The sequence below is a fragment of the Myodes glareolus genome, chromosome 8 (assembly GCF_982192425.1).
Source record: "Myodes glareolus chromosome 8, mMyoGla1.1, whole genome shotgun sequence".
Lineage (NCBI taxonomy): Eukaryota > Metazoa > Chordata > Mammalia > Rodentia > Cricetidae > Myodes > Myodes glareolus.
Window position 1 is genome coordinate 21,193,593 of NC_142033.1, and position 144,010 is coordinate 21,337,602.

General features: G+C 39.4%; 4 protein-coding genes and 1 long non-coding RNA gene across 6 annotated transcripts; 4 read left to right on the top strand and 1 right to left on the bottom strand.

Moving 5' to 3' along the window:
* Nucleotides 1-9,355: 9,355 nt before the first annotated feature.
* On the top strand, nucleotides 9,356-22,589 carry LOC125408180 (UDP-glucuronosyltransferase 2B7-like). 2 transcript variants are annotated; one of them, XM_048446284.3, is made up of 7 exons: nucleotides 9,356-9,656; nucleotides 11,784-12,252; nucleotides 14,263-14,411; nucleotides 15,996-16,127; nucleotides 19,399-19,486; nucleotides 20,266-20,485; nucleotides 21,154-22,589. In XM_048446284.3, exons 1-7 carry the CDS (start codon nucleotides 9,402-9,404, stop codon nucleotides 21,431-21,433), a joined length of 1,593 nt encoding a protein of 530 aa, XP_048302241.1. In that variant the 5' UTR covers nucleotides 9,356-9,401; the 3' UTR covers nucleotides 21,434-22,589. The 2 variants fall into 2 exon arrangements, with proteins under 2 accessions (XP_048302241.1, XP_085547813.1); XM_085691687.2 differs by lacking the exons at nucleotides 9,356-9,656; nucleotides 11,784-12,252 and adding an exon at nucleotides 13,790-13,929.
* Nucleotides 22,590-46,402: 23,813 nt separating this feature from the next.
* Nucleotides 46,403-59,282, top strand: LOC125408207 (UDP-glucuronosyltransferase 2B31-like). The gene is made up of 7 exons (XM_085691682.2): nucleotides 46,403-46,575; nucleotides 48,072-48,839; nucleotides 52,532-52,680; nucleotides 54,220-54,351; nucleotides 55,894-55,981; nucleotides 56,760-56,979; nucleotides 58,773-59,282. Exons 2-7 carry the CDS (start codon nucleotides 48,098-48,100, stop codon nucleotides 59,050-59,052), a joined length of 1,611 nt encoding a protein of 536 aa, XP_085547808.2. The 5' UTR covers nucleotides 46,403-46,575; nucleotides 48,072-48,097; the 3' UTR covers nucleotides 59,053-59,282.
* Nucleotides 59,283-78,655: 19,373 nt separating this feature from the next.
* On the bottom strand, nucleotides 78,656-86,145 carry LOC146893805 (uncharacterized). Its single transcript, XR_015738551.1, has 2 exons — nucleotides 86,022-86,145; nucleotides 78,656-81,905 (listed from the first exon to the last, which is right to left on the bottom strand). It is a non-coding gene; the product is annotated as an uncharacterized LOC146893805 (long non-coding RNA).
* On the top strand, nucleotides 85,994-101,069 carry LOC146893806 (UDP-glucuronosyltransferase 2B31-like). Its single transcript, XM_087908929.1, has 7 exons — nucleotides 85,994-86,134; nucleotides 87,646-88,409; nucleotides 93,459-93,605; nucleotides 95,152-95,285; nucleotides 96,844-96,931; nucleotides 97,702-97,921; nucleotides 99,739-101,069. The coding sequence occupies exons 2-7, from the start codon at nucleotides 87,686-87,688 to the stop codon at nucleotides 100,016-100,018; spliced, it is 1,593 nt and encodes a 530-aa protein (XP_087765055.1). The 5' UTR covers nucleotides 85,994-86,134; nucleotides 87,646-87,685; the 3' UTR covers nucleotides 100,019-101,069.
* A 9,070-nt stretch (nucleotides 101,070-110,139) lies between these two features.
* LOC146893807 (UDP-glucuronosyltransferase 2B31-like) lies at nucleotides 110,140-124,840 on the top strand. The gene is made up of 6 exons (XM_087908930.1): nucleotides 110,140-110,897; nucleotides 112,690-112,834; nucleotides 118,456-118,587; nucleotides 121,213-121,300; nucleotides 122,069-122,288; nucleotides 124,098-124,840. Exons 1-6 carry the CDS (start codon nucleotides 110,170-110,172, stop codon nucleotides 124,375-124,377), a joined length of 1,593 nt encoding a protein of 530 aa, XP_087765056.1. The 5' UTR covers nucleotides 110,140-110,169; the 3' UTR covers nucleotides 124,378-124,840.
* Nucleotides 124,841-144,010: the final 19,170 nt, after the last annotated feature.

A 144,010-nucleotide genomic window follows, 5' to 3' on the forward strand; every position in this document is an offset into this window, starting at 1 on the left:
ACATGAGGGATCAGATGGTTGAGTTGGTGGTGGGATGGAAGAGAGTAATGAAAAAGATATGTTGTCAGAGGGGGCCATTGTGGGGTTAAGAAGAAACCTGATCCCAGGGAAACTCCAAGGAACCCACAAGTATGACCCTAAGATTCCTAGAAAAGGTAGAGAGGGTGAATGAACTGGCCTTCTCCTGAAATCAGATGGGCAACTACCCTAGTTGTCATCATAGAGCCTTCATCCAGTAACTGATAGAAGGAAGCATATGCAGAGATCCACAGCCAAGCTCTGGGCTGGGCTCTGAGAGTGCAGATGAAGAGAGGGAGGAGCAATTATATGAGCAAGAAGGGTCAAGATCATGACAGGGAAACCTACAGACACAATGAACCTGAACTTGTTGGAGCTCACAAATTCTGGTCCAACAGGTAGGGAGCTGGCATGGACTGATCTAGGCCCTCTTGCATGTGGACACAGTTTTATAGCTTGGTCTTTTATGAAGCACCTAACAGTGGAACCAGGACCTGTTCCTGATGCAGGAGCTATCTCTTTGTAACCTCTTCCCTATGGTGGGATGCCTTGCTCGGTCTTGATGCAAGAGGGATAAGCTTACCCTGCCTCAACTTGATATGCTGTACTTTGTTGACTCCCATGGTCTTACCACTTCTGAATGGAGACAGGGGAGTAGTGGATTATGGGGTAGAAGGGAGGTGGCAGGTAAGAATGCAAGAAGAAGACAGAGGGGAAATTGTGATTGGTATTTAAAATAAATGAATAAATTTTAATTATTTATAAATGGAAAAATAAAACTGTAGCCAGGCACAGTGGCATATGCCTTTAATCCCAGCACTCCACATAAAACCCTGAGAGAACTTGGGAAGTAATTCTAAACAGAAAAGAATAGAGTAGAGCATGGCTTCTTGGTAGCAGCAATTTCTCGGATCTGCTCTGATTGCTAGAGGCAAGCACTCTTGTTTAAGAGAGGCTTCCTCACTCACTTTAGCTACAAAACCTTGCAGCTTTTTAAAAGGTCCTACCACAAAACACTTAAATGGTGTTGATAAAATCTGACTGCATGCTTTTTGGTTTTCAGTGATAGCAGGAAAAAGCTGTGCCATTTTAAAATGCCGGCTTTCTGGGCTGTCCTGCCAGTGCAAATTCTGACTCTGTGAGGCAGGAGGTTCAGTTACAGAGAGCGCATTTGAGTGTTGTTTGTGGACACACTGTTGCACCTTGCTTGCTGGCAGGGACCTAGAAATGCTAGAGTTATGTCAATAAACATGGCTACAGCTGGCACCTCATCCATGAGCCTGGAATCTCACAAAGCTAAGGAATGGACTGGATCCAGCCATCAAAGCCAAGGCTTGCTAGCCTTCAATCCACCCTGACCCCTACCCGCCATTCCCTGCAAGCTCCTGAAGACCAATACATGGTGGACATTAGAGGAAGAGATGGCTTTACTCCTCTCTATATTGCTTAGCAAATTAAAGACTCACATGGTCAGAAAAAGAGATATACAGTAAAGAGGGATTCAAAGACAAAGAAAACCTGTGTTTAAAAATATATGCAAGCTTGGGAGAGAAAAGGAAAAGATTAACGTCCTTAAAATTAAAGAGAGAGAGAGAGAGAGAGAGAGAGAGAGAGAGAGAGAAAGTAGTTGGGTGTGGCGGCACACACCTTTAATCCAAACACTTGGAAGACAGAGGCAGGCAGACCTCTGTGAGTTCAAGGCATGGGGACACACGCCTTTAATCCCAATACCTGGAAGGCAGAGGCAGAGAGATCTCTGTGAGCTCAAGGTGTGGTAACATACACTATTAATCCCAGCACTTGGGAAGATCTCTGTGGATCTCTATGGGTTCAAGGACAGCCTGGTCTACAGAGGGAGTTCCAGAACAGCCAACGTTATAGAGAGAACCTGTCTCAAAAAGTAAAAGTAAAAATAAAAGAAACAGAAGTTAAAATAAAGTCACATAAAGATGAAAAATACACAGAGAATCTTGATACTGTATGTTATTATACTCTCTTTGAATTGTTTGAATGCTGAGGAAAGAACAACAGCCGCTAAAAGATATTTGCTTATAAATGCTGCTAAATTAATTCAAGATAGGTATTTTGAAAATACCTTGACTTCAAAATTGAAGTCAAAAGGTATGTTACTTTGGATAAGAGATTTTGCTTTTGTTTCCATAGGAAATGAGAGGCTGTGAATTCATTCTGAGTTAAGAAAAGTCAGGTTTGATCAAGGAAGCCCACCTGAGAAATCTCCAGTAGGAACAGATGGCCCAGATGCCTGAGTTCTACATCCAGAACAGATTCAAGACTGCTCTCTGAGATTATCTAGACTCACAGGCTACTCCAGTCAGGACTTAATCATAATTCTAAATTTTCTTTAGGTCCCCATAAGATTATCAACACCCCTAACCAGCAGGAAGTAGCCTGGAAAACTTTATCCACATTCCCAAAATAGGGACTATGGACGTTCTTGTTTGTTTGGTTTTTTTTAAAAAAAAAAGAGGGTGGAAAGTGGTGTGGGACAATTCTGTATTCTGTCAATTATGTTTTAAATAAGTGCTGAGTGGTCAGTAGCCAGGAAGAAAGTATAGATGGGACAACCAGACAGAAAGTAGAGGTGGGGCAATGAGAACAGGAGCATTCTGAAAAGGAGGAAGCCCATTCTTCCACAGTCCTGTCCAGACACCAAAGAAGGAAGGTGTGACCTGCCCCTCTGAAAAAGGTACTGAGCCATGTGGCTAACATAATGGGCTAATATAAGTTATAAGAGTTAATAAGAACCCTGAGCTAATGGACCAATCAGTTTATAACTTATATGGACCTCTGTGCAATTTTCTTTGGGACTTAATGATTGCAGGAACTGGGCATGACAGGAAATCCCAACAGCAGCAGGTGGATCTCTGAATTCCAATCTAGTCTCGTATACAGAGACTAGTTCTAGTACAGCCAGGGCTACATGACCAACCCTGTCTCTAAATAAACAAAAATAGATTAGTTACACACACACACACACACACATACACATTTTTGGCCTACATTTATACCTCTTTATCACATGCATTTCTGGTGCCCATGAGGCCAGAACTAGATTCACCACGTGGGCATGTAGGTAATGTAAATTGAATTCATGTCCTCACAAAAAGCAGTCAGTGCTCTTAGCCAGTAAGTCATCTCTTGAGACCTTGGAGTCTTTTGTAAAGCCTTATTATTTTGTATAATATGTTTGGATTATATTAAACCCCTCCCCTAACTCTTTCAAATCTATCTCTGCTCATTAGCTACTTAACTTTATGTCCTTTTCCCTACCCTTTAAGTTCAGTTGCCCATATATTCTCAGGTATGTAGCCTTCCACTGGAGTATGGTAGACTTACTACAAGCAATATTCTCCTATACCATGACAGCACCTTAAAACATTATAAGCCTCAAAGTCAGGAACAAAGCATCAATCATTTTATAACAGTTACTTGAAAAGTTCAGAATAAGGAAACAAGGGTGTTATATAACTTAGGGGACCACAGATTGTGTGTTCCAACAAGCAAGTTACACACCATACACACATACACAGAGACAGGAATACACATAACTAAGTCAATCAAAGGATCCAAATCAATTTTCAAATAAAAAAAAACAGATTTATTTATTGTGATCACTTTAGGAAAAGAGATAGTAAGAGCCTATACCCAACTCCTTCTTTGGGATTCTAACAAAACATACGCACAGCTCAGCATCCAGCAGTGGTGTGGTCTCTTGTCCAACATTATCTTAATTCCTAGGCTGTACAAAAGAGTTAGTCTACCCTAGCTTGTATGCTCTGAGAACTCCTTCAGCCAATAACCTTTCAGATACTGGCCCCACATTTGGCACCAATTTTTGGCATATAACAGAGTTCCACAATAGTCTAGAATAGAGTATAACAATGAAGGAATGGCATAGTCAAAATGGAGGAAGGACAGATATGAGAGCAAGGAAAGAGGTTCTTGATTGAGGGAGCCATTATGGAGTTAGAAATAATCCTGGCTCGAGAAAAATGCCCAAGAACCCACAGGGATGACCCCAGTTAAGACCCTAAGCAGTAGAGGAGAGGGCATCTAAACTGGCCTTACCCTGTAGTCAGACTGATGATTATCTTAAATATCACCATAGAACCTTCATCCAACAACAGATGGGAAAAGAGGCAATGAACTACATCAGAGCACTGGATTGAGCTCCCAAGATCCAGTTGATGAGTGGAAGGAGTGAGAGTATGAGGAAGGAATTCAAGACCATGAGGGGTTCATCCACTGAGACAGTTTGCTTGAGCTAGTGGTAGCTCACCTACTCCAACTGGACTGGGTATGAACGAGCATGTGAACAACCCTTTTGAAGAGGGTTGACAGTTGGGGCAGACTGTGGGACCACTGATAGTGACCCTGGGATTTGTCTCTACGGCATGTACCAGCTTCTTGGGATCCTATTCCCTATGGATATAAATCTTGCTCAACCTAGATGCAGTAGGGAGGGCCTGGGACTTTACACAGAGCAAGGTGCATGGTTGTCTCTTAAGACTGAAGAGGTGGGGTGGGAGAGTTAGTGGAGGGAGACAGAGGGGAGCACGAGGAGGGGAGGGAGTGGGAATTTGGGAAAAAAAGTTTAAATAAATTTAAAAAATTAATTCCATGGTATCTTTCACTGAATATATGTCTATATGAAAAATGTTTAAGTTTTCTACAATGAACAAAAAATTTTACTGAGGTAATCTTTGAAGTTTCCAGGAAGAATACAGAGTCTCATTACAATTCCACTTGATTGATATATTGCCATTATACTGATAGCACCACTTTAAGACTGGTTTGAGGTTACAAACTACTCAAGATGATCCCAACTTGGCTAGCTGTGATGGCGCACCTTCTAAAAATGTTCTAGACAGAACTTCAAATAAGACCTTCAGAAAAACCGTACTGACTACTCAGAGACTATCTGAAATTGTACCAGACAGTAATCTTGAAAATTATTCATCATTTTAGTTTTTACAGGATTTCATAGAAATACCATCACCTCCATGACAATTGAAAGTAATTCTAAAAACATCCCTCTCCCAACAAAGTTTGTCCTCAGGACTAGGGACATTATTAGGAGTTGGTTATAAGTAGGATAAGGTTGGGTGAAAATGAAGTTGGTTCAGTGATCTCTCTTGAAAAAAAGAGGGGAGAGGAATGGATGGGATAATACATAGATTACTATGAGCTTACTCACGCTAATAATAATAGTGAGAAACAGTGATATTACTTATGAGATTTATTTATAGACAACCTACATTGGTATAGATTCTTGTATCTTGATACAAATTCAAGTTATATTTGTTATACTGAATATGCTTCTATTTTTGTTTACCATATTTGAGTACCTATGGAAAGTTGTTTTGTCATATTGTATACATGCATGTTTCTACCTCTGATTAAGATATTTTGTATATTGATGCAATTTTAGGCTATACTTATCATATTGCACTATACATTTCTACCTCTGATCAAGATTCTTATACATTGCTTACATTTTGAGGTCATTGTCCTCACTTGCTGCACATTGTTTAAAGATTATTTAATTTTTTAATATTAAGCTTAGTCTTTAAGCTATATAGGTATTAAGAATTAGAGGACAATAGTCATCCATGTTTGTCATACTTGTAGTTAGACTACTCAGGTTTTTTAGATTTATAGAGATGATATTCCTCATCGATAGGTAATCTTCAAGTACTTTGAAGAACTGTCGAACGAGACATTTAAATAACTTAGGATTCTGTTGACATGAGACACAATAGCGCCTGGCAGCACTGAAATATTCCCAAGAGAATGTTGGACATCTAAAATACTCCATTTGGCAAAACTGGCCTTTGGGCAAGGAACTGTCTGTGTCTCAACCACTAATGAAATGCATGGCATTCAGACTGGACAAGTAAGATACAAGCAAAAAGACTGTCAAACCTTACCAGGACAGGGTAAAACAGGTTTAAAATTTTCCTGCCTCTGAAAATCATCTGTCAGAGACTCTAGGCCTTAGCCCAAGTTGCTTATGCCAACATTGCAAATGAGACTTTGGGTGAATGCCAGGTAGGTGGTTGCCTCTATCTTTTCTTGCAACTTTTGGAAGTTGCTTGATTGCACTATCTTTTTTCATTTTACATATCAATTTCAGTTCCCACACCCTCCCCTCCTTCCATTCCCTCAAACTTCGCCTCACCACACCCCCTACATACTCCTCAGAGAGGGTAAGGCACATTGCTTTGGGGAAGGTCCAAGGCCCTCCCTATTATATCTAGGCTGAGCAAGGCAGCCATCCAAAGAAATGGGTTCTCAGAAAGTCAGTACAAGCAGTAGGAAAAATCCTGGTGCCACTCCCAGTGGATCTGCAATCTGTCCCAGTCATACACTGTCACCCACATTCAGAGGGCCTAGTTTGGTCTTATGCTAATTCCTTTCCTGTCTAGCTAGAGTTGATGAGCTCCCATTAATTCAGGTAAACTGTTTCTGTGGGTGTTTCCATCATGGTCTTCATCTCATTGCTCATATTCTCACTCCTCCTATTCCTCAAATGGACTTTGGGAGTTTATCCCAGTGCTCCACTACTGGTCTCTGCCTCTCTTTCCATCAGTTGATGAATGAAGGTTCTATGTTGTAAGGAGGCTGCCAGTTAGTTCCTGGAAGCTTAGCCCTGAAATAATCACACAGAAACTGTATTATTTAAATCACTGCTTGGTCCATTAGCTCTAGCTTCTTATTGGCTAACTCTTACATATTAATTTAACCCATTTCTATTAGTCTGTGTGTCACCATGTGGCTGTGGCTTCCCAGTTAAAGTTTCAATGTCTATCTCCAGTGGGGCTACGTGGCTTCTCTCTGACTCTGTCTCCTTTCTCCCAGCATTCAGTTTAGCTTTCCCCACCTACCTAAGTTCTTCCGTATTAACAGGCCAAGGCAGTTTCTTTATTCGCCAATGGTATTCACAGCATACAGAGAGGAATTCCACATCAGCTCTATGGTGACTTTAAAATATCCATCAGTCTGACTACAGGGCAAGGCCAGTTTGGGCAACCTCTTCTTTATTGCTTATGGTCTTAGATGGAATAATCCTTGTGGGCTCCTGGAAATTTCTATAGTGCCATGTTTCTTGTTATCTCCATAATGGTTCCCTCAATCAAAATATCTCTTTCCTTGCTCTCATCTTTGTCCTTTCTCCATCTTGACCATCCCATTTCCTCAAGTTCTCCCTCCCTCTTCTCCCCTCCTCTTCTCTTCTGTTCTGCTCTCTCTCTCTCTCTCTCTCTCTCTCTCTCTCTCTCTCTCTCTCTCTCTCTCGCACACACACACACACACACACACACACACACACAAACCCCTATGCTCCCAATTTTGTCAGATGGGATCTTTATATGTTTTTTCCAGGAGGATCTGTATATGTTTTTCTTAGGGTTAACCTTGTTGCTTAGCTTCTCTAGGGTCATGAATTATAGGCTGGTCAACCTTTGCTATACAACTGGTATCCACTTATGAGTGAGCACATACCTTGTTTATCTTTCTGTATCTGAGTTACCTCACTCATGATGGTTTTTTCTAGTTCCATCCATTTGCATGCAAATTTTAAGATGTCATTGTTTTTTACCACTGTGTAGTACTCTTTTGTGTAAATGTATCACATTTCCTTTCTCCATTATTTGGTTGAGGGGCATCTAGGTTGTTTCCAGGTACTGGCTATTACAAATAACACGCTATGAACTGTTGAGCCAATATCCTTTTACTATGATTGAGCATCCTTTAGGTATATGCCCAAGAGTGGTATTGCTAGATCCTGAGGTAGATTGATTCCCAGTTTTCTGAGATAACTACCATACAGATTTCCAGAGTGATTGTACAAATTTGCATTCCCACCAGCAGTAGAGGAGTGTTCCCCTTACTTCATATAATCTCCAGGTTAAGCTATCATTGGTGTTTTTTATCTTAGTCATTCTGATTAGTGTTAGATGGTGTCTCAGAGTCATTTTAATTTGTACTTCCTTGATGACTAAAGATGGTCTTCTTTTCCTTAAGTGTCTTTTGACCATTTGAGATTCTTCTGTTGCGAATTCTCTTTTATAGTCCATACCCAGTTATTTAATTGGATCATTTGGAATTTTGATGTCTAATTTTTTGAGTTCTTTATAAATATTAAAGATCAGTCCTCTAATGTGAAGTTGGTGAAGATCTTTTCTCACTCAGTTGGTTGCCTTTTTCTGTTATTGACTGTGTCCTTTGATTTACAGCAACTTCTCAGTTTCAAGAGGTCACATTGATTTATTGTTGCCCTCAGTATCTGTGCTACTGGTCTTAAATTTAGGAATCAGTCTCCTGTGCACATACATTGAAGGCTACTTCCCACTTCTTCTTCTATCAGGTTGACTGTGGTCAGATTTATATTGAGGCCTTGGTACTTGTTCTTATTGTACATAGTTTTGTATTAAATTTAGAACTCTACTATACTGGCTCACTTTGGGTGTGGTCTCATGTACTATAAATGCAGATGAAAAGCTTCTGTTGCCCTCTTAGCTGCTGGATTCAGTGTATGCAGAATATTATGGATAGCTGCCCTTTCTCAGAGTTTATCCCCAAATAAATAAACCTTTGTTGTACTTTATTCCGGGCTATTGTGAAACTCTTCCAGGTGTATGCCAACACCTGGAAATGACCTTCTATGTCAGATTACTCCTGGGGCCTCCCAAGGTATTAGACATTTCTTCTCCCAGCAGAAGGTCACAGGAAGATGCTAATTTTTGGCATTCATGTTTTCCATACTCTGATAGTCAAGTAGGGAATAAGAAGTGTCTCATTAGAATATATTCATGCATGCATGATGACTAGTTACAAGAAAGCAGATTCCTGGTTGGGCAGAGCTGAAACTAATGGAAAGACAAAAGGAAAAGGACTTCTCCCTAAATAAAATCAGCTCTAAATTTAGTTACAATGTTAATAATTTTGAAGTTATACTATGTGTCTCTGAACCATTTATTTATAATCATTAAATAGTATGGTAAATGATTGCTGGTGCCAACATTTGTAGGAAGACACACTGAACTGTGATATTTAAAAAATGTGACTCAACACTTACATTTTTACTGCAAGTTCTTTATCAAGGGGAGAGAGAGAGGAATGGAGATCTTACTTTTAACTGTTATCCAAGTACATTATAAATTCAAGTCACTGAGAATCAGGAGTCATTTCACATGTACACATCTGCCTCTTGGTTTTTGCACTTTGCATCCAGAACTTTGATTGTCCCAGGTGTATTTGCTTTGGTGTGTACAAGTTATACTTTAACTAATTATTACTCTTTCTATATCTACAAGAGCTGAACGATCACCATTAGAGAGACAGCTCTAAATTTGAACAAGATGTCTGTAAAAATGAAAGTAACATTATTCCTCCTACAGCTGAGTGGCTTCTTTGGATCTGGGAGTGCGGGGAAGGTGCTGGTGTGGCCAGTGGAATTTAGCCATTGGCTCAACCTAAGGATAATCTTAGATGAACTTGTGAAGAAGGATCACGAAGTGACTGTTCTGATACCCTCAGCCTCCTTTTCTTATGAGGTTGGCAACACATCTACTATTGAGTTTGAGAAATATCCTGCATCTTTATCCATGGCTGAAGTGGAAGAACTTTTCTTTTTTTTTTTTTTTTTTTTTTTTTTTTTCAAAATTCTTATTTTTTTATTTCAATCCAAGTAGAAATATTCTGTTTTATTTCAGGTGAAGTTATCTGTATATATTTTTTTTTTATAGTAAATTTTATTAAATTATAAAAGTTTCCAATTCCGCCCCCCCTCCCAACACCCTCCCACTCCCCCCACTCCCCCCCTCCTTCCCCTCCGTCCCCCAGGGCAGTCAGGGTTTCCTGCCCTGTGGGAAGCTCCAGCTCCCTCCCCCTCCCTCCAGGTCCAGGAAGGCTAGCATCCAAACAGACTGGATCCCCAAAATCCAGCATATGCAGAGGAAACAGGTCCCAGTGTCATAGTCAATGGCTTTTCAGAAAGACCCCGGGCCAGCCACAGTCAGAGAATCCGGCCAAATTCCGAGAATCTGTCTAGATCACGTCCTCGTTCAGTCCCAGTCCGGCTGGCCCTGGTAAACTCTCATCAGATCCGTTCCCTTGTATCAGTGGGTGATAGCATCCCTCGCAGTACTGATTTCGTTTTTCATGTTCCTCCTCCTTCCGCTCCCCCTCCGGACCTCGGGGGGCTCAATCCGGTCCTCCAATGTGGGCCTCCGATTGCATAGCCGTCCTTCGCCAGAGGAAGGATCTATGCTGATAAGCAAAATATACATCAGTATGGTCATGGGCCACGGCCGATTCAGGCACCCTCTCCTCTGTCCAGAGAGCAATCTGGGGGATTTCTCCTTGGACCTGGGATCCCATATATAATCAAGTCTCCTGTAAACCCTAAAATGGCTCCCTTAGTTGAAATATATTGTTCCCTGATCCCTATTTATCCTACCTCCCTCCCCCCCCCATCCCCGGCCACCAAGCTTTCCCCGTTCCTCCCCTACTCCCTTCTCTCTAGTCCTCTCCCCCTCCATCGACCCTCCCACCCCCCCATGCACCCGAGGTTACCTGGGACTCATGTATATTTCCTACCTCCTGGTGGATAGCTAAATAATCTTCATCAGGTTCATCTTCTTATTTAGCTTCACTAGGATCACGAATAATAGGCTCAAAGACCTTTAATTATGGTTAGAATCCACTTATGAGTGAATACATACCGTGTTCCTCTTTTTGGGTCTGGCTTACCTCACTCAGTAAAGCGTTTTCTATTTCCATCCATTTGCATGCAAAATTCAAGATGTCATTGTTTTTTACCGCCGAGTAAAACTCTAATGTATATATGTTCCACACCTTTTTTAACCATTCTTCTATTGAGGGGCACCTAGGTTGTTTCCATGATCTGGCTATTACAAATAGTGCAGCTATGAACATAGTTGAACAAATGCTTTTGTAGTATGTTAGGGAATCTTTAGGGTATATTCCCAAGAGTGGTATTGCTGGGTCCTGAGGGAGGTTGACTCCCAGTTTCCTGAGAAACCGCCACACTGATTTCCACAGTGGCTGCACGAGTTTGCATTCCCACCAACAATGGATGAGTGTTCCCCTCACCCCACATCCTCTCCAGCATAGGCTATCGTTGGTGTTTTTGACTTTAGCTATTCTGACAGGTGTAAGATGGTATCTCAAAGTGGTTTTGATTTGCATTTCCCTGATCGCTAGGGAGGTTGAGCATGACCTTAAGTGTCTTCTGGCCATTCGAAGTTCATCTGTTGTGAATTCTCTGTTAAGTTCAGTACCCCATTTTTTAATTGGGTTAATTAGAGTTTTAGTGCCTAGTTTCTTGAGTTCTTTGTATATTTTGGAGATCAGACCTTTGTCTGATGAGGGGTTGGTGAAGATCTTCTCCCAGTCAGAAGGCAGCCTTTTTGTCCTACTGACAGTGTCCTTTGCTTTACAGAAGCTTCCCAGTTTCAGTAGATCCCATTTATTCATTGTTTCTCTTATTGTCTGTGCTGCTGGGGTCCTACTTAGGAAGAGGCCTCCTGTGCCTAAATCTTGTAGACTACTTCCCACTTTCTCTTCTATCAGGTTCAAAGTGGACGAATTAATGTTGATGTCTTTAATCCATTTGGACTTGATTTTTGTGCATGGTGATAGATATGGATCTACTTTCATTTTTTTACAGGTTGACATCCAGTTATGCCAGCACCATTTGTTAAAGATGCTTTCCTTCTGTGGAAGAACTTTTCATGGACACAATCAGGAAATACGTTTATGAGCTGCCAAAGCAATCATTTTGGGGATACTTTTTATTATTTCAGGAATTGACTTGGGAAGATTCAAAATATTTTGAAAGTCTCTGCAAAGATGTAGTTTTTAACAAGGAACTCATGACAAAACTACAAAATTCAAGCTTTGATGTCATAGTAGCAGATCCATTCATACCCTGCGGTGACCTGCTGGCTGAAATTCTCAAGATACCACTTGTGTACAGTCTCCGATACTTTCCTGGTTCCACATATGAGAAGTACAGTGGAGGACTGCCACTGCCTCCTTCCTATGTGCCCATTGCTCAGTCAGAATTGAGTGATCGAATGACATTCATGGAGAGGGTACAAAATCTAATCTATGTGCTTTCTTTTGACTTTTGGTTCCAAAATTTTAACGAGAAGAGGTGGAATCAGTTTTACAGTGAAGTCTTGGGTAAGTGTCATGGTCAACTGGGATTGGTGCATTCAATATTTGCTGTGTCATACAAGGGGAACTTTAAACAACAGGATAGGCAGCAGGAGGATATATCTCTCCTAAGTAAAATGGTGGGGGCTGTGAAATTATCTGCCAAATTCAAAGGATTATAGAAAAGCTTATGTCCCAATGTCACCTGCAAAGCCTTTTTTTATTACTTGCATGGGACTCTTCAGAAAGGCACATGCATAGAACAAATCTCCAAGAATTTCTCTGAGAAATAACAGATCAACAAGTCATTTTATTTCATGTTTTAAAACAGTAGTTTGACCTGTGTGATAGCATCATCATCATCATCATTACATTGCTTCCATTACTATTAATAACATGAGTATATACATATGGGGAGCTTATGCTTTGTGTCACATGTAAGGATGTCAGTTGTAAATGATTAGTTTTTACTTCTACCTTTATTTTGATTGTTGTAAACAATTGTGAGACACCTCCAAACTCACTGACCATCAGAAAAGGTAGAAGTAGGCTCACATTTTCGGGTCTCCACAACATTCATGATTATTACATAATCAATCATGAATCAAGAACAGCATGAGGAAAGGAACTCAGGTATAATCAAACAATCCCTTTGAGGTTAATTTGGGCTATACAGTGAGACCCCTGAAGAAGTATCTCCATAAATGTTTATGGGAGTGGCAGCACATGCCTGCAATCCTAGCAGTTGACATTTAGAGGAAGAGGATCTGGAGTTCAAGGTCAATTATGGCTACATAGTTACATAGGAACCACCACGGGCTCTATCAGAAAACCTCAAAACACAACAAAATAGTACAAAATTCCCAGTTCACGTAGAGGAGCGCACATCAAGGTTCAGGCAGGACAAACTAGATGGAAAGTGGCAGGCAAAAGTGTTTCTCTGAGTATGAAAAACAAGACTTATAGGTTATGAAATTGGTTATATTTAAATGGCATATCTAGATATTTGGTAATCATGAATTTCCAAGGTGTGTTACAGATGTGGGATCTTCTCCCATATCATTTACACAGTGACTGTATATATGTGTGTATGGGTGTGTGTATACATATATATGTAGAAGTATGATATTACAAACTTACGTCAAACATACACTCAGAGAGAGAGAGAGAGAGAGAGAGAGAGAGAGAGAGGTAGATGGATAGATAGTCAAATATGTCTTCTATCTCAATCACACTTATAAACAACTGTGGCTACAATCAAAGTGCTCTGTTATGCCCAACGTCTGAAACTCTGATATACCACCATGAAACCAAATCTTGTGCATAAACAAAGAGTCTTTATTGTGAGTTAACTTGGGTCCCAAAGTCCATCTGAAGTGGTGGCAGCAGCAGTGATAGCAGCAAAAGGAGCAGAGCAGGAGAGGACCCTGAGCCAAGTGGGGAGGGGATTTTTATAAAGAGGAAAGCTTGGGGAATTTCAAGTCTACAGGCTTGTGATTGGCTGCCCCTTCCAGACTAAGACTTGGTAAAAGTCATCCTCTAGACTGAAGATTACTACTTCCCTATTCACGGATTAATTGTTTTTTCCTGCTCAGCAATTGGTTGATTTTACGACAGGGGCAGAGATGGCTCTGACTTCAGGGCCAAACTTTGTTTCTTTCTCTGATCCTTTTTTTGTTTTTAGGCTCCAATTTTAGGGCCATGGTAAGGTTTTTTTTTTTTTTTTTAAAGAGGTTCTGATTCTAGGAGCAAAATGTGTTTTTTTGGTTCTGATTCAGACTTGGGGTGTTTTTCTCCAGTTCTGGGTTCATGGATAAGGTGTTTGTTTCTTTTGCTGACTCGGGTTTCAAATCCAGGATGTGCTTCTTTTGCTGGCTCTGAGCTCAGAGCTGGGATGCTCATGGATTGTGCTCACACTATGGATCACAGACATACAGGGTCCTTGATCTCTTACTTCCTGAAGACTACCTGGCATAATCGTCTTCATCTGACAATTGTGTTTCCTCTCTTACCTTGACTGTTCTGATTCCTTTTCAGGAAGACCCACGACCCTCTCTGAGATGATGGGGAAGGCAGATGTCTGGCTCATTCGAACCTACTGGGATTTGGAATTTCCTCACCCTGTCTTACCAAACTTTGAATATGTTGGAGGACTCCATTGCAGACCTGCCAAGCCTCTGCCAAAGGTAAGTATAGTCCCATTTGTTTGCTGCTGTTGTATTTGAATTTTTAGAAAGAGTGAATATATTTTATTTCTTCAGAATGTCTATCAACTCAGAGAGTCATGGCAAATTAGATAAAGAAAGCTGCCAGTAGAATTTATCTGTTCCATCACAAGAGTGTGACTATCATTAGGATTAAATTAATTTAGCAGGATTTTGCTTCATAAAACCTTTTCATATATTTGACCGTAGAAAACACACAAATATTAAATGCAGAGAGAGTTCCAAAAGACAAGTCCTATACAAAGTGATTTGAGACAAAATAGATGGAGTATGAACAAAGAAAATGTTCACATTTCATTTCATGTTCAATCATGTTCACAAATCACAATGGCTCTATTTATTTTCTTGATTAATCACAAAAGTGAAAACCAACTCCGGCAAAAACAGACATGCACATATATTTGCAGTAACAGACACAGTAACAAATGACAGCACATAGTAAATTTCTTTCCAATGAAATTAACATCTGTTAGAAAGAACACAAATGAAAAGAGAATGAACAGTCTTAACCAAATTAGAAATAGATTTGTGGTCCATGAATTATGCTCCTGAGAATATATGTAAAAGAACTTAATGAAAAACCTTCATAAGATCATAATGTGAGGATGATCATAGTGATGCTATTCCTGAACGGAAGGGAGCATGGTGGCTTGAATAATAGGATCATATTCTTGAATGTTTGGTTCCCAATGGGTGAACTGTTTAGGAAGGATTAAGAAGTGTAACTTAGTTGGAGAAATGTGTCACTGGAGATAGGCTTTGAGGTTTCAAAAACCTAAAACATGTCTGGCTCTTTCTATCTGTTTATGCTTCAAGATTAGTTCTAGGTCACAGTTCAAGTGCCCTGCCTACCCGCCTGCCATGGTGCTCTCCACCATGATGCTCATAAATTAACCATCTGAAACTTTAAGCAAGCTCCCAATTAAATGTTTTCTTTTAGAAACTGTCTTAATCCTCACAACATTAGAACAGTAACTACGAAACGGGGGAAGTAACCTAGATAATACCAGAATTGTTGGTCAAAATCATACACAATAATTTTTGTATTTGAATTTTTGCAAATACAAAAATAATCACTAAAATGTAAAATTTTAGGGTATAGGAAACATGGTATGACATTAATGACAGTATATTAAGTAAACTAGCCAATGAACAAGACAAAAATAAAATAAGAAGACCTTATGCAAACTCCCTCGACTAGTCAAAATAACACACACAAAGAGAAAAAAAACCAGATGCCTGGTGGCCAAGGAACTAGGTAGGGAGAAAGAGAATTTTGAATTTAATATCAACAAATCTTGATTTTCAATATGAAAGTGTTTCAGAACTATTTGTATGAATGTGAGTATGTGTAACACAGAGAACTGTAACCTTACACATGACTACAACTTACATCTTATATGTGGATGTGAATAGTTCTAAAACACCCACCAATCTGATCATTTCTAATGCTGCTCAGTTTCTTCCTATGGATGTTGGTGTCAATTGTGATTCAAATTGTTTGGTGTTGCTGTTGTTTATGATGGACTGATATTTCATCAACAGGAAATAGAAGATTTCGTCCAGTCTTCCGGAGAACATGGTGTGGTGGTGTTTTCCCTGGGGTCCATGGTGGGTACCCTAACAGAAGAAAGGGCCAATGTGATTGCAGCAGGTCTTGCCCAGATTCCACAGAAGGTGAGAAACAGTGCCTCGGTGCTGCATCCTCATTGAGATGGTCACATCCTGTTCAGGTGTGACTGTAGAAACCTCCTGTGAAATTAAAGCTGTCATGCTAGATCTAGCTCATCCCTGAGGTCACTTGTGACACAGAAATACATGGGGGAAATGCCAAATATTAGGTGGTGGCTTTGAATAATAACTTTGTTATTAACATTGTGTTTAAAAAGAAAAACATTTCACAAGTGTTTGCCAACTTGATGGAAGGAAGGTATTATAGGCACGACTGTGGTTTGTTACTTCCTCCATTTTCCTGGAGGATATCTGAAGACTATGCACAAACTAAAGTATAACTATACAACATTTAACTTATAACCAGTAAGTGCACTGGCCCTGTAACAATAAGGAAGCACTCAAATTTTGCAGTTGTATGACTAGAGAAGTGCCTCATCCTTGAAGAGCATACGTTGCTCACCCAGAGGACATGAACTTACTTTGAGATGCCATGTTTATCAGCCCCCAACTGCCTATGATTGTATCTCCATGAGATTCAAGGCCCTTATACAGCCTGTCATGATACCCGCACACATTTTCCATGCGTAAGTACATACACACTGTCTTAGTTAGAATTGTTATTGCTGTGGGGGTGACAGCATAAGAACAGCAACTCTTATAGTTATATGTCATATATAATTTAAATGTTTCAGTGGTCCTGGCTTACCATTTCAGAGGTTTAGTACATTATTCTCATGGCCAGGATCATGCAGGAAGAAGGGGCAGATTTTTACAATTTTATCCACAGGCAGCAGAAGGAGACTATGTGCCACTTTGAGCACAGGTTGAACATACGAGTACACAAAGTCTACCCCCACAGTGACACACTTCCCCCAACAAGGCTACACTTCCTCTCACCTCCAAATAGTGCCACTCCCAATAGGCCAAACATTGAAACATATGAATCCTTGGAGGCCATACCTGTTCAAACAATCACATATACACACTCAGGCACGCAGACACACTAACTTACACATAAATTTAAAAAACATCCTTATTTTAAAAATGGCATTGTGTTATTCTGGTTTACTATCTTTTATCTCATTTTATTTTTGTTAGATGCCTGTTTGTTTTCTAAGGAGACAGAAAGAAAGGGTGTGAATTTGGATGAAAGACAAAGGGCTGGGAAAAGAAAAAATATAATCAGGACATATTACATGAAAAAAATCACTTTAATAAAACAAATTAGAAAAAGAAGTATAAATTTTATTAAAGGAGTTTGCATAATAGTAAAATATTCCTTTGTAATCTTGACCAAATATAACCAAGTACATATTAAACTCAGCTTATGCGTAGTAATGTTTTCCTTATTATTCAAAGGAATAGGTAGGATAGGGTTTACCAACCCCAAGTCCACCTGGGGGACTGAGGCTTTTAACGCTGAAGTAGGGGGTATCTGGAGACTTGCTCTAGAGTTATCACATGCTTAGACAATGTCATGCTATAAGAACCTATTCTAACATATACCTATGATAAAAGTGATTAAAAGTGAACTAATAAAAATATCATTGACAAAGATTTATATTGAATTTGGAAAGTAAAATTGCTATAAATATATATTGGAAAAAAGTCAAGGTATATATTACTACCATTGGTGGACTGTTAAACTGAAATTATAATCATACCTTTCTTTTTTTTCTTTTCCTCTTCTTTCTTTTATTCTTTATTTTTATTTTTTTAAAAAGAAAACAAACTATCTTTTTTTCATTTTACATACCAGTCCCAGTTCCCACTCTCTCCCCTACTCCTATTTCTTCCACCTTCTCCCCACCACCCCACCACCCACTCCTAGAAATGGTAAGGCACATTGCTTTGGGAAAGGTTCAAGGCCCTCCCTCGTATATCACGGCTGAGCAAGGTATCCACCCAAAGAGAATGGGTTTCCAAAAAACCAGCACAAGTAGTAGAGGTAAATCCTGGAGTCAACTGCCAGTGACCCCTCAGTATGCCCTAGACATGCAACTATTACCCACATTCAGAGGGTCTATTTTGGTTCTATGCTGGTTCCTTCCCTGTCCAGCTGGAGTTGGTGAGCTCCCATTAGCTCAGGTCAACTGTTTCTGTGGGTGTTCCCATCATGGTCATGATCTCTTTGCTCATATTCTCACTCTTCTCACTCCTCAACTGGACTTTGGGAGCTCAACCCAGTGCTCCACTGTGGGTCTCTGCCTCTGTTTCCATCAGTTGCTGGATGAAGGTTCTATGGTGACATTTAAGATATTCATCAGTCTGACTACAGGGCAAGGTCAATTTGAGCACCCTCTTCTCTATTGCTTCTGATCTTAGCTGGGATCATCCTTGTGGATTTCTGAGAATTTCTATAGTGCCAGGTTTTTGCTAGCCCAATAATGGCTTCCTCAATCAACATATCTCTTTCCTTGGTCTCATCTCTGTCCTTCCTACATCTCGACTATTCTGTTCTCTCAAGTTTTCCACTCCCCTCCACTTCTCCCCCCATCTTCCTTTTCGGCTCTCCCTTCTTCCACCACCCCCATTCTCCCAATTTAGACAGGCTATCTTGTCTATTTCCCCTTTCCATCTGGATTTATATAAATATTCACCTTGTCACTTAGCTTCTCCAGGGTCATTGACAATGGCCTAGTTATCCTTTGCTTTGCAGCTAGTATCCACTTATAAGCAAGTATGTATACTATGTTCATCTTTCTGGGTCTAGATTACCTCACGCAAGATAGTTTATCTAGTTCCATTCATTTACATACAATATTTTTAGTGCACATTAGGGTTTACCTGCATGAATGATTGTGAGAGGGTTTCATATCTTCTGGAACTGGAGCTACAAAGAGACAGCCCTGAGCTGTCATCTGGGTGCTAGAAAATGAACCTGGGTACTATGGAAGACTTTCTTTAAGTCTTTCTTATATTACTAGAGAAACAAACAAACTTTGGTAGATTATTGAACTAGAATTACTTTCAAACATTTCTTAACTCCTTCTGCTTCACATTAATGGACATAACTTTCCCTAAGCTGCTGTTGACTAAACGTTAAGGTGCCATGCTGAAACTCGAATAAGCATGAGCGTAAATGCAGGACAGTGAAGAGAACTTGCATCCTTGCTGTAGTAGTTCTCCATGGCCCATCCTCTATCATCCATCCTCATTGCCTGACCCTTAGGGGCTGGCATTTATCTCCACTGATTCTTAATATCTCCAGAAATCTAGCAGAAGTAACTTGACATTTGACCAAAGTAATAAGAGGCTAGCTTTGTCTTAACAGGTTCTTTGGCGATTTGAAGGCAAGAAACCAGACACCTTGGGCACCAACACTCGGCTGTACAAATGGATCCCCCAGAATGACCTTCTCGGTAAGCATAGGGAGATGCATGAGACATAGGAATGGCTGCTCAGTATGGGGTATGTCAACATTAATGTATTTATGACAAATGTGATCTAGTCCATGAGAAAATCAATAAATAACTTATGTGAATATGTTGTACAGTAACATTGGAGATGGGAGATTCCATTACTGTCTCCTCTGTAGTTTTCATTCAGATAAACTTAAATCACTTCTTCATGTTTGTGTTCACCTCGTAGTTCTAAATCTTTACATCTGTCCTTTCCTCTAGGGTAGCACAATTTCAAATGCCAGTGAGGATGGTATTCTTTCGTTACTGACCCTTCATTTACTAGCTCCCCCAAAACTTCAGATCATGAAGCAGTCCTATATTAGACGGAGTATTACTTGTCCTAAGCCTCATCCCATCAGTATGAGCAATAGCCTCCTGCCACATGGAAGGAACCTATCACGAGCAGTGGCTTCACTGTTCTTTAGGAGAACATTCTCTCCTGAACCACTGCCTGGGCTTGCACATACTGTTTACTCCACTTGGAAGGAGTTCTCCCTTTCTGTTCACTGAAAAAATCATTCGACTTCCACACCCCAACTCCTCTATGTGACCTCAATAATTATTCATGGACTTGTGATGCTCCATACTCTAAGGCATGGAAGGACTTCATTTCCATTCCATGGGTATGCTAATGTTGTCTAGAGAATATTTGCCCTTTCTGTGCCTTTTCCCTCTGCCTCTCATTTTCTTTCTCAGACTTATATTTAATATTTCCCCTTAATTTCTCCCCATGCTAGGTCATCCTAAAACCAGAGCTTTTATAACTCATGGTGGCACCAATGGCATCTATGAGGCGATCTACCATGGGATCCCTGTGGTGGGCATTCCTTTGTTTGGAGACCAGTTTGACAATATTGTTCACATGAAGACCAAAGGAGCAGGAGTTCGAGTGGACTTTCTCACAATGTCCAGCACCGATTTGCTCCATGCAGTGAAGACAGTCACCAATGACCCTTCGTGAGTACATCGATTTTGTTCAAGTTGGTCCTAGTTTAAATAAATTCTATACAATGGAACGGTAGAACTCATCTGATCTTTAGTCTAAGTTTGAAAACAACAACAATATAAATACCATTCAAACACTGTCCAATGTGGATTACTGTCAAACAGAACTGTAAATTATCCCAATAGACTTACTATATGTGAAGTTAGTTTAGAAAAATTTGATGATGGAAATAATTTATAAGCAAGTTATCAAAGACCTGCAGAACAGTCCTTAAGTCATCTTGTGCAATGTATATTCCATTCTCACCAGTTGCCAATTTAAACACTAATAGTATTTTTAACTGAGCTTTCAAAGAATATTGACACAGTTTCTTCTCAGGAGCATCAAGGTGATCATCACTAAACTGTATGAACAACCTCTCTTACAGTGCTAGAAAGGGCTTGTGAATTTTGCTCTGCTGGAAAGATTTCCTTAGAAAAATTATTTACCATTTTAGTTTTGGAAAGAATTTCACAGAAAATACAAACTTCCAGGCAAACCTTCAAACATGTCCCATTCTAAACGACACTGTACCTAGTGCTCCTCTGTGGCATTTGTTGAGTCTTGTGCTGCTTTCCCTGAACCTTTCATAGGCTTGAAGCACACAAGACTAATTGGTTTTTGATGTTGATGTCTTTAGCTATAAGGACAACGTCATGCGGCTATCAAGAATTCACCATGATCAGCCAGTGAAGCCTCTGGACAGAGCCGTCTTCTGGATTGAGTATGTCATGCGCCACAAAGGGGCCAAGCACCTTCGTGTGGCAGCCCATGACCTTGCCTGGTACCAGTACTACTCTCTGGACGTGCTTGGATTCCTGCTTGCCTGTGTAGTGACTGTGATATTCGTCATTGCAAAGTGTTGCCTCTTTTGCTGCCAAACATTTTCTAAATCTGGAAAAAAGAAGAAAAGGGATTAGCTGAAGTGGGGAGGAATGACACATGGACCTCCTCCAGTGCATCACAGGAAGGGAGGATTTCCATTGTATCCCTTAGTCACAACTAATCCGGATACTGTCACTCTTATTTCAGCCTTTTGAAGTAGACTTGAACTGTCAAAAGTTCCATTTTGTCTCACTTATAGAGCACACATGGAAGACAATGCCACAATTTTTTAAGTTCCAACAGCACCTAACTCAATTATATTCCAAATCTGAAATGTCCCACAAAACTTCCTATTTGTTTGGTGGATTTTGTATAATTTATTAATTCAGAATTTTACCTTGATACAGTGAAATATTCAATTCATATCTCATGATCACATTCCTACTTCCCACTAGATCTCTTCTAATATGTCCCAATTCCAAATTTATGTCCTCTTATTTTATTTTTAATAACCCTGTAAGTTTAATTAGTACTGTCTATAGAAGCATAAATGCATTCATAGGGGGCATAGAGATCATGGGCAATGTACCAATGTACACCCAACCGACATAACAGTATTTACCCCCTTCAGAATCAATGACTGTCAATCGCTTACTATTTATGAATGGAGTATTAGGAGCTCCTCCCCATTTACTGTGAAATTTTGATCTCCTGATCTTATACAAGTCCTGTTAGCTGACAGATTCTTTTAGTTTGTAAATGCAATGGCCATGGCATATCCAGAAGAAAGTGTTCCGTAGCACTTCTCATCATTGGGTTCTTACATTCTTTCCCACATTTTACAGCAGTATTTCTTGAACCTTACCACAGGCCTGTTCATTTTTGGTCCCTTAAGCAATTATAAGTCTCTGAATTGATTATTCTCCATTACAAAAAAATATTCTCTGAAAAGTCTGAGAACAATCTAGATCTCTGCCTATAGCTTTTATAATATAATAATAAAGATTTATATAATATAAACCTCTAGAAGGTAATTTGCTAACATGACCATTTAGAAAAATAGCAATAGTAGGTCCAAGCTAGGATTTCCTTGACTTTTATCCAGATTTATAGTGTCAGGATCCTTCCACTGGAGAAGGGCTCAAATACAATTAGAAAATGTTATAGGAGACGGCTTGTTTGTTTCTGGCTGCTCAGCCCCAAAATAACCACACAGAAACTATATTAATTAAATTACTGCTTTTCCCATTAGCTCTAGCTTCTTAATCATTCTTCTATTGAGGGGCACCTAGGTTGTTTCCATTTTCTGGCTATTACAAATAGTGCAGCTATGAACATACTTGAACAAATACTTTTGTAGTATGATAGGGCATCTCTTGGGTATATTTCCAAGAGTGGAATTGCTGGGTCCTGGGGGAGGTTGACTCCCAGTTTCCTGAGAAACCGCCACACTGATTTCCACAGTGGCTGTACAAGTTTGCATTCCCACCAACAATGGATGAGTGTTCCCCTCACTCCACAACCTCTCCAGCATAGGCTATCATTGGTGTTTTTGAGTTTAGCTATTCTGACAGGTGTAAGATGGTATCTCAAAGTGGTTTTGATTTGCATTTCCCTGATCGCTAAGGAGGTTGAGCATGTCCTTAAGTGTCTTCTGGCTTACCTCACTCAGTAAAGCGTTTTCTATTTCCATCCATTTGCATGCAAAATTCAAGATGTCATTGTTTTTTACCGCTGAGTAAAACTCTAATGTGTATATGTTCCACACCTTCTTTAACCATTCTTCTATTGAGGGGCACCTAGGTTGCTTCCAGGTTCTGGCTATTACAAATAGTGCTGCTATGAACATAGTTGAACAAATGCTTTTGTAGTATGTTAGGTAATCTCTAGGGTATATTCCCAAGAGTGGAATTGCTGGGTCCTGAGGGAGGTTGACTCCCAGTTTCCTGAGAAACCACCACACTGATTTCCACAGTGGCTGCACAAGTTTGCATTCCCACCAACAATGGATGAGTGTTCCCCTCATTCCACATCCTCTCCAGCATAGGCTATCATTGGTGTTTTTGAGTTTGGCTATTCTGACAGGTGTAAGATGATAGTTTCCTATGCATATACTGGATTTTGGGCATCCAGTCTGTTTGGATACTCACCTTCCTGGACCTGGAGGGAGGGGGAGGAACTTGAACTTCCCACAGGGCAGGAAACCCTGACTGCCCTTAGGGACAAAGAGGGAGGAGGAAAGGGAGTGGGGGGAGTGGGAGAGTGTTGGGAGAAGGGGCAGAAATGGAAACTTTTATAATTTAATAAAATTACTTTCTAAAAAAAAAAGTGTCTTCTGACCATTCGAAGTTCATCTGTTGTGAATTTTCTGTTAAGTTCAGTACCCCATTTTTTAATTGGGTTAATTAGAATTTTAGTGTCTAGTTTCTTGAGTTCTTTGTATATTTTGGAGATCAGACCTTTGTCTGATGAGGGGTTGGTGAAGATCTTTTTCCAGTCCGAAGGTAGCCTTTTTGTCTTACTGACAGTGTCCTTTGCTTTACAGAAGCTTCTCAGTTTCAGTAGGTCCCATTTATTCATTGTTTCTCTTATTGTCTGTGCTACTGGGGTTCTACTTAGGAAGTGGCCTCCTGTGCCTATATCTTGTAGACTACTTCCCACTTTCTCTTCTATCAGGTTCAAAGTGGACAGATTGATGTTGATGTCTTTAATCCATTTGGACTTGAGTTTTGTGCATGGTGATAGATATGGATCTACTTTCATTCTTCTACAGGTTGACATCCAGTTATGCCAGCACCATTTGTTAAAGAAGCTTTCCATCTTCCATTGTATACCTTTAGCTCCCTTGTCAAAAATTAGGTGTTCATAGGTTTGTGGGTTAATATCCGGGTCTTCTATTCGATTCCATAGGTCAACTTCTCTGTTCTTATGCCAATACCAAGCTGTTTTCAATACTGTTGCTCTGTAATAGAGTTTTAAGTCAGGGATGGTAATGCCTCCAGAAGTTCTTTTATTGTATAAGATTGTTTTGGCTATCCTGAGTTTTTTGTTTTGCCACATAAACTTGATTATTGTTCTCTCAAGGTCTGTGAAGAAGTTTGATGGGATTTTGAGGGGGATTGCATTGAATCTATAGATTGCTTTTGGTAGAATTGCCATTTTTACTATGTTGATTCTCCCAATCCAAGAGCAGGGGAGGTCTTTCCATTTTCTGGTATCCTCCTCAATTTCTTTCTTCAAAGACTTAAAGTTCTTGTCAAATAGGTCTTTCACTTCCTTGGTTAGAGTAACCCCAAGATATTTTATGCTTTTTGTGGCTATCGTGAAAGGTGATGTTTCTCTGATTTCCCTCTCTGATTCTTTATCCTTTGTGTATAGGAGGGCAACTGATTTTTTGGAGTTGATCTTGTATCCTGTCACATTACTAAAGGTGTTTATCAGCTGTAGGAGTTCTTTGGTAGAGTTTTTGGGGTCGCTTATGTACACTATCATATCGTCAGCAAATAAAGAAAGTTTAACTTCATCCTTTCCAATTTGAATCCCCTTGATCTCCTTATGTTGTCTTATTGCTAGAACTTCAAGCACTATATTGAAGAGGTATGGAGAGAGTGGACAGCCTTGTTGTGTTCCGTGGAAAGGCTTTGATTTTCTCTCCATTCAATTTGATGTTAGCTGTCGACTTGATGTAAATAGCTTTTATTATATTTAGGTATGATCCTTGTATCCCCAGTCTCTCCAACACCTTTATCATAAATGGGTGTTGGATTTTGTCAAATGTTTTTTCAGCATCCAATGAAATGATCATATGTTTTTTTTCTTTCAGTTTATTTATATGATGGATTACATTGATAGATTTGCGTATGTTGAACCAGCCCTGCATCTCTGGGATGAAGCCTATTTGATCATAATGAATAATTTTTCTAATGTGTTCTTGGATTCAGTTTGCCAGTATTTTATTGAGAATTTTCGCATCGATGTTCATGAGTGAGATTGGCCTGTAATTCTCTTTCTTGGTTGTGTCTTTGTGTGGTTTTGGTATCAGGGTAACTGTAGCTTCATAAAAGGAGTTTGGCAATGACTCTTCTGTTTCTATATTGTGGAATACATTAAGGAGTATAGGTATTAGCTCTTCCTGGAAGTTCTGGTAGAATTCTACATTGAAACCATCTGGTCCTGGGCTTTTTTTGGTAGGGAGATTTTTGATAACAGCTACTAATTCTTCACGACTAACAGGTCGATTTAGATTGTTCACCTGTTCTTGGTTCAACTTTCGTATATGGTACTTATCTAAAAAAATGTCCATTTCCTTTACATTTTCCAACTTTGTGGCATATAAACTTTCATAGTAAGATCTAATGATTCTCTGAATTTCCTCTGTGTCTGTGGTTATGTCCCCCATTTCATTTCTGATCTTATTAATTTGCATGTTCTCTCTCTGCCGTTTGATTAGTTTGGATAGGGGTTTGTCGATATTATTGATTTTCTCCAAGAACCAGCTTTTTGATTCATTGATTTTTTGGATTGCTTTCTGTGTTTCTATTTTGTTAATTTCAGCCCTCAGTTTGATTATTTCCAGTCTTCTACTCCTCCTGGGTGAATAAGCTTTTTTTTTCTAGAGCTTTCAAGTGTGCTGTTAAGTCTCCAATGTGTGCTTTCTCTGTTTTCTTTAATTGGGCACTTAGTGCTATGAACTTTCCTCTTAGCACTGTTTTCATAGTGTCCCATAGGTTTGAGTATGTTGTGTCTTTATTTTCATTAAATTCAAGGAAGACTTTAATTTCTCTATTTACTTTCTTGACCAATCACACAAGTGAGAACACACCCCTGACCATACATACCTACACAAACATTTTCAGTAATGGACACAGTATCATAAATTGACAGCACATAGTAAATTTCTTTCCAATGAAATTGACATCTATGAGAAAGAACACAAATAAAAAGATAATTGACAGTCATTAACAAAATTAGCAATAGATTTGTGGTCCATGAGTTCTCCTCCTGAGAATGTATGTAAAAGAACTGAACAAAGGACTTCAATGAGATAGCAATGCAAGGATGCTCATCCTGAAGGGAAGCATGCATGGTGGTTTGTACAAGAATGATTCCATAGACTCACGTACTTGAATGTTTGGTTCCCAGTTGATGAACAGTTTAAGAAGAATTAAGAAGTGTAGCTTAGTTGGAGAAATGTGTCACTGGATGTAGGCTTTGATGTTTCAAAAGCATAAACTATGCTTAGTCTCTTCCTATCCGTCTGCCTCTTATAGTATGGGTTTAGTTCTGGGTTACAGTTCCAGTACCATGCCTGTCTGCCATGGTGCTCTCCACTATGATGTGCACAGATCAACCATCTAAAACTTAAAAAAACAAAACTCCCAATTAAATGCTTTCTTTTAAAATTTTCCAAAATATGTTGTACCCTCACAACATTAGAACAGTAACTAAGAAAGAGATAAACAACCTAGATATCACTGAAATTAAATAAATTATATAGTGTGCAAATAAAAACAATCGCTAACACATTAAAACGTTGGGTATAGAAACACATGGTATGTCCTTAATAACAGTACACTAAGTAAACTAGCCAGTGATGAGACAGAAATAAAATAAGAACTTGAACACCTTATTAGAACTCCAATTTAGGTCAAAATAATAGCAGATATTGGGTGGCCAAGGGACTAGGAAAGGAGAAAGGGAACTATGATTTAAATATCAACAAATCTTGCCTTTCAAGATGAAAAGAACTTTTTGTGTGAGTGTGAGTATGTGTAACACAGAGAGCTGTAACCTTACACATGACTACAACTTACATCTTATATGTGGATGTGAATAGTTTTAAAGCACCCACCAATCTGATCATTTCTAATGCTGCTCAGTTTCTTCCTGTGGATGTTGGTGTCAGTTTTGATGCAGGTTGTTAAGTGTTGCTGCTGTTTGTAATGGGCTGATATTTCATCAACAGGAAATAGAAGACTTCATCCAGTCTTCCGGAGAACATGGTGTGGTGGTATTTTCCCTGGGGTCCATAGTGGGTACCCTAACAGAAGAAAGAGCCAATGTGATTGCAGCAGGTCTTGCCCAGATTCCACAGAAGGTGAGATACAGTGCTTCGGTGTGGCATCCTCACTGAGCTGGTCACATAGTGTCCGGGTGTGACAGCAAAAACCTCGTGTGAAATCAAAGCTGTCACAATGCTCTAGTTACTCTCTGAAGTCACTTGTGACACAGAAATGCAGGAGACAAATGACATTGTTGTTACTATCGCAGTGTTCAGAAAGAAAAACACTTAATGAGTGTCTTTAGACTTGGTGGTAGAAAAGTAAGATAAGAACAAAACTGTGCCTTGTTACTTTGTTCGTTACCTTGGAGGCTATTTGTGGACTTTCACAGACCACCCAATACTAAAGCCTGCTATTAAATTGTAAATAAGCAGGCATGCAGAACTGGCAGTTGCAGGACTTGAGAGTTGAATTATTTTTAAAATCAGGTGTTGCTCACCCAGATGAACTGAAGTTAGTTCTGTGTCCCCTATTCTGGCAGCATACAGTTGCCTATAACTGCATCCCACGTGATCCAAAGCATTTTTCGGGCCTCAGATGACACACACACATACACACACATCCCACACAGAGAAAGAGAAAGAGAAAGAAAGATTAAGTTACACATACGTAAATATAATTTTCTATCTTAAAAATGGAATTTATGCTATTCTGGCTTATTCATTTTTCTTTTATCTTATTTTATTGTTCATATTTCGATGTCTATTTGTTTTCTAAGGAGATAAAGAGAAAGAAATGGTGTGGGCTTCAAAGAGAGGTGTAGGGATGAAGATCTAAGAGCTGTGCAAAAGGAATCTATAAATAGAATAAATTTTATGGATGAGAACATCTCTTTTCAATGAATGGAAAATAGACAAAATACATAAAGCACAAAAATTTAAAATGGAGTTTGTATCAAAGACTTACATTCCTGTGTACTCACGAACAAATGTGATCACCTGCTTTAAAAATGGGCCTATGCTGTATGTTTCCCCTGCTAATCCAAATCCTCGGTAGAACAGCATCTTAGAACTGCTAAGTCCACCTTCAGGAACTGAGCCTGTTAACGCTGGAAAAGGGGGTAACTCGAGGACATGTTCTTGAAGTGATCATGTACACAGTCACTCTTCAGGGGCCTAAACTAATAAAATACCTATGATTAAGGGATTATAATGGACAAATTCAAATACTATTGGCAAATATTTATAGTGGATTTGAAAAATAAAAACTGTCATAAATATATCCTGGAAAAACTCAAGCAGGTATATATTAGTAACTTTGATGGAATTACGTTCACACATTTTTTAAAAACTGCTGCACATAGCCAGACAAAGCTTTCCCAAAGCTGCTGTTGACCAAACATTGAGGTGTCAGGCTGAAGCTTGGATAAGCATGAGACTAACTGCAGGACAGTGAAGAGAACTTGCAGCCTTGCTGTAGCAGTTCTTCACGGTTCCCATCCTCATTGTCTGGTTCTTAGGGGCTGGGGTTTATCTCCATTGATTCTTAATCTCCCTAGAAATCTAGCAGGAGTAACTTGACATTTGAGCAAAGTAATACGAGGCTAGCTGTATCTTCACAGGTTCTTTGCCGATTTGAAGGCAAGAAACCAGACACCTTGGGCTCCAACACTCGGCTGTACAAATGGATTCCCCAGAATGACCTTCTCGGTAAACATAGGGAGATGCCTGAGACATAGGAATGGCTGCTCAGGAGGGGGGATGTCCACACTAATGAATTTATGACAACTGTGGTCTAGTCCTGGAGAAAATGGATAAAGAACTGATGTGACTATTCTGTATAGTAACATTCAAGATGAGAGAATCTATTGTCACCGCCACACTAATTATTGTTCAGATACATTTACGTCACTTCTAATTTCTCTCCAGGTCCTATTTCTAAAACTTAAGATCTTCCATTTCCCCTACTGTAGGGCAATTTTAAATGACAGTGGGAATGATATTCTTTCATTAAGAAGGCCTAACTTACCATGCTTCCCCACACCAAAGACCCAACAACATGAAATGGTCCTAAACATGATGAAATATTGCCTGTCCTCATCTGATTCCATCAAAACAAGCACTTAACCCCTACTTCTTGGAGCCAACCCATCTAGAGCAGGTGATCAATAAGGGAATGAGAGAGCAGGCAAGACACTGGGCATCCTCTGTCTTTGGCATATGTCGCGTATCTTTGGCCAGCAAAGAAAACGCAACACCAGACTCTTCTCAATTGCAGTTTAATCAAGAAACCTTGAATAATCTTCTGACCCCCGGGAAAACCAGCCCACATCTAAAATAGCCCCTGGGTAGCCAACTCCAGCAAGCCATGTGGGAAATACGGATAGGCCCAGGTACACAGAAACAAGCCAGATCCTTTGCTTTAGTCATGTATGGAGTTATTTACAACTGAAAGCACATTCCACATGGGGGGGGGGTGGAGTGTAGAGGTCAGTGCCATCTTTAAGGTGCGGCACAAAGCAGCTCACTACATTTCCCCCTTTTTGTTTTAGACGCCACAGGTAAGAGTAGAGATCATGTTCTCTGAGAAAACAAGAGCCTTGTACTGATCCTCCCTAGGTGTCTTCCACTCAAAGAGTGCCAGACTGGCCCAATGCCATTTTTCAGAGGTGGGAACTTGGGCATCAACCCACATGCAGCTAGGCATGCTCTTCTCAATGTTAGCAAAAGGTCGCCCTTGAGTGCTGTGCCTTGCCTCGCACCCTGGATACGTCAAATTATCCTTTCATGGTGGCTAACCATGCTTGAGGGGATTGGCCAGCCTCTATAGGCATAAAGGCTTGTATAATAATGGCTGTACTGCAACGCTGAGAGTCCCTAATCCGACAGATACACCACAGACAGGCTAGAGAGACCCACACCAGAAGGCCAGCTAATGCTCCCAAGCCTGCCCACTCTTTCAGATGATTCATGGCTGCAGAAATCCAGGACGAGAGTCCCTCAACCATTCGAGCATCCACAGGGGTAGAATTCACGGTGACAATGGCCACTCTCAACTGCTCCATCATGGCACCAAATTCTCCAGTCCTGTTACCTAAAAGATAACTAGACAACTGTTTAGACAAATTTGTAGCATGGGTAAAGTTCTCATATTGTATACTAGTCATGGCATGGAAAGCATCCACAGGCACAGGCACGATGCTCCTCATGTTGAACTCTTTTAATCAAATGCTCTGGCACCCTGGCACCCACACCAGATCTTGTTGGTCCTGTGGTAAAACACAAACAGAGCCTCGTGCCCATGTTAGCATGAGATCGGGCCCATACCAGAGCCCTGTCAGGATATCCTTCCATTTGATCATTCCTTTAGCAGGGCCATGGGGGTCCTGATGTCTATCAGCTGCAGAACGACCTTGAGCGTCCAAATTTTAAAAATTTATGGTTTTTCTTTCAGAGTCCAGTCGTGGCCTATTCCCCCTTTTTGTTTTTGTCCAAACTCAGATATATGTGTCACATCCATTTGCCAGATTTTTAGAGGGAGTAGACCCCATGGATTTATTCCAATACTGGGTGGATGTTGATTGAGAGCAATCTAAAATTACCTGTCGAGCATCTGCTCGAGAGAGATGAAATTTTTGTTGTAATGCTTTAGCATTGACATGAAACACTTTATGAAAAGCTCTCGCCTTTTCCAAGGTAGAACTCATGAATATACATTCCATTATAGTCCACTGATCAACTATATCATTTTCTTCATTCAAAGCAGCTCACTACAGGCATACACATGAATTAGTGCACACACATTCACATACACACACTACTCACATGCCTGCTCACATCACACACACAGAGAAAGAGACAGACAGACAGACAGACAGACACATGAGAGAGAGAGAATGATCAACACCTCCTCAAAAACATGTTTGATGCCCAATCTTAATTGTCAACCTGAGTATATTTGAAATCAACTAAAGCCCAACTATATGACACAATTATGAGGGGTTTTCTTTTTTTAATTGTTTTTATGGAGCTATATAATTTTTTCCACCCACTTCCATCTCCTCCACTGCTACCCTCTCCCATGATCCCCACGCTCTAATTTATTAAGAAGTTCTTATCTTTTTCTACTTCCCATGTAGATTAGATCCATGTATGTCTCTCTTAGAGTCTCATTTATTCTCTAGGTTCTCTGGGGTTATAAATTGTAGGCTGGTTTTTCTTTGCTTTATGTCTAAAATCCACTTATGAGTGAGCACATATGATATTTGTATTTCTGAGTATGGGTTACCTCTCTCAATTGATGTTTTCTAGATACATCCATTTCCCTGCTAATTTCAAGGTGTCATTATTATTTTATTTTATTTTTTTGCTATGTAGTACTCCATTGTGAAAATATACCACATTTTTCTTAACCATTCTTTGGTCGAGGGGCATTTAGGCTGTTTCCAGTTTCTGGTTATGACAAATAATCTGCTATGAACATAGTTGAGCACCTGTCCTTGTGGTATGATTGAACATCCTTTGGGAATATTCCCAAAAGTGTTGTTGCTGGGTCTTGAGATAGGTTGTTTCCAAAATTTCTGAGAAATCACCATACTGATTTTCTAAGCAGCTGCACTAGTTTGCACTCCCACCAGCAATGCAGGAGTATTCCTTTTTCCCACAACCTCTCTATGATAAGCTGTTATTAGTGTTTTTGATATTGGCCATTCTGAAAGGTTTAAGATGAATCTCACTGTTGTTTTGATTTGCATTTCTCTGATGGCTAAGGATATTGAGCATTTCTTTAAGTGTCCTCCAGTCATGTTAGATCATCTCTTGAGAGTTCTCTGTTTAGGTCTATACCCATTTTTTATTTGTTCCTTTGGTGACCAGTTTCTCGAGTTCTTTGTATGTTAAGAGATCAGCCCCTGTCTGATGTGCATTTGATGAAGATCTTTTCCCATCCCATAGACTGCCATTTATTTGACTGTGTCTTTTGTTTTACAGAAGAATCTCAGTTTCAGGAGGTCCATTTATTAATTGCTGCTCTCAGTGATTATACTACTGGGGTTATATTTAGGAAGTGATCTCTTATGCCAATGCATTCAAATGTATTTCCTACTTTCTCCTCTATGAGGTTCAGTGTGGTTGGTTTTATGTTGAGGTCTCTGATCTATTTAGACTTGAGTTTTCTGCTGGGTGGTAGATATTAACCTATTATCATTCTTCTGCATGAAGATAGCCATTTATGACAGCATCATCTGTTGAATATCTTTCTTTTTTCATTTTATATTTTTTGCTTCTTTGTCAAAAGTCACATAGACTTTCATGTGTGGATTGATATCTAGGGCTTCAATTCAGTTCCACTGGAAATCCTGTCTGTTTTTATGCCAATACCAGGTTGTTTGCATTACTGTAACTCTGTAGTAGAGTTTGAAGACAGGGATTGTGATGCCTCCAGAAGTTTCTTTATTGTACATGATTGTTTTGTGTATCCTGAGTTTTTTACTTTTCCATACAAAGTTATGCATACTTTTTCTAGGTCTGTGAAGAATTTTGCTTGGATTTTGATGGGCACTGCATTGAATCTCTAGATTGCTTTTGGTAAGACCGCTGCTTTTACAGTGTCAATTCTACCTGCCTAAGAGCATGGGAGATCTTTCCAATTTCTGGTGTCTTCTTCAAATTCTTTCTTCAAAGATTTAAAGTTCTTGTCATACAGGTCTTCCATTTGTTTGGTTAGAGTTACTCCAAGATCTTTAATATTATTTGTGGCTATTGTGAAGGGTAATGTTAAGTTAAATTTGTATCCTGCTACATTACTGAAGGTGCTTATGAGTTTAGGAGTTCTTGGTAGAATTTTTGGAGTCACTATTGTAAACTATCATATCATTAGCAAATAGTGAGAGTTTGACTTCTTCTTTTCTGATTTTTATTCCCTTGATCTACTGTTGCTGTCTTATTGCTCTCGCTAGAACCTCAAGTACTATGTTGAATAGGTATGGAGAGAGTGGACAACCTTGTCTTGTTCTTGATTTCAGTGGAATTGCTTTGCCTTTTTCTATATTTAGTTGAATGTTGAATTGCTGTGTATTGCATTTATTATGTTTAGGTACGTTCCTTGTATCACTGTTGTCTCCAAGACCTTTATCGTGAAGATCTGTAGTACTTTATCAAACCTTTTATTCACCATCTAATGAGATGATCATGTGTGTTTTTGTAAATTTAGTTTGTTTATGTGGTGAATTACAGTGACAGATTTTCATATGTCGAACCGTCCTGGCATCTCTAGGATAAATCCTACTTGATCATGATGGATGAATTTTCTGCTGTGTTCTTGAATTCGATTTGCCAGTATTTTGTTGAGTATTTTTGCATCAATCTTCATGAGTGAGATGGGTCAGCAATTCTCATTCTTAGTGATGTCTCTGTGTGGTTTGGAAATCAGGGGAAATGTATCCTCATTAAGAGTATGGCAATGCTTTTTCAGTTTCTATTGTGTGGAACAATTTGAAGAGTTAGGTCTTCCCTGAAACTCTTCTAGGCTTCAGAGCTGAAACTATTTGGCCCTGAGCTTTTATTTTTAATCTAGGGGTGTCCTGGTCAGTGTGTTCTGGCAGGTCGTCCTACTTATAGTGGATGGAATGTTAAGCATTTCCTTTGAATGGTCTGTTCTTGGGGGGAGGTCAGATAATATAGGCTTGTGGATCTTCCTGCAACCAGGCATTGCTTCAGGGTAAACTACTGAGACTCAGGCCTCTTAATAAACTTATCAGTGGCTGAGTTCTACTCTGGCAGGTGATAATGATTACAAATAAAGAACTTCCTTTGGGTGACCTGCCTATACTTAGCTTATCATGGCTGGCCCCCACAGTTGTAATGAACAACAGGACTAAAAGTAACTTAGAGAGGTAAGGTTCTACTTTTGTTTCTAGTTCTCTGGATAATCTATCTCTGAGGTAAGTCAAGAAAGAAACCGCAAGGCAGGAAGTGAAACAGGTCATACAGGAATTCTTCTTACTGGCTTGCTCAGTCTGCTCCACCATTGCCCCTGGGTAACAGCACCCTCAGTGAGTTTAGGAGTCAAAAATAAATCATCAACCAAAAAAATGCCCCACAGAGAGTGCCTTGAGGCCAGTCTCATGTAGTCGTTTCCTCAAATTAAGGTTTCCTCTTTTCATATTTTCCTGGCCTGAGTGTCAATGTGACAAAAAGATTCTAAAGGAATAAAAAGCATTTTCTGATAATGTGCCTCATGTGACGGCTAAGCTGATAGAGGTACTTTCCACCAAGCCTAACCCTGGGACCAACATGCAGTAAGAAGATAATTGAATCCCACATTACCTTTACCACAAAAAGAGTGCTATGGCACATAACACACACACACACACACACACACACACACACACACACACACACACCCCACTTTAAAAGTTTTTGAAGAGGTGGGTCCACAGTACCCCTAGTTAATCTTGTGGCATCCTCCAGCTATTCCTTCTAGTCTGTCTCCATCCCTTTGTGAATCCCCAAAGTTCTGCAGAACTACTCTCTACCTGGTACCCCACACCTGCTTGACCGTGATCCAGATAGGCAACCTAGCATTGTCTGCCTCAATTCAGGAAGTGCCAGGAGCCTAGTCACTCCTCCTATCCCATTTCCATCCTTTCCAAACCCACTGCAATTCCTGACCTGAACCAGGAACCCTATTTCTTCCTGTGTTGTTCTTTGTGAAGCCAGACCCCAAGTCCTGATTAAGAGAACTCAATCAGTTCCCTTTGCCAATGCTAGCCTATCATTCACTGCAGGGAATCATGGAGTTAGCCTGGTCTAGCTCCCACTGGCCATGGGGGAGCCTAGTCTGTTTAGATGCTCACCTTTCTAGACCTGGAGTGAGGGGGGACAACCTTGGACTTCCCACAGGGTAAGAAACCCTGATTGCTCTTAAGACTAGAAAGGGAGGGGGAGAGGGAGTAGGGGGGAGTTGGGGAGGAGGGGAGGAAGTGGAAATTTTTATAAATAAATAAATAAATATAAACAAAATGAAAACAACAACAGCAACAAAAAACAGCTGAATTTCTGCTAATTTTAAAGTTAGTTCTAGTAAACTTCCACTGCAGAATAATGTTTATTCACTGTATTTATACCAAATAGGAAGACGGGTATTTATTTTCTAAATAAACTGTTAAAAATAGTGAAAAGGCATTACAAGATGAAGTTATTATAAGATCATACATAATGAGATAATAAATTACCTTATTGCTATAAAAAAAACACTGCATTTTCCATCATCCACATTTCAAATGGGCCTATGCATGGTACTGCTTGCTCTGCTATTCAAAAGAAAAGAAGTAGGTAGGACAGAATTTTCCAACCTCAATTCCAACTGGGGTCTTAGTCTATGAATTCTGAAACAAGGGGTAACTTGGGAATTTGCTCTTGAAGTGACCATATGCCACAACACAAGGGTCTAATCTGGTAAAATGCTGATGATAGAAGTAATTATATGTGAACTAAATAAAATACCAAGGGCAAATACTTAGAGTGAAATTGGAAAATAGAAACTGTTATAAATATATGCTGAAAAAACCTGGTGTATATTTGTAACTTTGATGGATTGTTGAACTGGAATTACATTCACACTGTTCTTAACTCGTTCTACTTCACATTACTGCACATAACTTTCCCTAACCTTTTGTTGACCAAATATTGAGGTGCCAGGCTGAATCTCGGATAAGCATGAGACTAACTGCAGGACAGTGAAGAGAACTTGCTGCCTTGCTGTAGCAGTTCTTCACGGTGCCCATCATCCATCCTCACTGCCTGGTCCTTAGGGACCGGGGTTTATCTCCACTGATTCTTAATATCTCCAGAAATGACCTTCTCGGTAAGCATAGGGAGATGCATGAGACATAGGATTGACTGCTCTGTATGGGAAATGTCAACATTAATGCATTTATGACAAATGTAATCTAGTCCTAGAGAAAATAAAGAACTTATATGAATATGTTGTACAGTAACATTGGAGATGGGAGATTCCATTGCTGGCTCCTCTGTAGTTTTCATTCAGATAAACTTAAACCACTTCTTCATGTTTCTGTTCACCTCCTTAGTTCTAAACCTTTACATCTGCCCTTTCCTCTAGGGTAGCACAATTTCAAATGCCAGTGAGGATGGTATTCTTTCATTACTGACCCTTCATTTACTAGCTCACCCAAAATTCCACATCATGAGGCAGTCCTATATTGGATGGAGTATTGCTTGTCCTAAGCCTCATCCCATCAGTATGAACAATAGCCTCCTACCACATGGAAGAAACCTATCACGAGCAGTGGCTTCACTGTTTCTTTAGGAGAACATTCTCTCCTGACCCACTGCCTGGGCTTGCACATACTGTTTACTCCACTTGGAAGGAGTTCTCCCTTTCTGTTCACTGCAAAAAATCATTCGACTTCCACACCCCACCTCCTCTATGTGACCTCAATAATCATTCATGGACTTGTGATGCTCCATACTCTAAGACATGAGAGGACTTCAGTTCTATTTCATGCTGTCTAGAGAATATTTGCCTTTCTGTGCCCTTTTCCTCTGCCTCTCATTTTCTTTCTCAGACTTATATTTAATATTTGCCCTGTTTGCTACGAGAGGAATGTTGTTTGGGAAAGTGATCTGTAAATTTTTCCCCACAGAAAAAATAACCATTTTTATTATCCCTAATTCTTAACTGGTTCGGGATTGTTTTGAGGCTTCATCTGGTACCCAGCGTTTGGGTGAAACCCCTGGCTCTACTGCCTGCCATCAGCCTGGCTCAGTCTGAGCACTCCCTCAGCAGGCCACGGCCTGTGCCTGGAGTCAACAGTTTAATACAGAATCTTGCAGAGAGGCTTTTCTACACATAAGCCACAATTCTTTTCCATTTACATGCCGCGGATTGGCTTCAAGTACCCAAGCAACCTACCTTTTGCCTCCCACCAGGGTGCACTGCAGACATTTTGGTGAAACAAGGGCTTCCCATCTCTGAGCGAGCTGTTCTGCGGCATTCTAATGATTTGTTTGTATTTGCCTATTCCATTGTTCTAGACATCTGCAGAGCACACAGTCTGAGATTTATCTTTTAGCATTCTGCTCTAAAATCAGATTTTAGACAGGCCACAGGCGAATTCACATTCACCACTATGCCCTGCAGGATAAGTTTTGTTGGTGGCCTACGACAACTACTGGCAGGTTATGATTATTGCTAATTAGCTATATATATATAATTATATATATTATATTATATATTAAAAATTATATAATTATATATAATTAGCTAATCTAGCTAATTGAACAACAGATAAGATTTAATATCCTAATTATAGAACATAAGTTGCTAATTTAAAGGGACAATATGTCAAACAATTTAGCCATCCAAGGTTTCAATAGCCTCTTTCCTTAACCAATGTGTGAGGTTTTACGTGACTAAAATGTTGTCTCTTCTATATCACTATTTTGTTTCTAGGGACTAGTCTTCTACTCAATATTTTTTTAATTTTTTTTAATTTTTTTTGAAAGTAATTTTATTAAATTATAAAAAGTTTTCATTTACGCCCCTCCTCCTAACGCCCTCCCACTCCCCCCTCCCTCTCCTCCTCCCTCTTTGTCCCCAAGGGCAGTCAGGGTCTCCTGCCCTGTGGGAAGTCCAAGTTCCTCCCCCCTCCCTCCAGGTCCAGGAAGGTGAGCATCCAAACAGACTGGATCCCAAAAATCCAGTATATGCAGAGGAAACCAGTCCCAGTGTCATTGTCAATGGCTTCTCAGAAAGACTGCAGGCCAGCCACATTCAGAAAATCCGGCCAAATTCAGAGAATCTGGTTGGATCACATGCTCGTTCAGTAACGGTCCATCTGGCCTTGGTAAACTCTCATTAGATCCGACCCCTTGTATCAGTGGGTGATAGTATCCCTCGCAGTCCTTCGTCATTTTCTTTCTCCTTCTGCTCCTCATTTGGATCTTGGGGGGCTCAGTTCGGTGCTCCAACGCGGGCCTCCATCTGTATCGTCATCCAACGCCAGATGAAGGATCTGGGACTCTTGACTATTTCCTACCTCCTGGCGGATAGCTAAATAATCTTCATCAGGTTCGTCTTCTTATTTAGCTTCTCTAGGATCACGAATAATAGGCTCAAAGACCTTTAATTATGATTAGAATCCACTTATGAGTGAATACATACCGTGTTCCTCTTTTTGGGTCTGGCTTACCTCACTCAGTAAAGCGTTTTCTATGTCCATCCATTTGCATGCAAAATTCAAGATGTCATTATTTTTTATTAATTTATAAAAATTTCCACTTCCGCCCCTCCTCACAATACCCTCCCACTCCCCCACTCTCTCTCCTCCTCCCTCTCCAGTCCTAAGAGCAGTCAGGGTTTCCTGCCCTGTGGGAAGTTCATGTTCGTCCTCCCTCCCTCCAGGTCTAGGAAGGTGAGCATCCAAACAGACTAGGATCCCAAAATGCCAGTACATGCAGAGGAATCAAGTCCCAGTGCCATTATCAATGGCTTCTCAGACAGTCCCCGTGTCAGTCACATTCAGAGAATCCGGTTTGATCACATGCTCATTCAGTCCCAGTCCAGCTGACCTTGGTGAGCTCCAATTAGATCAGTCCCCTTATATCAGTGGGTGAACGCACCCCTCGCGGTCCTGGCTTCCTTTAAAAAATGGTTTGACAATAGGGCTAGGAATGAGGCATTTTTAGAAATGGTACAGTCTTTTCAAACTGAAACCACACTTCTCAGGAAAGAGGTTGAAAATCTGAAGAAGGTTATGGTCAATTTAACTGACAAAATTCAGTCAACTGAGATACTTTTGGAAATGCTACATACTGATAGTAATTTATTTAAAGAAAAATTCAGCACTATAGAGAAGGAAGCAGCTGATTTGCCACATAAAACCCAATCAATGACAGTGGGTGCTGAAACATTATTTGAGAGAATTTGCACTGTTGAATGTCTTAATCAGACTCTGTCAAAGGGGTATGACAGATTGACTGATAGAATGTCTCCCCAGAAGGTAATATGTATGCTATGAAGATTATGTCCAAGGATGAGACATTATCTCTATTGAACAAACTTCATACCTTGGAATCCTCAATGAGGGCCTTAGAGCAGAACACTGGACAGGAGATCAAGACATTACAAAAGGCAGTGGTAAACAGATTTGAAAAGATTAAGGAAATTATCGAATTTGATGACCAGGAACAAAAGGTAAAAATGCAAAATTTAACCTCGTCGATACATAAAAATATCTGGGATTGATTCCCCAGAGCTCTTCCTGCCTTTCCAGTAATAACATCAACAAAAGCATCTGGGTCCAAGTACCCTCAGGTTGTCAAGGAATATCCATGGGAGCCCATACGTATGACTGATCTAAAAGAAATGAAATGAGCAATTGTAGCTTATGGACTACATTCATCTTCTGTTAGGGAAAATGGTTAAAATATGGACTTTCAGTAGCAAAGTCATGCCTCAAGATTGGACTCAGTAAAACCTCAGCAGTCCTAGAAAGTGAACCAGAATTGCTTTGAGATGCTATTTCAAAGAGGAAGTGAGAATTTTAGAGCAACAAGAAAAAAAGCCAAGGGACTTAAGAATTTCCTAGATCAAATTTTAGTTGAAGGACTTTACTCTAATCCTCAGGATCAAGCTCTTTAAGATGACCATAACTTGTCTCTATGTACCACAGGACAGAGAGTCAAATCATATCTTAGGGTTAAACAGGATCAGAGAGAACCTTTTAGTGATGTTTTGCAAAGACTAACTAGGGTTGTACAAATAGGAGTAAATTCCTCCTCTGGGAATGGCAGAAATAGGAGGACTCAGCCTCCCGGTATATATAGGAGGTGTGGCAAAGGTCGACATTGGACCAATGAATGTAGGTCAATGACAGACAGACAAGTCAACCCTATACCATCGGGAAACACTGTGGGGGCCTCTGGCAGGCCCCCATGATGAATGTGGTCCAGTCATTCCCAGTTACTGTGGAGAATGTGTCTTGCCAGGAAAATTGAAAAATTCAATGCCCTCTCTAAAAAGCAATACTGGTCTAAATGATGGGTTAAATGTGGAGGATGAGTCAAAAACTCTAGTAAGACAGAGGAAATGTATATTTTGGCAGACTTCTATAAATGATCAAAGAACAAAGGGCCAGATGGGCAAATAGGAAGACTAAGTCCATATATAGCCAATATTGCAGTGAATTTGTGGGGTCATGACATATTGCAGCAATGGAATACCCAGATTAACATATCTGCATCCCTAAAAACTTATGTTTCTGAGGAAAACATTAGAAGATATTACAGACAACATACACCAGCCATTTGGGCTGTACAAGAACACAAAGCAATTGATAAATCCTCAGAGGTACCAACAGCCCTACCTTTAAAATGGTTAACTGAAAACCAATATGAGTTAAGCAGTGGCCTCTAGCTGAGGAAAAGTTGCAGGCTTTAGAACAGCTGGTACAAGAGCAACTAGATGCTCGACATAAAGAATAATCTACCATTCCTTGGAATTTTCCTGTATTTGTAGTTAAAAAGAAATCTGGATAATGGAGAATGGTGATAGATATAAGGGCTATCAACAAGGTTATTCAGCCTATGGGCCCTCTACAGTCTGGAATTCCTCTGCCTTCTCTGTTACCAAAGAGATGGCCTCTCGTAGTTATTGATTTAAAGGATTGTTTCTTCACTATACCTTCACAAGAAAAGGATAGAGAAAAGTTTGCCTTCACAGTGCCTACTTATAATTTTTACTACTAGAAGATATCAATAGACCATCCTCCCACAGGGAATGCTCAATAAAGCCACATTGTGTGCAAATACTTAGTCAGCCAGTCATTGGAAATAATACATAAGCAATTTCCTAGGTCTATAATCTACCATTTCATGGATGACATTTTGTGATCTGATTCAAATACAGATACTTTAGAAAGGATGTTTGAAGAAGTAAAGAAAGTCTTGCCTAAATGGGAAATACAAATTGTTCCTGAAAAGATTCAAAGAGGTTATTCTGTTAATTGCCTAGGTTACAGAATAGGTTTATAGAAAATTAGAACACAAAAGGTACCAAGTAGGAGAACAGTTGCAGAATTGTAATGACTTTCAAAGATTATTGGGAGACCTTTGTGTGGCAGCACATGACCTCAACTGGATCCAGTACCACTCTCTAGACATGCTTGGATTCCTGCTCGTCTGCATGGTAACTGTATTATTTGTCACACAAAGTGTTGCCTCATTTTCTGCCAGACATTTGCTAAGTCTGGAAAGAAGCAGAAAAGGGAGTAGCTGATGTGGGGAGGACTGACACATGCACCTCCTCCAGTGAATCACAACAAAGAAGCATTTCCTTTATATTACTTAGTAACAACTGACCCGGACATTGTCACTATTATTTCAGCATTTAGAAGTAGACCTGAGCATATAGAGGGGAATCCCACATCACGAAAATATTTAATTATCCGCGTAGTTAGCTTCAATTGCTAACTTGACAAAGTCTAGTGTCATTTGAGGAAAGTCTGGTCTATTGGTAAGTCTGTGGGAATGGATTTTAATTCTTGATTGACAGGACAATCCTTGTGGTCCTGTCCACAGCAGATTGAGCTGACATGATACAGAAGGGACCATCCTTGCAGTCTTGTCCACAGTACTTTGAGCCCTCCTACATTATGACATCCCTGAATCAAATAAGGAATACTCTGTAAGGAAGAGTCTGGGAGTCACACAACTCCAACTTTATTTGGAGGTCATACCAGTGACTGTTCTGATATAACCATGTGTCATCATACCACATTTCTATTCCAGGTAGTAAAAATTCAGGAATTCTAAACATTAGGAATAAAACAGCAAATGGCACTCAGGTCATGGCACTGTGCCATGTTGTGTCACTCATTTGCACTTTCAGGGACAGCTCACACCCACCCTATATGAGGTTCATCCTGGATGGAGACCATGTCTTCTTACTCATATATCCCCACTTCATAGAACAGTGTGATACTCAGTGAATAGTTTTTTAATGAATCTAAGAATCTAGTTCTTTAATCTAAGTATATACTATAAGGTTCTCATGGATAAGATAAATTCTAAATGTAAAAACAAGAGTATCCTAATCTGATATCCTAGCGGACTCAGATATAACTTGATAGTGCTGGTCTAGAAATGGGACGAATGCTTCAAGGTTTATTGTGATTTCTGTGTGCAGATGACATGCATTTATTATTATGAAAAAATTGGGATTTCTATCTCATGACCCTGACAATACAACATAGATTACCTTTATGATGTAAAAGCTCCTATGACTAGCTTCCAAAGTGTTAATAGCAATACAAGCAAGCTGATGCATGGAATGAATGAAATAAGGAAGAGAGATGAACCTGCCCAAGAGAGTTCCCCATAGATCTGCAAACAGATTATGCCAAAGACTCCAAGTTACAGTCCCAAACTATAAAGGAAGCACTGTCCAAAAGAAATCTTTGCTTACAAGGGTTAAAAGAACACTGGCTGTTCACAGGGAAAAAATTATAGAACAACAGAAGCAGACTCTGGCTCCTGCCAATACTCCTGAGCTGAAACCAAAGTTCACATTAGGTGAAATCAAGCCAGTTCAGGGTGGTGTGGTCATTCCAAAGTTCACTTTAAACACTCTTTCTGCCTTGGTTATCTCTTAATTCAAGTCTCTGCATAACTAGAATTTAAAGACATAGTGTTCCATTACCTTCCATACTAGAGTTTTTAATTTTATATATTTTATAGAATTTGTTCTGTAAAGGAATCCTAATATCTTCCTAAGACTACTTTCTTGGGATTATATTTTAGGTTTCTATTTTTAAAACTTATTTGTTTACAGATGCTGTATGAGTGTTTTCTCAAAATATATGTGAGTGTACCACATGCATGGTAGCTGCATTCAGAAGCTAAAAGATGTCATACACAACTCTGTGTCAGGACTTACAGATGTCTGTGAGACATGTGGGAACTGGGAATCTAACTGGGTCCTCTGAAAAAGCAATCAGCCCTCTTAACTGCTGAGCCAGTACTTCATTCAGCACCAGTGTTTGGTGAGAAAATTACATTTCTTTGTTTATCATTTTTATTTTTTATTTTCTTTTATCCTTTTTTTTCCATTTGTTCTCCTTTTGAATGATTATCTGTACTCTTGAGGCACACTTTAATTATGCAGCTCCAGGCATTCTCAAACCCTTCAGGTAGCCCAGGTTAGCCTTGAACTCATAGAGATCCTCTTGCATCTGCCGCTTGAGTGCTGGGATTAAAGGTGTATGCCTTCTTGACTGGGTAACCTAAACTTTTTTATTTTTATATTCTAATTACATTGTGTATCCAGACTGGTGGTATACGCCTCCAGAGGCAGACACAAGGGAATCTCTGTGAGCTCAAGACCAGCTAGTAGTACAGAATGAATTCCATAACAGGCTAGGCTACACAAGAAAACCCTGTCTCCAAAATCCAAAACTGAAAACTTATTTTTTTTCTTTTCAATCATACTTAAAATTTTTATTTATTCATTTATTTATTTAAAAATTTCCACCTCCTCCCTGTTGTTCTTTCTCCGGAATACAAAATAGACCTCGAGGTACAAACAAACCCACCTGTAGCTTTATTATAGGAAAGGGGCGTGAGGACAGTGCAGGCTGGGAGCAGGAAGGGGGAAAAAGAGGAGGTGGTACCACGGTTCTGCCTTTTTAAAGACCAATCCAGCTTACACTTGCATCTGACGCTGCATTCTGCGTCCCTGTTGGATTGTGGGGGCTAGTGATTTTTGGGAAATGAAGTCTTTTGAGTCAGGCGGACCACACTTCACTCTGCGCCTGCACATAGGGGCCTCCTGGGGAATGCAGTTCCCCAGGAGAATAACACTCCCTGCCTCCCTTTTCTCTTTCCTTCCCCACCTCCCCCTCATTCTCTAGTCTTAAGAACAATCAGAGTTCCTGCCCCGTGGGAAGTCCAAGGTCCTCCCCCCTCCATCCAGGTCTATAAAGGTGAGCATCCAAACGAACCAAGCTCCCACAAAGTCAGTTCATGCAGCAGAATAAAAACCCAGTGCCATTGTTCTTGGCCTCTCAGTCAGCCTTCATTGCCAGCCACATTCAGAGTGTCCATTTTGATCACATGCTCCATCACTCCCAGTCTAGCTGGCCTTGGTGAGCTAGTATTAGATCAGTCCCACCGTCTCAGTGGGTGGATGCACCCCCGATGATCCTGACTTCCTTGCTCATGTTCTCCCTTCTTCTGTTCCTCATTTGGACCTTGGGAGCTAGGTCCAGTGCTCCAATGTGGGTCTCTGTCTCTATCTCCATCCATTGCCAGATGAAGGTTCTATGGTGATATGCAAGATATTCATCAGTGTGGCTATGGGACAAGGCCAGTTCAGGCACCCTCTCCTCTGCTGCCCAAGGAACAATCTGGGGACCTCTCCTTGGACCTGAAAACCCCTCTAGAGAAAAGTTTCTTGTAAACCCTAGAATGGCTCCCTTAATTAAGATATTTACTTCCCTGCTCCCATATCTACCCTTCCTCCATCTCAATGACATCTTGAATTTTGCATGCAAATGGATGGAAATAGAAAACGCTTTACTGAGTGAGGTAACCCAGACCCAAAAAGAGGAATATGGTATGTACTCACTCATAAGTGGATTCTAGTCATAATTAAAGGACATTGAGCCTACAATTAGTGATCCTAGAGAAGCTAAATAAGAAGGTGAACCCAAAGAAAATCATATAGTTATCCTGCTGGATATTGAAAGTAGACAAGATTACCAGGCAAAACTTGGGTGCACAGGGGTGTGGGGGATGAATGTAAGGGGAGATGGGTAGAGAGAAGGGAGACGGGAAACTTATTTCATGGAAAAAATATAAATGAAGAAAAAACAAAAAAGAAAAACAAAACAGTAGCCAGTCATGGTGGCACATGCTTTTAATCCCAGCACTCCAGGGCCGATGGCAGGTGGATCTGTGACTTCCAAGCCAGCCTGGTCTAGAGAGAGAGAGTTCTAGGACAGCCAGGGCTACATGAGCAACTCTCTCTCAAAAATAAATGATAGATAGATAGATAGATAGATAGATAGATAGATAGATAGATAGATAGACAGACAGATAGATAGTTTTTTACATACATAAACATATATATATATGTATGTATGCATGTATGCATGTCTAGGATTCCTATTCATTTTCATTGTTACAATGTTGGGAAATAAACTCGTTCATACACGAAGCCTATTGCCGTGGGCACACAGACTGCCCAAGTCATAGAACTGTCACCCACATTCAGGGGCCTCTACCTCTTAAATGATCATATACAAATGAATATATACAAATGATCATTTAAAGTGCTTTAAGAGGTAAAGCTAAGAATTGTAAATATAAGATATTAATAAAGGTGTGAAAATATTTTTATTCCTGAATTTGAAATTTGCTTTTCTGTTGACCTCAAATACAGGAGCAGTTAAGGTAAATTTCATTAATTGGACTCTTTAAAACGAAAACTTCACTCATCAAAAAAAAATCACTAAAAGTACTGAAAAGACAAACCACAAACCTGGAAAAAAATTGCAAACCTGAATAATGCATTTGAAAGTCATCTACCAAAAAGGAAGAAGGAGGAGGAGGACGAGGAGAAGGAGAGATGATCTGAATAGACATTTTCCATGAAATAGCTACAGGTGACCAATCCACATATAGAAGTAAGTTCAGAATTATTATTCTTAACGTCATTCTGACTCAGCCCAAAAATCAACGAGAGGGGGCTTCACCCTCTTACCTGATTATAATCAAGAGAGAAATAATAACAGGCAAGGGGAGACATCAGGAGACTGCTGTGAATGGCAACCCAAGCAGCTCCTTGGAAACAGTCAGTCACTTTCTCAGACTTTAAGGATTCTGAGCATTCTGCTGCTGTATCAAAGACAAGTAAGGACAAACCCACATGAACCCTTTACACACAACCAGGACAGTGACATAGCAGCAGACAGGGTGGATCCCCATTTCCATGTCCCCGCCCCAGCTTGTTAAACTCCCGCGAGGTTCCTGCCAGAAGTTTCCGCCCAAGCTTCCCCTCTTCCGTGTTCCCAGCTCCTGGTCTCCCTGCTGCACCCACTTTCATAATCACTCTGGGACTGGCCACGAGTTCCAGCGGGTGTCCAATTCTTCGCTGCCCACTCAGGAGCAACTCTGCCATCTAGTCCACTTCGGGGCTCCCAGAGAACACAGGTCAGGATAAACTCGGTTCTGCACAGGAGCATGAACCACTTCCCCTGCTTTTCTCCCAGCTCTCTAAATCCTCTTGCCTTTGATCTCTGAGGCAGAGCTCATAGTTCACCGAAGTTCATGTTCTGTTTGTGATGTGTGTAGCACAGCCCTGGAGCTTAAGCAGAGAGGCACTCAGTTTTTTTCTAATGATATCTTGCAAGCAAGGGGTTATGCTCGTGGTGATGTTGCAAAAGATTAATGGACTCAGAAAAGGGTTCAGATCAAAATGTAGAACAGGAAAAAAAAAGATGAAACCTGAGTATTAGTAAAAAGTATTGATTAGTAGTCAAAAGTGGGAATAAAGCTATCAACTTAGAAATGAGGAAGTGTGGATTTGCTGTTACAAAATAGATTTAACAATACATAACAGAACCTTCTCTACCTCCTATGACATGACAGCACTTTAAAGCCTTACAAGCATCAAAGCCAACAAAGCTCCAAGAATTTTATATCAGCTACATGAAAAACCTCAGAATAAGGAAACAAGGGTGTTAGGACTAAGGGGTTACAGCCTGTGTGTTCCAACAAGGCAGTTACACACACACACACACACACCTAAATAAGCCAAACAAAGAAGTCAAATTAATTGTGAAATCTAGCAAAAAGCAAATTTATTCATTGTGATCACTTTAGGAGGAGAGACAGTCACCCATAACCAACTCCATCTTTGAGATTCAGACAAGACATAAACATAGATAAAGAAGTCCAGCTGTTATATGATATGGTCTCTTGCCCAATATTACCTTAGTTCCTAGGCTCTACAAGTTACCTAGCTTGTAAATGGCCTTTGAAGACAGATTCTTCCTGGGTGCCCCCAAGGCATCAAGCATTTCTTTTCCCAGCAGAAGGTCACCAGAAAAATTCTAATTTGGGGCATCCTTTCTTTCCGTACTCTGATAGTCACAGAGGGAAGCAGAAGTGTCTCAGATTATATTCACTCCTGCCAGCATGACTAGTTACAAGAAAGCAGATTCCTGGTTGGGCAGAGCTGGAACCTATGGAAAAGCTGAAAGAACATGGTTTCTACTTGGATAAAATCATCTCTAATTTTAAATACAGTGTTTGTAATTATGAGGTTATACTATAGGCCTCTGAACCATTTATTTAAAATCATTAAATAATATGATAAATGATTGCTCATGCCAACATTCATATGGAAACACCCTGAACTGTGATATTTAAAAAAACATGCTTCAGCAAATATTACTTTACTGCAAGTTCTTATCAAGGATGCTACGTTAGAAGGAGAAAGAGGAGAGGGGAGATCTTACTTTCCTCTGTTCTCCAAGTACATTATACATTCAAGGTCACCGAGATTTGGGAGTCATTTCAGATGTTCACATCTGCCTCCTGGATTTTGCACTTGTCATCTTGAGACTGTGACTGTCTCATGCGTATTAGCTTTAGTGGGCACAAGTTATACTTTAACTAATTATTACTCTTTCTATATCTGTAAGGGCTGCAAATCACCATTTGAAGAGCAATGCTGCGCCTAACCAAGATGTCTGTGAAAATGACAGCAACCCTGCTCCTGCTACAGCTGAGTGGCTTCTTTGGATCTGGGAGTGCTGGGAAGGTGCTGGTGTGGCCAATGGAATACAGTCATTGGCTCAACTTAAGGACCATCCTGGATGAACTTGTGAAGAAGGGCCATGAAGTGACGGTTCTGATACCCTCAGCTTCCCTTTCTTATGAGGTTGGAGACACATCTGCTATTGAATTTGAGACATACCCTACATCCACTTCCCTGGATGATGTGGCGGCACTTTACATGGAATCAATCAGGAAATGTGTTTATGAGCTGCCAAAGCAATCATTTTGGGGATACTTTTTAATGTTGCAAGAAGTGGTTTGGGAAGATTCAAATTATTTTGAAAGTCTCTGCAAAGATGTAATTTTTAACAAGGAACTCATGACAAAACTACAAAATTCAAGCTTTGATGTCATAGTAGCAGATCCCTTCGTACCCTGCGGTGACCTGCTGGCTGAGATTCTCAAGATACCTCTTGTGTACAGTCTCCGATTCTTCCCTGGCTTCACACTTGAAAAGTACAGTGGAGGACTGCCACTGCCTCCTTCCTATGTGCCCATTGCTATGTCAGAATTGAGTGATCGAATGACATTCATGGAGAGGGTACAAAATTTTATCTATATGCTTTCTTTTGATTTTTGGTTACAAAATTTTAACGAGAAGAGGTGGAATCAGTTTTACAGTGAAGTATTGGGTAAGTGCCATGGTCAACTGGGATTGGTGCTTTCAAAATTTGCTTTGTCATTCGAGGGGAATTTGAGGCAACAGGATTGACAACAGAAGGATATCTCTCTCCTAAGTAAAATGGTGAAAAAGCTATGAAATTATCTGCAAAAATCAAAATGTTGTAGAAAACCTTAGGTTCCAATGTCTACTTCTGAGTCTTGTCTATGACTTGCAAGGGACTCTTCAGAAAGGCACACACACAGAAAACAAATTGTTGAGAACTTATCTAAAAAGGAGCAGATCAACAAGTTTTTTAACACTTGGGTTTTTTTCTTCTTGTTTTTTATTCTTATTTTTCTAATTTTTTTATTGAACAATGTATTTTTCTCTGCTCACCTTCCCTACTATCCTCTCCCATGATTCCCATGCTCCCAATTTACTGAGAATATCTTGTCTTTTTCTCCTTCCTATGTAGATTAGATCCATGTATGTCTCTCTTAGGGTCCTCTTTGTTGTTTAGATTCTCTGGGATTGTGATTTATAGGCTGGTTTTTCTTTGCTATGTGTCTAAAAGTCACTTATGAGTGTGTACATATTTATCTTTCTGGACCCCTTGCCTTACTCAAGATGATGTTTTCTAGATCCATTCACTTGTCCGCTAATTTCAAGATGTCATTTACTTTTTTTCTGCTGTGTGGTACTCCACTGTGTAAATGTACCACATTTGCCTTATCCAATCATTGGTTGAGGGGCATTTAGGTTATTTCCAGGTCCTGATTATGACAAATAATGCTACTATGAACATAGCTGAGCACATGTCCTTGTGGTATGATTGAGCATCTTTGGATTATTCCCAGAGTGGTATTACTGGATCTTGAGGTAGGTTGTTTCCTAATTTTCTAAGAAATTGCCATACTGATATGTATAAGGGGCTGTTCCGGATTGCATTCACACCAGCAATGGAGGAGTGTTCCCTTTACCCCACATTTTCTCCAGCATAAATTGTCATCAGTGTTTCTCATCTTGTCCATTCTTACAGTTGTAGGATGAAATCTCAGAGATATTTCGGTTTGCTTTACTCTAATGCCTAAGAGTGTTGAGCATTTCATTAAGTGTCTTTCAGCCATTTTAGATTCATCTGTTGAGAGTTCTTTATTTAGGTCTGTACCCTAATTTTTACTGGATTATTTGTTCTTTTGGTGACCAATTTCTTGAATTCTTTGTGTACTTTGGAGATCAGCCCTCTTTTCAACATGGGGTTGGTGAAGATCTTTTCCCATTCTGTAGGCTGCCATTTTGTCTTGTTGACTATGTCCTTTGCTTTACAGAAGCTTTTTAGTTTAAGGGGGTCCCATTTAGTAATTGTTTCTCTCAGTGTCTGTGCTCCTGGAGTAATATTTAAGAAGTGGTCTCCTGTGTCAATGCATTGAAGTGTGCTTCCCACTTTCTCTTCTGTGTGGTTCAGTGTGGTTGGTTTTATGTTGAGGTCTTTGATCCATTTGGACTTGAGTTTTCTGCATGGGGATAGGTATGGATCTACTTTCATTCTTCTACATGTTGATATTCAGTTATGCCAGAACCATTTGTTGAATTTCTTTCTTTTTTTATTTTATATTTTTTTGCTTCCTTGTCAATAGTTAGGTACTCCTAGGTGTATAGATAAATATACAGATCTTCTTTTGGGTTCCATTGGTCTTCCTGTCTGTTTTTATACCAATACCAAGCTATTTTCAGTACTGTAGCTCTACAATAGAGATTGAGGTCAGGAATTGTGATGCCTCCAGATGTTCCTTTTTGTACGGGATAGCTTTAGCTATCCTGGGATTTTTGTTTTTCCATAGGAAGTTGAGCATTGGTCTTTCAAGATCTGTGAAGAATTTTGCTTGGATTTTGGTAGCATTGCATCAAATCTGTAGATTACTTTTGGTAAGATAGCCATTTTTACAGTGTTAATTCTACCTACCCTAGAGCATGGGAAATCTTTCAATTTTCTGGTGTCTTCTTCAATTTCTTTCTTCAAAGTTTTAAAGTTCTTGTCATATAGGTCTTCCACTTGTTTGGTTAGAATTACTCCAAGATCTTTTATATTATTTGTGGCTATTGTGAGGGTGATGTTTCTCAGATTTCTTTCTTAGCCCATTTATCATCTATGTAAACAAGGGCTACTGATTTTTTTTAAACTTAATCTTGTATCCTGCTACATTACTGAATGTGTTTATGATAACACATGTTTTAAAACCACATGTTGTCTTGTGTGGTAACATCATCATCATCATTCCGTTGTTGTCATTACTGTTATTAACATGAGTATGCATTGTACACTTATCTCATGGGTGGGGAGTTTGTGCTCTGTGTGTGTATGTGTGTGTGTGTGTGTGTGTCAGAATCAAATTTGATGAGGTTTTCCTTCCACCTTTATTTGGATTGTCAATATCAATTTACTTGTTGAGACATGCATGGAGACTGAACTCAATTCACTGAGCTTTCATTGTAAACAATTTTAGCTCCTAATTCATTTCACTAGTCCTAAAACAATAGCTTTTTAAAAAACTCCATGTGCTCATGATTTGTACATATACCTAGGGACTACTAAGTATTTCTAGCTTAGATGTATGCATAGCTTTGAGAATTTTCTCTTTATATACATTAGTTTTCTCATTCAATATTTGAAATATTTTTATTTCACCTGAAAAATTTCTGCACAACTGTGAATACATTGATTATATATGAAGCACAGAAAATATATGAATTTAAGATTTGGAGAATTTACATTTATTTCTTTATTAGAAGGGTTGAAATTGTATTTAAAATGTATACCACTGAAGTATAGAAAGAATGATTACTAATTACAGTGTTTTAAAATATATCTAATGACCAAACATCTATCTTTCCATGCTTAAAGACTTATTACCTTTATTATCTACAAACAAACTTATACATGCCTGATTATTACATAATCAATCATGAATCAAGAGCAGCATGAGGACAAGGAAGCCAGGAATAACCTAAAATTCCCTTTGAGATCATCTGGGACTATACAGTGGGACTCTGTCTTAAAATAAAGTGCTAAAGCAGAATCCCCATTAATTTTTACACTGGGCATGGCAGCTCACAACTATAATCACAGCAGCTGCATTGTGGAGGAAGAGAATTTGGAGTTCAAGAGCAGCTATGGCTACAAAGTAACGCAGAAGCCACCCTGGGCTACACCAGAAGACCTCAGATAACAGCAAAACAGCCCAAAATTCTCAGTTCATTTAGAGGAGCACACATCAAGGATCAGGGAGCTGAACAGGGCAAAAAAGATGGAGAGTAACACAGAAATGTGTTTCCCTGAGCATGACCAACAGGATTCACAGGTGACAGAATTTATTATATTTAAAATACTTATCTAGGTATTTAATAATCGTGAATTTCCAAAGTCTGTTAAAGATGTGGAATATCCTCCCACATCACTTCCACAATGACTTTTAGTTTACATATATTTAAGCGTAAGTATGAGAAACATATTACAAACTTGTATCAAACATTATACACAGAGATATAGGTAATTAGATGGATAGATAGATATGTAATTATATGTTTTATAGCTCAACAATACATCTTTAAGCAACTCCAGCTACATTATCAAAGTTATTTCCAGAAGATGACCTGGCATATTCATCTTCTCCTAATGGTTTTGTCACCTGTCTTACGTTGGCTGTCCTGATTCCTCTTCAGGAAGACCCACGACCCTCTCTGAGATGATGGGGAAGGCAGACATATGGCTCATTCGAACCTACTGGGATTTGGAATTTCCTCACCCTGTCTTACCAAACTTTGATTTCGTTGGAGGACTCCACTGCAGACCTGCCAAGCCTCTGCCAAAGGTAAGTATAGTCCCATTGTTTGCTTCTGGTTTTCTTGCATTTTCAACAAGGGTGATTATCTTTTATTCCATCAGAATGTTCATCAAACTCAGAGAAACACAGGAATTAGATAAGTAAGTATCCAGTAGAAACAACTGTATCTATTCCATCACAAAAGTGTGACTATCATTTGGATTAAATTAATTCAGCAAGGTTCTGTTTTAGATAAACATTTTCTTATATTTGAGTGTAAAAACAACAAAAAATACCTGATATAGAGAAAGGTCCAAAAACTAACTCCTTTATAAAGTGATTTGAGAGCAAATAGATGGAGTGTCAGCAAAGAAATGTTTATATTCACATCACAATGGCTCTATTTACTTGCTTGACCAATCACAAAAGAGAGAACATACCCCTAACCATACAAACCTACACAAACATTTTCAGTAACGGACACAATATCATAAATTGACAGCACATAGTAAATTTCTTTCCAGTGAATCTGACATCTATGAGAAAGAACACAAATGAAAAGATAATGGACAGTCTTAACAAAAATTAACAATAGATTTGTGGTTCATGAGTTCTACTCCTGAGAATGTATGTAAAAGAACTAAACAAAGGACTTCAATGAGATAGTGATGCAAGGATGCTCATGGCAGCACTATTCCTGAAGGGAAGCATGCATGGTGGTTTGAATAAGAATGATCCCATAGGCTCATATACTTGAAAATTTAGTTCCCAGTTGATAAACAATTTAAGAAGGATTACGAAGTATGGCTTAGTTGGAGAAATGTGCCACTGGACGTAGGCTTTGAGGTTTCAAAAGCATAAGCTATGCTTGGCGTCTTTCTATCTGTCTGCCTCTTATAGTATGGGTTTAGTTCTGGGTTACAATTACAGTAACACCCTGTCTGCCATGGAGCTCTGCACACAGATAAACCATCTGAAACTAAACAAACTCCCAATTAAATGCTTTCTTTTAAAAGTTTCCTCAATCATGGTGTGTCCTCCAAACTTTAGAGAACAATAACTAAGAATGAGATAAACAACCTACATATCACTAGAATTATTGATAATAAATTATATAGTGTGCAAATAAAAACAATCGCTAACACATTAAAACCTAGGATATAGAAACACATGGTATGACCTCAATAACAGTACACTAAGTAAACTAGCCAATGATGAGACAGAAATGAAAGAAGAACACAAACACTTTATTAGAACTCCCTAAACTGGTCAAAATAATAGCAGATATTGGGTGGCCAAGGGACTAGGAAAGAAGAAAGAGAACTATGATTTAAATATCAACAAATCTTGCTTTTCAAAATGTAATGAACTGTTTGTGTGAGTGTGAATGTGTGTAACACAGAGAGCTGTAACCTTACACTTGACTACAACTTACATCTTATATGTGGATGTGAATAGTTTTAAAGCACACACCACTGTGATGATTTCAGATTCTTCTCAGTTTCTTCCTGTGGATGTTGGTGTCAGTTTTGATGCAGATTGTTTGGTGTTGCTGTTGTTTATGATGGGCTGATATTTCATCAACAGGAAATAGAAGACTTTGTCCAGTCTTCTGGAGAACACGGTGTGGTGGTGTTTTCCCTGGGGTCCATGGTGGGTACCCTTACAGAAGAAAGGGCCAATGTGATTGCAGCAGGCCTTGCCCAGATTCCACAGAAGGTGAGAAACAGTGCCTCATCTGGCATCCTGACTGAGATGGTCACATACTGTTCAGGTGTGATGGCAGAAACCTTGTGTGAAATTTGAAGCTATCACGATAGCTCTAGCTACTCTCTGAAGTCACTTGTGACACAGAAATACAGGAGACAAATGATGTTTTTGTTATTAACGCAGTGTTCAGAAAGAAAAACACTTAATGAGTGTCTTTAGGCTTGGTGGTAGGAAAGTAAGATCAGAACAAAACTGTGTCTTGTTACTTCGTCCATTACCTTGGAGGCTATTTGAGGACTTTCACACACCACCCAATACTAAAGCCTGATACTAAATTGTAAATAAGCAGGCATCCAAACTGGCAGTTGCAGAACCTGAGAGGTGAATTATCTTTTAGAGTACCTGTTGCTCATCCAGATGTCATGAACTTAGTTCTGTGTCCCCTATTTTGGCTGCATAGAGCTGCCTATAACAGCATCCCATGGGACCCAAAGCATTTTTCTGACCTCAGATGACACACACACATACACACACATCCCATGCATATGAACACACAGAGAAAGAAAGAGAGAGAGAAAGATTAAGTTGCTCATACATAAATATAATTCTCTATGTTAAAAATGGAATTTATGTTATGCTGGTTTATTCATTTTTCTTTTATCTTGTTTTATTATTCATATTTGGATGTCTACTTGTTTTCTAAGGAGAGAAAGAGAAAGAAAAGGTGTGGGTTTCAAGAGAGGTGTAGGGATGAAGATCTAAGAGTCGTGCAATGGGAATCCATAAATAGAATAAATTTTATGGATGAGAACATCTTTTTTCAATAAATGGAAAATAGACATAATAAATAAAACACAAAATTTCAAAATAGAGTTCGTATCATAGATTTACAGTCCTGAGTACTCATGACCAAATGTGATCACCAGCATTGAAAATGGGCCTATGCTGTGTTTCCCCTGCTAATCAAAACCCTCGGTAGAACAGCATCTTAGAACTGCTAAGTCCACCTTCAGGAACTGAGCCTGTTAACGCTGGAAAAGGGGGTAACTCGAGGACATGTTCTTGAAGTGATCATGTACACAGTCACTCTTCAGGGGCCTAAACAATTAAATCCCTATGGTTAAGGGATTATAATGAACAAATTCGAATACTATTGGCAAATATTTATAGTGGATTTGAAAAATAAAAACTGTCATAAATATATCCTGGAAAAACTAAACCAGTTATATATTAGTAACTTTGAAGGAATTACGTTCACACATTTCTTAAAAAACTGCTGCACATAGCCAGACGAAACTTTCCCAAAGCTGCTGTTGACCAAACATTGAGGTGTCAGGCTGAAGCTTGGATAAGCATGAGACTAACTGCAGGACAGTGAAGAGAATTTGCAGCCTTGCTGTAGCAGTTCTTCACGGTTCCCATCATCCATCCTCACTGCCTGGTCCTTAGGGGCTGGCATTTATCTCCATTGATTCTTAATCTCTCTGGAAATCTAGCAGGAGTAACTTGAAATTTGAACAAAGGAATAAGAAGCTAGCTTCATCTTAACAGGTTCTTTGGCGATTTGAAGGCAAGAAGCCAGACACCTTGGGCTCCAACACTCGGCTGTACAAATGGATTCCCCAGAATGACCTTCTCGGTAAGCATCAGGAGACACCTGAGACATAGGAATGGCTGCTCACGAAGGGGGATGTCCACACTAATGCATTTATGACAACTGTGGTCTAGTCCTGGGGAAAATGGATAAAGAACTGATGTGACTATTCTGTGTAGTAACATTCGAGATGAGAGAATCTATTGTCACCGCCACACTAATTACTGTTCGGATACATTAAAGTCACTTCTAATTTCTCTCCAGATCCTATTTCTAAAACTTAATATCTTCCTTTTCCCCTACTGTAGGGCAATTTTAAATGCCAGTGGGAATGGTAATCCTTCATTAAGAAGGCCTAACTTACCATGCTCCCCCACACCAAAGACCCAGCAACCTGAAATGGTCCTAAACATGATGAAATATTGCCTTTCCTCACTCTGATTCCATCAAAACAAGCGCTTAAGCCCTACTGCTTGGAGCCAACCCATCTAGAGCAGGGGTTGCACTGTTTTCTTAGGAGAACATTCTCTCCTGAAATTGCACATGTTATTTGCTCCATTTGGAAGGAGCCCTGCCTTTTTTTTGTCCATTGAACAAAATCTCTCTACTTTCCAAATTCCACGTACTCTATGTGACCTTCACTTAATCCCTGTGGACTTGCTGTTCTCTGTGTTCAAAGACATGGGAGGAATTCAGTTCCATTCCATGGGTATGATAATGTTGTCTAGAGAATATTTTCTCTTTCTGTGCCTTTTTCCTCTGCCTCTCGTTTTGTTTCTCAGACTTATATTTAATATTTGCCCTTAATTTCTCCCCATGCTAGGTCATCCTAAAACCAGAGCTTTTATAACTCATTGTGGCACCAATGGCATCTACGAGGCGATCTACCATGGGATCCCTGTGGTGGGCATTCCTTTGTTCGGAGACCAATTTGATAATATTGTTCACATGAAGACCAAAGGAGCGGGGGTTCGACTGGACTTTCTCACAATGTCCAGCACAGATTTGCTCCATGCAGTGAAGACAGTCACTAATGACCCTTCGTGAGTACAGTGAATTTATTCAAGTGGGTACTAACTAGTCCGGATAAGTTCTTTCCAAGGTTTCAGTGGCATTCTTCTGATCTTTAGTCTGAGTTTGAAAATAACAACAAAAAACTAACTTAACCACTATGGAATGAGCTTTTACTGTCAATCATAACTGCAAAGTATCCCTATAGACTTACTATACACGAAATTAGTTTAGACTAATTTGATTATGTAAAACATTTTCTCTTGCTAAATGATAGGAAATTTCTACAATATCATAAAATCAAAGAGAATAATGAACCTAAAAAGTAGTAAATATTACAAGTCGATGATTAAAATTTCTGAAACTCATATTTTATGTTAAATAATCCTTACTCATAGTACTTGCCCAAAGTAGAATAATTATGAATATATATGCATATACATATGTATTATATGTAATGACCAAATAACTTACCATTTCCATCTCCTTAAGCATTTAGAATTTTGTTTTTGTCAGTGCTGAAAGTCTCCTCTTCCACATTCCACAGCTACAATAAGACATGTGACTTGTAGTTCAGTCATGGACTCACTGTAGAACACTATCCTGCTCACCAGTGGCAGGACGTATATATTAGTTGACCTCTCTCTATCTCCACTCACTGTCTCCCTTCCCAGACTCCACTTACTACTCTGATACTCTCTACTTCTATGAAATCAATGCACTGATGAGGATGGACAGTGTTTTCATTTAGGGCAGAGTTTGTACAACTTAGTGTAATATCCTGTGATTCCACCTTTATTACTGTAAAAAGAAGATTTCCTTCTTTATAATTGTTGAATAACATTCAACTATGCTTTTATACCACATTTTATTTATCCATCATTTCTCTGTGGGCACCTCAGTCAATTCCATTTCCTAACTATCATAATCAGTGCCACAAAAACCATGGGCCTTATGTTATCATTTTAAAATATTATGTATTATTTCATTAAATAGATTCCTAATAGTAAGAAAGCTAAAATCAGGGTAATTAGTCAGAAAATCCATGCTCTAAGTAGTTGCTGTATTGAATTACACTCCAGCAATCACTTATATTAGTAATTCCTCCACAGACTCCTACCATTGATCAGCCTGTCGTCCTGAATTCAACACACAAAATAACATTATAAAGGCAGAGAACAGACTCACACATGTTTTCCTCTGACCTCCACGCGTGCTGCATGGTACATACCATACCCCCATGGCACACAGAAAAACAGTTAGAATACATAAATGTAAAAGAATAGTTGGAAATTACCACATCCTCTGCATCCTTGTAATTACTATGCTTGTGACTCTCTTGGAAGTACTGGGGGTGGGGGAACTCAGACCCTCAAGCATTCTAGGCAAGCTATCAATGAGCTACATCTTATGTCGTTTTGTGCAAAGTATGTCCCTTTTAGCCAGTTTACCCACTTTTCACCATTAGTGGTATTTTTATTGAGTTTTCAAAGAGTTGCAAAGACACAATGCCTTCTCAAAAGCATCAGTGCAATCATCTTCAGACTGTGTCAAGCCACCTACCTTGCAGTGCCTGAGACAGTTTACTAATATTTACTCTACTGGAAAGATTTTCTGCCCAAAAAGGTTTCCCATTTCAATTTTGCAAAGAATATCTTGGAAAATACCAACTTCCAGGCAAACCTTCAAACATGTCCCAGTCAAAACCACACTGTACCTAGTGCTCCTCTGTGGCATTTATTGAGTCTCATGATACTTTCCAGCAATTTTCTTAGGTTTGAAGAACTTAAGTAAACTAATTGGCTTTTGATATTCATGTCTTTAGATATAAGGAGAACGCCATGCGGCTATCAAGAATCCACCACGATCAGCCAGTGAAGCCCCTGGACAGAGCCGTCTTCTGGATTGAGTATGTCATGCGCCACAAGGGAGCCAAGCACCTTCGTGTGGCAGCACATGACCTTGCCTGGTACCAGTACCACTCTCTGGACGTGCTTGGATTCCTGCTTGCCTGTGTGGTGACTGTGATGTTCATCATCACAAAGTGTTGCCTCTTTTGCTGCCAGAGATTTGCTAAGTCTGGGAAGAAGAAGAAAAGAGAGTAGTTGAAGTGGGGAGGACTGAAACATGAACCTCCTCCAGTGCGTCACAGCAAGGGAGGCTTTTGGGGTAGGGTCTTTCATCCTGTGACAAGACAACTTTTCAGTCTTATTCGTCAAGTCTCAGGATTTTTTTCTCCCAGAGAATTAATAATTTTTGCACTTAATTGTACATCAGGCCTGAAATTAAACTGAAAAGTAAACACAGTAAAATTAAAATATTCAACATGAGTACACATAGGAATTCTAGAAATTCATTTTTACAGTTTAAAAGTTATGCCAAAAAATACAATGGCTGAGGTGACAACTCTGAAGGTAAATCACTGGTCTATCAAAACTTCTTCTTTAGCTTGGATTCCCAGAACCCATATCAGAGCTATAACCACTAGCATCTGTAGGCTCAGTATAAGTAAGTCAGATGTGTGTCTGAGACAGAATCGCAAACTTGCAGGCAAACTAGCCTTGTGCTCAGCAAAAGATACCCTGCCTCATAAGTGTGGAAGGTGAAAAATAGCACTGGTAGTTGTACTCTGACATCCCATATGCTTGCCGTGATAGGTATGCCCCATCACAAATGACCACACACATATAAAAATATATAATTACACACATCAAACTCACATACTCCCCCAAAGAATGAAGGTGTCTCAGAGGTTGTTTGTGAATGCAAGATCACTAAGAAGCCTACTATTGATATCAACATGGTTTTGCAAGTATTGAAGAAGTTTTCAATTTGCTTATTGCAGACTTTGTAGTAAAAATTTCTAGGCAAAGTGTTCAGGAATGGAGCTGTGTAAAAATTCTGGTCCCATATTTGTCTTTGGGATATCAGAATGGGTACTGGTCTCACACTGGGCACAAAACCTCTGAATAACCTTTTTCTTAAAGATCTACCAAGACAGTACTTGTGAAGGGGCATGGTCAATCGATGATTAACCAGGCCAACTCAATACAAAAAGATTTAGCTTTTAATAATTGGAAAAAGAAGGAAAACTTACACGACCAGAGATCCCACAAACACCAGGTGAGCAGGGAACCAAAAAGAGAGCAAGTGGCAAGGCACTTCACTCTTTTATTTGTTTTGTGTGGCCTCAGGGGGACACACCTTAAGCAGAATGTGATTGGCTGAGATTCCCCATCATCTCCCCCTTTATCTAAACAAGATTGAACTAAACCCAATACAACTATATACAGTAGGAACAGATACCAAATATAAAATTACAAACAATTGTTTATTTTTAATACAAAAAAAATTTTTTTAATACAAAAAAAATTTGTATTAAATTTTTTTAATACAAAAAAATACTGTTTGTATTAAGCAAGAAACATATAGCAAAAGTTTTACTAAACATTTTATTTCAAGGAGTTTAAAAAATGTATTGAAATTGAATTTAGCTAAATAATGAGGAGGGCAACTACAATGATCTAATTTTCAACTCCATCAAAGATCCGAGAAGGGAAATAATATTACTTGAGCACAAACAAGAAACTTCCAAAATGTACAACAAATGACAGAGACAACTGACTACCTGGGCAATCACCCAAAGTCTCATTTGCAATGTTGAGTCAACCAACTTTGGCTAAGGCCTAGCATAACTGACATGCCATTTTCAGAGGCAAGGAACCTTTTAGAACTCTCTTACCCTGTCTTGGCAAGATAAGACAATCCTGTTTTTATCCACTTACTGATACTCTGTAATTTTGTCAGTGGTCGAGGTATGGGCTTTTTTTTTGCCCAAAGGCCAGTTTTGCCAAGAAGACAAGCTCCAAGTGGAGTGTCTTTGGTGCTCAATGTTTTCTCAGGAGTAGAGAGGTGATGCCAGGAGTGATTGTGTCTTGTTAGTAGGGAACCCTAGATTAGATTAAAGGCCATTTTCTACAGCTCGTCAAAGAGGTTGAAGATTATACTATCTATACTAAATATGATCTATATGCACCTAAATAACCTGATTAGCATAAATATAATTATGACTATTGATTTATAATTTTGAATACCTATCTAACTTGAAGACTATGAGAATAAACAACTGTGCAACAAATGAGGACAATGACCTTCAAATGTAAACAATGTATATTCTTACATAGACAATATATAAATATCTTAATCAGATGTAGAAATGTATGCTACAATATATTAAATATATGTATATATATCAATACTATACATATATATCAATATAAATAGAGGTAGAAGCAAACTCACATACAATAAATAGAGGTAGAAGCCTACTCACATACAATATTCAATATATCAATATACAAGAATCAACACCAAAAAAATTTTCTAGAAACAATAACTCACAAATACTAATATATTATTATCCGCAAAGAAGGGCAGCTCTGGGGTGGTACAGTTGCTGCAGGCACCCAGTGGCCCTAGGACTGTGCTTGGCCTGTGCTGGTGCTTCTGCTGCGGGCAGCACAAAGCAGAAGCTGTGCAGAGAAGCGGCAGCAAGGGAACCAGGGGACCGCTGGCTCCCAGCAGCCGTGTGGCAACCGGGGAGCTCCACGAAAAAGAAAAAAGCCCCATGTTGGGCGCCAAATGAAGGCATGTAGTCAATCGATAATTAACCAGGCCACCTCAATACAAAAAGATTTAGCTTTTAATAATTGGATCAAGGGGGAAAACTTACATGACCAGAGATCCCACAAACACTAGGTGAGCAGGGAACCAAAAAGAGAGCAAGTGGCAAGGCACTTCGATCTTTTATTTGTTTTGTGTGGCCCCAGGGGGACACACTTTAAGCAGAATGTGATTGGCTGAGATTCCCCATCATACTTGGAGTAGAGAGATGGGCTCAGCAGTTAGGAACACTAACTCCTCTTCTACAGGACCATCAGTAATACCAGTTCCACAGGGTTTGTCACCCTCTTCTGGTTTCTGGTGGATGTACATGCAGACTCAACATACAGACACATAAAATAAAAATTAATATTGAAAAACTACTTGGTTTTGTGAAATTAATTTTGTTTCCACTTAACCCTTTAAAATAATAAAGAAATTGCCTCATTATCATAATTAATCTTTGGGAACAGATGTAAGATTCCAAGTTTAAGTTTAGATATCACAAACAAAATTCAAAAACAGTATGTTTTCATTGTTGCAGTATATAGAAGTGAATATGTATTTGTCCCTTTTAACAAACAATATAATTTACATTTGTTTTTCTTTTCTTTTTTTTTTCAAAGTTTATTAAATTATGAAAGTTTCCATTTCCGCCCCTCCTCCCAACACCCTCCCACACACCCCCTCCCCCTCCTCCTCCCTCTCCATCCCTAAGAGCAGTCAGGGCTTCCAGCCCTGTGGGAAGTTCAAGTTACTCCCCCCTCCCTCCAGGTCCAGGAAGGTGAGTATCCGAACAGATTGGATCCCAAAAATCCAGTATATGCAGAGGTAACACATCCCAGTGTCATTGTCAGTGGCTCTTCAAAAAGGCTCCAGGACAGCCACATTCAGAGAATCCGGCCACATTCAGAAAATCTGGTTGCATCACATGCTCGTTCAGTCCCAGTCCAACTGGCCTGGGTGAACTCTCATTAGATCAGTCCCCTTGTATCAGTGGGTGATCGCACCCCTTGTGGTCCTGAGTTTTTTTCATGTTCTTCCTCCTTCTGCCCCTCATTTGGACCATGGGGGGCTCAGTCCTGTGCTCCAATGTGGGTCTCCGTCTGTATCGCCATCCATCATCAGATGAAGAATCTATGGTGATAAGCAAAATCTTCATCAGTATGGTTATAGGCCAAGGCCGGTTCAGGCACCCTCTCCTCTGTCTAGAAAACAGTCTGGGGATCTCTCCTTGGACCTGGGATCCCATTTATAATCAAGTCTCCTGTAAACCCTAAAATGACTCCCTTAGTTGAAATATATTCTTCCCTTATCTCATATCCATCCTTCCTCCCTCCCCCCATCTCAGTGCACCTAGCTTTCCCCATTCCTCCCATACTCCCTTCTCTCTAACCCTCTCCCCTTCCAACAATCCTCCCACCCCCCATGCACTCGAGGTTACCTGGGACTCTTGTCTATTTCCAATCTCCAGGCAGATAGCTACATGATTTTCACCAGGTTCACCTTCTTATGTAGCTTCTCTAGAATCACGAATAATAGGCTCAAAGACCTTTAATTATGGTTAGAATCCACATATGACTGAATACATACTATATTCCTCTTTTGGGGTCTGGCTTACCTCACTCAGTAAAGCGTTTTCTATTTCCATCCATTTGCATGCAAAATTCAAGATGTCATTGTTTTTTACCGCTGAGTAGAACTCTAATGTGTATATGTTCCACACCTTTATTAACCATTCTTCTATTGAGGGGCACCTAGGTTGTTTCCAGGTTCTGGCTATTACAAATAGTGCTGCTATGAACATAGTTGAACAAATACTTTTGTAGTATGATAGGGCATCTCTTGGGTATATTCCCAAGAGTGGAATTGCTGGGTCCTGAGGGAGGTTGACTCCCAGTTTCCTGAGAAACCACCACACAGATTTCCACAGTGGCTGCACAAGTTTGCATTCCCACCAACAATGGATGAGTGTTCCCCTCATTCCACATCCTATCTAGCATAGGCTATCATTGGTGGTTTTGAGTTTGGCTACTCTGACAGGTGTAAGATGATATCTCAAAGTTGTTTTGATTTGCATTTCCCTGATCGCTAAGGAGGTTGAGCATGACCTTAAGTGCCTTTTGGCCATTCGGAGTTCATCTGTTGTGAATTCTCTGTTCAGTTCAGTACCCCATTTTTTAATTGGGTTAATTAGAGTTTTAGTGTCTATTTTCTTGAGTTCTTTGTATATTTTGAAGATCAGACCTTTGTCTGATGACGGGTTGATGAAGATCTTCTCCCAGTCGGAAGGTAGCCTTTTGGTCTTACTGACAGTGTTCTTTGCTTTACAGAAGCTTCTCAGTTTCAGTAGGTCCCATTTATTCATTGCTTCTCTTATTGTCTGAGCTCATGGGGTTCTGCATAGGAACTGGTCTCCTGTGCGTATATCTTGTAGACTACTTCCCACTTTCTCTTCTATCAGGTTCAAAGTGGTCAGATTAATGTTGATGTCTTTAATCCATTTGGACCTGAGTTTTGTGCATGGTGATAGATATGGATCTATTTTCATTCTTCTACAGGTTGACATCCAGTTATGCCAGCACCATTTGTTAAAGATGCTTTCCTTCTTCCATTGTATACCTTTAGCTCCCTTGTCGAAAATTAGGTGTTCATACGTTTGTGGGTTAATACTCAGGTCTTCTATTCAATTCCATAGGTCGACTTCTCTGTTGTTATGCCAATACCAAGCTGTTTTCAATACTGTTGCTCTGTAATAGAGTTTGAAGTCAGGGATGGTAATGCCTCCAGACGTTCCTTTATTGTATAAGATTGTTTTGGCTGTCCTGGGTTTTTTGTTTTTCCATATAAACTTGATTATTGTTCTCTTAAGGTCTGTGAAGAAGTTTGATGGAATTTTGATGGGAATTGCATTGAATCTATAGATTGCTTTTGGTAGAATTGCCATTTTTACTATGTTGATTCTCCCAATTCAAGAGCAGGGGAGGTCTTTCCATTTTCTGGTATCCTCCTCAATTTCTTTCTTCAAGGACTTAAAGTTCTTGTCAAATAGGTCTCTCACTTCCTTGGCTAGAGTTATCCCAAGATATTTTATGCTATTTGTGGCTCTCATGAAAGGTGATGTTTCTCTGATTTCCCTCTCTGCTTCCTTATCCTTTGTGTATAGGAGGGCAACCAATTTTTTGGAGTTGATCTTGTATCCTGCCACATTACTAAAGGTGTTTATCAGTTGTAGAAGTTCTTTGGTAGAGTTTTTGGGGTCGCTTATGTACACTATCATATCGTCTGAAAATAACAAAAGTTTAACTTCATCCTTTCCAATTCGAATCCCCTTGATCCCCTTATGTTGTCTTATTGCTATTGCTAGAAATTCGAGCACTATATTGAAGAGGTTTGGAGAGAGTGGACAGCCTTGTCGTGTTCCTCATTTTAGTGGAATGGCTTTGAGTTTCTCTCCGTTCAATTTGATGTTAGCTGTCGGCTTACTATATATTGCTTTTATTATATTGAGGTATGATCATCGTATACCCAATCTCTCCAACATCTTTATCATAGAGGGGTGTTGAATTTTGTCAAATGCTTTTTCAGCATCCAATGAAATGATCATATGGTTTTTTTCTTTCAGTTTATTTATATGATGGATTACATTGATAGATTTGCGTATGTTGAACCAGCCCTGCATCTCTGGGATGAAGCCTACTTGATCATAATGGATAATTTTTCTAATGTATTCTTGGATTCGGTTTGCCAGTATTTTATTGAGTATTTTTGTGTCAATGTTCATGAGTGAGATTGGCCTGTAATTCTCTTTCTTGGTTGTGTCTTTGTGTGGTTTTGGTATCAGGGTAACTGTAGCTTCATAAAAAGAGTTTGACAATGATTCTTCTGTTTCTATATTGTGAAATACATTAAGGAGTATAGGTATTAGCTCTTCCGGGAAGTTCTGGTAGAATTCTGCATTGAAACCATCTGATACTGGGCTTTTTTTGGTGGGGAGATTTTTGATAACAGCCTCTAATTCTTCGTGACTAACAGGTCTATTTAGATTGTTCACTTGGTCTTGATTTAACTTTGGTAAATGGTATTTATCTAAAAGCCAATCCATTTCTTGTACATTTTCCAACTTTGTGGCATATAAACTCTCGTAGTAAGATCTAATGATTCTCTGAATTTCCTCTGTGTCTCTGGTTATGTCCCCCTTTTCATTTCTGATATTATTAATTTGCATGTTCTCTCTCTGCTGTTTGGTTAGTTTGGATAGGGGTTTGTCGATCTTGTTGATTTTCTCCACGAACCAGCTTTTTGTTTACTTGATTCTTTGGATTGTTTTCTGTGTTTCTATTTTGTTGATTTCAACCCTCAGTTTGATTATTTCCAGTCTTCTACTCCTCCTGGGTGAATCAGCTTCTTTTTTTCTAGAGCTTTCAAGTGTGCTGTTAAGTCTCCAATGTGTGATTTCTCCGTTTTATTTAATTGGGCACTTAGTGCTATGAACTTTCCTCTTAGCACTGCTTTCATAGTGTCCCATAGGTTTGAGTATGTTGTGTCTTTATTTTCATTAAATTCAAGGAAGACTTTAATTTCTTTCTTTATTTCTTCCTTGACCCAGGGGTGATTTAGTAGTTGACTGTTCAACTTCTATGAGTTTGTTGGCCTCCTGGGGGTAGCATTGTTGTTGAATTCTAACTTTAATCCATGGTGATCTGACAAGACACAGGTGGTTACTAATTTTTTTTTGTATCTGTGGAAGTTTGCTTTGTTACCAAGTATGTGGTCAATTTTCAAGAAGGTTCCATGAGCTGCAGAGAAGAAGGTATATTCTTTCCTTTTTGGGTAGAATGTTCTATAGATATCTGTTAAGTCCATTTGATTCATTACCTCTAGCAATTCTCTTATTTCTCTGTTGAGTTTCTGTTTGATTGATCTGTCCATTGGTGAGAGAGGTGTGTTGAAGTCTCCTACTATTAATGTGTGTGGTTTGATGACTGCCTTGAGTTCTAAAAGTTTTTCTTTTACATAAGCGGGTGCTTTTATATTAGGGGCATAGATATTCAGGATTGAGACTTCCTCCTGATTAATTGTTTCTGTTATGAGTATGAAATGTCCATCTCCATCTCTTCTGATTGATTTTAGTTTGAAGTCAATTTTGTTAGATATTAGAATGGCCACACCAGCTTGTTTCTTAGGTCTGTTTGCCTGGAAAACCTTTTCCCACCCCTTTACTCTGAGTAGATGTCTATCTTTGTGGTTGAGGTGTGTTTCTTGTAAACAGCAGAATGATGGATCCTGTTTTCTTATCCAGTCTCTAAGTCTGTGCCTTTTTATAGGTGAGTTGAGTCCATTAATATTAAGTGATATTAATGACCAGTGGTTGTTGATTCCGTTTATTATTTTTGTGTGTGTATGTGTGTGTAGAAGAGTTTGTGTGTTTCTCTTCTTTGAGTTGTGGTTGTGAAGGGTCGCTAGTTGTGTGGGTTATTATAGGCAGTGATGGCAATGTTGGATTCCTTGGGTTGCGATTTTCCTTCTATTACTTTCTGTAAGGCTGGATTTGTGGCTACGAAATGTTTAAATTTATTTTTATCCTGGAATATTTTGTTTTCTCCATTGATAGTGAATGATAGCTTGTCTGGGTATAGTAGTCTGGGTTTGCATCCATGGTCTCTTAATTTCTGCAGTACCTCTATCCAGGATCTTCTGGCTTTCATGGTTTCCATGGAGAAGTCTGGTGTAAGCCTGATAGGTTTACCTTTATAAGTCACTTGACCTTTTTCCTTTGCAGCTCTTAATATTCTTTCTTTAATCTGAATGTTTTGTGTTTTGATTATTATATGGCGAGGGGACTTTTTTTTGATCTAGTCTATTCTGCGTTCTGTATGCTTCCTGAACCTTCATAGGAATATCATTCTTTAGATTGGGAAAGTTTTCTTCTATAATTTTGTTAAATATATTTTCTGGGTCTTTGATCTGCAGTTCTTCTCCTTCTTCAATCCCTATTATTCTTAGATTTGGTTTTTTTATTTTGTCCCAGATTTCCTGAATGTTTTGTGAAGAGAATTTGTTGGATTTGGCATTTTCTTTGACCAGAGCATTTATTTTCTCTATGGTATCTTCAGAATCTGAGATTCTTTCTTCTATCTCTTGTATTCTATTAGTTATGCTTGATTCTGTAGTCTCCGTTCGTTTACCTAGGTTTTCCATATCCAGCCGGTTCTCTTTTGTGTTTTCTTCATTGCCTCCATTTCAGTTTTCAATTCTTGGACTGTTTCCTTTACTTGTTTGATCGTTTTTCTTGGTTTCTCTGGGTATCATTCACGGATTTACTTAGTTCTTCAAACTTTTTGTTATATTTCTCATCCACTTCTATTCTCATTTCTTCAAATTTTTTGTTATACTTCTCATCCAGTTCTTTAAGGGAGTTATTCATATCCTGTTTAAGGGACTCTATTGCTTTCATAATGGCACTTTTTTCCACTTCTTCTGGGTTAGAGTGTTCAAGTCCTTCTGTTGTAGGGTCGTTGGGCTCTAGTGTTTTCATGTTGTTTTTCAGATTGTTGGAGGAGGTCTTGCCTTGGCGTCTGGCCATCTCTTTGTTCAAATGCTCTCTATTGGAACCTCTGGTAGGGGGTCAGGTTCCCTTGTTGGGCAGGGAATTCACTGATAGAATGCCTACCTTTCCTCAGGCAGGCTATTGAAGCATAGGCACTCCCTCTTTCCGGGATGCGCCTACAGAGCAGGCCCAGCGTGCAAGGCAGCTGAGCTGGGGAAATTTATGGCCCCAGTGGGAAGGGAAAAATATAGGAATTTGTACCTGGATAGAAGCTGGGATGGCAGGCAGGAGAGCTTAGCAGGGTGGAACCAGCACTGCAGGGTGACCTGGGAATCTATGGGGTCTGGGAAAGTCCGAGTTCCTCCTTGCCGGGCCCCGGTCGCAGGCCTGAAGCAAACTCACCCCTTCGATGGCCCTCTGGCTGGAAGCTGGGATGGCTGGCGGGGGAGCTAGCAGGGTGGAGCCAGCAGTGCAGAGTGACCTGGGAGTCTATGGGGTCAGGGGGAGTCCAAGCTCTTCCTCGCCGGGCCCCTTCTGTGGGCCCGAAGCAAACTCACCCCTCCAATGGCCCTCTGGATGGAGCTGGGATGACTGGCGGGGTAGCTAGCAGGGTGGAGCCAGCAGTGCAGAGCGACCTGGGAGTCTATGGGGTCGGGGGGAGTCCGAGCTCCTCCTCGCCGGGCACCTGCCGTGGGCCCGAAGCAAACTCATCCCTCCGATGGCCCTCTGGATGGAAGCTGGGATGGCTGGCGGGGGCTGTTTTTCATACTTATGCTGAGACTTCAATATTTCTATAGAATATGTTTTGAAATAATGAATATGTGCTGGGATGATTGCTCAGTGGTTAAGAGTGCTTGCAGTGCCAGAATTAGAAGTTAGATTAAATTTCCATCATGTGTAGAAGCCTAGCATGCTTGTGTGAATGTCTATAAGTTCTGGAAGGAGGCGGGGAGAGACACTTGGATCTGAGGACTTACTGGCCACCCAGCCTAAGAGAAGTGACAACCTTTATGTTCTGTAAAACAGCCTGTTTTAAGTGAAAAAGATAGGTGATCAATAAGGGAATGAGAGAGCAGGCAAGACACTGGGCATCCTCTGTCTTTGGCATACACATGAATTAGTGCACACACATTCACATACACACACTACTCACATGCCTGCTCACATCACACACACACAGAGAGAGAGAGAGAGAGAGAGAGAGAGAGAGAGAGAAAAGGAGAGAGACAGACACATAACAGAGAGAGCATGATCAATTCCTCATCAACTATAGTTGTTAAAAACATGTTTGATGGCCAATTTGAATTGTCAATCTGAATGCATTTGGAATCAACTAAAGCCCAAGATATAGGACACACTTATGAGGGGTTTTCTTTTTTTTAATTGTTTTTATTGAGCTATATAATTTTCTCCACTCCCTTCCATCTCCTTCACTTCTACCCTCTCCCATGATCCCCATGCTCCCAATTTATTAAGAAGTTCATATCTTTCCCTACTTCCCATGTAGATTAGATCCATGTATGTCTCCCTCAGAGTCTCATTTGTGGTCTAGGTTCTCTGGGGTTATAAATTGTAGGCTGGCTTTTCTTTGCTTTATGTCTAAAATCCACTTATGAGTGAGTACATATGATATTTGTCTTTCTGACTATGGGTTACCTCACTCAATTGATATTTTCTAGATCCATCCATTTGCCTGCTACTTTCAAGGTGTTATTTTTTTTTGCTATGTAGTACTCCATTGTGAAAATATACCACATTTTTCTTAACCATTCTTTGGTCGAGGGGCATTTAGGTTGTTTTCATTTTCTGGTTATGACAAATAATCTGCTATGAACATAGCTGAGCACCTGTCCTTGTGGTATGATTGAACATCCTTTGAGTATATTCCCAAAAATGGTATTGCTAGATCTTGAGGTAAGTTGTTTCTTAATTTTTGGAGAAATCGCCATACTGATTTCCAAAGCAGCTGCACCAGTTTGCACTCCCACCAGCAATGCAGGAGTATTCCCTTTACCCCACAACCTCTCTATGATAAGCTGTTATTAGTGCTTTTGATCTTGGCCATTTTGAAAGTTTTAAGATGGAATCTCACTGTTGTTTTGATTTGTATTTCTCTAATGGCTAAAGATGTTGAGCATTTCCTTAAATGTCCTTCAGTCATGTTTGATGGTCTCTTGAGAGTTCTCTGTTTATATCTGTACCCATTTTTTATTTGTTCCTTTCATGACCAGTTTCTTGAGTTCTTTGTATATTTGGAGATCAGCCCCTTTCTGATGTGGATTTGATGAAGATCTTTTCCTATTCTATTGACTGCCACTTGTTTGACTGTGTATTTGCTTTACAGAAGCTTCTCAGTTCCAGGAGGTCCATTTATTAATTGCTGCTCTCAATGAATGTACTGGGGTTATATTTAGGAAGTGATCTCTTATGCCAATGCATTCAAATGTATTTCCTACTTTCTCCTCTACAAGGGTCAGTGTGGTTGGTTTCGTGTTGAGGTCTCTGATCTATTTGGGCTTGAGTTTTCTGCTGGGTGGTAGATATTAACCTATTTTCATTCTTCTACATGTAGATAGCCATTTAGGACAGCATCATCTGTTGAATATCTTTCTTTTTCCATTTTTTACTTTTTTGCTTCTTTGTCAAAACCAGATAGTCCTTCATGTGTGAATTGATATCTAGGGCTTCAATTCAGTTCCACTGGAAATCCTGTCTGGTTTTTATGCCAATACCAGGTTGCTTGCATTACTGTAACTCTGTAGTAGAATTTGAAGACAGGGATTGTGATGCCTCCAGAAGTTTCTTTATTGTACATGATTGTTTTGTATATCCTGGGTTTTTTACTTTTCCATACAAAGTTGTGCATGATTTTTCTAGGTCTGTGAAGAATTTTTCTTGGATTTTGATGGGCATTGCATTGAATCTCTAGATTGCTTTTGGTAAGACTGTCGCTTTTACAGTGTCAATTCTACCTGCCTAAGAGCATGGGAGATCTTTCCAATTTCTGGTGTCTTCTTCAAATTCTTTCCTCAAAGATTTAAAGTTCTTGTCATACAGGTCTTCCATTTGTTTGGTTAGAGTTACTCCAAGATCTTTTATATTATTTGTGGTATTGTGAAGGAAATGTTACGTTAGATTTGTATTCTGATACATTACTGAAGGAGCTTATGAGTTTAGGAGTTCTTGGTAGAATTTTTGGAGTTACTATTGTAAACTATCATATCATTAGCAAATAGTGAGAGTTTTACTTCTTTTATTCTGATTTTTATTCCCTTGATTTACTTTTGCTGTCTTATTGCTTCAGCTAGAACCTCAAGTACTATGTTGAAGAGATAGCAGACTACCTTGTCTTGTTCTTGATTTCAGTGGGATTGCTTTGAGTTTCTCTATATTTAGTTGGATGTTGAAAGTTGAACTGCTGTGTATTGTGTTTATTATGTTTAGGTACATTCTTTGTTTCACTGTTCTCTCCAAAACCTTTATCGTGAACGGCTGTAGTATTTTATCAAAGGTTTTATTCAACATGTAATGAGACAATCATGTCTGTTTTTGTAAATCTAGTTTGTTTATGTGGTAGATTACAATGACAGATTTTCATATGCTGAACCATCCTGGCATCTCTATGATAAATCCTACTTGATCATGATGGATGAATTTTCTGATGTGTTCTTGAATTCGATTTGCCAGCATTTTATTGAGAATTTTTGCATCAATCTTCATGAGTGAGATTGGTCAGCAATTCTCATTCTTAGTAATGTCTCTGTGTGGTTTGGAAATCAGGGGAATTGTATCCTCATTAAAAGAGTGTGACAATGTTTTTTTCTGTTTCTATTGTGTGGAACAATTTGAGGAGAATTGTTGTTAGCTCTTTTTTGAAACTCTTGTAGGCTTCAGAGCTGAAACCATTGAGCCCTGTGCTTTTTTCTTAATCTAGCGGTGTCCTGGTCAGTGTGTTCTGGCAGGTGGTCCTACCTATAGTGGATGGAATGTTAAGCATTTCCTTTGAATGGTCTGTTCTTGGGTGGAGGTCAAGTAATATCAGCTTGTGGTTCTTCATGCAACCAGGCATTACTTCAGGGTAAACTACTGAGACTCAGGCCCTTTAATAAATTTATCAGAGGCCGAGTTCTACTCTGGCAGGTGATAATGATTACAAGTAAAGAACTTCCTTTGGGTGACCTGCCTATACTTAGCTTATCATGGCTGGCCCCCACAGTTGTAATGTACAACAGGACTAAAAGTAATTTAGGGAGGTAAGGTTCTACTTTTGTTTATAGCTCTCTGGATAATCTATCACTGAAGTAAGTCAAGGAAGAAACCGCGAGGCAGGAAGTGAAACAGAGGTCATAGAGAAATGCTTCTTACTGTCTTGCTCAATCTGCTCCACCATTGCCCTGGGGTAACAGGACCCTCAGGGAGCTGAGGAGTCAAAAATAAATCATCAACTAAGAATATGCCCCACAGAGAGTGCCTAGAGGCCAGTCTCATGCAGTCGTTTCCTCAAATTAAGGTTTCCTCTTTTCATATTTTCCTGGCCTGAGTGTCAATGTGACGAAAAGATTCTAAAGGAGTAAAAAGCATTTTCTGATAATGTGCCTCATGTGACAGCTAAGCTGATAGAGGTACTTTCCACCAAGCCTAACCACCTGAGATCAATCAACCCCTGGGACCAACATGCAGTAAGAAGATAATTGAATCGCACATTACCTTCACCACAAAAAGAGTGCTATGGCACATAACACACACACACATACACACACACACACATCCCACTTTAAAGTTTTTGAAGAGGTGGGTCCACAGTACCCCTAGTTATTCTTGTGGCATCCTCCAGCTATTTCTTCTAGTCCATCTTCATTCCTTTGTGAATCCCCAAAGTTCTGCAGAACTACTCTCTACCTGGTACCCCACACCTGCTTGACTGTGACCCAGATAGGCAACCTAGCATTGTCCACATCAATTCAGGAAGTGTCAGGAGCCTAGTCACTCCTCCTATCCCATTTCCATCCTTTCCAAACTCACTGCAATGCCTGACCTGAACCAGAAACCCTATTTCTTCCTGTGTTGTTCTTTGTGAAGCCAGATCCCAAGTCCTGATTAAGAGAACTCAATCAGTTCCCTTTGCCAATGCTAGCCTATCATTCACTGCAGGGAATCATGGAGTTAGCCTGGTCTAGCTCCCACTGGCCATGGGGGAGCCTAGTCTGTTTGGATGCTCACCTTTCCAGACCTGGAGAAAGGGGGGATAACCTAGGACTTCCCTCAGGGTAAGAAACCCTGATTGCTCTTAGGACTGGAAAGGGAGGGGGAGATGGAGTGGGGTGAGGGGGAGGGTATTGGTAGGAGGGCAGGAGGTGGAATTTTTATAAATAAATAAAAAATCAAAACAAGAACAGCAACAAAAAACAGCTGAATTTCTGCTAATTTTAAAGTTAGTTCTAGTAAACTTCCACTGCAGAATGATGATTATTCACTGTATTTATACCAAATAGGAAGATGGGTATTTATTTACTCTACTTCCTGTCTTGTTGACCCACCTATACTTCCTGCCTGGCTACTCAGTGTTTTATTAAAATACATGATTGACAGAATACAGATAATTCTCCCGCACCATTTCCCTCTTTTTTTTTAAACAAAGGAAATACCCATAGTCCATTTGTTGGGAATGTGGGCATAGTATTTCAGGCTACTTCCTGCTGGTTGGGAGCACTGATAATCTTATGGGGACCTATAGAAAACTTAGAGTTATAATCAAGTCCTGACTGGAGTATCCTGTGAGTCTTGATCATCTTAGGCAGAAGTCTTGAATCTGTTCTGGATGTAGAACTCAGACATCTGTGCCATCTGTTCCTACCAGGGATTTCTCGGGTGGTCTTCCTTTATCAAATCTGATTTTTCTTAATTCAGAATGAATCCATAGCCTTTCATTTTCTGTGGAAACAAAAGCAAAAATCTCTTCTCCAAAGTAACATACCTTTTGACTTCAGTTTTGAAGCCAAAGTATTTTCAAAATGCCTATCTTGGGTTAGTTCAGCAGAATTTATAAACAAAAGTCTTTTAACAGCTGTTGCTCCTTCCTCAGCATTCAAACAATTCAAAGAGAGCATAATAGCATACAGTATCAAGATTCTCTGTTTATTTTCCATCTTTATGTGGCTTTACTTTAACTTCTATTTCTTTTATTTTTACTTTTACTTTTTGAGACAGGTTCTCTGTAATCTTTGTCCTGGAATAACTCTGTAGACCAGGCTGTCCTTGAACTCACAGAGATCCTTCTGTCTCTGCCTCCCCAGCGCTGGGCTCAAAGGTGTGTGCTACCACACCTTGAACTCACAGAGACATATCTGCTCTGCCTCCCAGGCATTGGGATTAAAGGTGTGTGCTACCACACCTTGAAGTCACAGAGGTCAATCTACCTCTGCCCCTTGAAGTCACAGAGGTCAACCTACCTCTGCCTTCCAGGCATTGGGATTAATTGTGTGTATTACTATAACCAACTACTCTCTTTCTTTCTCTTTTTTTCTTTAAGAACTTTAACTTTTAGCCTGCATATATTTTTAACACACTGTAAACCATTTAGAGGTTTTCTTCATCTTTGAATCTCTCTTTATTGTACATCTCTCTTTTTCTGACTACATGAGTCATTAAAGAGAATATTAGAGCTATGGCTTTGATAGCTGAATCCAGTCCATTCCTTAGCTTTCCAGCGTCATGGCAGAGGTACTGCTGGAGCCATTTTTCTTGCCACAACTCTGTGGTGCTTCAAGGTCCTTGCCAGCAAGCGAGCTGTAGCATTCTGCTCAAAGACCACACTCAGTCGGACTACTTGCCTGCAAGAGTCAGAGTTTGTCCTGGCAGGACGGCCCAGGAAGCAGGCATTTTAAAATAGTGCGTCTTTTTCCTGCTATGGCTGAAAACCGAAAAGCATGCATTCAGCTTTTCATCAACACTGTTTAAGTGTTTCGTGGCAGGACCTCTTAAAAGAGCTGCAAGGTTTCGCAGCTAAAGCTGAGTCAGGAAGCTTCTCTTACATGAGAGCACTTGCTTGCCTCTAGCAAGCAGAGCAGACCTGAGAAATTGCTGCTACCAAGAAAATATGCTTTACTCTATTCTTTCCCAAGCTTTCTCAGGCTTTCTGTGGATTCAGTTATCCACGTTTGGGCGCCATTTGTAGCATGAGGGCCAGCTTGTTGGGGTTTCTGTCCCACCCGGTACCCCACAACCAGCAAGTCCCAGGGAATCAATCACACAGAGATCTCTATAAGTTATAAAGCTAATTGGCCCATTAGGTCAGGCTTCTTATTAGTCCTTGTAACTTATATTAATCCATTATCATTATCTATGTTAGTCACACGGCTCAGTACCTTTCACAGTGTAACAGCTCACATGTTACCTTTTTGTTGGTCTGGGCAGGAATGGCAGAGGGAGCTTCCTGCTTCCCAGAATATTCTTGTTCTCATCGCCCCGCCTCTACTTCCTGTCTGGTTGACCCACCTATACTTCCTGCTTGGCCAATCAGTGTTTTATTAAAATACATGATTGACAGAATACAAATAATTCTCCACACCATTTCTGTGCCCTTTTCCTCTGCTTCTCATTTTCTTTCTCAGACTTATATTTAATATTTGCCATTTATTTCTCTCCTTGCTAGGTCACCCAAAAACCAGAGCTTTTATACCTCATGGTGGCACCAATGGCATCTATGAGGCGATCTACCATGGGATCCCTGTGATTGACATTCCTTTTTTTGGTCAACAATTGCTGCTGGAGCTCCTCTGCTCCCTCAGCCAACAACTTTTAAGATACCATCCCACTGGGACATGGTCTCTTATACTTTAAAAAACAGCGGGAACTGGGCCATCCCTTGCTTCAAGCTCCCTTTCCTGCAACTGAACTCTGTTTCCTGTTTGCTACAAAAGGGCTGTTGTTTGGGACAGTGATCTGTAAGTTTTCCTCCTTCAAATAAATAACCATTTTTATTATCCCTAATTCGTAACTGGCCTGGGATTGGTTTGTGGCTTCATCTGGTGCCCAACATTTGGGTTTCGAACCCCTGGCTCTGCTGCCCGCCATCAGCTGGGTATGGCTGAACACTCCTTCAGCAGGCCACAGCCTGTGCCTGGAGCCAGCAGTTTAATATAGAATCTCACAAAGTGACTTTTCTACAGATCAGCCGCAATTCTTTTCCCTTTACATGCCATGGATTGCTTTCAAGTACCCAAGCAACCTACCTTTTGCCTCCCACCAGGGTGCACTGCAGACATTTCCATAAAACACGAGCTTGCCCTCTCTGAGCGAGATTCTATGGCACTCTAATGATTTGTTTGCATTTGCCTATTCCATTGCTCTAGACATTCGCAGAGCACACAGTCTGTGATTTATCTTTTAGCATTCTGCTCTAAAATCAGATTTCAGACAGGCCACAAGTGAACTCACATTCACCACTATGCCCTGCTGGATTAGTTTTGTTGGTGGCCTACGACACCTACTGGCAGGTTATGGTTATTGCACCTAATCCAGTTACTTCAACAACAGGTAAATATCCTAAATAAAGAGTATAAATTGCTAATCTAAGGGGACAATATGTCAGACAATTTAACTACCCAAGCTTTCAATAGCCTCTTTACTTACACCATGTGTGAGGTTTTCCATAACTTAAATGATGTCCCTTCTATGTCACTATTTTTGTTTCTAGGGATTAGTCTTCTACTCAATAGTTTTTTCTTAAAAAAATGGTTTGACAATAGGGCTAGGAATGAGGCATTTTTAGAAATGGTACAGTCTTTTCAGACTGAAACCACACTTCTCAGGAAAGAGGTTGGAAATTGGAAGAAAGTTACACCAATTGAACTGACAAAATTCAGTCAACTGAGATACTTTTGGAAATGGTAGAGACGGATAGTAATTTATTTAAAGGAAAATTCAGCACTGTAGAGAAGGAACCAGCCAATTTGGCACATAAAACCCAATCAATGACAGTGGGTACTGAAACACTTTTTGAGAGAATTCACACTGTAGAATGTCTTAATTGGACTCTGTCAAAGGGGTATGACAGATCAACTGATAGATTATCTCTCCAGAAGGTAATATGTATGCTATGAAGATTATGTCCAAGGATGAGACATTATCTCTATTGGACAAACTTCATACCTTGGAATCCTCAATGAGGGCCTTAGAGCAGAACACTGGACAGGAGATCAAGACATTACAAAAGCAGTGGTAAACAGATTTGAAAAGATTAAGGAAATTATCGAATTTGATGACCAGGAACAAAAGGTAAACATGCAAAATTTAACCTCGTCGATACATAAAAATATCTGGGATTGATTCCCCAGAGCTCTGCCTGCCTTTCCAGTAATAACATCAACAAAAGCATCTGGGTCCAAGCACCCTCAGGTTGTCAAGGAATATCCATGGGAGCCCACACGTATGACTGATCTAAAAGAAATGGAATGAGCAATTGTAGCTTATGGACTACGTTCATCTTCTGTTAGGGAAAATGGTTAAAATGTGGACTTTCAGTAGCAAAGTCATGCCTCAAGATTGGACTCAGTAAACCTCAGCAGTCCTAGAAAGTGAACCAGAATTGCTTTGAGATGCTATTTCAAAGAGGAAGTGAGAATTTTAAAGCAACAAGAAAAAGCAAAGGGACTTAAGATTTTCCTAGATCAAATGCTGTTTGAAGGACATTACTCTGATCCTCAGGATCAAGATCTTTATGATGACCATAACTTGTCCCTATGTACCACAGGACAGAGAGTCAAATCATATCTTACGGTTAAACAGGATCAGAGAGAACCTTTTAGTGACTTTTTGCAAAGACTAACTAGGGCTATACAAATAGGAGTAAATGACCCAGAAGCTAGACGCATAATAATTGAATCTTTGGCTTATGAGAATGACAGCATTGAGTGCAAACAGATCCTTGGGCCTTTAAAGATCAGATCAACACCCATGGATGAATGGATCTTGCATACAGTGAATGTCGAGACTCTTGACTGTGGTTCTGAAGCGTTGGTAGGAGAAGCAATTTCCAGTGGTAAAGGATGACATCAGAATACTAGATGTTTTAATTTTGACAGAATGGGACATCTGAAAAGGGATTGCAGACAATGGATTCCTAGGAATAATGCCTCCTCTGGGAATGGCAGAAATAGGAGGACTCAGCCTCCTGGTGTATATAGGAGGTGTGGCAAAGGTAAACATTGGACCAATGAATATAGGTCAATGACAGACAGACAAGTCAACCGTATACCATCGGGAAACACTGTGGGGGCTTCTGGCAGGCCCCCATGATGAATGTGGTCCAGTCATTCCCAGTTACTCTGGATACCATATCTTGCCAGGAAAATTTAAAAATTCAATGCCCTCTCTAAAAAGCAATACTGGTCTAAATGATGGGTTAAATGTGGAGGATGAGTCAAAAACTCCAGTAGGACAGAGGAAATGTATATTTTGGCAGACTTCTATAAATGATCAAAGAACAAAGCTAAAAGTTTGCGTAAATGGCATTTTTATTGAAGGCTTATTAGACACAGGTGTGGATGTAAGTATCATTACTCCAGAATCTTGGCATCAGAATTGGCATCTTCAAGAAATAGATGTTCAGTTCCTGGGAATTGAAAGTCTATTACAGGTAAAACTAAGCATGAGATGGATTGAATACATAGGGACAGAAATGCAAATAGGAAGTCTAAGTCCATTAATAGCCAATATTGCAGTGAATTTGTGGGGTCATGACATATTGCAGCAATGGAATACCCAGATTAGGATTCCTGCAGCCCCCAAAACTTATGTTTCTGAGGAAAATATTAGAAGATATTACAGACGATGTACACCAGCCATTTGGCTGTAGAAGAACACAAAGCAATTGATAAATCCTCAGAGGTACCAACAGCCCTACCTTTAAAATGGTTAACTGAAAAACCAATAGGGGTTAAGCAGTGGCCTCTAGCTGAGGAAAAGTTGCAGAACAGCTGGTACAAGAGCAACTAGATGCTCAACATATAGAATAATCTACCAGTACTTGGAATTTTCTTGTATTTGTTGTTAAAAAGAAATCTGGATAATGGAGAATGGTGATAGATCTAAGGACTATCAACAAGGTTATTCAGCCTATGGGCCCTCTACAATCTGGAATTCCTCTGCCTTCTCTGTTGCCAAAGGATGGTCTCATAGTTATTGATTTAAAGAATTGTTTCTTCACTATACCTTTACAAGAAAAGGACAGAGAAAAGTTTGCCTTCACAGTGCCTACTTATAATTCTTACTACTAGAAGATATCAATCGGCCATCCTCCCACAGGAAATGCTCAATAAACCCACATTGTGCCAATACTTAGTCAGCCAGCCTTTGAAAATAACACATAAGCAATTTCCTAGGTCTATACTCTACCATTACATGAATGACATTTTGTAATCTGATTCAAATACAGATACTTTAGAAAGGATGTTTGAAGAAGTAAAGAAAGTCTTGCCTAAATGGGAATTACAAAGTCTTCCTGAAAAGATTTAAAGAGGAGATTCTGTTAATTACCCAGGTTGTAGAACAGGCTTACAGAAAATTAGAACACAAAAGGCACCAATTAGGAGAGACCAGTTGCAGACTTGTAATGACTTTCAAAGATTATTGGGAGATATTTCCAGTCTACGATCGGCTGTTGGAATAACACCTGACCTAATAATTCTTTTCAACAAAATCTTAGGTTATAAAGACTTGAATAGTTACAGATAATTAACAGCTGAAGCAGAAAAGGAATTGGTGATTGTTGAGGAGAAATTACAGGAGGCACATGTGAATAGGGTGAATCAAATCTTAGTTGTATTCTAATCATAATGCCTTCCAGAATTTCTCCTACAGGAATTTTAATGCAAAGGGATGATATTATCTTAGAATGGATCTTTTTACCACATAAACTTAGTAAAAACTTAAAAACTTATGTGGAAAATATCTCTGGAATTAATTATAAAAGGTAAACTGAAACTTTGTCAATTAACAGGTATAGACCTAGCAGAGATTATAATGCCTTTTACTGCTGATGAAACACAAAAGTTAAAAGAAGACAATGAACCTTGACAATAACCTTTAAGATACCAGCCCACTGGGATGTGGTCTCTTATCCTTTAAAAAGCAGCAAGAACTGGGCGATCTCTCTCTTGCTTCCGGCTCCCTTTCCCGGCAACTAGACTCTGTTTTCTGTATGTGACGAGAGGATTGTTGTTTGGGACAATAATCTGTAATTTTTCCCCTCAAATAAATAACTCTTTATTAACCCTAATTCTTAACAGGTGTGGGATTGTTTTGCAGCTTCTACCAATGTGATAATGTTGTTCACATGAAGACCAAAGGAGAGGGTTAGACTGAACTTTCTCACAATGCCCAGAACAGATTTGCTCCATGCTGTGAGGATAGTCATAAATGACTCTTAGAGAGTACAATGATTTGTTCAACTGGTACTAGTTTAGATAAGTTCTATCCAAGGTAACAGTCAAACTCATCTAATTTTTGGTCTAAGTTTGAAAACCACAACAGCAATATAAAGATCATTCAAACAGTGTCCAATTAAATTTACGTTCAAGCAAGACTGTAAACTATCCCCATAGACTTACTATATGTGAAGTTAGTTTAGAAAAATTTGATAATGAAAATAATTTATAAGCAAGTTATCAAGGACCTGCATCCCAGCTCTTAAGTCATCTTGTGCAATGTATATTCCACTCTTACCCATTTTCATATTAACAACTAATAATGTTTTTAATGAGTATTCAAAGAATATTGATACAATTTCTTCTCAAGAGCATCAATGTGATCATCGTCAAACTGTATGAACCACCCCACTTACAGTGATAGAAAAGGCTTATGAATTTTTGCTCTGCTGGAAAGACTTCCTGGGTAAAATGATTTCCCATTTCAGTTCTGGAAAGAAAATACAAACTTCCAGGCAAACCTTCACACATGTCCCAGTCTAAACCACACTGAACCTAGTGCTCCTCTGTGGCATTTACTTGCTTTCCCTGAACCTTTCATGAGCTGGACACACATAAGTAGACTAAATGGTTTTGGATATTGAAGTCTTTAGCTATAAAAAGAACGCCATGAGGCTATCAAGAATCCACCACGACCAGTCAGTGAAGTCCCTGGATAGAGTCATCTTCTGGATTGAGTAGGTCTTACATGAAAAAGGGGTCAAGCACCTTTGTGTGGCAGCACATGACCTCAACTGGATCCAGTATCACTCTCTGGATATGCTTGGATTCCTGCTTGCCTGCGTGGTGACTGTGATGTTTGTCATCACAAAGTGCTACCTCTTTTTCTGCCAGACATTTGCTAAGTCTGGAAAGAAACAGAAAAGGGAGTAGCTGAAGTGGGGAGGACCAACACAAGGACCTCCTCCAGTGCATCACAGCAAAGAAGCATTTCCTTTGTATCCCTTAGTCACAACTGACCCGGACACTGTCACTATTATTTCAGCATTTAGAAGTAGACCTGAGCATATAGAGGGGAATTCCACATCAAGAAAATATTTAGTTATCCACCTAGTTAGGTTCAGTTGCTAACTTGACAAAGTCTAGTGTCATTTGAGGAAAGTCTGGTCTATTGGTAAGTCTGTGGGAATGGATTTTGATTCTTGATTGACAGGACAATCCTTGTGGTCCTGTCCACAGCAGATTGAGCTGACATGATATTGGAGGGAACATCCTTGGGGTCTTGTCCACAGTATGTTGAGCTGCCTTCTTTATGATGTCCCTGAATCAAATAAAGAAATACTCTGTAAGGAAGAGTCTGGGAGTCATACAACTCCAACTTTATTTGGAGGTCATACCAGTGACTGTTCTGATATAACCATGTGTCATCATACCACATTTCTATTCCAGGTAGTAAAAATCTGGAAACTCTAAACATCAAGAATAAAACAGCAAATGGCACTCAGGTCATGGCACTGTGCCATGTTGTGTCACTCATTTGCACTTTCAGTGACAGCTCACACCCACCCTATATGAGGTTCATCCTGGATGGAGACCATGTCTTCTTATTCATATATCCCCACTTCATAAAATAGTGTGATACTCAGTGAATAATTTTTAATGAATCTAAGAATCTAGTTCTTTAATCCAAGTATATAGTATAAGGTTTTCATGGTAAGATAAATACTAAATGGAAAAACAAGACTGTCATAATCTGATATTCTAGCTGACACAGATATAACTTGATAGTGCTATTCTAGAAATGGGACAAATGCTTCAAGGTGTAGTGTGATTTCTGTGTGCAGATGACATGCATTTATAAGAAAAAATTGGGATTTCTATCTCATGACCCTGACAATACGACATAGCTTACCTTTATGATGTAAAAGCTCCTATGACTAGCTTCCAAAGTGTTAATAGCAATACAAACAAGCTGATGCATGGAATGAATGAAATAAGGAAGAGAGATGAACCTGCCCAAGAGAGTTCCCCATAGATCTGCAAACAGATTATGCCAAAGACTCCAAGTTACAGTCCCAAGTTATAAAGGCAGCACTGACCAAAAGAAATCTTTGCTTACAAGGGTTAAAAGAACACTGGCTGTTCACAGGGAAAAAATTATAGAACAACAGAAGCAGACTCTGGCTCCTGCCAACACTCCTAAGCTGAAACCAAAGTTCACATTAGATAAAATCAAGGCAGTTCAGGGTGGTGTGGTCATTCCAAAGTTCACTTTAAACACTCTTTCTGCCTTGGTTATCTCTTAATTCAAGTCTCTGCATAGCTAGAATTTAAAGACATAGTGCTCCATTACCTTCCATACTATAGTTTTTAAATTTATATATTTTATAGAATTTGCTCTATAATGAAATCCTAATCTCTTTCCAAGACTACTTGCTTGAAATTATATTTTAGGTTTCTATTTTTTAAACTTATTTGTTTACAGATGCTGTATGAGTGTTTTCTCAGAATGTATGTGAGTGTACCACATGCATGGTAGCTGCATTCAGAAGCTAGAAGATGTCATACACAACTCTGTGTCAGGACTTACAGATGTCTGTGAGACATGTGGGAACTGGGAATCTAACTGGTTCCTCTGAAAAAGCAACCATTCCTCTTAACTGCTGAGCCAGTACTTCATTCAGCACCAGTGTTTGGTGAGAAAATTACATTTCTTTGTTTATCATTTTTATTTTTTATTTTCTTTTATCTATTTCTTTCATTTGTTCTCCTTTTGAGTGATTATCTGTATTCTTGAGACACACTTTCATTATGCAGCTCCAGGCATTCTCAAACCCTCCAGGTAGTCCAGGTTAGCCTTGAACTCATAGAACTCCTCTTACATCTGCCCCTTGAGTGCTGGGATTAAAGGTGTATGCCTTCTTGACTGGGTAACCTAAACTTCTTTTTTTAATTTTATCTTCTAATTACGTTGTGTAGCCAGACTGGTGGTATTCGCCTTTAGAGGCAGACACAAGAGAATCTCTGTGAGTTCAAGACCAGCTAGTAGTACAGAATGAATTCCATAACAGGCAGGGCTACACAGGAAAACCCTGTCTCCAAAAAACAAAAATGAAAACTTGTTTTTTTTCTTTTCAATCATACTTCATTTATTTACTAAAAATTTCCACCTCCTCCCTGCCTCCCTTTTCTCTCCTCCTCCTCACCTCCCCCTCACTCTCTAGTCTTAAGAGCAATCAGGGTTCCCTGCCCCGTGGGAAATCCAAGGTCCTTCCCCCTCCATCCAGGTCTATAAAGATGAGCATCCAAACGAACCAAGCTCCCCCAAAGTCAGTCCATGTAGTAGAATCAAAACCCAGTGCCATTATCCTTGTCCTCTCAGTCAACCTTCATTGCCAGCCACATTCAGAGTGTCCATCTTGATCACATGCTCTATCACTCCCAGTCTAGCTGGCCTTGTTGAGCTAGTGTTAGATCAGTCCCACCATCTCAGTGGGTGGACGCACCCCTCCTCATCCTGACTTCCTTGCTCATGTTCTCCCTCCTTCTGTTCCTCATTTGGACCTTGGGAGCTAGGTCCAGTGCTCCAATGTGGGTCTCTGTCTCTATCTCCATCCATCGCCAGATGAAGGTTCTATGGTGATATGCAAGATATTCATCAGTGTGGCTATGGGACAAGGCCAGTTCAGACACCCTCTCCTCTGCTGCCCAAGGAACAATCTGGGGACCTCTACTTGGACCTGGGAACCCCTCTAGAGACAAGTCTCTTGTAAACCCTAGAATGGCTCCCTTAATTAAGATATTTACTTCCCTGCTCCCATATCCACCCTTCCTCCATCCCAATGACATCTTGAATTTTGCATGCAAATGGATGGAAATAGAAAACGCTTTACTGAGTGAGGTAAACCAGACCCAAAGAAGAGGAATATGGTATGGACTCATTCATAAGTGAATTCTAGCCATTAGTAAAGGACATTGAGCCTATAATTAGTGATCCTAAAGAAGCTAAATAAGAAGGTGAACCTAAAGAAAATCATATGGTTATCCGCCTGGATACTGGAAGTAGACAAGACTTTCAGGCAAAACTTGGGTGCATGGGGGTGGGGGGGTGGATGTAAGGGGAAATGGGAAGAGAGAAGGGAGAAGGGGAGGATTCAGGAAAACTTATTTCATGAAAAAAATATAAATGAAGAAAAAACAAAAAAAGAAAAACCAAACAGTAGCCAGTCATGGTGGCACATGCTTTTAATCCCAGCACTCCAAGGCCAATGGCAGGTGGATCTCTGACTTCCAAGCCAGCCTGGTCTAGAGATAGAGAGTTCTAGGACAGCCAGGGGTACATTAGCAACTCTCTCTCAAGAATAAATGATAGATAAATAGATAGAGAGATAGATAGATAGATAGATAGATAGATAGATAGATAGATAGATAGATAGATGATAGATAATTTGTTTTACATGCATAAACATATATATATATATGCATGCATGCATGTCTAGGATTCCTATTCATTTTCATTGTTACAATGTTGGGAAATAAGCTCGTTCATGCACGAAGGAAAAATTCTGTTCCTATTGCCGTGGGTGGGCACACAGACTGCCCAAGCCACAGAACTGTCACCCACATTCAGGGACCTCTGCCTCTTAAATGATCATATACAAATGAACATATACAAATGATCATTTAAAGTGCTTTAAGAAGTAAAGCTAAGAAATATAAATATAAGATATTAATAAAGGTGTAAAAATATTTTTATTACTGAATTTGAAATTTGCTTTTCTGTTGACCACAAATACAGGAGCAGTTAAGGTAAATTTCATTAATTGGACTCTTTAAAACGAAAACTTCACTCATCAAAAAAAAATCACTAAAAGTACTGAAAGGACAAACCACAAACCTGGAAAAAAATTGCAAACCTGAATAATGCATTTGAAAGTCATATACCAAAAAGAAAGGAGGAGGAAAGATGATCCAAGGATCTGAATAGACATTTTCCATGAAATAGCCACAGGCCGCCAATCCACATATAGAAGTATGTTCAGCATCATTATGCTTAACGTCATTCAGACTCAGCCCAAAAAACAACGAGATGGGGCTTCACCCTCTTACCTGATTATGATCAATAGAGAAAGAATAACAGACAAGGAGAGACATCAGGAGACTGCTGTACTGTATTAGGAATAGCAACCCAAGCAGCTCCTTGGAAACAGTCTGTCACTTTCTCAGACTTGAAAGATTCTGAGCATTCTGCTCCAGGATCAAGGACAAGTAAGAACAAACCCACGTGAACCCTTTACAGGCAACAAGGACAGTGACAAAGCAGCAGGCAGGGTGGATCCCCATTTCCATGTCCCCGCCCCAGCTTGTTAAACTCCCGCGAGGTTCCAGAAGTTTCCGCCCATGCCTGCCCAGCTCCCAGGCTCCCTGCTGCACTCACTTTCATGCTCATCCCAGGACTGGCCACGAGTTCCATCGGGTGTCCCATTCTTCGCTGCCCACTCAGGAGCAACTCTGTCATCTGGCCCACTTCCAAGCTCCCAGAGAACACAGGTCAGGATAAATCGGTTCTGCACAGGAGCATGAACCACTTCCCCTGTTCTTCTCCCAGCTCTCTAAATCCTCTTGCCTTTGATCTCTGAGGCAGAGCTCATAGTTCACCGGAGTTCATGGTTTGTTTGTACTGTGAGTAGCACAGCCCTGGAGCTTAAGCAAAGAGGCACTCAGCCTTTTTCTAATGATATCTTGCAATCTTGTAAAAGATTCGTGGATTTAGAAAAGGGTTTAGATCAAAATGTAGAAGAAGAAAAAAACGATGGGACATGAATATTAGTAAAAAGTATTGATTAGTAGTCAAAAGTGGGAATAAAGCTATCAAATTAGAAAAGAGGAAGTGTGGACTTACTGTTACAAAATAGATTTAACATCATATAATAGAACCTTCTCTACCTCCTACAACATGACAGCACTTTAAAGTCGTTCAAACATCAAAGCCAGTCACAAAGCACCAGAAATTTTATATCAGCTACATGAAAACCTCAGAATAAGAAAGCAAAGATGTTACATGACTAAGGGGTCATAGCCTGTGTGTCTCAACAAGGCAGTTACACAAACACACACACACACACACACACACACACACACACTCACACACCTAAATAAGCCAAACAAAGGAGTCAAATTAATTGTGAAGTCTAGAAAAAAAGCAGATTTATTCATTGTGATCACTTTAGGAAGAGAGGCAATCACCCATAAGAAACTCCATCTTTGAGATTCAGACAAGACATAAACACAGGTAAAGAAGTCCAGCCGTTATATGATATGGTCTCTTGCCCAATATTACCTTAGTTCCTATGCTCTACAAATGCCTTGATTTACCTAGCATGTAAATGGCCTTTGAAGACAGATTCCTTCTGGGTGCCCCCAAGGCATCAGGCATTTCTTCTCCCAGCAGAAGTTCACCAGAAAAATTCTAATTTGGGGCATCCTTTCTTTCCATACTCTGGTAGTTACAGAGGGAAGCAGAAGTGTCTCAGATTATATTCACTCCTGCCAGCATGACTAGTTACAATAAAGCAGGTTTCTGGTTGGGCAGAGCTGGAACCAATGGAAAAGCTAAAAGAACAGGGTTTCTATCTAGAATAAAATCATCTCTAATTTTAAATACAGTGTTTATAACTCTGAGGTTTACTATAGGCCTCTGAACCATTTATTTAAGATCTTTAAATAATATGATAAATGATTTCTCATGCCAACATTCATATGAAGACACTCTGAACTGTGATATATAAAACGTGACCCAACAGAGATGACTATACTCCAAGTTCTTTATCAAGGAAGCTGCATTAAAGGGTAAAAGAGGAGAGGGAAGATCTTACTTTCCTCTGTTCTCCAAGTACATTATACATTCAAGGTCACCGAGAATCGGTAGTCATTTCAGATGTTCACATCTGCCTCCTGGATTTTGCACTTGTCATCTTGAGACTGTGACTGTCTCATGCGTATTAGCTTTAGTGGGCACAAGTTATACTTTAACTAATTATTACTCTTTCTATATCTATAAGAGCTATACAGCGTTGAAGAGCAACACTGAGCCTAATCAAGATGTCTGTGAAAATGACAGCAGCTTTGTTCCTGCTACAACTGAGTGGCTTCTTTGGATCTGGGAGTACTGGGAAGGTGCTGGTGTGGCCAATGGAATACAGTCATTGGCTCAACTTAAGGACCATCCTGGATGAACTTGTGAAGAAGGGCCATGAAGTGACGGTTCTGATACCCTCAGCCTCCCTTTCGTATGAGGTTGGAGACACATCTGCTATTGAATTTGAGACATACCCTGCATCCACTTCCCTGGCTGATCTGGAGGAACTTTACATGGAATCAATCAGAAAATGTGTTTATGAGCTGCCAAAGCAATCATTTTGGGGATACTTTTTAATGTTGCAAGAAGTGGTTTGGGTAGATTCAAATTATTCTGAAAGTCTCTGCAAAGATGTAGTTTTTAACAAAGACCTCATGACAAAACTACAAAATTCAAGCTTTGATGTCATAGTAGCAGATCCATTGATGCCCTGTGGTGACCTGCTGGCTGAGATTCTCAAGATACCACTTGTGTACAGTCTCCGATTCTTTCCTGGCTCTACATATGAGAAGTACAGTGGAGGACTGCCACTGCCTCCTTCCTATGTGCCTGTTGCTATGTCAGAATTGAGTGATCGAATGACATTCATGGAGAGGGTACAAAATATCATCTATATGCTTTCTTTTGACTTTTGGTTTCAAACATATAACGAGAAGAGGTGGAATCAGCTTTACAGTGAAGTATTGGGTAAGTGCCATGGTCAACTGGGATTGGTGCTTTCAAAATTTGCTGTGTCATTGAAGGGGAACTTGAAACAATAGGATTAACAACAGAAGGATATATCTCTCCCATGTAAAATGGTGAAAAGGCTATGAAATTATCTGCCAAAATCAAAGCACTGTAGAAAACCTTAGGTTCCAATGTCAACTGCAGAGCCTTGTCTATGACTTGCAAGGGACTCTTCAGAAAGGCACATACACATAAAACAAATCTTGGCGAATTTCTCTAAAATATAACAGATCAACAAGCCATTTTACCACATTTTTTTGCTTTTGATTCTTTATTTTTATTTTTTCAATTGTTTTTATTGAACTAAATATTTTTCTCTGCTCATTTCTTCTACTACCCTCTCCCGTGATTCCAACACTCTCAATTTACTCAGAATATCTTGGCTTTTTCTACTTCCCACATAGTTTAGATCTATGTATGTCTCTCTTAGGATCCTCATGGTTCTCTAGTTTCTCTGGGATTGTGATTTGTAAGCTGATTTTTCTTTGGTATACGTCAAAAGCCACTTATGAGTGTGTGTGTACATATTTGTCTTTCTTGGCTCATTTCCTTAATCAATATGATGTTTTCTATATCCATTCACTTGTCCACAAATTTCAAAATGTCATTATTTTTTCTGCTATGTAGTACTCCATTGTGTAAATTACCATATTTTCCTTTTCCATTCATTGGTCAAGGAACATTTAGGTTGTTTCCAGGTTCTGGCTATGATAAATAATGCTGCTATCAACATAGTTGAACACACGTCCTTGTGGTATAATTAAGTATCCTTTGGGTATACAGCCAAAGTGATATTTCTGGGTTTTGAGGTAGGTTGCTTTCTAATTTTCTGAGAAATTGCCATACTGATCCAAAGGGGCTGTACCAGTTTGTACTCCCACCACCAAGAGAGGAGTGTTCCCTTTACCCCACATCATCTCCATCATAAGTTGTCATCAGTGTTTCTGATCTTGACCATTCTTACAGGTGTAAGATAGAATATGAGTTGTTTTGATGTGCATTTCTCTGATGGCTAAGAATGTTGAGCATGTCATTAAGTGTCTTTCAACTGTTTTAGATTCATGTGTTGAGAATTCTCTGCTTAGGTCTTGTACCCCAATTTTTCCTGGATTATTTGTTCTTTTAGTGACGAATTTCTTGAGTTCTTTGTATACTTTGGAGAACAGCCCTCTGATCAACATGGGGTTGGTAAAAATTTTTTCCCATTCAAGAGACTGCCATTTTGTCTTGTTGACTGTGTCCTTTGCTTTATAGAAGCTTCTCAGTTTCAGGGGGTCCCATTTACTAATGTTTCTCTCAGTGTCTGTGCTACTGGCGTTATATTTAGGGAGAGATATCCTGTGTCAATGAATTGAAGTGTGTTTCCCAGTTTCTCTTCTATGAGGTACAGTGTGGTTGGTTTTATGTTGTGGTCTTTGATCCATTTGGACTTGAGTTTTGTGCATAATGATACATATGGATACATACCGGTCAAAAGTCAGGTGCTCCTAGGTGTATGGATTGATATCCGGGTCTTCTATTCAGTCCCATTGGTCCTCCTGTCTGTTTTTATGCCAATACCAGGCTATTTTCAGTACTGTAACTCTGTAGTAGAGTTTGAAGTCAGGGATTGTGATGCCTCCAGAAGTTCCTTTATTGTACAGGATAGTTTTGGCTAGCCTGGGTTTTTTGCTTTTCCATATGAAATTGAGCATTATTCTTTCAAGATCTGTGAAAAATTTTGCTTGGATCTTGATGGGCATTGCATTGAATCTGTAGATTGCTTTTGGTGAGATTGCCGTTTTTATAGTCTTAATTCTACCTACCCGAGAGCATGGGAGATCTTTCCATTTCTGGTGTCTTCTTCAATTTCTTTCTTGTCATACAGGCCTTCCACTTGTTTGGTTAGAGTTACTCCAAAATCTTTTATTTTAATTTTTATTGCTTTATAAGTAATACCATTCAGAATTTCCACTTCCTCCCCTCCTCCCATTCCCCTCCCACTCCTCCACTCACCCTCTTCCCTCCCCATCCAGTCCTAAGAGAGGACAGGGTATCCTGCCCTGTGGGAAGTTCAAGGCCCTCCCCACTCAATCCAGGCCCAGGAAGGTGTACATCCAAACTGACTAGAATCCCAAAAAAACAGTACATGCAGTACAAACAAATCCCAGTGCCATTATCATTGGCTTCTCAATTATCCCCCATTGTCAGCCACATTCAGAGTCTGGTTTGATCACAGGCTCATTCAGTCCCAGTCCAGCTGGCCTTGGTGAGCTCCCATTAGATCAGGCAAACTGTCTCAGTGAGTGGATCAACCCCTCACGGTCCTGATTTCTTTGCTCATCTTCTCCCTCCTTCTGTTCTTCAATAGGACCTTGGCAGCTCAGTCCAGTGCTCCAAGGTGGGTCTCTGTCTCTATCTCTATCCATTGCCCGACAAAGGCTCTATGGTGATATTCAAGATATTCATCAGTGTGACAATGGGACAAGGTCAGTTCAGGCACCCTCTCCTTTACTGCCCAAGGACCTAGCTGGAGACATCCCCATGGACACCTGGGAACCCCTCTAGAGCCAAGTCTCTTGCAAATACTAAAATGACTCCCTTAATTAAGTTATCTTCTTCCCTGCTCCTATATCAACTTTTCCTCTATCACAACCATCCCACTCTCCCAAGCTCTCTCCAATCCTTCTCTCTCCCCCTCTCCCCTTCCCCCCACTCCACCTCCACACCCACCCCTATGCTTCCAACTTTTGCCCAGCAATTTTGTCTGCTTCCAATTTGCAGGAGGATCTATATATGTTTTTCTTTGGGTTCACCTTATTGTTTAGTTTCTCTAGGATGGCAAACTATAGGCTCAGTGTCCTTCACTTGTGGCTAGAGTCCACTAATGAGTGAGTACATACCATGTTCATATATACTTGGCCAAGGACCTTGTGGGCAAAAGGGCAGGCTTTGCAGGGGCAGGGTCCTGTGATACAAAGAAGCCCCAGTGGCAGGAGCACTCACCACTGGCTCCCCAGATCCCCAGTCCCAAAACAGGCTGAGTTGGGGGACTCTAGGACCCCACAGATGGAAAGGGGCAGTTGGGGGCAAGACGGAATGGGGTAAATAGAGAGAGCCAGTAGCCAGGGAGAGAACCAGCTGAAAGGCCAGAAACGTTTAGGGAAATGGAGGGGGCCTGTACTCTGTTTCCGGGACGTCTGGTGGGCCAGGCAGGCACGCATTTACCCCTCCAGTTGTATCTCCTCAGTATAGTATAGAAGCAGGGCCACTTGCTGGGACTAGGACCTCATAGACAAAAGGGCAAACTTGGCGGGGGCAGGGTCCTGTGAAACAAAGAAGCCCCTGCAGCAAGAGCGCTCCTCCAGGATCTTTGATATTATTTGTAGCTATTGTGAAGGGTGATGTTTCTCTTAGCCCATTTATCTTCTATGTAAAGGAGGACTACTGATTTTTTCGAGTTAATCTTGTATCCTGTTCCATCACTGAAGTTGTTTATGATAACTCTTGTTTTAAAACCATATGTTGTCTTGTGTGGTGACATCATCATCATCATTCCATTGCTACCATTACTGTTATTAACATGTGTATGCACGTGCACACTTCTCTCATGGGTAGGGAGTTTGTGCTGTGTGTGTGTGTGTGTGTGTGTGTGTGTGTGTGTGTACATGCACGTGTGTGTATGTATGTCAGATTCAAATTTGATGAGGTTTTACTTCCACATTTATTTGGATTGTCAATATCAATTCAGGTGTTGAGACATGCATGGAGACTGAACTCAATTCATTGAGCTTTCATTGTAAACACTTTTACTACCTAATTCATTTCACAAGTTTTTAAATAATAGCTTTTATAAAAATCCATGTGCTCATGATTTGCACATATACTACTAAGTATTTGTGTCTTAGGGGTCTGCATAGCTTTGAGAACTTTTCCCTTTACATACATCAGTTTTCTCATGTAATAGTTGAAATATTTTTTTATTTCACCTCCTAAATATCTGCACAGCTGTGAATACACTGACTATATACTAAGCACAGAAAGCATATGAATTTAAGCTTTGGAGAATTTATATTTATTTATTTATTAGAAGGTTTGAAATTGTATTTAAAATGTATACCACTAAGTATAGAAACAATGATTACTAATTAGTGTTTTAAAATATACCTAATGACCAAACATCTCACTTTCCATGCTTTAAGACTTGTTACTTTTATTATCTGCAAACGAACTTATACATGCATAACTATTTCTTAATCAATCATAAATCAAGAGCAGCATGAGGACAAGGAACACAGGAATAACCTAAAATTCTCTTTGAGATCATCTGGGACTATACAGGGAGACTCTGTCTCAAAATAAAGGGCTAAAGCAGAATCTCCATGAAATTTAACACTGGATGTGGCAGCTCACACCTGTCATCCCAGCAGTTGCATTGTGGAGGAAGAGCATTTGGAGTTCAAGATCAACTATGGCTACATAGCGACGCAGGAGCCACCCTGGGCTACACCAGAAGACCTCAAAACTCAATGAAAGAGCCCAAAATTCTCAGTTCACTTAGAGGAGCACACATCAAGGCTCAGGCACCTAAACAGGGCAGACAAGATAGAGAGTAGTAGAAGGGAAAAGTGTTTCCCTGAGTATGACAAACAGGTGACAGAATTTCTTGTATTTAAAATGCTTATCTAGGTATGTATATCTAGGTATGTGAAAATCATGAATTTCCAAAGTCGATTACAGATGTGGAATATCCACCCACATCACTTCCACAATGACTTTGAGTTTACATATATCTAAGCATAAGTATGAGAAACATATTACAAACTTGTATCAAACATTATACACAGAGATATAGATAATTAGATGGATAGATAGATATGTAATTATATGTTTTATAGCCCAACAATACACCTTTAAACAACTCCAGCTACATTATCAAAGTTATTTCCAGAAGATGACCTGGCATATTCATCTTCTCCTGACATTTTTGTCACCTATTCTACCTTGGCTGTCCTGATTCCTCTTCAGGAAGACCCACGACCCTCTCTGAGATGATGGGGAAGGCAGATGTATGGCTCATTCGAACCTACTGGGATTTGGAATTTCCTCACCCTGTCTTACCAAACTTTGATTTCATTGGAGGACTCCACTGCAGACCTGCCAAGCCTCTGCCAAAGTTAAGTATAGTCCCATTGTTTGCTTCTGTTTTTCGCGCATTTTCAGCAAGGGTGATTATCTTTTATACCTTCAGAATGTTCGTCAAACTCAGAGAAAAACAGGAATTAGTTAAGCAAGTCGCCAGTAGAAACACCTGTATCTATTCCATCACAAGACTGTGACTATCATTTGGACTAAATTAATTCAGCAAGGTTCTGTTTTAGATAAGTATTTTCTTATATTTGAGTGTAAAAAGAATGAACAAATACCTAAGATAAAGAAACGTCCAAAACCAACTCCTTTTGAAAGTGATTTGAGAGAAAATAGATGGAGTGTCAACAAAGAAACATTTATTTTCATAATTCACAATGGCTCTATTTACTTTCTTGACCAATCACACAAGTGAGAACACATCCCTAACCATACATACCTACACATACATTTTCAGGAACAGACACAGTAACATAAATTGACAGCACATAGCAAATTTCTTTCCAATGAAACTCACATCTATTAAAAAGAACACAAATAAAAAGATAATGGACAGTCTTAACAAAATTAGCAACAGATTTGTGATCCATGCATTCTAATCCTGAGAATGTAAGTAAAAGAACTGAACAAAGGACTTCAATGAGATATCAAAGTAAGGATGCTCATAACAGCACTATTCCTGAAGGGAAGCATGCATGGTGGTTTGAATAAGAATGGTCCCATAGGCTCATATACTTGAAAGTTTGGTTCCCAATTGGTTAACTGTTTAAGATGGATTAGGAAGTGTGGCTTAGTTGGAGAAATGTATCACTGGACGTAGGCTTTGAGGTTTCAAAAGCACAAACTATGCTTGGCGTCTTTCTATCGGTCTGCCTCTTATAGTATGGGTTTAGTTATGGATTACAGTTCTAGTACCATGCCAGCCTGCCATGATGCTCCCCACAATGATGCACACAGACAAACCATCTGAAACTTGAAGCAAACTCCCAATTAAATGCTTTCTTTTAGAAGTTTCCTTAATCATGATGAGTCCTCACAACATTAGTACAGTAACTACGAAAGGAATAAATTACCTAGATATCACGAGAATTATTGAGAAAAGTGTGCAAATAAGAACAATAACTAAAACATTAAACCTAGGGTATAGAAACACATGGTATGACCTTAATAACAGTACAATAAACAAACTAGCCAATGAGCAAGACAGAAATAAAATAAGAAGACCTTATAAGAACTCCCTAGATTGGTCAAAATAATAGAAACAGAAAGCAGGTATTTGGTAGCCAAAGGACTAGGGTGGGAAAAAGAGAACATGAAATTAAATATCAACAAATCTTGCCTTTCAAGATGAAAAGAACTGTTTGTGTGAGTGTGAGTATGTGTAACACAGAGAGCTGTAACCTTACACTTGACTACAACTTACATCTTATATGTGGCTGTGAATAGTTTTAAAGCACCTACCACTCTGATCATTTCTAATGCTGCTCAGTTCCTTCCTGTGGATGTTGGTGTCAGTTTTGATGCAGGTTGTTAAGTGTTGCTGCTCCCTGTGATGGGCTGATATTTCATCAACAGGAAATAGAAGACTTCGTCCAGTCTTCCGGAGAACATGGTGTGGTGGTATTTTCCCTGGGGTCCATGGTGGGCACCCTAACAGAAGAAAGGGCCAATGTGATTGCAGCAGGCCTTGCCCAGATTCCACAAAAGGTGAGATACAGTGCCTCATGTGGCATCCTCACTGAGATGGTCACATCCTGTTCGGGTGTGATGGCAGAAACGTTGTGTGAAATTGAAGCTGTCACGATAGCTCTAGCTACTCTCTGAAGTCACTTGTGACACAGAAATATAAAAGACAAATGATGTTTTGCTATTAAAACATTGTTCAGAAGGAAAAACACTTAATAAGTGTCTTTAAACTTGTTGGTAGGAACGTATAAGAATAACAAAACTGTGCCTTGTTACTTCATCCATTACCTTGGAGACTATTTGAGGAATTTCACACACCACCCTATAATCAAGCCTGCTTTTAAATTGTAAATAGTCAGGCATTCAAAACTGGCAGTTGCGGGACCTGAGAGGTGATTTATCTTTTAGACCATGTGTTGCTCACACAGACTACCTGAACTTAGTTCTGTGCCCCACATCTGGCAGCATACAACTGCCTATAACTGCATCCCATGGGATCCAAAGCATTCTTCCAGCCTCAGATGACACACACACACACACACATACACACACATTCCACACATATGAACACACACAGAGAGAGAGAAAGAAAGATTAAGTTACACATGAATAGATATAATTCTCCATCTTAAAAATGGAATTTATGCTATTTTGGTTTATTCATTTTTATTTTATCTTATTTTATTTTTCTTATTTGAATGTCTATTTGTTTTCTAAGGAAAGAAAGAGAAGGCAAAGGTGTAGGTTTCAAAGAGGGGGTATGGATGACGATCTAAGAGCCATGGGATTGGAATCCATAAATAGAATATATGTTATGGATGACAACATCTTTTTTCAATAAATAGACAATAGACAAAATAAATAAACCACAAAATTTTAAAATGGAGTTTGTATCATAGATTTACAATCCTGTGCACTCATGAACAAATGTGATCACCTGCATTGAAAATGGGCCTATGCTGTATGTTTGCCCTGCTAATCCAAAACATAGGTAGAACAGGATTTTCCAAACGCCAAGTCAACCTTCAAGAACTGAGTCTCTTAACGCTGGAAAAGGGGGTAACTCGAGGTCATGCCCTTGAAGTGATCATGTGCACAGTCACTCTTCAGGGGCCGAAACAATTAAATAACTATGATTAAGGGATTATAATGAACAAACTCAAATACTACTGGCAAATAGTAATAGTGAATTTGAAAAATAAAAACTGTTATAAATATATCCTGGAAAAGCAATGCCAGCTATATTTTAGTAACTCTGATGGATTGTTGAACTGGAATTACGTTCACACACTTCTTAACTACTGCTTCACATGGCCAGACCTAACTTTCCCTAAGCTCCTGTTGGCCAAACGTTAAGGTGCCGTGCTGAAACTCAGAGAAGCATGAGACTAACTGCAGGACAGTGAAGAGAACTTACAGCCTTGCTGTAGCAGTTCTTCACGGTGCCCATCATCCATCCTCACTGCCTGGCCCTTAGGGACTGGGGTTTATCTCCATTGATTCTTAATCTCCCTAGAAATCTAGCAGAAGTAACTTGACATTTGAACAAAATAATAGGAGGTTAGCTTCATCTTAACAGGTTCTTTGGCGATTTGAAGGCAAGAAGCCAGACACCTTGGGCTCCAACACTCGGCTGTACAAATGGATTCCCCAGAATGACCTTCTCGGTAAGCATCAGGAGACACCTGAGATATAGGAATGGCTGCTCAGGACGGGGGGTGTCCACACTAATGCTTTTATGACAACTGTGATCTAGTTCTGGGGAAAATGGATAAAGAATTGATGTGACTATTCTGTGTAGTAACATTCGAGATGAGAGAATCTATTGTCACCGCCACGCTAATTACTGTTCAGATACATTTAAGTCACTTCTAATTTCTCTCCACGTCCTATTTCTACAACTTGACACCTTCCTTTTCCCCTACTCTAGGACAATTTTAAATGCCAGTGGGGATGGCATTTCATTAAAAAGGCCTTATTTACCGTGCCCCCCCCAAAGACCCCACAAAATGAAATGGTCCTAAATGTGATAAAGTATTGCCTGTCCTCAGTCTGATTCCATCAAAACAAGCATTTAAGCACTACTACTTGGAGCCAACCAATCTAGAGCAGGGGTTTCACTGTTTTCTTAGGAGAATATTCTCTCCTAAACTTGTGCGTGCTGTTTGCTTCACTTGGAAGGAGCTCTGCCCTTTTTTGTTCATTGAACAAAATCTTTCTACTTTCCAAATTCCATGTACTCTATGTGACCTCCACTTAATCCCTGTGGATTTGTTGTGCTCTGTGGTCAAAGACATTTCAGGGATTCAGTTCTGTTCCATGGGTATGATAATGTCGTAAAGAGAATATTTTCCCTTTCTGTGCCTTTTTCCTCTGCCTCTCATTTTCTTTCTCAGACTTGTATTTAACATTTGCCCTTAATTTCTCTCCTTGCTAGGTCACCCAAAAGCCAGAGCTTTTATAACTCATGGTGGCACCAATGGCATCTATGAGGCGATCTACCATGGGATCCCTGTGGTGGGCATTCCTTTGTTTGGAGACCAATTTGATAATGTTGTTCACATGAAGACCAAAGGAGCAGGGGTCCGTGTGGACTTTCTCACAATGTCCAGCACAGATTTGCTTCATGCAGTGAAAACAGTTACTAATGACCCTTCGTGAGTACAGTGAATTTATTCAATATGGTGTTTGTCCGGATAAGTTCTCTCCAAGGTTACAATAGCATTTTTTTGATCTTTAGTCTGAGTTTCAAAACAACAACATAAAACTCACTTAACCACTGTGGAAGGAGCTTTTACTGTTAATCATAACTGCTAAGTATCCCTATAGAGTTACTATATAAGAAATTAGTTTAAAATAATTTGATTATGTAAAACATTTTCTCTTGCTAAATGATAGTACACAATTTTCACAAATAGGTGATCAACGAACAGAATAATGAACCTAAAAAGTAGTAAATATTACAAGTCGATGATTAAAATTTCTGAAACTCATATTCTTCCTTTAAATAATTCTCACTCATTGCCCAAAGTAGAATAATTATGAATGTACATATATGTGCATATGTGTATATAAATATATAGTATATAATGACCAAATAACTGATTTACCATTTCCATCTCCTTAAGCATTTAGAATTTTGTTTTTGTCAGTGCTGAAAGTCTCCTCTTCCACATTCCACAGCTACAATAAGACGTGTGACTTGTAGTTCAGTCATGAACTCACTGTAGAGCACTATCCTGCTCACCAGTGGCAGGACGTATATATTAGCTGACCTCTCTCTAGCTCCACTCACTGTCTCCCTTCCTAGACTCCACTTACTACTCTGAGACTCTCTACTTCTATGAATCAACACTGTGATTCCACACACTGATGAGAATGGACAGTGTTTTCATTTAGGGCTGAGTTTGTACAACTTAGTGTAACATCCTGTGATTCCATCCTTATTACTGTAGAAAGAAGATTTCCTCCTTTGTAATTGTTAAATAATATTTAACTATGCTTTCATGCCTCATTTAATTTATCCGTCATTTCACTATGGGCACCACAGTCAATTCCAGTTCCTAACTATCATGATCAGTGCTGCAAAAACCATGGGCCTTATTCTATCATTTTGAAATATTATGTATTATTTCATTAAATAGATTCCTAATGGTAAGAAAGCTAAAGTCAGGGCAATTAGTCAGGAAATTCATGCTCTTTTAATAACTGCTGTATTGAATTATTCTCCAGTAACCACTTATATTAGTAATTTCTCCACAGACTCCTACCAAGGATCAGTCTATCATCCTGACTTCAAACACAAAAGTGGCATTGTATAGTAGAAAATAGACTGACAGTTGTTTTCCTCTGACCTCCACGCATGCTGCATGACACATATCACACCCCCATGGCCCGCAGAAAAACAATTAAAATACATAAATATAAAAAATAATTGAAAATTATCACATCCTCTGCATCCTTGTAATTATTATGTTGTGTCTCTCTTAGAAGTACTAGGGGTTAAAGCAGACCCTGAAGCATTCTAGGCAAGCTATCAATGAGCTGCATACCAGCTCTTATGTTGTCTTCTGCAAAGCATGTCCCTTTTTGTTAGTTTACCCACTTTTCACCATTAGTGGTATTTTTATTGAGTTTTCAAAGAGTAAAAGAACACAATGCCTTCTTAAAAGCATCAATGCAATCATCTTCAGACTGTGTCGAGCCACCTACCTTGCAGTGCCTGATATGGCTTACTAATATTTGCTCTGCTGCAAAGAATTCCTGCCCAAAATGGTATCCCATTTCAGTATTGCAAAGAATATCTTGGAAAATACCAACTTCCAGGCAAACCTTCAAACATGTCCCAGTCTAAACCACAATGTACCTAGTGCTCATCTCTGGCATTTACTGAGTCTCATGATGCTTTCCGGAAATTTTCTTAGGCTTGAAGAACTTAAGTAAACTAATTGGCTTTTGATATTCATGTCTTTAGCTATAAGGAGAACGCCATGCGGCTATCAAGAATACATCACGAACAGCCAGTGAAGCCCCTGGACAGAGCCGTCTTCTGGATTGAGTATGTCATGCGTCACAAAGGGGCCAAGCACCTTCGTGTGGTAGCGCATGACCTTATCTGGTACCAGTACCACTCTCTGGACGTGATTGGATTCCTGCTTGCCTGTGTGGTGACTGTGATGTTTGTCATCACAAAGTGTTGCCTGTTTTGCTGCCAGAGATTTGCGAAGTCTGGAAAGAAGAAGAAAAGGGAGTAGCTGAAGTGGGGAGGACTGACACATGGACCTCCTCCAGTGCACCACAGCAAGAGAGGCTGTTGGAGTAGGGTCTTTCATCCTGCGACAAGACAGCTTTTCAGTCTTATTCATCAAGTCTCAAATTTTTTTTCTCCCAGAGAATTAATAATTTTTGCACTTAATTGTACATCAGGCCTGAAATTAAACTGAAAAGTAAACCCAGTAAAATTAAAATATTCAACATGAGTACACATAGGAATTTTAGAAATTCATTTTTACAGTTTAAAAGTTATACCAAAAAATACAATGGCTGAGGTAACAACTCTGATGGTAAATCACTGGTCTGTCAAGACTTCCTTCTTTTGCTTGGATCCCCAGAACCCTATCAAACCTATAACCAGTAGCACCTGTAGGCCCAGTATAAGCAAGCCAGATATGAGTCTGAGACAGAATTGCAAACTTGCAGGCCAACTAGCCTTGTGCTCAGCAAAAGTTACCCTGCCTCATGAAATGTGGAAGGTGAAAAATAGCACTGGTGGTTGTACTCTGACATCCCATATGCTTGCCGTGATAGGTGTACCCCTATCACAAATGAGCACACACATATAAAAATATATAATTACACACTTCAAACTGACTAACTCCCCCAAAGAATGAAGGTGTCTCAGAGGTTGTTTGTGGATGCAAGATTATTAAGAAGCCCACTATTGATAACAACATGGTTTTGCAAGTATTGAAGAAGTTTTCAATTTGCTTATTGCAGACTTTGTAGTAAAAAATTCTAGGCAAAATGTTCAGGATTGGAGCTGTGTAAAAATCCTGGCCTCTTAGTTGTCTTTGGGATACCAGTATTGGTGCTGGTCTCACACTGGGCACAAAACCTCTGAATAACTTTTTTCATAAGGATCTACTAAGACAGTACTTGGAAAGAAGAGGAACACTAACTCCTCTTCTACAGGACCATCAGTAACACCAGTTCCATGGAGTTTGTCACCCTCTTCTGGCTTCTGGTGGATGTACATGCAGACTCAACATACAGACACATAAAATAAAAATAAATATTGAAAAGCTACTTGGTTTTGTGAAATGAATTTTGTTTCCACTTAATCCTTTAAAATAATAATAAAATTTCCTCATTATCATAATTAATCTTTGGGAACAGATGTAAGATTCCAAGTTGAAGTTTAGATACCACAAACAAAATTCAAAACAGGTAAGTTTTCACTGTTGCAGGGTGTAGATATGTCTATATATCTATGTTACTTTTAAAAAACAATATAATTTACCTTTGTTCTTCATACTTATGCTGTGACTTAAATATTTCTATAGAAGATGTTTTGAAATAATGACTATGTGCTGGGAAGATTGCTCAGTGGTTCAGAATGCTTGCTGTGCCAGAATTAGGAGTGAGATCAAGTATCCATGATGTGTACTCCATTCCTTCCAGTTCTGCCCAGACCAACGAAGAGTCTAGATGTGAGCTGCCCCTCTGAGAAAGGTACTGAGCCATATGCTAACATAGATGAGAGGAATGGGTTAACATAAGCTACAAGAGCTATTAAGTAGTCTTACCTAATGGGCCAATCAGCTTTATAAATTATAGAGATCTCTGTGTGAGTTTCTTTGGGGCTTGCCAGTTGTGGGGTACCGGGCAGGACAGAAACTCCAACAAGCTGGCCCTCATGTTACAGAATAGCACCCACGTGGATAACTGCATCCACAGAAAGCCTGAGAAATTTGGGAAGGAATAGAGTAAAGCCTGTTTTCTTGGTCGAAGCAATTCCTCGGGTCCACTCTGCTTGCTAGAGGAAGGTGTTCTCATCTAAGAGAGGCTTCCTGATTCAGCCTTAGCTGCAAAAGCCTGGAGCTCTTTAAGAGTTCCTGCCATGAAACACATAGAGTTGATGAAAAGCTGACTGCATGCTATTCAGTTTTCAGCAGTAACAGGAAAAAAGCTATGCCGTTTTAAAATACCAGCTTTCTAGGTTGTCCTGCCGGTACAAACTCTGACTCTTTGAGGCAGGAGGGTCACCTACAGAGAGAGGACTTGAATGTTGTCTGTGGACATACTGTTGCAGCTTGCTTGCTGGCAGGGACCTTGAAACGCCATAGAGTTGTGGCAACAAAAATGGCTACAGCCGGTACCTCTGCCCTGAGGCTGGAAAGCTAAGGAATGGGCTGGATCCAGCCATCAAAGCCATGACTTTAATCCTCTCCATAAAGACTCATGTGGTCAGAAAAAGAGAGATATACATTAAAGAGAGATTCAAAGGGAAAAAAACTCTAAATAGTTTACACTGTGTTAAAAATATATGCAAGTTTAAAAAAAGGGTTAAAATCCTTAACAATAAGAAAGAAAGAAAGACAGGAAGGAAGGGAGGGAGGGAGGGAGGGAGAGAGAGAGAGAGAAAGAGAGAGAGAGAGTAATGTAATTTGGGTATGGTGGTACACACCTTCAATCATAAACACTTGAGAGGCAGAGGTAGATTGACCTCTGTGACTTCAAGGTGTGGTAGCACATACCTTTAATCCCAAAGTTTGGAAGTCAGAGGCAGACAGACCTCTGTGAATTCAAGATGTGGTGGTAGACACCTTTAATCCCAGCACTTGGGAGGCAGAGGCAAGAGGATCTCTGTGAGTTCAAGGACAGCCTGATCTACAGAGTTATTCTAGGAAAAAGATATACAGAGAACCTGACTCAAAAGGTAAAAGTAAAAATAAAAGAAATAGAGGTTAAAGTGAAGCCACATAAAGATGGAAAAATACACAGAGAATCTTGAAACTGTATGCTATTATGCTCTCTTTGAATTATTTGGATGCTGAGGAAGGAGCAACAGCAGTTAAAAGATATTTGCTTATAAATGCTGCTGAATTAATCCAAGATAGGCATTTTGAAAATACCTGGACTTCAAAATTGAAGTCAAAAGATATGTTACTTTGGAGAAGAGATTTTGCTTTTGTTTCCACAGGAAATGAAAGGCTGTGGATTCATTCTGAGTAAAGAAAAATCATCTTTGATCGAGGAAGATCACCTGAGAAATCTCCAGCAGGACCAGATGGCACAGATGTCTGAATCTTTCATCCAGAACAGGTTCAAGACTGCTGCCTGAGATGATCAAGACTCACAGGACTTGATCATAATTTTAAATTTTATTTAGATCCCCCATAAGATTATCAGTGTCCCCAACCAGCCGGAAGTAGCCTGGAATACAACACCCACATTCCCAAAAAAATGGTCTATGGATATTTTCCTTTTTAAAAAAAAAAAGACAGGGAAATGGTGTGAGAGAATTGTCTATATTCTGTCAATCATGTTTTAAATAAATGCTGATTGGCCAGGCAGGAAGTATAGGCAGGTCAACCAGACAGGAAGTAGAGGTGGGGTGATGAGAACAGGAGAATTCTAGGAAGGACAAAGTCCATTCCTTCTAGTTCTGCCCAGACCACCAAAGAGGCAAGATGTGAGTTGTCCCTCTAAGAAAGGTACTGAGCCATGTGGCAAACATAGATGAGAATAATGGGTTAATATAAGCTATAAGAGCTAATAAGTAGCCTGACCTAATGGGCCAATCAACTTTATAACTTATAGATATCTCTGTGGTTTTCTTTGGGGCTTGCCAGCTTTTGGGGGTACCAGGCGGGATAGAAACCCCAACAAGCTGGCCCTCATGTTACACATCATAATCAAGTAGGCTTTATCCCAGAGATGCAGAGAAGGTTCATCATACAACAATCTATTGATGAGATCCATCATATAAATAAACTGAAAGAAAAAATGATCATTTCATTAGATGCTGGAAAAGCATTTGACAAATTCAACACCCCTTCATGATAAAGGTCTTGGAGATATTAGGGACATAAGGATCATATCTAAATATAATAAAATCATTATACACCAAGTCAACAGCTAACATCAAATTAAATAGAAACTCAATGTGATTCCACTAAAATCAGGAATAAGACAAGGCTGTCCACTCTTTCTCTCTCTCTATATATATATATATGTAAAATAGTTTTGGAAGTTGTAGCAATAGCAATAATACAACATAAGGGGACCAAGGGGATTCGAAATGGAAAGGAAGAAGTTAAACTCTCGTAATTTGCAGATGATATGATAGCATACATAAGTGACCCCAAAAACTCTACCAGAGAACTAAAGTTGATAAATACCTTCAGTGATGTGGCAGAATACAAGATCAACTCAAAAAAATCAGTAGCCCTCCTTTACACAAAGTATAAAGAAGATGAGAATGAAATCAGAGAAACATCATCTTTCAGAATAGCCACAAATAACTTAAAATATCTTGAGGTAGCACTAACCAAGGAAGTGAAAGACCTGGTTGACAAGAAATTTAAGTCTTTGAAGAAAGAAATTGAAGAAGATACCAGAATATGGAAAAATCTCCCATGCTCCTGGATAGGAAGAATCAACAGAGTAAAACTGGAAATCCTACCAAAAACAATCATAGATTCAATGCAATCCCCATCAAAATTCCAACACAATTCTTCACAGATCTTGAAAGAACAATAATCAACTTCATATGGAAAAACAAAAAACCCAGGATATCCAAAACAATCCTGTACAATAAAGGAATTGCCGGAGGCATCACCATCCCTGATATAGAGCTCTATTACAGAGCTACAGTAATAAAAACAGAGACATTGACCAATGCTGGTGGGAAAGCAAACTCATGCAACCACTTTGGGAATCAGTATGGCAGTTTTTCAGAAAACTGGCAATCAACCTTCCTCAGGATCCAGTAATACCACTCTTAAGAATATACCCAAAAGATGCTCAATCACTTCTAAAATGATTATTATTTATTATTATAAAAGCATTGGTTCAACTATATTCATAGCAGCATTATTTGTAATAGCCAGAACCTGGAAATAACCTAGGTGCCCCTCAATGAAAGAATGGATAAAGAAAGTCTGGCATATCTACACATTAGAGTACTATTCAGCAGAAAAAAAATGACATCTTGAATTTTGCATGCAAATTGACAGAATTAGAAAACACTATCCTGAGTGAGGTGACCCAGACCCAAAGAAACTAATATGATATTTATTCACTCATAAGTGGATACTAGCCATAAACAAATGACATTGAGCCTAAAGTTCATGATCTTAGAGAAGCTAAGTAATAATGTGAACCCAAAGAAAAACATATATAGACCCACATGGAAATTGGAAACGGACAAGATCTTCAGACAAAATTGGGGAGCATGGGGGCAGGGAGAAGGGGAGGGTTGTGGAGAACTTGGGGGAATGGGATAGTCCAATGTAGGAAGGACAGATATGAGAGCATGGAAAGAGATATCCTGATTGAGGGAGCCATTTTGGAGTTAGCAAGAAACCTGGCTCTAGAAAAATGCCCAGGAATCCACATGGGTCACCCCAGTTAAGACCTTCAGCAATAGAGGAGACAATGTCTGAACTGCCCTTGCCCTGTAGTCAGACTGATGATTATCTTAAATAACTGTTATAGGAAGACCTGATTGTTTGTCACGGCCTCCCGACTAGCTTAGTCCCAAAATAACCACACAGGAAATGTATTCATTAAATCACTGCTTGGCCCATTAGTTCTAGCCTCTTATTAGCTAACTCTCACATCTTGATTTAAACAATTCTTATTAATCTGTTTATCACCATGTGGCAATGACTTACTGGGAAAGATTCAGCATGTCTGTCTTTGGTGGTTCCATCGCATTCCTCTGATGCTGCTTTCTTCCTCCCAGAATTCTAACTTGTCTTCCTTGCCCAATAAAATTCTGCCCTGTCAACAGGCCCAAACCTGTGTCTTTATTAATCAATGAAAGCAACACAAAGACAGGAGGCCCTCCTACACCATTTCTCCTTTTCTGTTTAAACAAAAAGGAAGGTTTTAACTTTAACATAGTAAAATTACATAGAACAGGCATCAATCAAGAATTACAGTTACAATATTTCTATTTATTTTATCTGTTATCGTAACTAAGGAAAATTATAACTATAAATTCTTCAACTCCATCAAAGACTCCTGAAGCATATAATATTACCTAAGAAATCAGGAAGTGCATTATAAACAACTTCCAAAACTCTAAAATTGACAGAAACATCTTTCTGCCAGGACAGTCACTCAAAGTTCTTCTTTACTGTTGGGGCATCCATCTTCAGCCCACAGAAGACTTTTCCATGAAATTTCAAAGACAGTAGCACCTGTACTGACAATTTATCGGTCACTTTCTTCTGTGTCCTGCAGAATATCTGGCAGACTCTTTCATGAAGCTGGAACCCTGAAGGAGCATCTCACCTTTTTTTTTCTGGTTTTTCTCTGTGGCTTTGGAGCCTGTCCTGGAACTAGCTCTTGTAGACCAGGCTGGTCTTGAACTCACAAAGATCCGCTTGCCTCTGCCTCCCAAGTGCTGGGATTAAAGGTGTGCGCCACAACTACCCAGTGATCATCTCACCTTTTGTAAAGGTCAGTAGTCTTTTCTTTCTGGGGTCTGCATGTCAATTTTTTACAGCATACCATAAAGCAGTCCAGACAAGAGCAGTTTCTTGCCCAAATGGTTGACTAAGTCCATAAGGAGTCTCTTCAATGCCTGACATCATCTTGAAGTAGCATGGTGCTGCCAGGAGCAGATGTATCTCACTGTCATGAAAAGCCTTAAGTTCTTTTTTTTTAAGACTCTACTTGGAAAAGATTTATTTATTCATTAAGAATACAATGATCTGCCTACATGCATGCCTGCAGGCCAGAAGAGGGCACCAGATCTCATTACAGGTGGTTGTGAACCACCATGTGGTTGCTGGGAATTGAACTCAGGACCTTTGGAAGAGCAGGCAGTGCTCTTAACAACTAAGCCATCTCTCCAGCCCCTAGGCCTTAAGTTCTTAAACATTTTAAAAGCCATATTCTAAAGGTCTCTGAAAGATTTGAAGAATACCTAACTGAAATATATTTCTATACATCTAGAAAATCTAACTAATATGAGTGTAAACTTGACTATTATAAATGATTACTTATTAACCTATTTTTCTTAATTATGCATTACATTTTTAAATGAACTATACAAACACAATACCTTAATCAAGATCAGAAATACATATACATTAAAAAAATTGACCTTATATTTGTACCAATAAATGAAGATTCACACCAATGCACATTATTCATATCTATATCAAATCCACCTTTAAATATAAACAAGCATTTATAGTCAATATCTGGGAATATGGGCATAGATTTGTTCATACTGAATGCTGATGTTCGGGGGTGCCGTTAATCAGGTCTTTCATGGTGTATCCGGTGTGCTAGGTTAATCTCAGTTAGCACTAGGGAAAAAGTAATTTTTGAGGGTGTTCATAGCAACCTTTCAGAGGGGCATGGTCTATCATACCATATTGGTCTAGAAGCAATCCATAGGTTCTCTACTTCTGTAAAAACAAAAGAAAAACCTTTTTTCCCAAGCAACATGTCCTTAGACCCAAATTTGAAAGTCATGATACCTTTATATATATATGCTGGTTAAGCTTAGCAGCACATACAATGAAATTTCTCTCTATGCTTTGCTCCTTTACAGTCAAAAGATTCAAAGAAAACACAATAATATACATAATCCAGACTCTCTGTGTATTCTCCATCTTTAAATGGTTTGTTTTTCTTTACTCCTTTTAGTCTATGACTATCTGTACTCTGTTTCATTAAAGACTTTTTCTTCTATCTTCCAAGTCTATGTACATTTATCCATCACTGTGACCCATTTAGAGTTTTTTATGTTTGAGACTGTCCTATTGTTAATCTGTAATTCTTTACTGTCCAGGAACACTTCTTAAAATGCTAAGTACTTCTTGAAGACAATTTTTGTGCCATTAGTAGGGGTAATATGGTACTTCCTGTTTGTCTGCACAGTGGAAAACTTAAGGTGTGCTATTAGTATGACATATATGGTAGTTCCTGCTAGCTCTGCACAGTCTAGCATGGCAGAGCTGCTTGCACCTCTGAGTTGAGTACAACTCCCCAGTACTAGGTACACTGACAGTTCAAGTTGCCATAAAGTATGCTGCATGCTTCATGCTGCTCACAAATCCAATTCAAATGCTCTGTAGGGGATCTCCTGCTTGAAAGAGTCAGAGGTCACGCTGGCAGCCTGACCCAGAAAGCCAGCATTTTAAAATGCCACGGCTTTTTTTCTGATACTGCTACTGAGTCAGAAAAACCTCTCCTTAAAAAGCTGCAGTACACTACTACCAGCAAACAGCAAAAAGTTGTATTAGACTATGTATTCTTCTGTCTAGAATTTTTTTAAGATTTTTAGGTTTTAATATAGATATAATCAACCATGTTGGAAAAAGGACCAGGCGGGTCAATGAGAACAGAAGAATTCTAGGAAGAAGGAAGTCCTTGTATGCAGTCCTGACCAAGCCACATAAGAAGCAAAATGTGACAGCCTCGTCCAATAAGGTACTGAGCCACGTGGCTAATATAGACAAGAATAATGGGTTAATATAAGTTATAAGAGTTAATAAAAAGCCTGCGCAAATGGGCCAATCAGTTTATAACTAATGAAACCTCTGTTTGACTTCTTTGGGACTTAACGACTTCAGGGACTGGGTAGGGCAGAAATCTCAGACAAAAAATATCACCATAGAACCTTTGTCCAACAACTGATGGAAACAGAGGCAAAGACCCACATTGGAGCACTGGACTGAGCTCCCAAGATCCAGTTGAAGAGTAGAAGGAGTGAAAATATGAGCAAGGAAGTCAAGACAATGAGGGGTTCATCCACAGAGACAGTTTGCCTGAGCTAATGGTAGAATACCAACTCCAACTGGACTGGGAGTGAATGAATATGGGAACAAACTAGTCCCTCTGAATGTGGTTGAGAGTTGGGGCAGACTGAGGGGCCACTGACACTGACACTGGGGTTTTCTTTACTGCATGTACTGACTTCTTGGGATCCTATGCTCTTTGGATGTATACCTTGCCCAATCTAGATGTAGTAGGGAGGGTCTTGGACTTTCCAGAAGATGGGGTGCATTGCCATCTCTTAGGAATGGGGGGGAAGGGGAAGGATGGAGGGAGTGAAAGGAGACTGGGGGGAGGGGAGGGAGTGGGAATTTGGATTGGTATTATTTTATTTAAAAAGTATTAAAAAAAAAGTTTAATGAAAAAAAGAATTTTTTATTATAAATCTATACCTGAAGGGAAATGCCTATTTTATAAATATTTTATTGCAACTATTCCCTAATAAGACCGACTTTTAATTAATAAAAAAGATGTTGGAAGTATAGAAGCCAATCACAAAATATCACCCATATTATAACACAATTTATATGATATCCTCAAAATAAGGGAACAATGACGAAAGAAAGTAGATAAGGAGTTGGCAAAGTCTGAATCAAGTGGAAAGGTTAAAATATAGCACATACATCTGGTATATTGAACTTCTCTAAACTTTATTACAGTGGTTGATCCATACTTCAGAGATTATGCTATGAACCTCTGGACTATAGATCTAAAATTGATGAGTTGTGTGATACATGATTAACACATCACATACATTCGCATGGGGAAAAGTCACTGAACTATGAAAGAAGAAAATATGCTTCAGCAGTGTTGCCTTTATTTCAGGATTTATATCAACCTATATTTTTTAATAGCTCATTTTGTTTTTCTTTGTCTTTCCTTTCTTTTCCTCTCTCTCTCTCTCTCTCTCTCTCTCTCTCTCTCTCTCTCTCTCTCTCTGTCTCAGTCTCTTTCTCTGTCTTTTTTTTTTTGAAACAGGGTTTCAGGTTTCTTTGTGTAGCCCTGGATGTCCTGGAACTCCTTTGTAGACCAGGTTGAGCTTGAACTCAGAAATCTGCCAGCCTCTGCTTCCCTAGTGCTGGGATTAAAGGCATGTGCCACCACTACCCAGCACAAGTTCATTTTCACTATTCTAAGAAAAATGTGTTAAAATCTCTAACAAATCAAAGACAAATTACTCATTGCAGGTCACTGAGAATCGGAAGTCATTTTACATGTTCACATCTGCCTTCTGGTTTTGCGCATGGCATCCAGAGACTATGACTATCTCATGTGCATTTACTTTGGTGGGTACAAATTATACTTTAACTAAGTATTACTCTTTCTATATCTATAAGAGTCGAGAAATCACCATTTGAAAGCAACTCTGAACTTAACCAAGATGTCTATGAAAATTACAGCAGCCCTGCTCCTGCTACAGCTAAGTAGCTTCTTTGGATCTGGGAGTGCTGGGAAGGTGCTGGTGTGGCCAATGGAATTCAGCCATTGGCTCAACCTAAGGATAATCCTAGAAGAGCTTGTGAAGAAGGGCCATGAAGTGACTGTTCTGAGACCTTCAGTTTACTTTTCTTATGACGTTGACAACACATCTGCTATTGAATTTGAAACATATCCTGCATCATTTTCCAGGACTGACATAGAGGAATTTTTCATAGAATCCTTCAATAAACACATTTATGCGCTGCCAAAGCAATCATTTTGGGGATACTTTGTAATGTTGCAAGAACTGTTTTTGTTCGAGTCCGAATTTTCTGAGCGTGTCTGCAAAGATGCAGTTTTAAACAAGGAACTTATGACAAAACTACATAATTCAAGCTTTGATGTCCTAGTAGCAGATCCATTCTTACCCTGTGGCGACCTGCTGGCTGAGATTCTCAAGATACCTCTGGTGTACAGTCTCCGATTCTTTCCTGGCTTCAAGTACGAAAAGTACAGTGGAGGACTGCCACTACCTGCTTCCTATGTGCCTGTTGCTTTGTCAGAATTGAGTGATCGAATGACATTCATGGAGAGGGTACAAAATCTAATCTATGTGCTTTCTTTTGACTTTTGGTTACAAATATTTAACGAGAAGAGGTGGAATCAGTTTTACAGTGAAGTCTTGGGTAAGTGCCATGCTCATCTGGGATTGTTGTATTCAAAATTTGCTGTGTCATTGAAGGTGAACTTTAAAGAACAGGATAGACAGTTGTCAGTAAGAATGTAAAAAACCTGTGAAATTATCTGCCTGAATCAAAACTGTATAAAAACCTATGTCCCAATTGTAAATTAGAATGCCTAGTCTATGACTTGCCAAGACACTTATGAATGGCACATATTCACCAAGTAATGCTTTGTGGACTTTCTAAGCAAGTACATAGGCATTTGCTGTTTTATCTCATCTTTTTAGGACAGTTTTACCTGAGTGGAATGTATCCTTATCGTCATAACCATCATTAATATCATTATTATCTATTTGTGCACGGGTTGGGGGACTGTGTATCAACGCACACATGTGGAATTTGAGGATGTCTTGGAGTCTATTCTCTTTACACGCTTACACATATTCTGAGGATGGAAGCATGCTTGACACCTTGCATAGCAACTGCTTTAACCCATTGGGCCATCTGGCTGACCCCTAAAATAATTGTTTTAAACTAATTCAATGTCCTCTTGAGCAACAGACATATAGATTGAGAACTAAGAGATATTTCTACCACATTTACCTATAGAGCATGGAGAACACATCACTTCTAAGATAATTAGTTTTGTTATTTAAAATTTGAATACTTTCTGACTGTACATCATGAGTTTATTCACAATTGTGACACAGCAATTTTATGTCTCAGACATAGCAAGTGTGTGAATGACAGATTTTAGAGAATCCAGGTTCAGTCACTGGGTGTCTAACATTCTTCTCTTTTAAACCTTTAATGGTGCCAGAAAATGCTCACCAGGTAAAGGCACATCCTTCCAAAAACCTGAAGTTCTTAAACCCATTCACAGGCATAAGGAATGAAAGGACAAAATGTCTTCCTACAGATGTCCTCTGGCCTGTGCACTCTACACACATACACACGTGCACGCCCGTACACATAAACACACACACACACACACACACACACACACACACATGCAATTAAGTAAATACCTTTTAAAATACTAATATGTTCACATTTGAACATGGAATTTATTAACTATAGAGTTTTAAATGGTTTCTTTTTTTAAAGGAAATATAGTAGGGAATAGATGTGTCGTTCCATAATCTATGACTTACCTTAGATTATTATTTGCAAACATAGGTATACATGCACTCAGCCATAATTTAAGAGTAGTACCAGGATAAGGGACATAGATGTAATCAAACTTCTCTTGGAAGTCAGTCAGGACAATTCAATGAGACTCTGTCTGAAACTGAAATTCTGAAACAGAATCCCAATAGATGTTTACACTGGGCATGTCAACACACATCTCTAATCCCAGCTGTGCAGGAAGAGGATCTGGAGCTCAGGGTCAACTTTGGCTACACAGTTGCTCCATCAAAATATGCATTCGAAACATACAAAACAGCACAAAATTCTCACTTCCCTAGAGAACCACACATCAAGGTTCCAGAAGCTAAAACACGGCAAATTAGCTCTAAGGGGGTGTATCCCTGAGTATAACAAATGGGATTCATAGACAAAATGGCATTAATTATATTTAAATGGCATATCTAGATATCTGGTGATCATGAATTTCAAAGGTGTGTTACATATGTGTTATCTTCTCCAAAATCACACACACACACACTATATCTCAGTCACACACTTATAAACAACAATGGTTACATTATCAAAGGTGCTTTCAGAAAACTACCTGCCATGTTCATCTCCACCTGACAATTTTGTCACCTTCACTTTTCTGATTCCTCTTCAGGAAGACCCACGACCCTCTCTGAGATCATGAGGAAGACAGATATATGGCTCATTCGAACCTATTGGGATTTGGAATTTCCTCACCCTGTCTTACCAAACTTTGAATACATTGGAGGACTCCACTGCAAACCTGCCAAGCCTCTGCCAAAGGTAAAATAAATCCCGGTTTGCTTTCTTCTCTTTTCCTTGCATATTTAGCAAAAGTGAATATCTTTCATTCCTTCAGAATGCTTGTGGCAAACTCAAAGTGTCACAGAAATTTAGATTTAAAAAAAAAAACAGCCAGTAGAAATGCTTGTATTATTCCATCACAAGAGTCTGGACTTTCTGAAGCCCTGTGTGCCCTCAGGGGACAGGGACAGAGTATTGCTCAACACAGAGACAACCTCAGTGATTCATGCAGAACATACAGATAAGTGACAGGGCCACCCCACAGGAAAGTGCTGAGTACACAGAGATATAAAGTGTGCACAGCCTCACCCAGAAACAGCAGAAATTCTACTCTGAAGACAGACTGTGAGCAAGTAACAATGTGTCAATGAGGAAAGGCCAAGTTGCCCAGCAGTAAAAGTGAAGAATAGAGAAAGCACAGTTTGTCCTAGTGAAGAAAACTCAGTATCTCTCTGGTCACATAAATCTTCCCTTAATTAGTGACTATAAATGAATTCTATAAGTTCACAGATTTGTTTAGCAATATTATTTTAATTAGGCAAAGATGTGTGAGACTTGTATATACTGTAGACTATTGCTTTAACTGTGTAAAGGTGTGTTACTTTTGCTGCATTTGTTTAATTATGTAAAGATGTGTTGTGTTTGTTCGACCTTCGCTGTCCTTAGCACCTGATCGGTCTAATAAAAAGCTGGGATGGCCAATAACTAGGCAGAGAACGGGTAGAGAGACAGGGAAGGCAGGCAGAGATTAATGGGAGGATAAAGCTAGGCTTTAAGAGGAGAAGAATGAGAGAAGAAGGAGTTAATAAGGAGCATGCATGGGGCCAGAAGCCAGGCAGCTGGAGGCCATCCAGACACAGCAACAGAAAGAAAACAAGAAAAAGTGAAAAATTCCCCAAGGCAAAGATAGATAACAAGACACAGCTTAATTTAAGTAAAATTCACCAGCCAGAACCGTGCTTAAGCTAGGCTGAGCATTCAAAATTAATAAGACTCTGTATCGTGATTTGGGAGCTGGTTGGTGACCCCAAAGAAAAAATCTAGTACAGAGATTCTAGCTTCACATTAAGGAAATGACAATACCAGTCAGAGACAAAGGAGAGAGGCGGAGTGAGGATCTAAAGGGTGTGCTGTGGCTGGGACTCAGTGGTGGAGAGCTGGCCCCACCTGTCCGTGCAGCAGAAAGGAAGGAAGAAGGAAGCACAGGCAGGAATGCTGTTTACTCCTCATAATTAGGAATAACATACATTGCATTGAAATCATAGGAAATAGTTTTCAGTCTATAATTTTCTAATGTTTTGATCCTTTAGGATGGGAATTATTCCTCCAAAGCACTTGCTTGCTCTCATTAGATACTAAAAATTTTCTGTGCATTTGAAAGAATAGATTTGACAAAAGGCATCAAGGATATAAAATGCAGGCCCCCTGGGTAGTTGGGGCTTAAAGGCACTGAAAACAAAGCCTATGAATCTACGTTAGGTCACGGGACAAAAATGACAAAAGGAAAGAGATAAGTATCAAAAATTGTCTTCAGATCTCATATACACAATAAATAAACAAAATGAAGCAATTATACTAATGAAAATCATTAAAATGTACATTTTAAAACATTTTGTGAAACCAGATGGTGGTGATCCATGCCTTTAGTATCGGCAATGGGGAGGCAGACGCAGGTGGATCTCTGTGAATTTGAGGCCGGCCTGGTCTACATATCGAGTTCCAAGACAGCTGAGGCTACAGAGAAGCCCTGTCTCTAAAAACAAAACAAACAACAGCAAAATATAACATGATTGTATAGGAAGTCACTCCATAGACCAGGCTGACCTCAAACTCATAGACATCCATCTGCCTCTGCCTGCCAAGTGCTGGGATTAAAGGTGTGTGCCACCATGCCTGGCATCATATTCATATGTATAAAATATTTCTGAAATAAAGATTAGAGAATGTAGTAAGTAGTTTAAATGTAAGCAGCTCCCATAAGCTCATAGGAAGTGTCACTACTGGGAGGTATCACTTTGTTGGAGCAGATGTAACCTTACTGGAGGAAGCTGTCACTGTGAAGGCAGGCTGTGAGGTCTCCGGTATGTCCAAGCCATGCCCAAGACCTCAGTTCACTTCCTATTGCCAGTGGATAAAGATATAGAATTCTCAGTCCTTCTCTACCACCAAGCCTACCTGCATGCCACCAAGCTTCCCACCATGATGATAATGGACTAATTAAGCCTCTAAACTTTAAGCCAGCAAATTAAATGTTTTCTTTTATAAGAATTACAATGGTCATGGTGTCTCTTCACAGCAATAGAAACCTTAGCTAAGACAGAGAACAATTAAAAGGAGAAATATTCTGTTTAGAAATGGTGAATTGTTCCCATTGTTGTATTAAAAGAAAAAGGAAAACAGTATCTTGAAAGCAAGTTCCAAAAATGAGCATGTACTTGAGGCAGGATTTCTAGGACAATTTTGACTATGCATTGGATTTTGTTGTAAAAAAGCTCACTGAATAAGGTCCAATTGTTCTTGTATGGAATCTGTAAGGCAAGAGCTAGGGGATCCCATGCTAGAATGACATTCAGACAATTCTTGACAAACATCCCAAAGGAAAAGTAAGGGACAGAGTCAGGGAATAGTTTCTTCCCAGAGTTAAGAGAGTGAACAAGCAAGACCTCAATCCAAGAAGGTCCTTTTTCATCAAAGAACCTACAACTATAATAAGATTCTGCCCATCCACTAAAACTGAGATATCTAGGAAACTGATCTCCTTTATCCCCCTGCATTCTAATTAAACTTTAAAGGGTTGGTAAGGTCATTAAAATACAAGACACATCCTCAATAGCATCAGTAGATGGTTCAGTTCACACTCTCTGAGGAGTGGATGGGGGTGGGACGGGTAGGTAGAGAGAATGGGAGGAGAGGAAGAGTGGGAACTGGGATTGGTATGTAAAATGAAAAAGGATAGTTTGTTTTCTTTTAAAAAAAATAAAAGAAATTTTTAAAAGTAAAGAAAAAAGAAAACTCATGTTGGACATTTATAAATCATTCTTTGATGACAAAAAAAATAAATAAAACAAAGTTTCAGTTCAATAACTATCAGTCAATCAGTCCTAAGTGAAAAACATGATTTCACAGATGATCATAAATAAATGGTCTAAAGTGAGAGCTTCAGGACACCAAAGAAGAATCTGTCCCTCTTTGTAGTACAGTACCATAACTATTATGGAAAGAAAGTTATTTAAGATGTTTAGGATCAGAAATTTCAAAGGAAGGACTATGCAGTAAGTAAAAAATACATGAAGGATAATCATGACAGCATTTTGGTAGTGTTAACTCAATAAGATTCTATTAGAACAGTGGTTCTCAACCTTCCTAGTGCTGAACCTCTTTAATACAGTTTCTCATGTTGTGATGAGCCCTAACCATAAAATCATTTCTGCTGCTACTTCATGATCATAATTTTGCTTCTGTTTATAAACCATAATATTAATAGTTTTGGAGACAGAGGTTTGTCAAAGGGGTCATAATCCACAGGTCAAGAACTACTGAATTTGAGTATAGCTTCTGAAATCTGAGTGCGCATGAAATCCCAAGATGAGCTGAGGAGCTATCATGTTGGTGTTTCTAGCTGCTGGGAGGGGAGAGAGAGCATCCACACTCTTTAATGATGTGATGCATGGTAGGTTGTCCATATACCAGGGCAGGCTCCACCCCCAAGACTAGATGGACACCACAAACTAGACACAGTGGGGAAAGATGAGAGAAAAAGGAAAATTTCTCAAGGTTTAGAGGAAAAGAATGGAACAGTAAAGGGAAGAATTGTTGGAAAAAGAGGTTTTTTGTTAAAATACATTGAATGAAATTCTCTAATAATAAATAGAATATTGCTAAAAATTTGAGTATGCAAGAAAACAATGAATGAACACAAAATTCAAAGATATGAAACAAGAGCCAAGTCCAGAACAAAATTGTTTTTGGGGTTTCTGTCCTGCCCAGTTCCCACAATCATTAAGTCCCAAAGAAATCATAAAGGTCTACTTTAGTTATAAACTGATTAGCTCATTAGCTCAGGCTTCTTATTAACCCTTATAACTTATATTAGCCCATTATTCTTATCTGTGTTGTCAAATGGCTCGGTACCTTTTTCAGTGAGGCAGTCACATCTTGCTGCTTCTGTGGTTGGATCAGGACTACAGAGGAATGGGCTTCCTCCTTCCCAGAATTCTCCTGTTCTCATTGACCCACCTCTACTTCAGGTCTGGTTGTCGCACCTAAACTTCCTGTATGGCTACTGGCCAATCAGCATTTATTTAAAATATGATTGACCGAATACAGGCCATTCTCCCACACAAAATGACCTGAGAAAAAACTGATATATTTTTCCCTTAGGGTTTCTATTGTGGTGAATAAAAACCATGACCATGGCTACCATTATAAAGGAAAATATTTAATTGGGACTTGCTTACAGTTCAGAGGTTTAGTCCATTCTCCTCAAGACAGGAAGTATGGCAGAATGCAGGAAGACATAGCACTGGAGAAAGAGTTGAGAGATCTACATCTGGCTGCAGGAAGAGAGAATGACACTGAGCCTGACTTGAGCAACTGAAACCTCAAAGCCCCACCCCCATTGACACACTTCCTCCAACAAGGACACAGATTCTCCAACAAGACCATACCTCCTAATAGTACCACTCACTGTGGGTCGGTAAGGGGCCTTTTTATTCAAACCACTATAGTCTGGCCAAAAAAATATTTATTTCAGAGGTGCACAATTGCTTTCTCTGCTTCTTAAAGGAAACATACAAGAATAAGCACTTTCTTGCCAACCAATACATATTTATAAATCCTATATATACATATACAGTTGCATATGTATATATAATAAAAGAGAGTAATATCAAATATGAAATATCTTTCCAAAAAGCTGACTAATCTCTACTAAAATACAGCCAATACTGAAAAGAAAATGGAATTTTCAATGAATTAAAAATAGATTTTGTGCACCACTCCTAAGTATTTACGTAACAGAAGTGATTGTTGGATCTCAAGAAGATAGCTGTGGAAGGGTAATTATAGATGAAGCAACAACCTAGGAATTAAATAATAGACTTTAGCTAACAACGACAGTATATCCATACAAAAACATATAGCTAAGCCTTAAAATCTAGGGCATGAGGACACATGACGTAACCTGTAAGAACTATGATGATATCATATCAAGTAAAATAATATGAAACTATCAAAGGAATCATCATTATACCTGGACTAGTCAAAATTATAAGAATATAAACATAAGTTACAGTAAATTAGGAAAAGGAAAAAAGAACTTTGGATTAAATTATTGCAAATTTGTTATTTAATATTATAATGAAAAAAAGATGGCTGTGTCTAAGGCTGTTTGAGCATGTACATATGTGTAATACAGAACTGAAACCTTCTAAAAGGCTACAGCTCTATATCTTATATGTGGATGTGAAGAGTTTTAAAACACCCACTACTCTAATCATGACTAATACTGCTCGGTTTCTTCCTGTGGATGTTGGTGTCAGTTTTAATGCAGGTTGTTTGGTGTTGCTGGTTTTTGTGATGGGTTGATATTTCACCAACAGGAAATAGAAGACTTTGTCCAGTCTTCTGGAGAACATGGTGTTGTGGTATTTTCCCTGGGGTCCATGGTGAGTAACCTAACAGAAGAAAGGACCAATGTGATTGCTGCAGGCCTTGCACAGATTCCACAGAAGGTGAGATACAGTGCTTCAGAGATTCATTCTCACTAAGATGGTCATATCCTATTCACGTGTGATTTCAGAAATTGCCTATGGGAAACTAAAGGTGTCATGCTAGCTATAGCTCATGCCTGAAGTCACCCGTGACACAGAAATACGGGACAAATGCTAAATAATATGTGCTGTAAGATACATTTTGGGGTGAATTCTGTCATGGTTCAGCCACAAAAAAAATCATATATTCCACGGTAGAGGTGTATGGATTAGAAATGTTAGGTACGAAGGACAGAGATACAAAGGAAATACAGAAATACAGGATAGTATTGAGAGGACAATTCAGTGAATACTGAATACTAAATTTGCCAAATTTTACTTTTTATAAGCTTTATACCCCAATAAAAAAAGGAAAAAGGCAAAAGATTACTTTAACATGACACAAAAGACAACCAGAACACTTACTAGCTTCAATACATGAGACATCAAGTCATTATTTTCTGAGTAAAGCATCTGGTGCTTTGGGCAGGATGTGCAATGAATATACCCTACTCCAAGTATCTTTGGCAACCACCCCGATGTCAAACCTCCTGTGTAAAAATGAAGGAGCAGGTATAGGCTTGAATTCTTTGACCGTGGTCAGGGTGGAACGAATCCACCTTTGTGGGCCATCTTAAGACTTAAATCACCAAGTAACCACACCCTAGGTCAGGGTATGTAGCCACACCTGTTTTCAACTACTTTGAAAGAACAAAAATAAGCTCAAACTGTTTGGCTTCCAGTCAAGGAGGAACAGGCTCACATCTGTGCCTCCTGCCAAGTATGCAGTGTTTTTGAATAATAGGTTTGATCTTAATATTGTGCTCAGAAAGAAAACCACTTAACAAGTGCTGGTGGACTCGGTATTAGGAAGGTATTATAGGCAGAAACACAGAATTTGCCTTCATACTTCTTCCATTTCCTTGGAAAAAAACTGGGAACTCTGCACACACCACAATGTAATCGGACTACTATTAAATTTTAACCAGTAAGTGCACTGGACTGGTAGCAATAAGCAGAAAATTGGAAGTGGTAGGAGAGGAGAGGAGGAACATTCTTGAAGAGCATGTGTTGCTCACCCAGAGGACCTAATCTTACTTCTAAGGCCCTGTGTCTGGCAGCTCACAACTTCCTATAACTGCATCCCATGGGATCCAAAGCACTCTTCTGCCTCAGATGACGTCCATAGGCACTTACCATGTATATGAACTAGTAGACATGCCCAGTCGCTCCTATACACACAGGCAGTCGTGCAGATGCAGACACACAAACTTACACATAAATAAAAATAATTCCTTATTTCTGCTATTCTGAATTCACTTTTCTGTTTTCGTATATATGCATATATACATACATATATATATATATATATATATATATATATATCAGTAGTTCTCAACCTTCCTAGTGGTTTAATACAATTGCTTATGTTATGGTGACCCTTAACCATAAAATTATATTTGCTGCTTCTCCATAACTGTAATTTTGCTACTGTTATGAATTGTAAAGTAAATATGTGACATTCCTGACGATCTTAGGCAACCTCTGTGAAAGGGTCATTCGATCCCCAAAGGGGTCAAAATCCACATGTTGAAAACCATTTGTTTAGATGATTGCTACTTTCCTAAAAACAGGGAGAAAGACAGAGTATGGATCCAGATAGGAGGGGGGATGACAATCTGGGGAAAGTTTGGAGGAGAAGAAACTATAAACAGAATATAGTATATGAAAAAAAACTCTTTTAATTAAATAAAAACATATAACATAAATTTTAAAACTGGAATGGGTGTTGCATCATATTCCTTTGTAATCTCAATAAAATATGATCAACCACATTTTTATTTAAATAACATTTTTTCATGTATTTTACAAGCCCACTGCAGTTTCCATCATCCACATTTCAAAATGGGCCTATGCATGGTACTGCTTGCTCTGCTATTCAAAAAAATAAAAAAGGAAGAAAGAAAGAAAGAAAGAAAGAAAGAAAGAAAGAAAGAAAGAAAGAAAGAAAGAAAGAAAGAACAAGGAAGGACAGGATTTACCAACCTCAATTCCAACTGGGGTCTGCGCCTATGAATTCTGAAATAAGGGGTAACTGGGGAACTTGCTCTTGAAGTGACCATATGCCACAACACCAGGTTCTAATCTAATAAAATATGGATGATAAAAGTGATTATACATGAACTAAATCAAATACCAAGAACAAATACTTACAGTGAAATTGGAAAACAAAATTTATGAATATATGCTGAAAAAAACAAAACCTGGTATATATTTGTAATTTTGATGGATTGTTGAACTGGAATTACATTCACACTGTTCTTAACTCCTGCTTAATATTACTGAGCCTAATTTTACCTAAGCTGCTGTTGACTTAACGTTAAGGTGCCAGGCTGAATCTCAGATAAGCATGAGACTAACTGCAGGACAGTGAAGAGAACTTGCAACCTTGCTGTAGTAGTTCTTCACGGTGCCCATCATCCATCCTCACTGCCTGGCCCTTAGGGACTGACGTTTATCTCCACTGATTCTTAATATCTCCAGAATTCTAGCAGGAGAAACTTGACACTTGATTAAGGTAATAAGAGGCAAGCTTCATCTTAACAGGTTCTTTGGCGATTTGTAGGCAAGAAGCCAGACACCTTGGGCTCCAACACACGGTTGTACAAATGGATCCCCCAAAATGACCTTCTCGGTAAGCATCAGGATACACCTGAGATATAGTAATGGTTCCTCAGGAGAGGAGATGTCAACATTAATGCATTTATGACAACTGTGATCTAGTCCTGGAGAAAAGATAAAGAACTGATGTGAATATGTTGGACAGTAACATTTGAGATAGGAAGATCCAGTTATACCTCACTGTAATTACTTTTCAGATATATCAAGTCACTTCTTTTCCTCCATTTCTTATTTCTTCAACTTAGCATCTTCCTGTTCCCCTGCTGTAGGGCAATTTTTAATGTCAGTGAGAATGGTATTCTTTCATTAATAACTCTTCATTTACTCTGCTCCCCGAAGACTCCACAACATGAAATGGTCCTACACACGGTGAAGTATTTACTTCCCTCAGTCTGATTCCATCAAAATGAACACCCAACCCCTACTCTGTGGAGCCAACCTGTCCAGAGCATTGACTTCTCTGTTACTTTAGGAGAACATTCTCTCCTGAACCACTGACTGTGCTGGCACAAGCTGTTTGCTCCACTTGGTTTGAGCTCTGCCGTTTTGGTCCATTACACAAAATCTTTCTATTTTTCACACTCTGCCTCCTCTCTGTGACTCTCACTGAATCGCTATGGACTTGTGCTCCTTGTGCTAAGACATGAGAGGAATTCAGTACAGTCCTATGGTTATGATAATGTTGTGCAGAGAATTTTTGCCTTTTCTGTGCCTTTTTCCCTGACTCATTTTCTTTCTTGAGTTATGATTAATACTTTTCCATAATTTCTCTACTTGCTAGGTCATCCTAAAACCAGAGCTTTTATAACTCATGGTGGCACCAACGGCATCTACGAGGCCATCTACCACGGGATCCCTGTGGTGGGCATTCCTTTGTTTGAAGACCAATTTGACAATATTGTTCACATGAAGATCAAAGGAGCAGGGGTTCGACTGGACTTTCACACAATGTCCAGCACAGATTTGCTCCATGCAGTGAAGACAGTCACTAATGACCCTTCGTGAGTACACTGATTTTTTAATTCATAGTGTTCAAGATAAATTTCCTCAACAACAACTGTGGATTTCATCTAATATTTATTCTAGTTTTAAAGAAAAATCTGTTAGCCACTGTTGAATGAGCTTTTATTGTAAACCAAGACTCAAGCTACCCCCATAGACTTACTGTACAAGAACTTAGTTTACAAGACTTTGGCACTGGGACCCTTTTTCTCTTGCTAAATGAAAGACACAAATGCCTCAAAGATGATCAAATCAACAAACAGCATATTGAATCTGAAAGATGGAAAATGTATCAATTCAATGCCTTCAGTTTCCAAAACTCTTATTGTTAAATAATCCACATTTATTCAAGAGTAGCTAATTATACATACATACATACATACATACATAAAATATATAAAGCATAATCACGATACTCACATTTCCATCACCTTAAACTCTTAGTATCTCATTTGTTCAATGTTCCCCTTTTACTTCTTATCAAATTTGAATATTGTAACTCACAGTCACTGCCTCTGCTATAGTGCACTATCCTGTTATTCAGTAGTAAGATGTATCTGTTAGCTGACCTCTCTCTAGCCCCATTCCCTCCCTCACTTCCCAGACTGCAGTTACCCCTGCTCTATTCTCTACTTCTATGAAGTCAGCTCTAGTATTTTCCACATAATGGTAAGAACATGCAGTGTTTTCTCTTAGGATCTGGTTTACATGACTTAATAAAACATCCTCCAATTGCATCTTGTAACTGTAAATGTCTTCTTTGTAATTACTGAATAATATGTATCTTTGTTATTGTATAATATAAAACATATTCAGTATTTTCATATCACTTTTTAAGCCATCACCCCACAATGGGCACCTCAGTCAATTCACTTAGCTATTATGACTAGTGCTGCAAAAGCCATGGACATGCAGGTCTATTTGATAGATTATTTACTATTTCTTTAAATAGACTCCTAGTAGTGGGAAAGTTAAAACCTGGGGTATTTTTCTTTTCAGTATATTTAGAAAATCTGTGGATTTTTTCAAATATCCAAACCATATTACACTAACCAATCTCAGTAAGATTTCTGCTTTCTAACATGAACATGTGGGTGATTGGGTAAAGGTTCTTTAAAGCAGCTCGAGCCGCATGAGTTCTGTCTCTGGAATTCATGTTGTGGAGGAAGTGAACTGACTCCTGTAAGTTGTCCTCTCACCTCCACACATGTATTGTGAAAATGCATGCAAATATAGGCACACACGTACCACATACAAATGTGTTTTTTAAAAGAATCAGACTTTCTCTGAATGCCTGGCAGGCAATATATGGGTATTGTGTTTGTGTTGAATTCAGGCTGTTGGATATTCCAGGCAGGCTATCAATGAGCTACATCCTCAATATTTATATCATCTTTTGAAAAACATGTATCTTTCTCATCATTGATCAGTTTTTAATAAGTAATAAGGATTTTTTGGTGAGATTTTAAAGAATTTCATGGCATAACCAGTCCTCAAAAATATCAATATGTTTATTCTGCATTCAACTATAACACTTACAGTGGTTGGAATGACTTAATAACATTTAATGTCCTGAAAAGATTTAGTTCTCAAAATTATTTTCCATTACATTTTTGAAAAGTACTTCTCAGAGAATACCAATTTGCAGTCTAACTTTCAAACATGCCCATACCTCTTCTTCTGCTCTTGTATGACTACATTCAATCTCATTATGCTTTCTCAAATCTTTCACAGGCCTGATGCTCTTCAGTAAATAATTAACATTCAGTGTTGATGTTTTTGTGCTTCTCCTTTACATCTGTCTTCAGCTTTAAGGAGAACGCCATGCGGCTATCAAGAATCCACCACGAACAGCCAGTGAAGCCCCTGAACAGAGCCGTCTTCTGGATTGAGTACGTCATGCGCCACAAAGGGGCCAAGCACCTTCGTGTGGCAGCCCATGACCTTACCTGGTTCCAGTACCACTCTCTGGACGTGCTTGGATTCCTGCTTGCCTGTGTGGTAACTGTGATGTTCATCATCACAAAGTGTTGCCTCTTTTGTTGCCAGAGATTTGCAAAATCTGGAAAGAAAAAGAAAAGGGAGTAGCTGAAGTGGGGAGGACTGACACACGGGCCTCCTCCAGTGTATCACAGCAAGGGAGGCTGTGAGGGGAGCTCCTTCCTCCTGTGACAAGGCCACTTCTCTCTCTTAGGCTCATCAATTCAGAACATTATTTACAAAGTTTTAAGGATTGACCATATGCTCGAAATATTTTTGGTCACAGTGCAAGAAACTAGGAAAAAGTAACAATCAAACTATATTACTGTCTTTAAAAAGATACTTCTGTGGTGCTGAAGAGATAAGAACGTCTCCATGCTTATGAGCACTTTTTGTTCTTGGAGAATATCTGAGTTTTACCTCCAACACCGACAGACTGCTAACAGTCATGAGTAACTCCAAAGTATCTCATGCCCTCTTCTGACTCCCTCAGACACTACATGCACACATACATGCCGGCAAACACATTCATGCACATAAATAAAAATAAATCTTTAAAAAATGGCTGTAAGTTATATGTTCTCCCCCATTATTTTCCAGGCTTAATTCCAGATCATAAGTAAATGATGGCCATAGGTCCTTCAAAAATCCACACATAATGTCTATATTGTTTTGACAATACTCCACATATGTTAGCTTCACAGTTGCAGAACTGTGTAGTTTTGTGGGGTTTTTTGTTTTGTTTTACTTTTCCCAAACAAGATGTCCAAAGACTTACACTTTGTGGTGGCTCGAATGAAATGACCCCAATTTGCTCCTAGGGACTGGTATTATTTGAAAGGTTTAGAATTTGTGTCTTTGTTAGAGTCGGTATGGATTTGTTGCAGGAAATGTGTCACTGAGGGTGAGCTTCGAGATTTCAGAAACTCAAGTCAAGTCTGGTGCCGCACTTGTTCTTCCTCCTGCCTAACAATCCAGATGTAGAACTCTCAGCTCCTACTCCAGCACCTCATCTGCTTAAGCACCACCGTGCTTCCCACCATGACTATACCCCCGATAACACAAGGGCTGCTTCTCCCAGGGTAACAAGTACCCTGAAAGTGGACCCACACCTCTACTACTGTTCCTAGGTCCAACACCCCTGTCTCATCCCTGGCTCTGTATCAGGAAACCTGCTGTGGTCTCCCTTTCCTCTCTGACCTCATCTCCAAGGAATCACAAAAACCTTCTTCAACCTTCCTACCCCCAACTCATCCCCGTACCTCAGCCTCCAACACCAGAAACCATTCTCTGTGACCAGATCAGCTTAGAAGACCAGGAAGACAGGCAACACACAATCATTCCACTCTCCAAATTTCAGAGAAGAGACAGACACCAAGGAGCAAACCCTTCCCCAAACAGAGACAAATCCAGAAATCAGCACATAGACCTGTAATCATCCAAAACCCATGAGCTTAGCAGCCAACATAAAAACACAATCAATAGCAGCCTAAACAATATGTCCCAACTAGAGCCCGGCTATCATCCCGTATCAGGTCATGAATATTCCAACATAGCTGAAGCACAGGAAAAGGATCTTAAAACCAACAAAATGAAGATAATAGATGTCCTCAAAAAGGAAATAAATAGGTCCCTTCACAAAATCCAGAAAACAATAAAAAGTTGCATAAAAGGAAACTAATAAAGTCCTAAAATGGAAATAAAATCAATACAGAAAACACAAATGAAAACAATTCTAAAACCAAAAGAAGAAGCTACAGAGTCAAATTCCACCCACAGAATATAAGAGACAAAATAAAGAGTCTGAAGTATTGAAAATACGATCAGAAGAAATGGATACATTGGTCAAAGAAAATGTTAAATCTAAAAAAAAAAAAATCTGACACAAAACATCCAGGAAATTTTGGACACTATGAAGAGACAAAACCTAAAATAGGAATAAAAAGATCAGACACCCAACTCAAAATCCCAGAAAATATTTTCAACAAAATCATAGAAGAAAAATTTTCTTTTTTTTCTCTGGTAGGAATATTTATTAAGAGATAATTCCTTACACATATGTACAAAGCCATGTGATGAATTCCATAGTTGTCTTAGCATTGTATGTAGTTGCAAAAGTATTTGGAAATAGATACAAATAAAACATTGAAATATATTATAGTACATACAAATTTAAGCTAGCTGTTAAAATGTGTAGTATATATTTATGAATAATAAACAAGATACATAAAATGTTAACAGTGGGATATGCAAGAATATACATATAATGTATGAACTATGTTGAAACTTCTGTACTGTATACACATACTAATTATCACATAAGCAAGTTTTAAAGTAAACATTATATGAGAATTTTTTTCAGTTTTTTTTATTAATTTATAAAAATTTCCACTTCCGCCCCTCCTCCCACTACCCTCCCACTCCCCTCACTCCCTCTTCTCCCTCTCAAGTCCTAAGAGCAGTCAGGGTTTCCTGCCCTGTGGGAAATTCAAGTTCCTCTCCCCTCCCTCCAGGTCTAGGAAGCTGAGCATCCAAACAGACTAGGAAGAAAAATTTTCTAACCTTAAGAAGCTCAGTCACACTACAAGAAGAAAACAGAACAACAAATTGACTGGACCAGAAAAGAAAATTCCCTCTCCACATAATTATCAAAACACTAAACTACAGAACAAAGAATATTAAAAGCTGCAAGGGGAAAAGGCCAAGTAACATATAAAGGGAGACTTACTAGAATTACACCTGATTTCTCAAAAGAGAATCTAAAAGCCAGAAGAGCCTACACAGATCTGCTGCAGATTCTAACAGACCACAGAAACCAGCCCTGATTACGATATCCAACAAAACGTTCATTCATTATAGGTGGAGAAAATAAGACATTCCATGATAAAGTCAAATTTAAGCAACTTCTATCTACAAATCTAATCCTACAGAAGATGCTAGAATGAAACCTCCAACCTAAGGATGTTAACTACACCTATGAAAACATAGGAAATAAACTCACAGTATAAAAATCAAAAGAAGGGCAGCACACAAACACCACCAAAAATAAGAACAACAATAAAAACAAAATAACGTGATAAAGGCCTTGGAGAGAGCAGGGATACAAGGAACATACCTAAACATAATAAAGCCAATATACAGCAAGCCAACATCAAACTAAAAGTGAGAAACTCTCAGCAAATCCATTAAAATCAGGAACAAGACAAGGTTGTCCACTCTTTCCATATCTATTCAATGTAGTCCTTGAGGTCCTAGCTAGAGCAATAAGACAACGAATCGGGGAAAAAAGTCAAACTCTCACTGTTTGCTTATGATAGTTTATATAACTGATCCCAAAAATTCTATCAAGAAACTTCTACAACTTATAAACACTTTCAGTAAAGTAGCAGGACACAAGATTAACTAAAAAAAAAAATCAGTAGCCCTCCTGTACACAGATGATAAAAGAGCTGAGAAAGAAATCAGAGAAACACCACCCTTCACAGTAGCCACAAATAGCTTAAAATATCTCGGAGTAACTCTAACCAAACAAGTGAAAGACTTGTATGACAAGAACTTTAAATCTTTGAAGAAAGAAAGTGAAGAAGACACCAGGAAGTGGAAAGATCTCCCATGCTCTTGGGTAGGCAGAATTAACATAGTAAAAAATAGTAATCTTACCTAAAGCGATCTACAGATTCAATACAATGCCCATCAAAATCCAAGCAAAATTCTTCAAAGACCTTGAAAGAATGGTATGCAACTTTACATGGAAAAGCAAAAAACCCAGGATAGCCAAACAATCCGGTACAATAATAGAACTTCTGGGGGCATCACAATCCCTGACTTCAAACTCTACTACAGAGCTATAGTACTGAAAACAGCCTGGTATTGGCATAAGAATAGGCAGGAGGATCAACAGAACCGAAGAGAAGACCCAGATATTACACACCTTTGAACACCTGATTTTTGACAAAAAAGCAAAAAATATCAAATGGAAAAAAAAGCATATTTAACAAATGATGCTGGCCTAACTGGATCTCAACATACAGAAGAATGAAAATAGACCCATATCTATCACCATGCACAAAACTCAAGTCCAAATGGATTAAAGACCTCAATATAAATCCAGACACACTGAATCTTCTAGAAGAGAAAGTGGGAAGTACATTGGAACACATTGGCACAGGAGACCATTTTCTAAATATAACCCCAGCAAGCAGCACAGACACAGAGAGAAAAAACTAATAAATGGGACCTCCTGAAACTGAAAAGCTTCTGTAAAGCAAAGGACATGGACAACAAGACAAAACAACAGCCTACAGAATGGGAAAAGATCTTCACTAACCCCACATCAGATAGAATGGGACCAAATCAGTAGCCTGTGCATTCCAACCTCCCCACTCATACACCAAACAGCAGAGACAAATTTGACAAGACACAACATAGCGGTATTTCATATGTACAAATTACTTAAAATCCATTTCAGTTCTTGTATAAGCTGTAACATATTGCATAATTTGTGTTTATATTTTTCAGATAAAATTAGAAGATTGGATGATTTTTTTAATTAAAATATTACTTCTCTCCCATTTTCTTCTTCCATCCTTTCCTATTTACCCCCAACTCACCAACTCTGAAAATCATGGCCACTTTTGTCTTATAGTTACACATGCATACATACACACACACTTAGACTCTGCTCAGTCTTTTTAGTGTTATTTGAATATATGTGATTTCAGGCCATTGGATAACCAATTGGAAGGTTTATCACTAAGACAATTATTTTTCCCTCTCTCAGCATTCCTTACTTGCAGTCTTTGTCTATGGGCAAACCTCTGTGAGGTTTCTGACTTTCAATGTCATTAATATGTCTAATGGTGTTATATTTGATCAGGTCTTATTTTCACAGCCATATTAAGGTGTCATGAGTGAAGCTTCCCTGTCATTTCTAGGAGACAGCCTCGTGGCACCTTTCCCGGTCCTCTGGCTCTTGAGTAATATTTATCATATCTTTAAAACCCCAGTGAGGGTTTTGTGGACTTAAATTTTTTTTTAAACAAAGGCACTTTTATTTATGAAAGGGATGCTATGTTTGTAAAAACTTTCAAAAGCTATTCTCCCTTGTTATAGGCTAGACTGGACTGGAGATGACCCAGGGGTGTTGATGATGGTATGTGGGCATTTTGTCCCTCACCAAGCCAGGGTCGCATCAAGCAAAACTGGCCAAGAACTGGGGCCAGGATGGAGGACAGGGTGTACTTTGGAAACTGGCACTTGCTATATAACCTGTATGTGGTCAAATATCCCAGACACTGAGATGCTTTATGTCCATTCCAGAGTGTATCTTGCTAGAGGGACTAAAGATGTTCTGAACTCCCTTTAATTCTGCTGTCTGTCCTCTTTGCTGGTTTGTCTTCTGCTCCCTCATCTGATGGGTACACTTACTGGCTTGGGTCATCAGCCCATGGAGCACTCCTGACCTCAGCTTCTGACTCTTTCCATTATTTATTCTTTGGGATAAATTTGGTAACAGGACCCAGATTCTCCCTTCTGGGTCCTGTTTACAACCCTTATATGTCTGGTCCAGGTCACTCTCCAAATAACTAAATGAGCTCAATGCATTAACTTCAAAAGTCTTGAAAATATTTGAGACACAAAATTTTACTGTAACTATGGAATATTTACATAAACGAAACAACTGAAAACGACCATACCTGTGGAGCAGTTACAAAGACTCTGCAGCATTAATATAGATCAACAAACAGAACAGACTCAAAGTGGACCTGGTTGTATACAGGAAGTTCATTGGGCAACCCCCCATGGACTGCTTAATTAATATTTTATAAATATATTTCCACACTAAAATTTTGTCAAAATAGATTACTCTTCTATTGTTGTGATAAAACACAGTGACCAACGCAACATATAGAATAGTTATTTCAGGCTTATGGCTCCAAAGGGACAAGAAGTCCATCACCACCATGGCAAGGGATCATGGGAGCAGACAGGCAGGCTTTGGAGCAGCAGCTAAAGTTCTCATCTTGAGCCATAAACAGGAAGTAGAAACTCAGTAAAATATTTCCTCAAGTAAGGCTATACTTTCCAGTCCTCCCCAGTCGCTGACTCTGATGGAGATTTATGGGAGAACTCTCATTCAAACCACCACAGACAGGGTCGGGTACAGGGAAAGGTATTTAAAGTCATTCATCTGGAGCTGGAGAGATGTTTCAGTAGCTAAGAGCACTTGTTCTTGCAGAGGACTTGGGTTTTCTTCAGAGTCTGTAACCTCTGTTCTTGGGGATTTGGCGCCTTCTTCTACTCTCTGAGAACACTACATGCACATGATACACATAAAGACATGGCAGAAAAAGCACTCCAAAAAATTCATAAATAATATATATATATATATATAATCACTCACATGACTGTTCAATTACAAATGATTCTGAGACAATTATTCAGAGTGAGTAATAGCTTTAAATGTTCAAAATAAGTACAGTCCTTAAAAAAGGAGCACTTTTTATAATCTAGAGATGAAAATAGTATAAAGCCAAAATTACAAATACTCTCCATTTTAGCTGCACCAAAAATATAAGATTTTACACAGATTAAAAAAAGACAAAATAAACTGTTAGAAATAGATTTCTAAACAGGACACTGACAGTGTAGCCAATAAGACCATCACTTAATAAATGGAACACATGAAACTGGAAAGCTGCTATATTGTAAAATACACCACCATTCTGCCTACAGAGTGGATAAAGGTTTTTACTAATGAGACATTTGCTAGCAGGTTGATATCTAGAAAGCATATATAACCAAAAAGAAACTGAACATCAAGAAATCAATTAACCAATTAAAATGGGATAAAGAACCAAACAGAGAATCCTCAAAAAAGATGAAACACAAATGTCTGAGAAACAATTTAAAAGCATTCAATAGCCTTAGTCATCTGGGAAGGGGAAATTAAAACTGCTTGGAGATGTCATCGAAAACCAGTCAGAATGACCAAGATTAACAACAACAACTAAAAGACAGCTCATGCTGGCATGGATATGGCAAAAAAGGAATGCCATCCATTGCTGTTAGGAATGCAAACTTGTACAGGGCCAATGGAAGTCACTGTGGGGGTTGCTCAGGAAGACAGGAAGTGATTACTTCAAGATTCAAATATACCCCTCGTGGGCATATACCCAAAAGACAATATAGCCTACTAAGGAAACACTGACTCATTTATGCATTGCTATTCTATTAGTAACAGCCAGAAACTGGAAACAGACTGGATTTCCATCAGCAGATGAACAGATGCTGAAATTATGGTGCATTTTCAAATGTGGAAAATTATTCAGCCTTTAAAAATGAAAAATAAAAGTATGAAAGTCATAGGCAAATACATGGAGATAGAAAATATCATGCTGAATAGGAAACCCAGAATCAAAACAAATATTATATGTATGTTAGCTTTTAAGCCATCAATAGTCATGCTATAATGTGTAAGATCATAGAGTTCACATGTAGAGAGAGAGACTGGGGGAGGAGAGGCTCTCCCAAGGAAAAAGATATACAATATATACTTATAGAAAGACAGTGAAAAGACTGAAACAGAAGGATTAAATGAGGAAGAGGTTGGAAAGAAGGGAGTGTCTTTCTTTGGATTATGTTGCTATGAAGAGACACCATGGCTATGGCAACTCATATAAATAAAACATTTAATTGGGGAGACTCACAGTTTCAGAGGTGCAGTCCATTATCACCATAACAGGGAACATGGTGGCATGAAGGAAGGCATTGTACTGGAACTGAGAGCTACATCTTGCAGTTAACAGGAAGACAACTATTGTCACACTGACTGAAGTTTGAGAAAGAACATCAAAGCCCACCCCAACAGTAACATATTTCCTCCAACAAGGCCATACTTCCTAATAGTTTCACTCCCTTTTGGTGCCATTTTCTTTCAAACCTCAACAGGAGGTAAGTGATGGAATACAGGGACGGACAACAAATGCAAGGAACATTTGTCTGGTTGTATGGAAACCTTCTACTGTAGAAACTTCTTAAAATATACAGAAATATGAAAGAAATCTAAGTGGATATACCAAATACTTAGGGAGACTAGGCACCTTTCAACAGAAAGAAATGCTTCCAGTGTCATGAGTGGGTTACATCTAATGAGTTGTTGGCCAAAGAAGCCCATGGAAACCCCTAACTACTCTATTGCCAGAGTTATTGATTATTCCCCATGAAGTGATGGTAAGGCCCTACTCCTGAAGACCACACTTATTTAACTCATTGAAAATGGAGAAGTTAAACTAGTGCCTACATAGAGCGTTCACCCTCACTAACCAGTATTTATGGTACTGAGTGGTACTTTGCAAACAATCAGAGGAGCAATATAACTACCAACTCAGCTATGCACTCTTAAATCTACAGAAGTCACCTGCCTCCATGACGCACTGGAGACACAATGGCACAAATGCGGTAGCAACCAACTACTTTCTGATTCCATTTATAGCCCACTTCATGAGATAGAAAAGCTGAAACTAGAAAGGTCATGGTTCTAGGCAAAAACAAAATACTACAGTTCAGCTCGAGGAACACAGGAACAAAATGAATCCTAATAACATTTTGCTATACCCAAAGATCCGTGTCTTGCTCACCCATCATCAGGGAAACTTCCTCTTGTAGTGAATGAAAACTAATACAGAGACCTACAACAGGATACTTTACAGAGTGAGAGATTTTGAAACACTCAGTCCTATGTATGATAAGACTATAAGATATTAAAGGACAGTGTCTCCCAAACACAACAGGAAACTACCACATACATAGTTGCAGAGACTTTCCACACAGAAATTGTATTAATTAAATCACTACTGGGCCCATTAGCTCTAACTTCTTAGTAACTAACTATTACATCTTAAGTTAATCCATTTTTATTAATCTGTGTATCACCACCATCTTCTTCTTGAACTAACTGATGCTGCTAAGAGCAGACATGTCTCACTGTCATGAAAAGTCCTAAATTCTTAAAACATTTTAAATGCCATATTCTGAAGGTCTCTGAAAGATTTGAAGAATCCTTACCCATTTGAAATATGTCTCTGTACATCTAGAAAATCTAACTGACTACAAGCTTGACTATTATAGATGACCATTAACCTATAATTCTTAATTATATATTACATTTTTAAATGAGCTACACAAACACAATACCTTAATCAAAAGAAGAAACAAATATATACAGTACAACAAAATTAACCTTAAATTTGTACCAATAAACCAGGATCCATACCAATGCAAATCTCTATAGCATATCCCCCTTCAAATATAAAGAAATATTTATAAACAATATTTGCTAATATGGGCATGGTTCATCTCCAAATTGCTTCCTGCTCTTTATTGGCTGAAGTAATTTTTGAGGGATGTTCAAGGCAACCTTCCAGGGGCTCTTGGAACATCAAACCTTGTTAGTCTGTAAGGATTTCACAGGTTTTCATTCTTTGTGGAAACAAAAGAAGAATCTCTTTTCCAAAGCAACATATCCTTAGACCCATATTTTGAAAACAAAACACCTTTAAAGTATATATGTTGGTTACTTACCTCTTTCACAATCAAAAAATTCAAAGAAAACACAATAAAATGCACAGTCCAGACTCTCTTTGTTTTCTCCATAATTCTGTGGCTTATTTGTTTTAACTCTATTACTTTTAATATATATTGTATTGTCATTACTCATTTAATCTATCAATGTCTTACTCTGTCTCTTTATAGACTTTGTTTTGCTTTCTTTAAACAATTTATGTCTTTTTATAACTCTCAATACTCTTTTTCTTCTCTCTCCCAAGCTTATGGACATTTATCCAACACTGTGACTCATTTGGAGGTCTTTTATGTCTAACTCTGTCCTATTGTGTACTTCCAGGAGTGCTTCTTAAAATGCAAAGCGCTTATTAAAAACTTAAGCCTGCATCATTGCTAGGGGTAATAAAGCATTTTCTGCTTGCCCTGCCCAATCCGGCTGAGCCACTTGCAACCTCTGGGAGCCACATACACCACCCCGTTTCTAAGCACAAAGACAGTCCAAGTTGCCAACAAGCAAGTCACAGCACGCTGCTCACAAACCCCATTCAAATAGTCAGCCTCCTGATAGAGCCACAGGTCATGCTGGCAGCAAGGCCCAGAAAGCTGGCATTTCAAAACTGTGTTACTTTTTTTTTGCTGAATCAGGAAAACCCCTCTTAAAGTAGCTGTGGCAAGCCACCAGTTGAAAAATAAATGTGGTCAGGCAGATGAAGAGAAATTTACACATGAATGAAAATAATTCCCTATTTTTAAAATGGGATGTCTGCTATTCTGGATTTTTCACTTTTCTTTTATCTTACATAATTTTTTTTTGATCAGTAGTTCTCAACCTTCTTAATGTTTTAATACAGTTACTTATGTTGTGGTGACACTCAAACATAAAACTATTTTTGCTGCTACTTCATAACTGTAATTTTGCTATGTAATATGTCTGATGATTTTAGGCAACCTCTTTGAAAGGGTCATTCGATCCCCAAAGGGGTCAAAACCCAAGGGTTGAGAACCATTGGTTTAGATGATTGTTACTTTTCTAAAAACAGAAAGAAAGAATATGTATTTGGATAGGAGGAGAGATGACAATCAGGGGAAGGTATAGAGGAGAAGAAATGATAAACAGAATATATTATGTGGAAAAACCTTCTTTAAATAAATAAAATATGAAATATAAGTTTAAAAACTGGAATGGGTATTATATCAACCTTTTCAATCTCAACCAAATATGATCAACCACATTTTTTATTTAGATAAAATTTTTTGTTTATTTTAAAAACCCACTGCAGTTTCAATCATCCACATTTCAAAATGGGCCTATGCATGGTATTGCTTGCTCTGCTATTCAAAAGAAAAGAAGTAGGTAGGACAGGATTTACCAACCTCAATTCCAACTGGGGTCTTAGACTATGAATTCTGAAACAAGGGGTAACTTGGGAACTTGCTCTTGAAATGATCATATGTCATACCACAAGGGTCTAATCTTATAAAATATTGATGATACAGGTGATTATATATGATCTATATCAAATACCAAGGGCAAGTACTTGTAGTGAAATTGGAATATAAAAGTTATAAATATATGCTGAAAAAGAAACAAAACCTGGTATATATTTGTAACTTTGATGGATTGTTGAACTGGAATTACATTCACACTGTTCTTAACTCCTTCTGCTTAACATTACTGCACATAACTTTCCCTAAGCTGCTGTTGACTAAACACTAAGGTGCCAGGCTGAAGCTTGGATAAGCATGAGACTAACTGCAGGACAGTGAAGAGAACTTGCAGCCTTGCTGTAGTAGTTCTTCACGGTGCCCATCATCCATCCTCACTGCCTGGTCCTTAGGGACTGACATTTATCTCCACTGATTCTTAATATCTCCGGAAATCTAGCAGGAGGAACTTGACATTTGACCAAAGTAATAAGAGGCTAGCTACATCTTAACAGATTCTTTGGCGATTTGAAGGCAAAAAGCCAGACACCTTGGGCTCCAACACTAAGCTGAACAAATGGATCCCCCAGAATGACTTTCTCAGTAAGCATCAGGAGATGCATGAGACATAGGAATGACTGCTCAGTATGGAATATGTCAACATTAATGCATTTAGGACAAATGTGATCTTGTCCTGGGAAAAATGGATAAAGAATTGATGTGAATATGATGTACAGTAATATTGGAGATGGGAGATTCCATTACTGTCTCCTCTGTAGTTTTCATTCAGATAAACTTAAACCACTTCTTCACGTTCGTGTTCACCTCCTAGTTCTAAACCTTTACTTCTGCCCTTTACTCTAGGGTAGCACAATTTCAAATGCCAGTATTCTTTCATTACTGACCCTTCATTTACTAACTCCCCCAAAATTCCACATCATGAGGCAGTCCTATATTGGGTGGAGTATTGCGCTTGTCCTAATCCTCATCTCATCAGTATAAGTTTCTTCCACATGGAAGGAACCTATCACGAGCAGTGGCTTCACTATTTCTTTAGGAAAACATTCTCTCCTGAACCACTGCCTCTGTTTGCACTTGGTGTTTGCTCCACTTGGAAGGTGCTCTGCCTTTTTGTCCACTACAAAAATCATTCGACTTCCACACCCCACCTCCTCTATGTTACCTCAGTAATCATCCATGGACTTGGAATGCTCCATACTCTAAGACACAAGACGACTTCAGTTCCAGTCCATGGGTATGATAATCTTGTCTAGAGAATATGTGCCTTTCTGTGCCCTTTTCCTCTGCTGCTTATTTTCTTTCTCAGACTTATATTTAATATTTGCCCTTAATTTCTCCTCTTGCTAGGTCATCCTGAAACCAGAGCTTTTATAACTCAAGGAGGCACCAATGGCATCTATGAGGTGATCCACCATGGGATCTGTAGTTGGCATTCCTTTGTTTGGTGAACAATTGCTGCTGGAGCTCCTTCTGCTTCTTCAGCCAACAGCTTTTAAGATACCAGCCCACTGGGGCGTGGTCTCTTATACTTTTTAAAGTATAAGTTTTAACACAGCGGGAACTGGGCATCTCTCTCTTACTTCCAACTGGACTCTCTGTTTCCTGTTTGCTACAAAAGGACTATTGTTTGGGACAGTGATCTGTAAGTGTTCCTCCTTCAAGTAAATAACCATTTTTATTATTCCTAATTCGTAACTGGCCCGGGATTGTTTTGTGGCTTTATCTGGTGCCCAACATTTGAGTTTCGAACCCCCAGCTCTGCTGCCCGCCATCAGTCAGGTACGGCTGAGCACTCCTTCAGCAGGCCCCGGCCTGTGCCTGGAGCCAGCAGTTTAATATAGAATCTCACACAGCGGCTTTTCTACAGATCAGCCGCAATTTTTTTCCCTTTACATGCCATGGATTGGTTTCAAGTACCCTAGCAACCTACCTTTTGCCTCCCACCAGGGTGCACTGCAGACATTTCCATGAAACACGAGCTTGCCCTCTCTGAGCGAGTTTCTATGGCATTCTAATGATTTGTTTGCATTTGCCTATTCCATTGCTCTAGACATTCGCAGAGCACACAGTCTGTGATTTATCTTTTAGCATTCTGCTCTAAAATCAGATTTCAGACAGGTCACAGGTGAATTCACATTCACCACTATGCTCTGCTGGATTAGTTTTGTTGGTGGCCTACGACACCTACTGGCAGGTTATGGTTATTGCACCTAATTCCGCTACTTGAACCACAGATAAGATTTAATATCCTAAATATAGAACATAAATTGCTAATTTAAGGGGACAATATGTCAGACAATTTAACCATCCAAGGTTTCAATAGCCTCTTTACTTACACCATGTGTGAGGTTTTACAAGACTTAAATGATGTCCCTTCTATATCACTATTTTTTCTTTCTAGGGATTAGTCTTCTACTCAATAGTTTTTTCTTTAATAAATGGTTTGACAGTAGGGCTAGGAATGAGGCATTTTTAGAAATGGTACAGTCTTTTCAGACTGAAACCACACTTCTCAGGAAAGAGGTTGGAAATCTGAAGAAGGTTATGGCCAATTTAACTGACAAAATTCAGTCAACTGAAATACTTTTAGAAATGGTACATACTGATAGTAATTTATTTAAAGAAAAATTCAGCACTGTAGAGAAGGAACCAGCTGATTTGGCACATAAAACCCAATCAATGACAGTGGGTGCTGAAACATTATTTGAGAGAATTTGCACTGTTGAATGTCTTAATTTGACTCTGCCAAAGGGGTATGACAGATTGACTGATAGAATGTCTCTCCAGATGGTAATATGCATGCTATGAAGATTATGTCCAAGGATGAGACATTATCTCTATTGGACAAACTTCATACCTTGGAATCCTCAATGAGGGCCTTAGAGCAGAACACTGGACAGGAGATCAAGACATTACAAAAGGCAGTGGTAAGCAGATTTGAAAAGATTAAGGAAATAGAATTTGATGACCAGGAACAAAAGGCAAAATTTAACATTGTTGATAGGTAAAAATCTCCAGGAGAGCTTCCCCAGGGCTCTGCCTGCCTTTCCAGAAAAAAACATCAGACAAAGTATCTGGCTCCAAGTACCCTAGGTTGTCAAGGAATATACATGGGAGCCCATACATACATACGACTGATTTAAAAGAAATTAAACAAACAATTGTAACTTATGGACTACATTCGTCTTTTGTTAGTGAAATGGTTAAAATGTGGACTTTCAGTAGCAATGCCATCCTCAAGATTGGGCTCAGTTAACCTCAGCAGTCCTAGAAAGTGAACCAAAATTGCTTTGAGATGCTATTTAAAAGAGGAAACGAGAATTTTAGAGGAACAAGAAAAAAGCAAAGGGACTTAAGATTTTCCTAGATGAAATCCTAGGTGAAGGACTTTACTATGATCCTCAGGATCAAACTCTTTATGATGACCACTAATAGTATTTTCATTGAGCATTCAAAGAATATTGGTACAGTTTCTTTTCAAGAGCTTTTCAATGTGATCATCGTCAAACTGTATGAACCACCCCACTTACAGTGGTAGAACAGGCTGATGAATATTTGCTCTGCTGGAAAGATTTCCTAGGTAAAATGATTTCCCATTTCAGTTCTGGAAAGATGTAGAGAGCTGTGTGGAGCTGCACCTAAAAGATGACGCTGGCTTCCACCCTCCGTGATCTCGAAAGCGAGTGCTCTCAGTGGTAAACAACATCTTATTTGGATAAGGCCAGGACCATGTGATGATCGTAAGCTGCTTGCGTATAAGTGGACCTATGGACAGTGCCCACATAGCGATCCAGGACTGGCTGCCCAGGGCTACTTAAGGGCTGGGAGGAGCTTGCCCGAAGAGAGAAACTATTGTAACAAGGTCTTGAGTAAACTGCTTGCAAGAAGAGCTCCGGTGTTGCGTCTTCCTTGCTGGTCGAGGCAGTCGCGACAGAAAGAATTTCACAGAAAATACAAACTTCCAGGCAAACCTTCAAACATGTCCCCGTCAAAACCACACTATAACTAGTGCTCCTTTATTGCATTTATTGAGTCTCATGTGCTTTCCCTGAACCTTTCATAGGCTTGAAGCACATAAGACAAATTGGTTTTTGATATTGATGTCTTTAGCTATAAGGAGAATGCCATGGGCATGTTTTAAGGAATGGTTAGTTCTTTCTACCTTCCCTGAAGACTGAGGGTGGTATGGGATATGAAAATGCCAAGGGATGTTAAGAACCTTGAACAAATTTTTGGAAATCTGGGAAGCGAATTCTGGGCCATTATCTGACTAAAGAGAGATTAGGATTCCAGAAACTGTCTGGGCCCTCTTATTAGTGGTGGGAAATTCTTCAATCCACCCAGACATTGTATCCACCAATACCAGGAAATATTTAACTCTTTTGACCGTGGGCATATGAGTAAAATTCTGCTGCCAGTCGGTTCCTGGAAGGGAGCCCCTGACCTGGTGGGTGGGAAAAGGAAAACTACGGTATTTGGTCTTGGGATCTGACTTTTGACAAATTTGACATGAGGCAGTGATAGCTTTTAAGAACTTTATGTCCTCAAGGATGGGTTGGAAGTGAGCCTTAACAAAATGAAGCAGAGCTTTGTTATTAGGATGAAAGAGCTGATGTAGGTAGGACAGAATTTTCTGGGTGTCAGGGGTTGTCTGTGAGGATGTGGTCTGTACTGTATGAACCCCCTGAGGTGACTGAGGTAGGTTTCGGCTTTGGAATGCTGCTGTTTTAGCTGCTCGGTCAGCCCAGTTATTTCCCTTGGAAATAATGGAACGGTCAGTCTGATGAGACCGACAGTGAATAATTCCTATAGTTTTGGGGAGATGGGAGGGTTTTAACAGGTCCACAATGTAACCTGAGTTAGTTATGGAACCTTCTTTCGTTGTAAGAAGCCCACATTCCTTCCAGACAGCCATGTGGGACAGGAGGATATGAAAGGCATATTTAGAGTCTGTGTAAACAATTAAACAGTGTCCTTTTGCTAACTTGAAGACATGGGTAAGAGCTATCAACTCAGCCTGTTGGTTACTGGTATGGGCAGGGAGTGCCTGTGCCTCCACTATCTCAGTATCTGATACTATGGCATAGCCTGCTCTACGGGCCTCATCACATAAAAAGGAGCTGCCAACTGTGTACCAGGTATAAGTGGTCTGGGACAGTTTACCGTCCTGTATATGTGAGGGATGGGGCAGTGGATCCTCTAAGATCTCTATGCAGGAGTGAGATGGGGAGTCATTAACATAGGTTGAGGTAGGAGATTTGAGATATTAAGGGGTGGGCAGCATTGTAAAGTGAATGTGGCATCTTCTACCAGTGCCACCTGGAGGGAAAGGACTCAGAAAAGGGGTAAGATTTGTAAGCCTTTGTAAGTTAAGAAATGGGACAGATTGTGGTGTTAGAAGACAGTGGTGGATGACTCAAAGGTTAGCTAGTTTTTGTTTTTTTTTTGACTCATGAAGAAGAAGCTGAGCGGCTGCTAAAGCATGTATGCAGGGTGCCCAGCCCTGAGTGGTGAGGTCCATCTTTTTTCACAGCTATGCTACAGGTACAAAAGAAGGTCCCAGACACTCTGAATGTGGCTGGCAATGAAGGCTGACTGAGAAGTCAAGGACAATGGCACTGGATTTTGATTCTACTGCATGGACTGACTATGTGGGAGTCTGGTTTGTTTGGATGCTCGCCTATATAGACCTGGATGGAGGGGGGAGGACCTTGGACTTTCCATGGGGCAGGGAACCCTGGTGGCTCTTAGGACTAGAGAGGGATGGGGAGGTGGAGAGGGGGAGGAAAAAGGGAGGTGGGGAGGAGGTGGAAATTTTTAATAAATAAATAATAAAAAAGAAAGTCCCAGCTGATGTCCTAGGACCCCAAGGGCATATCCCCCACTTCTCTGCTACATAAAGAGAAAAGGGGCTGGTTAAATCTGGAAGATGAAGATCTGGGGTCTGGATAAGGCCTTGCTGGAGTCTCTGGAAGGGTTTAGTAACAGGATGGAGAAGGGGGTCATGTAGAGAGCCAAAAGCTGCCTTGTATAAGGGGCAGGCGAGGAGAGAAAAAGAGGGGATCCAGGAATGCAGAAAACCAGCTACTCCTAGAAATGATAAAACCTCTTCTTTTGTGGAAGGAACCACAAGGGACTGAATTAGTTTTCTTCTGTCTAGAGTAATAGCTTTTTGGGTTGGGGTTATAGTTAATCCCAAATAAATAACCTGAGGGGTAGACAGTTGGGCCTTAGAAGGTGAGACTCTGAAAATTTAAAAGAGTGGAGGTATCAGTTTTGCTGATCTCCAATGATGGGCTGCAAAGTTAAATATCATCCACATATTGTATGAATTTAAACTTAGGGAGAGACAGTGAGAGAAGGTCAGAAGCTAAAGCCTGGCCAAACAGGTTTGGGCTGTCCCAGAATCCCTGGGGAAGGACAGTTCAGATGAGCTCTGTGGAGAAGTGAGTGTCAGGATCAGTCCAGGTGAAAGCAAAGGTGTTTTGAGATTGAGGGCTGAGAGGGATGGAGAAAAAAGCATCCTTAAGGTCTAGAACTGAGAAGTGTGAGGTTCCTGGAGGAATAGTGGATAGAAGGGTGTGAGGGTTAGGCACTTCAGGATGAAGTGGGACCACAGCAGAGTTAACGAGCTGGAAGTCTTGAACCAGATGATAGGTTCCATTAGGTTTTTTAACAGCAAGTATAGGGGTGTTAAAGGGAGAAGAGGTGAGGCAAAGTAGCTTTTTTCTAAAAGGGACAGAGATAATAGGCTTAAGGCTTTGGAGAGAGAGGAGTTACTGAGCTTGAGTAATGTACTTAGTGGGATCTTGTAATTGGATAACAATGGGGGAATGGCATTTAGCAACAGAGGGGTTTTGGGTGTCCCAGACTTGGGGGTCTACCTGGGAGGCTAGTAGAGGAAAAGACACATTGGGGTTGGGAGGTTGGGAGGCTAGGAGAAGGAGGAGTGGAGCTACTGGTGAGTCTGGGGTAAGGTAAATGGGAGAGCAAAGGAAATGGAAGTTCCTACCTTTGCTTAAAAAATACCTTCCCATGAGAAGTACCGGGCAGGTTGGCATGACTAAAAAATGAATGAGTGAGCAAAATACCCTTAAACACACAGTTAAGTGGTGGGGTCTGCTGAGGTAGATAAGGCTATCCACCTACCCCAACAATAGGGAAACTAGAAGAAGAAGTAGGCCCCCAGAATTCCCTCAGTACTGAGAATGTGGCTCTGGTGTCCAAGAGAAAGGAGATGGGCCATCCTGAGACTGTAATGTCTACCTGTGGCTTCCTATTACAGATGGGTTGTGGTTAGGTCAAAGGGGCCCGGGCAGTCTCACTCATCCGTGGCCAGACATAGAAGGTCAACTTGAGAATTTTCTGGGTCTGATGTCTCCGTGCCAGTATGTGCTGGAGGACAATCTACTTCCCAATGACCTTCCCTATGGCATCTTGGACAAGGTCTCGTGGGAACGAGATAAGGAGTAGGGCATGCTCGGGCCCAGTGACCAGTTTTACCACATTTGAAACATGGACCTAGAGGTTCTCGAGCCCTGGAGGACAAGGAAGGAGCACGGACAGCACGGATTGGGCGGTCTGCCACCTAGGCCAGTCATGAGGCTGTGGTTAATCTGTGACAGTGATTGTGGGCTTTGTCATTTCTCTCATAGTATGCCTTAAAAGCCAACTGTAGGACTTCTGCCTGCAGGGTCAAGGGGCCTTTCTCCAAATGTCTAAGCTTAGCCCTAATGTCAGAGTAGCACTGATTAAAATACTCAATACTCCTGAGCTGAAACCAAAGTTCACATTAGATGAAATCAAGGCAGTTCAGGGTGGTGTGGTCATTCCAAAGTTCACTTTAAACACTCTTTCTGCTTTGGGTTATCTCTTAATTCAAGTCTCTGCATATGTAGAATTTAAAGACATGTTGCCCCATTAGTTTCCATATTGAAGTTTTTATTTTATATATATTATATATATATATTATTATATATATAATATATAGAATTTGCTTTATAATGGAATCTAATCTCTCTCCAAGCCTACATTTTAGATTCCTATTTTTAAAACTTATTTGTTTACACATGCTGTATGAGTGTTTTCTCAGCATGCATGCATGCATGTGAGTGTACCACATGCATGGTTGGAGCATTCAGAAGCTAAAAGAAGGCATAGGTAACTCTGTGTCGGGAGTTACAGTAGTCTGTGAGACATGTGGGAGCTGGGAATCTAACTGGGTCCTCTGAAAAAGCCCTCTTAACTGCTGAGCCAATACTTCAGCACTAGTGTTTGGTGAGAAAATTACATTTCTTTCTTTATCATTTTTATTTTTTATTTTCTTTTATCCTTTTCCATTTGTTCTCCTTGTGAATGATTATCTGTATTCTTGAGACAGACTCTCATTATTCAGCTCCAGGTATTCATTCTCAAACCCTCCAGGTAGCCCAGGTTAGCCTTGAACTCACAGAGATACTCTTGTGTCTGCCGCTTGAGTGCTGGGATAAAAGGTGTATGGTAACCTGAACTTCTTTTTAAGTGTTTTTAGTTATTTTGTGAAGCCAGGCACTAGTGGCATACCCCTTTAGTCCCAGCACTCTGGAGGCAGATACAAGGGAATCTCTGTGAGCTCAAGACCAGCTAGTACAATAGAATGAGTACTTTCCACAACAGGCAAGGCTACATGGGAAAACCCTGTCTCCAAAAACCAAAAAGAAAAAAAAAAGTATTTCATGCAAAATTATAAATG

Excerpts from the sequence above, each read along its gene's own strand:
- LOC125408180 (XM_048446284.3), top strand. The coding sequence starts at position 9,402 with ATGTCTGTAAAAATGAAAGTAACATTATTCCTCCTACAGCTGAGTGGC. Across the intron at positions 14,412-15,995 it reads CTGCCAAGCCTCTGCCAAAG|GAAATAGAAGATTTCGTCCA; the intron begins GTAAGTATAGTC and ends TTTCATCAACAG. Across the intron at positions 20,486-21,153 it reads ACAGTCACCAATGACCCTTC|CTATAAGGACAACGTCATGC; the intron begins GTGAGTACATCG and ends TGATGTCTTTAG.
- LOC125408207 (XM_085691682.2), top strand. The coding sequence starts at position 48,098 with ATGCTGCGCCTAACCAAGATGTCTGTGAAAATGACAGCAACCCTGCTC. Across the intron at positions 48,840-52,531 it reads GTTTTACAGTGAAGTATTGG|GAAGACCCACGACCCTCTCT; the intron begins GTAAGTGCCATG and ends ATTCCTCTTCAG. Across the intron at positions 54,352-55,893 it reads TTGCCCAGATTCCACAGAAG|GTTCTTTGGCGATTTGAAGG; the intron begins GTGAGAAACAGT and ends TCATCTTAACAG.
- LOC146893806 (XM_087908929.1), top strand. The coding sequence starts at position 87,686 with ATGTCTGTGAAAATGACAGCAGCTTTGTTCCTGCTACAACTGAGTGGC. Across the intron at positions 88,410-93,458 it reads GCTTTACAGTGAAGTATTGG|GAAGACCCACGACCCTCTCT; the intron begins GTAAGTGCCATG and ends ATTCCTCTTCAG. Across the intron at positions 93,606-95,151 it reads ACCTGCCAAGCCTCTGCCAA|AGGAAATAGAAGACTTCGTC; the intron begins AGTTAAGTATAG and ends TATTTCATCAAC.
- LOC146893807 (XM_087908930.1), top strand. The coding sequence starts at position 110,170 with ATGTCTATGAAAATTACAGCAGCCCTGCTCCTGCTACAGCTAAGTAGC. Across the intron at positions 112,835-118,455 it reads CTGCCAAGCCTCTGCCAAAG|GAAATAGAAGACTTTGTCCA; the intron begins GTAAAATAAATC and ends TTTCACCAACAG. Across the intron at positions 121,301-122,068 it reads CCCCCAAAATGACCTTCTCG|GTCATCCTAAAACCAGAGCT; the intron begins GTAAGCATCAGG and ends TCTACTTGCTAG.